Genomic DNA, 139,069 nt, shown 5'->3' with positions numbered 1-139,069 from the left:
CTCCTTGGACAGATCCCCCAGGGCCTCAGTTTGTACAATGGGGACCAGGAGAATTAAATGAGCCAAACATGAAGTGCCTAGAACTGGGCATGGTTCCCGAGTGCCTGGTGACTGTTATGTCTTTGAGAAGCTTTTCTAGCATAGTATACAAGTGTGCAGATCTATTCACCTCGGCTGGCCAGGAAGATCTTTATTTTGTCGTGAGCTTACCACCCACTTTTAGTGGACTCTGTTCCAGTTAGGACTTTAAGTGTGGAAATACTCCACATCCAGTCCAGTGGGGAGTAGGCTTGGTGAACTGCTGCTGTGGTCTTGACCATGGATTGTTCCTGCCACTGCAAAGATCTGTGGTATGTAAAGACAATGAGTCCCTTCATCTGAAGGATTCCCTTGTAGCCACCACTTATTTCAGTAACTTTGGATGACTAGATCATGCTTTACTCTCAACAATGTTCACCTTTGTTTTCATATAACTTGAGCAAATTTTATTTTGCTACTCCTCACTTCAAGTTTGAACATCCCAGCCATAATGTTAATGGAGTCTCTCTACAAAATCCAGAATAATATTACTTGTGAGACACATAGGAAGCAGCTCTTGTGGGATAGTAAGACCGAGGAACACCATACGAACCCCTGAGCATGGTGTTCAGATCGGAGGCACTTGAGGAAGGACCATGAGCTCTAGACACGGGAGGGAGAATGTGACAGGCCAAGTTGGAGTGAGGGCAGAACAAGCTAGGAACCCAGCATTGTACCTTGTCTTCAAACTGATGGAAATTTAATGAAAGGAAAGAGAGAACCTGAGTACATTGGCAGGTTGGATGCCGGGTTGCTCACTTTCCCCTCATGCCTCATTTGCTTACTTTCTATTCCGTGTGTTTCCCTTGACAGAGAGGCAGCTGGGGGCAGTTCATCCTCTAAACTCTAGCATGTTCACCCAGGCACCATATGACCTCTGACCTGGCTCAGCAAAGTCTTGTGGGACCTGTTTGCTCCCCAGGACAGTGGGACGCTCTCTCCAAGCTCTTTGCAGCCATTTGCTGTTAGAATGAAGGGCCTGTCTTGAATGGGGAGATGTAGAATTGCTAAATATGTTGTGTGTTGGAGAAAAGAACATATTAGCACTGGGAAGACATCAAGATGAACCAAATCTCAAAACATACATTTAAGTTGTTAAGGAAAACAATACAATTCGAGGCTGTCCTACCATGGGCTCCTTTCCAGCAAATGCTGCTGCAAACCAGTGGGTGAAAATGGTGGCAAATGTCTCTCCTGCCATCTGTCTCTGCCGGAGACCTGGGGAGTGAATGAGAAGCTAAATGAGTCACATACAACATTTCCACACCATCTTGTATAACAAGGACAGCACAACTCTGACTTCTTAAAGACCCCCGGGAGCTATTGGCTGTGGTAAATGGGAGAGACAATTTATTAGGGTGATGTATGTTTCTTAGTTTCTAATGATACATAAATTATCCCATGAGCCATGATACATATGGTTTAAAGAGAATTTTAAATGAAAGCAATTTTTTTCCCCAGCAACACTAATTGCCTAGCAGCAGTAAATTACTCATCCCCCGCTGCCTGTGGGCTGTGGTCATTATTCTCTCCTCGAGGTTGTGCAGATGTCCCCCAAGAGGAATGTTTGCTTTGACAAAGTGAATTTACATCTTCACTTGTGTGTCTGCCATGCTGGGTCTACCAGAGGAGAGAGTATTAATAGCACCATTTGGACCTAGCCCTGTGGGTTGTGCCAGCCTGTGTGTGTTATCTGTGATAGCCGGACAATGAGTTGGTCTTAGCTCTTGATTGCCTTTCGGGAAAAATTGGGGAGCTGTTATCAATATTTAATTTTCTCCAGCTGGAGAGTTTGAGAGGTAGACTTGGCTAATAAGCATGGACGTTTCCTAGATGACAAGTTGGGCAAGGGAAGCGATAAGCACCACTAATTTGGGGGAAACACTAGGTAACCACATGATGTGTAGATGGAAAAAGGAGATGCTATTAAAGACCATTCATTCAATGCATATTTGTTGATTTCCAATACTGTAGTAGATACTAAGGATGCAAGGAATGAATGCCATGATCTCTGGGCCCCAAGAAGTTTGGAGTCTAGTGGGGAAGACAACAATGTACAAAGCAAGGATAAGACAGGGTCACCCGAAGTGCTGTGTGACAGCAGAATGGCCATAGTTCCTGCCTGTCTGAAGGATAAATTAAGGCTTCTTATGGAGAACTGGACAAGGTTGGAAATGAGACTTGAATAATACATTGTGCTTGGCCAGATGGCCGTGGTGTGGGGTCAGGGTGGAGCTTTCTGGAGGAAAGCAATGGTAGGCCAAAGGCATGGATATATGAAAGAGAACCCAACCCGTTACAAAAACTGTTTTGGGGTGGTTAGAATGCAGGTTATGTATTGAGGAAAGTAATAGAAGACAAGACCAGAGAACTGGTTGGCAAGGCCATAGGGACCTTAGGGACCAGGGAGCTACACGGCAGAACAGAACACCATGAAGGACAGATTAGATTTGGGTGAGATGAGCAGGAAAATTAGTTACAAAGCTGCTGCCATCATCCAGATGAAAACAGCAACGGAGTGATGCCATTTCCCTGTAATTAAGCACAATAACAAACACAAGGAGAAATTTGTCTGAAAACTATCTCTAGGGAATATATCAGATCTCATGTATATGTTTTATCTACCTGTATACATATTTTTTTTCTTTCTCAGAAGACTTTTCTGCTTAATACCCTGTCATTTTCTTGGGAGTTCATGCTTTTGGACTATGCATTTAGAGAGGAGGGTCTGTTTTCCTAACTGCTGTTATGGAGAAATACACTTATTAGGAGGAAAGGCTTGAATGCATATTTCTATTGTATGGGCATTTCTCCTTCCCATACACTTAAAAGAAGCTTATCCAAGACTTTCTGTTTCTGCAGCATCCGGCCACACCTGCCCTATATACACACATGCACGCACGTACACACATACATGCACACCACGCATGCACACATGCACAAACACACACACGTACACATGCGCGCACATGCACTCTGTAGTACCAGACCTTAAGGTCAGCCACCGTTTGCATCCGTAAAGGTGACAACGTGTGTGTGTGTAACCGCCATTAAAGCCAGCCTGACTTCCATTGTCTGAAGCTTACAGATGGCACAGAGACTCTGTGAAGAAGTCCCTCTTCCTCACCGCTCCCCCATGGCCGCTATCAAAATTCAGATGTAGGGTCACAAAGGTTCAGAACTAAGTGGGGCTCCCTGAGAAAGGAGGGTGTTCCAGGTAAATGCTAGGAGGTGCTTCCCGTTTAGGTCTCCCTTAGCCAGGGGCCGTGAGTGGGGAGGTCGAGGATTAGGGGATGGGGGCGAACTGACTGAGGGACTCAGAAGACTGTCTTCTGCCCACCTCCACTGCCTCGATTTGGGGGATGGTAATGAATGAGGTCATGTTAGAGGAGTATTCCTGAGCCTGATGGCCCAGGAGGGGAGTGGGTGTCTGAGGGGGCAGGGCAAAGAGGGTGGCGTGGCCCCCACCTCACAAATGAAGAAGATGTGGAATTGTCCACATGCCTGAGTGCACATGGGGCTGATCTGCCTATTTCTTTCCAGAGCCCAACAGAGAATGGCAGTGGTTTGTGCCAAGACCAACCCCAGTGATACCTGTTTGCAAACTCTTTCTGACTCTGGTAAAACAACTCTGTGAGTACTGTGGGTAGTAAACCCTTAACACTTCCTTAACATGCGGAATGCGTGGGGTGGCAAGGTGCCAGGAAACCCCATCAGGAGCTTCGGTACCTCCCAGAGCAGGAGGTCAGAGGAGCCCAGCTGGGCATCGGTGGTGAGGGAGAATGCTCGAAGCTCTGCAGGCTGACCATGGAGCAGGGAGGCTATGCGGTCCCTGAGGGGTGCCGTAGGCAGCTGGCTCAGGCTGCATGCTCAAAGGACCAAACCGTGGCCTCAGCAGGCTCCATACCGGCACTGTGACACTGGCTGAGCAGCAAGACATGCCGTGGGGAAACTACCATGTCCATACTCACCCTTGGCCAGTGAGGTCACCCAGCCCAAGTCCGATCTCTGGGAAGGTGCGTCTGAGCTGCCAGCTAGACTAACACAGAGACTGCTTCCCATATCCTTTTTTGAGTAGGTCACGTTCTAGAACAGGTTTTAAGGACCCAAAGTAACAGATTGAGGAAGGGTTACATGACGATTCTACTAGAATTTTCTTTCCCTCTCATAAATGCTTCCGTAGTACATCTGGAAAAGATGACCATAAGATGACAGGCAGTTGAGGGAAGCTTTAGTGTGAGTGTCTATAGCTAATACAGTGATGACATGACTCTCTCACAATTTTCTATAGGCTTAGCGTGCTCTGACCTTTAAACCTCATATAAAATATTCTGTTTAAGTTTCACATTTATATTACTGAGGCAAAAGAACTGACATTGATTGTTCTACCTTAAAAATGAAGCAAGTAGGGGCGCCTGGGTGGCTCAGTGGGTTAACGCCTCTGCCTTCAGCTTGGGTCATGGTCCCAGGGTCCTGGGATCGAGCCCCGCATCGGGCTCTCTGCTCAGTGCGGAGCCCGCTTCCCCTTCTTTCTCTGCCTGCCTCTCTGCCTACTTGTGATCTCTGTCTGTCAAATAAATAAATAAATATAAATAAATAAATAAAATGAAGCAAGTAAATGGGATAAAACCCACCGATATACATTTTCCCCTTCGGCCTTTTTCAAAGAATGGCAGTTCACGTTTATGGCAGACAACTCCGAGGGGAAGTTATGGAACAGAAATGGGTACAGACCAAATGAGCTGCCAGTATCATAAGCCAGTATGATCAGGAATGTGTCTTAAGAAGATGACCCGTCCGCACCTTAGCACCATGGAGCCAAACAAATTCCGAGCGGATTAAAGATTGAAGTGTGAAGAACAGTCTGCAACAGAACTAGAAACAAATATAGATGAACACTGATCTGACGCGAGAAGTAGAGAAAGGCTTTCTGGGTTTAAGTCTATCAGTAAACCATAACAAAAATCATTTAGATTTACTCCACAAAAGTGAAAAATGTCAGAGAATGAAGAATGTAAACAAAAGGGGCACCTGGTGGCTCAGTCCGTGGAGGGTCTGACTCTCGGTTTCGGCTCAGGGCTCAGATCATGAGGTCAGGGTTGAGGTAGAGCCCCACCTCGCATCCCCACTCAGCAAGGAGTCTGCTTGAACATTCATTCCTCTGCCCCTCCCCACCCCTCTCTACAACACATAACGAAATCTTCAAAAAAGAAGAATGTAAACAAAATTTTAAAAGCGTACTCAGAAAAAAAAAAAAAAAAAAACAACTGTGGCATATACAACTGGCTTAGAATCCTTGCTCGATGAGGAAGCACTACAAATTCCTGATGGGTGAGCCCCTGATGGTAGGGACGACGTTTTCTGTGTCCCATGTTTCATGTGCATAGCAGGGTTCCTGGTAAGTAGCAAGTGCTCAAAAAAAAGTATATATATATATATATATACATACATATATATATATATTTTTAAAGATTTTATTTATTTATTTGACAGAGAGATTACAAGTAGGCAGAGAGGCAGGCAGAGAGAGAGAAGGAAGCAGGATCCCTGCTGAGCAGAGAGCCCGATGCGGGACTCGATTCCAGGACCCTGAGATCATGACCTGAGCTGAAGGCAGCAGCTTAACCCACTGAGCCACCCAGGCGCCCAAAAGTATATATTTAAAAAGGTATTTTGGTTGAATGCCTACTATGTACATGTAGTATTGCTACCCATCACAACATCCAAATTTCCATTTTTACCAAAGAGGAAACTGAGCACAGAGTAGGTGGCAGAGGCTGGCTTCATGTCCAAATCTTCTGGCTCCCAAACTCTCCCCCATCTCCCCTTGCTTACTGCCTTCTAAATACTGCTTGCTGAATCAAACCGAATAGCAGAAAATTAAGCGTCGCCTGCTTAATGAGAAGTGTGACTTTTATTTTTGAACCACACCTTGGTCAAAGGAAACAAGGAAACAAGTTTCCTTGAAGTCACACAACCCTGGTGCTAATGGAAGACAAATCTCTGTCTTTGTAGGGGAGCTGAGAAAGCTCCACAGAAGCTCCCAGCCGTAACATGGAATTGCCACGCGATTTAGACAACTCGCTGAGCTGCCCTAAGCCTCAGAGTCCTTATCTGTAATACAGAGATAATAAAATCGAGAATACAGGAAGGTACAGGAAGGTAAAGGAGCTTTCCAACGTCACACCACAGTAGACACCAGAGCTGGGACACAAGACTGAGGGAGAACATCTTTAGAGCTGAGTAGTTCACAAGGTAGACATCATGTCCAGGAGATAATGGACGTAAGCAGCTTTGAAAAGGATAAACTGGATACACTGGTGAGTGGAGGTAAAACTTAAGGTTATAATCCCGTGTGTGTGTGTGTGTGTGTGTGTAAGAATTGTGAAAATCAAAGCTTGATGGGGACATCGCAAATGTCTGGGTATGTCCTTCTCGACCTATTATGTGTCTTTTAATGGACATGGCTGGAAATGTCTGCTGACAGACTGGCCATCCCCTCTCTCGCACCCCCTTTATGTAAAGCAGCGTGGTCATACTGACTAATGGATCAAATTCAGTATGCCCACATTTAGAATCTCATCTAACAGCCTCCTTGTTTTAAAAAAGATTTTATTTATTTGAGAGAGAAAGAGTTAGTGAGAGAACAAGAGAGAGAGCACACGTATAAGTGAGGAGGAGAGGGAGAAGCAGGCTCCCCCCTGAGCAAGGAGGCTAATGCGGGTCTTGGTTCCAGGGCTCAGGGATCATGACCTGACCTGAAGGCAGACACTTAACTGACTGAGTCACCCAGGTGCCCCTAAGAGGCTCCTTTAAAAAAAAGAAAAGAGAAGAAAATGAAAGTAAAACATAATTACAGACAGTGGGTGGACTTTCTGGCAAGCGCAATAATGAATCACCACATAGTTGTGATTGAATAATAAAACCACCCCATAAAACTTCGACTCAGCATGTCTTTCATCTCAGTGGCCAGAAGCCAAGAGAGCCAGTGTTGGTAACACATTTTAATATCGCTCATGTATTTTTCATGTCTCAGTGTAGTATTTGACCATTGATGAAGTCAGCAGTGGTACATGCAACTCAATGCATGTACCTTTCAGAAAATGTCCTTCATATTCTCTGTATCCCTAATTTATAGAACTTATTTTTCTGAACCATTTGAGAGAAGGTTGCATATATTATGCCTAAATACATCAGAATGTATTTCCTATCAAGAATGGCTTCTTGGGGCGCCTGGGTGGCTCAGTGGGTTAAGCCGCTGCCTTCGGCTCATGTCATGATCTCAGGGTCCTGGGATCGAGCCCTGCATTGGGCTCTCTGCTCAGCAGGGAGCCTACATCCCACCCCCCCACCCCCCCCCACCCCGCCTGCCTCTGCCTACTTGTGATCTCTGTCTCTGTGTCAAATAAATAAATGAAATATTAAAAAAAAAAAAAAAAGAGTGGCTTCCTATAGAACCACAGTCTGGTGATCAAACTCAGTAAATGAAGCATTACTACAACACTTTCATCAAATCTTGCATCGCTTAATCCAATTGCATCCGTTGCCCCAATAGTGTTCTTGCCGCCATTTTTCCCCTCCGGCATGGGACCCAATCCAGGGTCACTGCTGAGTTTAGCTGTCACGTCTCCTTACTTTCCTTTTGTCTGGAAAACCTCCCCAGCCTTTCTTTGTTTTCCATGGTACTGAGATTTTTTTAAAACTACTGGTCATTATTTGCGTGTAACCCCTTAACGTGGATTTGTCGATCCTTCCTCATGGTTAGATTCAGGCTACGCATGTTTGGGGGACAGACCACAGAAGCACTGTGGTGTCCTCCTCTGCATATTGTATCAGAGGTACGTGATATTGGTCTGCCCCTCATGGGTGATACTCGTTTTGATTGCCCTATAAGGTGTTCTCAGGTCTCACCATCCTTGCTGTGGCCACGTAAAGGCCTGGCTCTCCTGCTATGAGGAGCCCCCTGGCGGCTGCATCTGCTGCCGGGCTCTACCCCGAATCTGTCTGCACCTGCCTGAAGTTGAGCTTTCCATGGATCACTTGGCCAGTGGGGGATGCAACAGTGGTCCTAAAGCAGGCTCATTTCTGGTACGCGGGGAACCCTCTGGTGGCCTCCCTATCAGCTTGGTTGATAGGCAGCCTCACAGCCATCCTGGCCTCCACCGGCTCACTCCCCTTTTTCCCTTACAGGAGCTGGCCCACAAATCCTCTTGCATTTCTAGTCCTATATATTGGCACTCTGCCTCTTGGAGGGTCTGAAGTAACACATCGTGGTCCTGAAAAAGATGGTTGAAACAACATGTAAGACGGAGATCTGAGCCTAGTTTATTCATCCCTGGTAGGCGAAGAGGGTGGGGCTAAGAGAGTCCCTGATACAAGCCAGTGGCCCACTTGCCAAGGCTTTCCCTGGTGGTGACCTGGGAAAGCGTCTTGGTGGTGGGGACTGCTGTCACAGCTGCAGGGATTTGGAATGATTCCAGCATTTAGAAGACACGGTGAAAAGGATGCTTACAAAGACAGTAGAGTTGTTTCATCACTTCTAAGTTGATTGACACTCTGCGGAGAGATGAGAAACTGTAGGCTGAGATCAAGTAGTTAAGGCCAAGTAGGAGAGCAGAGGTCTTGGTGGAAGCCTACATAGAGCCCCTGTTTCCCTGTGGTATAAGAGCACACAGGCTGGGCAGCAGACCGAGCACCCTGTTTCGTAGACTTCCTCACCCCTACTTGATATGTCGGTAGATTTCCTTGTCCCTGTTTTAAAATGGAGGCTTGAAGAGATGATGTAACCGCCTTTCTTCACCCACATTTCTGACAATTCTGCCTGCCTCCACAGCACTTAACTCTTTCTTCAGATGCCTTTGTGTGAATCCACAGATTCTACAGAAGGAGAAGAAGGGGGGCTCCTGGGTGGCTCAGTGGGTTAAAGCCTGTGCCTTCAGCTCAGGTCATGATCTCAGAGTCCTGGGATCGAGCCCCACATCAGGCTCTCTGCTGGGCAGGAAGACTGCTCCCTCCTCTCTCTCTCTCTCTCTCTGCCTGCCTCTCTGCCTACTTGTGATCTCGGTCTGTCAAGTAAATAAATAAAATCTTAAAAAAAAAAAAAAGGAGAAGAAGGCCATGGCCTTTGGAGGGAATGCTGCTATCTGCTCTCTACTGTCTATCTAGCCTCATCCCCTCTTCCCTACAATTTTGACTGCAATTTTTTTCCTTACCAGATTCACATTATTTACCTCAAGAATTCAGTGTTATCTACATAAGAGGAGTGAGTCAAGTTATAAGAAGGCAGTGCAAGATATTCTAGCCCTACTTACAAGAGCCACAGAACTCATTATTAAGGAGAAATTTTTCACACTAAATACTGAAGCAAGTTCTCCTTGTCCTTGAGTGTATCTGTAGCTGTGTGGTGTGTTTGTCCAGCAAGAGAAAGGTAAGCAGCTGTTTTATTTGTGTAAACATTTGTGTAAATATATAGTATTTGTGTAATATTATATGTTTTATTTGTGTGAATAATATTTGTGTAAATATATAAATGGGAGTAGTTTTACTCTTCAAGATTAGATAAAACTCAGCCACAGAAAATTGAAATTTTACAGACATGTTCAAGGAAGGGCAAATAAGGCATCTTAATATGAACATTCCATCCCAGGACCATGGATTCATAATGGTCTCTTACATTACATAATGCTTAAAGGTTTGCAAAGAGCTTTCCCATGTATTATTTAGTTTTATCCTCACAATAACCCTACCAAGTAGAGCAAGTTTTATTACTCCTAGTTTGCATATGTGGAAGTGGTATTCTTTCACAAACAGAAATACTGAATGAGAAAATTAATTGAAATGCCCATGCATTATGGGAAATATGTTTGAAACCTGGCATAAGAAGAACTCAGTTTTTGAAACTACTCATTGTTTTGCCTTGAAACTTTAATTTCTTTCAGAACATTTAATATTTAATGTAATTGCTAATACACTGGAGTCAGTGTTTCCAACCTGCAGAGAACCCTCACGAAAATCTATAATTCCTTTTGCTGCTTAGTGCTTATTGCACTAAGGATTTAATAAATAAAGTAACAGGAGTGCTCAAGATGAATCCTTTTCCTTCAACATTGCTGAAAAATTTAAGTGACTTTAATCCTTTTAGATGGCCATGGGCTTAATTAAAAAGGAGAGAGAAAAGAACCAAACTCGGTCATTTAGATCTGATTTATTTGGGGGGTTAATAGGAAGGTGTTATTATTTTTTCCCAGTAGGAATACTTCTATAAAAGTTGCAATGGAAGTGGTGAGAATACAGTTTTACGGACAGAACTTTGCTTTTGAACAAAGTAGTAATTGGAGAATTATTACTTTTATATATGTGGCAATTCTCTTTATCACAATAACACTTTTTGCCTTAAGGTCTCTTTTGTTTGACATTGACAGTTAAACAGGGTTTCTTTTGGTTAGTATTCGCTAGCTCTGTTTTTCCTGTCATCACAGCTTACATAGATCTCAATCATACAGCACATAGCTGGATTCCTTGGGTCCACTGCAATCTCTCTATGTCAACTGAGTTGTTTGTTTTACTTACATTGTTATGATAATGAATGTATTTGGACTTCTTTCTATAATCCTAGTTTGTGTTTTCTATGAATTATACTCTTTATTGTTTCTCTCCTCCACTGCCCACCCCCCATCTTTCCTTTTTATGGATTAATGGAACGTTCCTTGATTCACCTCCACTTCTTCTCTTTTATTTATTTATTTATTTATTTTCTAAGGCTTTTATTTATTTATTTATTTATTTATTTGACAGAGCACAAGTAAGCAGAGCAGCAGGCAGAGGGAGAGAGAGAAGCAGGCTCTCTGCTGAACAGGAAGCCCGATGTGGGGCTCGATCCCAGGACCCTTGAACCATGGCCCGAGCCGAAGGCAGTGGCTCAACCAACCGAGCCACGCAGGCGCCCACTTCTTCTCTTTTAGTATGTACTCTTAACTTGTCAACTTCTCACCTGACTTAGAAAATTCTAAAGATATTCTAATATCTCCGCCACTCTTCACTCTTCCCCCCAGATCATCTTCATTCTCTGTTTTCCTTGTCTACTACGTTAGTTCCTTTTTCCATTTTTCTTCCCTTGTTATTTTTAATTAGTATCTGGTACAGACAATATTTCCTCAGTTTCACTCGTGTTTTTACCACTTACCGTAGTAAAAATGATTTCTGCAGACCACTTCTTCTTTCGGAGTCCAATTTCCTTCTTTCTTTGGTGGTATTTTTGGTTTATTGAGGCTCAGTCTTCATCTGAAAAACATTTCCATTTCACCCTTGTTTTTCAGTAATTCTTTAGTTGGACATTAAATCCGAGGTTGCCCCTCTTTTCCCTCAACATGTTGGTAATAGAATTCCATTTTCTCCTGGTCTTTATTGTTGAGAATGTTATCGGTCCAAGGAATCTGACTGTTCTCCTGGATAGCTTTTAAGACTTATTCATCTTTAATATTACATTGTGTGTGCGTATGTGTTTTAAAATTTAATTGTTCGAGGGGCGCCTGGGTGGCTCAGAGGGTTAAGCCTCTGCCTTCGGCTCAGGTCATGATCTCAGGGTCCTGGGATCGAGCCCCACGTTGGGCTCTCTGCTCAGCAGGGTGCCTGCTTCCTCCTCTCTCTCTCTCTGCCTGCCTCTCTACCTGCTTGTGATCTCTGTCAAATAAATAAATAAAATCTTTAAAAAAAATTTAATTGTCCGAGATAATTGTGGTTTTTGAATTAAAAAAATTCATGTCTTTCCTCAATTCTGAAAACTACTGAGTCATTGATTTTTTACTTTTTTTTTTTTTTTTTTTACTATTGTTTCCATCTTTCCACGGCCTCTTGCGCTTTCTGACTCTGATTAGAAACAAGTTGAGGGGCACCTGCGTGGTTCAGTCAGTGAGTCTACAACTCTTGATCTCGGGGTTGTAAGTTTGAGTCCCACGTTGAGTGTACAGATTACTTTAAAAAATAGAATCTTTAGAAAAGAAAAGAAAGAAACACTGTGAACATTCTCGTTTGTTCCTTCTCATTTCTTCATCTCTTAATCTCTTTCATATTTTCGATTCCCTTTCTCTTTCTGCTATAGTCTAATGGGTTTCTTTAGAGATATTTTTTGGTTCATTAATTCTCTCTTTAGCTGCTTTTAAGTTTTTGTTTAATTGGTTCATTGAGGGTTATTTGTTTTGTTTTTGGCACATAAGCAACACACATTTATTTCTCGTAATTCTGGAGGCTGGGAAGTTCAAGATCAAGGTGCTGACAGATTCAGTGTCTGGGAAGGGCCCACTTCCTGGTTCATAGACAGCCATCTTCTTGTTATAACCTTACTTGACGAAAGAGTCAAGGGAGTGCTCTGGCACCTCTTTTTAAAAGGGCTTCACTCTCATAACCTAATCATATCTTAAAAGCCCCACCTCCAAATATCATCACATTGGAAATTAGGTTTCAATATATGAATTCAATATATGAATTTGGGAGGTCGGGGGATACACATTTTCAGTTTGTAGTACTCCCCATTATCTGCTTCCTTTTCCCCACCAGCCCTATAGACAACCACTTTACTTTCTGTATTTATACATTTGCCTATTGTGGACATTTAATTCATTGAGTTTTGTTTTGTTTTGTTTTGTTTTACAATGACTTGGTTTTTCATTTCTAGAAGTTTCTTTTGGGTTTCTTTTCCTTTCTTGTGTGAGCTGGACTCAGTAAGATGTGAACAGAACATAAATTTCATCTTTCCCCAGCTACCCATTTAAATCTAATATATAATATGACCTTTTTCTTGCCTTTTGGGTGAAATCTTAGGCAAGTCTCATAAATGTTCTAGTTATTATTAAATAATCAGGCATCCTGGGATTACTTTTAGAAGAAAGAATAGTCTTATTTCAATAATTGTGATGTCCTACCTGGTATAATAATTAAATTTCTGAATTTCATTTAAAGTCAACATTTCTCTCCTTCTAAGGCTTGTGTTTTTCCAGATGGAAAACCTGAAGTAGGAGAGGGAATCCTGGCTTTCTTTGGTGGTCTTTTTCCTTCCTGTATCCCTCTACCCAATTGTCTTAGTTTCTAACCTTGCAGGAGCTAGCCAGGAGGAATACAAGCGAGGAGACATTCGTATATGGCTGATGCTGTCTTGTCTGGATTTGGGACTCTCTGGATAGAAAATATTCAATAATGGTTTCTTTCTCTCACAGGACGTTTCTGACTTTCTCAGAGATGACTCACTTTCCCAAACCCCCTGCCTCCCAAAACCCTTAGGAAAAGATAGCTGCACAGTCCAGGAGTGGGCAAAGCCTTACTTGTAGCCAACTGCTTCCTTTCCCAGTGTTGGTCCAGGAGCTCTCATCATACATCCCCAGGGACTACTTTGCTCACGAAAAATCCCCTTCCAACCAGCCTGAGACTGACAGCACATTGTGTGGATCTTGTTTGATCCACAGAAACACCAACAACTCTGTGCTGCCTTGGGTGAGAGTGCACTGGGCTCCCACTGTGGCCCTCTGTGCTACCCGCAGGGTGACTTGGACACAGTTCCTCATTCCAGTCCAGAGGCTCACCCAAAAATCTAAGATAGTGTCTCTCAACCCTTAATGCACATACCAGTCCACTGGAGAACACTGTGAAAATGCAGATTCTGGCTCAGTGAGTCTGGGCTGGAGTTAAGATTCTGCATTTCTCACAAGCTCCCAGGTGATGTCCGTGATAATGATCTGTGGACCACAGTTTGAGGGTCTAGGGCATATATGTCAAGTTCACTGACTGGTGTTCTCATTTGCTTGAGATGGGGAAGAAGCACCTTAGTCCTTTACCTGAAGTCAGGGGACAGAAAACTCTCCTTACTGAGCTATTGTTCAGTAACATTTTCCAAAGAAACCCCCTTGTTTGACCTCTTCCACTTTCACCCTCTTGTAGGTTGCAGGGGACAGATTGCCCATGTTGGAAGAAACAGTTTTACAGTCATTTATATGTTGTGCAACTGGGGTCTAGCATGTCATCTTAGACTACAAGGTCCTGCTGTCTCTTTTGTTTTGGACACTTGAGGCTTCAGCCAAATCTGAAAAGGAGAGAAAGCCATTAAAGCAACTTATTAGAATTGTTATATATTTTATTAGCTTAAAATTTATGCTATGGAAATTTAAAAATATATCCAAATATAGACAGAGTCATCATTTAGTACAGATTTTCAGTGTGACGATCACTGGTTTTTAAGAAACCAGGATATAGAATGTTTTACACCCAGAAGTTCTCTTGAGCTCCTTTCCAATGAATCCTGTGACTCTGATTTCTATCACCATACCTTGGTTTTGTTTGTTTAAACTTCATATAATTGGAATCGTATTCCATGTCTGAAATCTTTCATGCAACCTGATGCTTTTTATATTCTTCTCAGTTGTTGCTATGTCAATAGTTCATTATTATTTTTATTGTCAAGTTGAATTCCATTGTATAGTTATATAACAATGTGTTCCTTCACCTGTTGAGAGACATTTGTGTTATTTCTAGTTTTTAGCTATTACAAATAAAACTGCTTTGAGTACTACTATAAAAGTCTTTTGGTGGACATATGTTCTTATTTTTCTTGAGTAAATAATTACAATTGGAATTGCTGAGTCATAGAGCAGGTGTATGTTTAAACGTATACGAAACAGCCAAACAGGTTTTCAAAATGGTCATACGTTTTATACTCCTACTGGCAATATACAAGACTCCCAGCTGTCTCACTTTTTGCCATATTTGCTATTTTTAATCTTTTTACATTAGTCATTTTGTGTATGTAATGATAAGTCCTGGCAGTTTTAATTTGTGTTTTGCTGTTGACTTTTAATTATCTTTTCATGTGCTTATTATCTATTTCACTTATATTCTTCTATGAAGTATCTGTTCTAATGGTGTGTGCATTTAACAATTTTTTTATTATTGATTTTTAGGAGATCTTTGTGTATTTCAGGTGCAAGTCCTTTGTCAAATTCTTGTGAAACAAGTATTTTTTCCCAGTCTATAGATTATATTTTCATTTTCTTAATGATGTCTTCTGAGAAGAAGTTATAATTCTGAAGTCTAATTTTTTTTTTTCCTGTTAGTGCTCTTTGTTTCCTGGCTAATAAATGTTTATCTCTATCAATATAATTTCCTATAGTTTCTTCTAGAAGCTTTATAATTTTAACTTTTTTGGATAGGTCTGTGATTCATTTTGAAATAATTTTTTGGCATTAGATTAATGTTGAAGTCCGTTTTCTTTCCACATAGATATCTAGCTGTTCTGGGGCCATTTGTTGAAAGACTGTGCTTTCTCCACTGAATTACCCTGACTCTAGTTGAAAATCAATTCGCCGTGTGTGTTGTGACCTGCTTCTGGGCTCTATTCTGTCCCACTGAGCTACTACTTATCCAACCCTGCATCACTGTCATGCTATATTTATTACTGTAACTTAATATTCTTGAGATCAAATAATGTAAGTCCTCCAACTTTGATCTTTTTAGAAATTGTTTTGGTCATTTTAGGTCCTTTGCTTTCTCATATAAATTAAGAATCAGCTTTTCGATGTCTATCAAAAAAGCCGAGGAGAAGGGAATTGGGGTAAATTGGAAGGGGAGGTGAACAGGAGAGACTATGGACTCTGAAAAACAATCTGAGGGTTTTGAAGGGGCGGGGAGGGTGGGAGGTCGGGGTACCAGGTGGTGGGTATTAGAAAGGGCACGGATTGCATGGAGCACTGGGTGTGGTGCAAAAATAATGAATACTCTTATGCTGAAAATAAAAAGTAAATAAAAAAAATAGAAGGGATGGGGGTGGGGGAGGGGATAAGAAGGTGATGGATATTAAGGAGGGTATGTGTCCCAATGAGCACTAGGTGTTACAAACAATAAATCCTTAAATATTACATCAAAAAAAAAAAAAAAGCCCAGTAAGATTTTAATTGGGATAGCATTGATTATAAAGATTAAATAGGGGAAAATTAAAATCTTAACCCATCAACATGGTATAGCACTTCATGTATTCTTCATGTATTTCCAATATGGATGGGCTTTTATTTTGTTTAATTACCTTTTTGCACAGCTGGAGTTTCCTGTAGAATTTTTGAAGAGAAGTGGTAAAAATGAATATTCTTGCTTTGTTCCCAATCTAAGAGTCAAAGTGTTCAACATTTTGCCATTAAGTATGATGTCAGGAGTAGGTTTTTCATAGATGGCCTTTATTACGGTGGGAAAACTCTATTTTATTTCTAGTTTGCTGGGTATTTTTTAATCATAAATGGATGTTAAATTTTTTCAAGTGCATTTTCTGCATTAATGGAAATGATCGTGTTTTTTCTTCCTATTCTGTTAATATGGGAAATTACTTTGATTTTTCAAATGCTGACTCAACCTTATATTCATGAGGTAAATTTCACTTGGTTGTATTGTGTTATCTGTATATTTTGCTAGATTTGATTTACTAATTATTTTTGAGGATTTCTTTTATATATTCATAAATGAAATTGGTCCTTTGCTTTCCTCATAGTCTTTTTGTCAGGTTTTGCTCTTAAAACTATTCAGGCTTTACAGAATAAGTAAGGAAGCTCTTCTTCCTCCTCTATTTTCTCAGAAAGTTTTTTCTATAAAATCAATACTATTTTCTTCTTAAATATTTGATAAATTACCAGTGAAACTATCTGAACCTGCTGTTTTCTATGTGAGAAGGCTTTTATTTATATTTTAAATTTCTCTGCTAGGCATAATGCTACTGATTTTCTATGGCCTTTTTTGTCAGTTTGGTAAGTCCTGTTTCCTAAGGGATTCGTCCTTCTTATCATAAGTTGTCAAATTTGTCAGCATAAAGTTGTTCTCATATTATTTTATTATCTTTTTGTTATGTGTACAATTGAGAGTGAGGTCCCTCTTTCATTCTTGATATTGTTAATTTGTGGCTTTCTTCTTCCTTACCTAGACCAATCTAGTATAGGCTTATCAGTTATATTAATCTTTTCAACCGCTCAGTTTTTAATTTCCTTGATTTTCTCTGGTTTTGTTTTCTATGTCATTATTTCCGTTTTTAAAAAAATTATTTCCTTTCTCTACTTTAGGTTTAATTTTCTCTTCTTTTTCTAGCTTCTTAGATTGTTAATTTTTAAACTCCATTTCTTTCAAATAGAAACATTAGAAGCTATAAACATCCCTCTCTAAGTACTGCTTTGGCCAATAGCCCCTAAATTTTGATTTGTAATGTTTTCATTATCATTCGATTCAAAGTATTTTCTAAATTCTCTTGAGATTTCTTCTTTAATTCATAGGTTATTTTTAGGTATGTTACTTAGTTTTCAGATATTTGGGGATTTTCTAGACGTTTTTGGTTTTGGCTTCTAATTTATTACCCTTTTGGCCAGAGAATAATTTTAGTCCTCTTAGATGTACTGAAACTTGCTTTATGATTCAGAATATGGCCTATCTCCTGATGTTACATGTATACTTTAAAAATACGTATTTTACAGTGCTATTTTATAGCATTATGCCCATAATGCTTCATAAATGCCAATTAAGTCAAGGTCAAGTTGCTTGATAGTGTTGCTCAAATCATCTATAACCTGATTTTTAATATTTTACATATTTTATAAATAGAAAAGGTACAATATAAGTCTCCAACTATGACTGTGGATTTGCCTATTGCTTTTGGATTTGTCAATTGTGGATATTGTCTGTTGCTCCTTTTAGTTATGTTAATTTTTATTTTATTTATTTTGAAGGTCTGTTATATAAGACTCTTTTATTATCATGAAATAACTGTTTTTTTCCTAAAAATAAACATCTTAAAAATTGCTCCAATATACTATTTTTTTTAATTCTCACTATATTTGGAGGTAATTAACTTTGTTGCATTTATAGCTATAGACACTGAGTGAAACTGGGCAGGATTGTCTAATAACTATGGTGGAGCATACTGAAGTTTTTGAACTTGACAACAAGTCTTAGAAGTTATAGATACTTTAATTAACACAATCTTCTATGATAAACTTCTATAACGTGTCTTATTTTTATTCTTTTGGTTTTCAGTACTTAAAAAAAATTTTTTTTAAAGATTTTATTTATTTATTTGACAGAGAGAGACACAGTGAGAGAAGGAACACAAGCAGGGGGAGTTGGAGAGGGAGAAAGAAGCAGGGCCTTCTGTTAACCAGGGAGCCCAAAGTGGGGCTTGATCCCAGGATGCTGGGATCATGACCTGAGCCAAAGGCAGATGCTTAACCAACTGAGCCACCCAGGCACCCTTGTGTTAGTATTTTTTAATTGATGTTTATTCCTACATACATGAGTCATCATTATCCTTACTAATATTTATACTTCCCCCTCATTGTTATTTGCCTCCACTATATCCATTCCTAGTATAATACAATATAATGAAAGTAAATCATACCACAGTAATTAAAAAAAATTAAGATTTTGAGTCTCCTAAAAAATCTTCTTCTTTTACAGCAAGATAATTTATCGTGATATTTTCTTGTTTGTAAGTAAAATGTTTATTAATGATTGAAAAGCCAAGTATAAAATTACTTGATACAATTACTATAAAGTGTTTCTTTTGTAAAATTACAAAATCCCATTTTATTTTATACTGTATTTTAGTTTATATTGTATCTTGTATTGTATTTCTAGTTTCAAACTTAATCACATTAAAAAGAACTCAAAACTTCTTAGCTCTTGATCTTTCATTTTGAATGAGTCAACCCTCTATTTTAAATGGGCTAAAGATTAACAGCTCAAATTGTTTTTATAGTGCATTCATGTCCAAGTCAATTGTATTATTCAAATTATACAAGAACATTAAATATTAATCTGGCCAGTCTTTATCAAATCCAATTGAATAAATCAATCTCAGATATAAGAATGTTAATGTCATATTACAGCTTTCTCTTGCAAAACAAGGGGAAAAGTTTAGTGCATAGAATGCAGAAAATTCTAACAAACTATTTACAACTCTCTCCTTTTTCTCTATCAGGTTTACCAGAATAAATATTTGTGCAGCCGAAAGTGTTGCTAATAGCAGATTCTTGGTGCCTGACTCAGGTAAGGCAGATATCTAGTCAATAGCTTGAGCACCAAGTTTGGGAGAAGTTAGCCTACTATACAAGGGGTTACCATTGCCCACACATGGCTTCATCCTTATCTGAGTGGACCCTCAGCACCCCACATTATGGAATATATGCCCCCTCCATGATGCCCTCTTAGAGTATCCTGGTGTAGTGTATACAAATTTCTCAGGCTGCCAACTTTGCAGGAGAACACACAACTCTTTTTCTAAAAGTGAATCTAAACTCTATCTTGTACCTCCTATTTCTATCACTGACAGAACTGAATGTTACTGTTACTGTCATGTCCTGTTACTTGCCAGGTAAACTCGGGCCAGTTCAATGACCTTGGTCATTTGAAGTTTATCTATCCTTAGGCTTCTGTCCCTCCCATTTCTTTCCCTGTTGTGGGATCTAAGTTCCAAATGGACTTTGCAGTGTTCAGGAGTTGGGGTGAAGCGGGTAGGTAATGAGAACCTGCTTCACTACATCCCTTTGAGAAATGATCCCTTCTCCTAATCATTCTGACGTCTGTCCCTGCTGCATCTGCTGCCAGTGTTCCCCGTTAGGTACTTTTCTGTGAGGAACTGACGTCAGGGCTGTTCTGCCTCACTCTGGGACCCACAGAGAACTCAGAGAGAGTGGATTCAGTTCCTCTTGTGTTTAGCTACACCATGTCACCACTTGGGTATCGCTGTTCCCCTGTCACAGTGACATGGAGCACGCATGTATGAACGCTTCCTATCCAAGTCTCAGATGGACAGCAGGGTATAGGACTCTGTGCTTGTGTGGGTTAGGACAGGCTAGGTTATGCTGCGGTGACGAATGCCCCCCAAATCTCAGCTGCTTAGAAGGACAAAGGTCTACTTCTTCCTTGGATGTCATTCAGGTCAGCCATGGTGCTGCTCCATGACCTCCTCCTTCCTGGATCCAGGCTGATGGAGCTGCCTCTCTCTGACACCGCTGATGCCAGGGCAGGGGAAAAGAGAACACAGAGAACCTTCTGCTGGATAGTACGTCACACACTTTGTTGGCCATAGCAAGTCAAATGGATAAGCAGAGAGGTATAATTCTCCCCTAGGGAGGGGCAGCTTTTATTTTTAATTAATACAATCTATCCTATCATCCCTGGGTTGCTAACTCAAGGGAGCATCTATGTTGCTCTAACAACTTCGCCTGAGGAAGGGTGAGGGGTCAGAAACCTCCGCCCAGAGCTATCTCAGTGTTGCTTCTTCTCCAGCTCAAATTCTTCTCCCCAGGCAGGAAACCTTATCTCGTCTTCAGGGAGGGTGGTCTGGTTCTCCCATCTGTTTTCTTCTAGTTGACTGTTTCTGGGGAGAAAAGAAAAAAAGAAAGTTTATATTAAGCTTCTTTCAGCATGTAGGGCTTTGAAATTCAAGAGTACCCATCTTTTACAAAGCACAAACCTTGGTGTTTATTTTGTGCATGTGTGTGCTATGAGTTTAAGGAAATCTGTTTAGGAAACCAGGAGCTGAGAACTGATTTCTTTTATTCTTCCAGGTTTTTTTTCTCTGAAAGACATGTTGTTTTGTGTTCTTCTTTATTAAATGCTCCAGAGAACAATGAATGATCAGGAATCAGAGGGGCAATAAGGAAAAGCAGTCAAAGAAAACCTCAATTATTATCTCCAAACGCAATTTCATCATAATTGTAAAGAAAGTGAAGTGGTTGTGAAAATGAAGTCTGCTTGGGGGAGGGGAGATTTGGGGCATTGTTATCTTGAGTGAAAAATCTCACTTTTCCCTGGTGATGGTGGATGATCATTTCCCATGCCTTGGTCTCCAAGGCTCATTATAAAGGATTTTGGTAAAGGACTCACAATTGCAATGCTAGCCTCCTAGTTTTTGCTTGGGACGTTTCCTTTGAGAAGTGCTGTGTTTGCCTGTGGTAGCTCACTAGCCAAGTTCACAGATATGAGAAATCAATATTCCAGTGAATCTCCACTAAAAGGAGTCAAGCAAAAAATGCGTAAAACAAGAAACGAATCTTTTGCCCTTAGAATCTGGTTTCTTGGACCATATAAAATTGAACAAACCCTCCCATCGCTATTTGATGATATGCTTTCCTTATTCATAGTTATTTATATTTGAAAAGGTATGTGATCCACAGGACTATTTATTTATAAGAATTTACCACTTAAAATATTATTTGTAAAACATTTAGGCTACAAAAGTTATACATGCTCATGGCATAACATTTTGAAAATACAGCAAAATATGTAAAAAATAAAAATGTACATAATCTGGCCTGCCCTTTATATCTACAGTTAACATATAGGGGTAGTTTTTCTTTTATGTAGGCAAACGTGTTTTCAAAAGAAAACAGATTTAGTTAAATGGTTTTGTTTTCTACTTTTTATAAAAATTTAATATGAAATACAGTGGGTATGTGGTTTCCTTTTGGGGTGACAGGCATGCTTGCGGACATAGAAGCACTATGAATGTACTAAATGCCACTCTATTATTTATTCACTTTAAAATGCTTCCTTTCATGTTATGCAAATTTTGCTTAAATAAAATAAAAATGAGAAAATTCAAATAGACACATTGACCGAATTTAATATGCAATGAGGAATATCTTCCTAAGTCATTATATATTCTTTGAGAACATCATTATTAAGGCTAGATACCATTCAGTCCTATGAATGTGTGCTAACTTATTTGATCAATTTCTTATTGAGTTTTGCAGGTTAGACTTTTAGGTTGTTTTTAACATTTCAGTTGTATAAATAATACTGAAATGTTTATATTTGTACTAAAATTTCTGCATGCCTCTAATGGTGTCTTTAGGATAACTTTCCAAATATGAATTTGCTGGGTCAAACAGTATGAACAAATGGTATGGGTTCTTAAGATATCATAGTGCATCATACCCAAGGTCTCATAAATTGTGATGTGCACTGTTATTTTATGTGATACCAAAAAGGAAGATGATGCCAATTAAACACAGTGCTTTCTTAACACTATATCTTTTATAATTATTGAAAGAGCTTTCTCTTTCAATAATTGAAATCTTTCTTTATTGAAATTGTATCTCAAAATACAGTTAACTTATATTTTATTATTATTATTTTTAAAGATTTTATTTATTTGATAGAGAGAGAGAGAGCAGGCAGAGGGAGAGGCAGGCTCTCCACTGAGCAGGGAGCCCGAAGTGGGGCTCAACCCTAGGACTCTGGGATCGTGAGCTGCGCTAAAGGTAGATGCTTAATGGACTGAGGCACCTTGCAGGGGGGACAGCTTGTATTTTGATCTTTTGTACCCGGAAAGAAGAAGCAAAAACCCTGGCTAAGGTATTCATTCCTGAACTTCCTCATTCTTTGAAATCACTTTTTGACACAGTGTGGTCCTCGGCCTGAATGCATCGGAAGCATTTTGATGCAGCATATATTAAAAATGTTCTCCACTCTTTGCTCCAGGATTCCATCCAACAGCTGACACCCAGTCTTCAAAACCCGGTGCACAGAGGCAGCCGGTGGTAACTAACTCACGAGCACTGCTTGGCTGACGGGGATCATAAAACACATCTCAATTTAGAGACACTAAAATGTGAAAAACAACTATGTTCCTGGGAATGAATGGAAGATACTCGATTGCAAACTGTCCACCAGAAAAGTTTTCCCAATTTGAATTCCTACCCACACCACAAGAAGTCACCTTTTCCCCTTATACCTTAGCTCGTATTGGCAATCTCTGTAATCAAAAACCTTTGCCATCGGATAGGTGAAAAGTAGTCTCCCATATTCATTTCCACTTGTCTTACTATTAGAGTGTTTGAAATTTATCTTCATATATTTTTGGTCACGTGTATTCCTTCTTTTCCAGTTGCCCATATACTTGCCTTATTTTTGTTTTGATGTTAATCTTTTCATTTTCTACATGCCTCTCAATAACTAAGGTAGGAAGGGTGTTAATCTATCACCTATCACATGTGGCAAATGGTCTTTCCCCAAGTTTCTAGTTTGATTTCTAAAATTTAAATTTACAGGACTATTTTTATTATGTGTAGGAGCATCTAATTTGCATGCAATCAGCTTAGTTAATAATTTCTTCTGTGATTTTTTTTCCCTTGCTCTGAAGTTTAAAAAAGTTCATCACAGGGACACCTGGGTGGCTCAATTAAGCATCTACCTTCAGCTCGGGTCATGATCCCAGGGTCTTGGGATCAAGTCCCACATCAGGCTCCTTGCTTGGTGGGGAACCTGCTTCTCACTCTGCCTGATGCTCCCACTACTTGTTCTCTCTCTCTGACAAATAAATAAATAAAATATTTTTTTTAAAAAAGTTCATCACAAATTTTATATTTTTATTTTTTACAAGCTTTAAATCAAATATATATTAATCTTTGCTTCTGCTTGTTTTATGGTTCCTTCTCCTTTTTAACAAACTAACACTTTCATGCATATGAGTTGCTCTTATAAGTGTCTAACCTTATTTCTCCGCAAAGGTCAATGAATTAGAGCAGGGCAAATGACTGAATAGGCCTTCCCTTCCCTACTGATTCAGGATGTCAGCTTCTTCTATACTTACTATGATTTGTATATGGGATGGATAGGTATTCTGGTCTAATATTTTGTCTTTCTAGCTTCGTACCAGTGTCATATTGTTTTAATTATTAATTAAATTCACCATCTAATCTAAATCAACCAAACCAGGCTGCTTTTGCAAGTGAATTATGCCTGCATGACAGGCTCAAATCTGAGTCCAGGGGCACCTACTCGTGATGCTTTTATAATGTATTTTCATTTTTGCTACAGCAAGATTCTCATCATGACTTTTGTTTTCAAAATTGGTTAGTCTTATCTAAAGCATAAAACTATGTGGAAAGTAAGAAATGAAAAGATGTGTATCTAAGAAGAAATTTTGAATGACTTACATACATCATATGAGACAGTTTGCTCAATTTAAATGAGCTTGAGTTGGATTTTTGATTTTTTGGTATTTGTTGAATATTTCTGTGACTTTGCTCCTTTCCACTTCGAGTTACATGCAGTTGAGAGGTACTCTATGGGGCCATCATCTTGCTTTTCTTTTGGGTTCTATAGAGTTACCCTTTTGCCTCAGTTTATCCTCAGCATCTTCTAGCTAACTGTTATTTCAGATACCACTTACATCTCTTGTGCCCTTCCACTTTCTCTCACTATTCATCTGCTGTAGGCATCTTCTTTGCCAATTAGTACAGAGGAGCAAAATTTTAACAGTTTCAGCTCAGACTTCCCAAAGTTGAGAATGATAAGTCTATGAATTTCTGCTCATGCCATCAGAGGTCCAAAACAAGTAGGGAGCAGAGGAACATGAGTCTCTTACCATAAATCCTGAGAGGGAGAGATGACATGCCTGAGTCCTGTGTTGCCACTCACTATAGTAGGTGTCAGGCTGGGTTTTAGTTTTATCTGTTTACATATTTATTGTGCAGCAGTTATTCTTTGCTAAGTAGATGTTGGTAGACAAAAGTTCTCCAAGGCTAAAATTGCTCCTTCAGCCATCTCAATTCCCTTTCATCAAGTGCTGTGGAATGTCCCTTTCTTGCCCTTATAGAAACAATGTTGTAAATTTTTGTATCTCCAGGAACACAAAACATAACACTCAGGATATAGGAACCTCATCAGCAAATGTTGAAAAAGTTTTGGATGAGTTTCCAACCAATGATCTCTAAAGCTAAGTATACCCTCAACCATGGCATTTGTCATTTTCCACGGCAACTTCAGTTTTACTAATAAAAACATTTTGTTAGAGAAGTGAGACACCACAGAACCTATAAGGACTTAAGGAAGGTTCTGGTGGATACTCCCAACAGAAGCTTCTTTTCAAACGTGAGAATTTGGGGCCACATCTTTCTTTTTACTTGTGCTTTGCCTCTTGTCCCTTTTGTCCTTTCCTGCCCATAAGTCTATAAGCTGGGTATTCTCCCTGCCTCTTCCCCTCACTTTTCTTTTCTGGTTAACTTTCTTGCCTTTCCCTCACTTCTGACCCACATTAGTTAAAAAAATCGTCTAGCTGGAATGTCTGTTTCCTTTCGCAACCCAGTTCACCATATTCCCTTCTCCTTTCTCCTTTGTTTAGGACTCCTATATTAATGGTAATCACATTTGGCTTTCCAGAATCCCTGTTCTCTTTTGCAATGCTCAAGTTCAGGAAGTTCCCAAGTTACAACACAATAATGTTTCCCCAGTGCCTTTGCTAGTAAGTTGTTTGGAACCTGGAAAAATTTTCCAGCAAAAGAAGGCTTCAACCGGTGTTTACAGTTGCTCGTTTATAGTTACAACAACTTACTCAACATACTACACGTTAGCAGTGTCTGAGTGCTGGTGGTTGCGAATTTTTGTGTGCGCCCAGTTGCCCTTTCAGCACTGTAGCTGTTGGAGTTGAGCTGTTCACTCCCCTCACCTTGTTCTCATATATCATCTGCCACGTTTTTCCTTGTCCCAGTAAACAGGATCTTTCTTTAGCACTAGCTCTGCAAGTTGTAGCCCTCCTATACCATTCATCTGTAGGACACTACAGGAATTTTCTGAACACCCAGGTGAAGCAACGAAAATTGCCACATGTCACTCAAGATTTATCCATATCCCTGTGAAAGCTGGAGGTGTAGCAGGATGTCATGCTCTCTGGGATGAGGTCCATCACGTAAGGAATAAAACATTAAAATATTATCTTCAGAGAAAGTTCCATTTCTTGGATGGTAGGGGGCAATTTACCATACAGTCCATGTCCTGGCATATGGTTCCTAGTTGACAGGAAGTCCTATTATCAACATTGAATGGACAAGGAATGAACGAATGGCCAAGGGCTACAGCCAGACCTCTGGGCACAGGCTCTTGGCCTTTCCTGAGGTTTTGAAGTGTGAGTAAGAAGGATCTCACTTCACAGTATTTTTCTCTGTGAAGTTATCAGGAAGTCCCAGCCTTTAGCGTGTCTGAGACTTCATTTTGCTTTGCAAAGTTCAGAGAGAACAAAGTCTTGAGAACAGACATTGTTTCCCTTTGCATCTTTCTTTACCAAAGGTGGGTCAACGGAGTCTATTTCAGCTTTGAAAAACAAAGTATCCGGAACTATTTACCCCAGGAGGTTAAACAGCCTCTCTCAAGAACTTGTAAATTTTTTTGGTTTTGTTTTTGTTTTTTAATATCTTGTTTCAACAAAAAGTTGCCCAGGAAAGGCTCCAGGTCAGAAGCACGTGAATATGCTTGCCCTCTGGGGGCTGCCTGCACCCTGGGATAGCTTTAGGGTTCAAGTTTTAGAGCAAGCATTCAGCCTGGCAGTGAGCCTGCCTCCCCTGGGGGGTTGGGCCACACTTACCCCCAGCCCCTTCACATCTCTCCCAGGAGAGTGAGGAGAGAGGGACAGCGCTTTAATACCGCGCTCCGAGGTATGGCTCTGTGAGCCCCGTGGCTGCTCACGGTCCTTTAGTGGGTGCCATGTCCTGCTTCGGGCCTGCCACCCTCGTGGGGACCAGTTCCAGGCAGGTCAGCACCCACAGGAGCGCCCGGGCGCACAGATCCGTGCCTCGCCGGTGGGGGGCGCTCTCCCGTGGGAACGCTCGGACGTCTGGGGCAGGGCGGGGCAGGGCGGGGACGCGCCCCCTCGGCACCACCCCTCGCTCTGCCAAACTTTCCTTGGGCTCCGGGCGTGTCACAAGCCGCTGGATAGGAGGCGCGCCGCCGCCCGCCCGCCTTGTCCTCCACTGCCCCGTGCGCCCGGCCAGAGCCCGGCCTCCGGTCGCCTCATCGCGCTCGGCCCCGAGGGCATGCGGCAGCCGCAGGGGCCCCCGCTCCCGGGCTCGGTGGCGGGCGAGCGCGAGCGGTGAGTGCGGGCACCGGGCGCTGGGAGGGTTCCCGGAGCCCGGGCGGGCCGGGGCGCGCTTGGGGAGAGGCTGGGACGCACCTCCGCCGGGCGGGAGCCGCGGCTCTCCAGGGTTGCCTGGCGGCCCGGCGGACGCCAAAACCACTCGGAGCACCTGGGACGAGACTCTCTGGGGGGCGCATGTTGCCCTCCCCCCACTGTTTTCCTTGGCGCGAGAAGCCACCGGGATGCCAGATCGGCGCTGCCCCGCGCGTGCTGTGTGGTGGGCCGGGCGCCGGGAGCGCGGCGCAGGCTCCCTCCGCTTTCGCCCAGGTGCTTCTTTTCCGAGCTCGGCCTTAACACCCGCCGACGGTTAACTGAGATTCTCCGGCGGAGCCCAGGGATGTCACATTTTTCAGCCTCCATTTACGCCCGGTACGATGGTGTGTCCGGAGAAAAGCTGGATGTGTGCAAGGCATAAAGATTCCGGAAATAGAGATTATTAACCAACTGGTAACACTGTGGGGGGTGGTGCTTTGTGAATGAGCGAGGGTGCCCGCGATCCCCCTCACCAGCGACAGACAAAAGTGCTTTGTTCTGTAGCATTGTTACTTTATTGCATTCCCGCAGCAAGTTGCGACGACCCAAAATTGCTTAGAAGTTTCTCAACTTGTAATTTGAGTAGTGACGGTGAATATTGGAAACAATTTAGTCTTATTAAGGTAATCATTAAAACGGCCCTCAAAAGCGATTTTTAACCGAGTAATTTCCACGAAATGTGTCTCTGTAATTTGTTACTGTCTTTGCAACGCATTTCTCCCTTCTCACGCCTTTGCTGCCCAGAGTATTACCTGGTCTTGGAATGTTACTTTAGAAGTTCAGGTCCGCTTAGCTTTTCAAGGTTTAAGTCGGAGAATAAACTAATGGCAGTTACAGACAGATAATCCCTTCTTTACCAATAGGTTATACGCCCATACACTGTCTGACATTTCATCAGTGCATGGACTTTTCTGTTGCTAAGGAGAGTGGTTGAAGTTCCTAGTGAAGAATCCCTAGTTGCTAACCCTGCTTCCCCTAAGACATTTGTGTGGTCTGAGCCCAGTAAATAGAATTTTCCTTTTTTTTTTCCCCCCAATTGGAAGTCATAGTTAGAAACACACAACCTTGGTTCTGTTAACCTCATGCTTGTCTAAACAAACTAGACCATTCTAAAAAGAGCAGCAAACAAATCCTGCCAGCAAGGTTGATGTACTTGAGATAAGCTTCTAGAGTTGTCTCCTGTGCCTTGAGACTGTATGGACCTAGATCATGTACTAGACATGTCCGATCTGGACATTTAACCATCTGAACAGAACTGATCCTGATTGTCACTACCATGTGACTAGGAAAGCAGATCATTTGGGCACATTCTTCTTATTTTTTTTTTTTTTATTATTAGCATTCCAAATTTCTGGCTTTGATTTAACTATAAATGACATGTCGTCTTCCCTAAATCTGACAAATGTGTAAACTGATACCAGCCTCTTTATATTAAATCAGATCTATTTTAGGTATCTGGTGGTTTTATAGGAGGTTTGATAGAACAGATCTGCGTATGTTTCCTATCAATGAAGACTGAAATGAAAACAGTTAAGACATGTGATTGCTTTTTTGGGGTACGTTCCTCAGAACCTATTTGAGAGTCTACACATGCTCATGCTTTCTCTCATCTTTCCAAAACACATACACTTAGGGGGACAGATGCACACACAGCATTGTAGCCAGGCAGCAACCAAGACACACCCTCTCCAAGTCATATATACAGACCCACGGTGGGCTGCTTCTCCCTCAAGTTCTCCGTCTTTTTGACGCAGGGCAGAAATGCACCATAATTTAAGGCCAACGTCTTATTTCTTTGGGCTGGGGCAAGGGGAATCCTTGTAACTCAATTGGGAATTACTATAACTCAAATTACCTATTAGCCATTCCCCTTGGAGGATACATTAGTTCAGAATGCTTTCTTGTCTGTGATTAGACCCAACAGAGTGGTTAAGCCTGATTGCAAGCTTCTAAATGGCAGAGCCCAGGCCCAGGGCATTATTAATGCAGTATAAGGAAAAGAGCAGGGCTTCACAGTCAGGCCAGCCTTTGTTCCAGGCCAGGCTTTGTGACCTTGCTTCATTTCTCTAAGCCTTAATTTCCTTGTCTGTGAAAATGAAGCTTATATCCACCTCCCAAGATTAGAAAAGAAAGCACTTAGCAGAGTCTCTGATATACATACAGGAAGTACTCCTTAAATGCTGGTTTCCATCTTTTCCTCCAAGATAAACTTTAAAATATTGGTATTTCTGTAAACATGGGTGCAAATGTAGATCCCCACGGCGTAGGTGAGGCAACTTAGAGGTGTTGCCGTACTTGGCTTGCTTGCTCTCCCCAGTTTCCTGGCCCTTTTCTCTTCCCTCCATCGTTCCTCCTGCAAGGACTGAGCCACCTCCTCTTTGGCCTTGCTGCTCCTTTGTTGCTCACCCTGGATTCTGCATGGCCGTGGAGGAGTCCCCTGGGACTTAGTCCCACCGTGGATGAGGAAGGTGGAGGTGAGAGGGGTGTGGCCCTGTCCGCAGAAGCCCTGAGACTTTGTGCTTTTAGAATGCTGAATTAGAGAGGCCCTTGGAGCACAGCAGTCTGGGTTCTAGCCCCAGCCCTGCCTTTGTGAGTTCTTGTGACCTTGAATAAACCACGTGTTGTCCTTGAATCCGTTTTCCCATTTATACAGCAGGGATAGTAATTCCTTTTCTGCCTACATGCGTGTGTGATGGGTTCCATGAAATCATCTATGTGAAAGAGCTTTGCACCCAGAGAGGACTACATAAACATTGTGGGACACCCCAGGCAGGCTGCGTGGGGGTGGTCGGATGTCCGTGTGGGTGTTGGGTGGGCTCAACTGCCGTCCCTCCACACCTCTCTCTCCTGCCCTCTCATGTTGAAGCGGACTTCAGGGAGGAAATCCTGCCAGAGGTTGCGAAACTGCCCTATGGGGAATGCATAAGGAACAGAAGTTTCAGGACTGAGATGGCCTAACCGTGTGTGATTGGAGGCACAGGGCAGAGTTCTGAAGAGACTATAATTCTTTTTAGAATCACCTGTACTGTTTGCTCATCTCAGTGCTTAGTGGACAAAAACACAGAGCCGGCTCACCAGCCAGTGAGTCAGAAGAGCGTGGTTGTGCAGTTGCTGGACATTGGACAGGACTGCCTGATGCCACCCTCCCTGACCTGTGCCTTCTTGCTAACTTGGGTCTTTAAGATCCACCCTGCAAAGCACTAAACCAAAACGGTGCATTTCCCTGCTGTAAACAATTAAGCTAATTACTTAATTCGAGTCTGAAAGATGTGTTGCTCTCCTGGTGAGCCAGGAGAGTAGTACCCAGTGAGAGGAAGGTTTTGGTTTCCCGGGTGGCACCTATCTCTCTTTGTTCCCCAGGCTGATGTCCTTCTCCTTATCCCTCATCTGTCTTTATCTGCTGACCCTTCCTGTGTGGTACCTGACACCTGTCCTCCAGTCCTGTCTGCCTCTTGCCATGAACTCCTCCTTTGCCTTGACCCCTGACATCACCAGCTCCCACAGACCTTGCCTCCCCTCCTCAGATGTGAATCATTCATACATCTTAGGCTGGGCCAGACTGGGTGTCACTCTGAAAACAACCTGCCCTGTACAGCCTGCTTCAGCCCTTCCTAAAGATGTTAGTCAGCCCCCTACTTACTCATCTGTTAGCCTGGTGGCTATATTGTTCTCTGGGACATGAGGCTGGAGGTGCTGCTAGCTCTGGCCTTACCTTAGCCCCATGCAGATTCTGTGGTCTTCTCAGGGATGGCTTGGCAGGTGGCAGGGCTGGGTTGGAAGGCAGTTAAGCCCCTCCATAAATACCACCAATTTATCCAAAGGCCCTCTGAACAAACATGCTGTCTGAACGAAAGCAGTGGGCTTGCTTTGTAAATAAAGCTTTAAGGCTGCCCTGGTCTTCCCTCACAGATAGGTGGCCCCAAAGCCCTTCCTCTACAGAAAGGGGTGCCTGGGTAGCTCAGTCAGTTAAACATCTGTCTTTGGCTCAAGTCCTGATCCTGGGATCGAGTCCTGCATCAGGCTCCCTGCTCAGAGTCTGCTACTTCCTCTTACTCTGCCCCTCCTCCCCGCTTGTGCTATCTCAAATAAATACATAAAAATCTTTAAAGGACAAAAAAAGAAATTCTGGAGCTGCCCCCAGATAGAGTCAGACCTTATAAGTCAAAGGTGGGCAGTGGAGTTGGTCAGAGGCATTTTTTCCCCAAAGAGAGCTAAAGAAATCCAAAGTTAAGCTCTTGGGGGTAACTAGTTGTTGAAGACCAAAACAAGAGTTCAGATAGAGAACTCACTGACTCATTTGCCTCCTGCCCTGGTTGATTTTTAATAGGTTAGTCCTTTGAATGGGGGCCTTTTCCCTAGACTAAACTGGAAATAAGTATGACCTTTTTCTATATCCCCATTGCATTTGCATTCGTCAGGGTTTTCCAAAGAAACAGAACCGATAGGCTATATATAGAGAGAGATGTGTGAAGATGCTTATTAAAGGAGTTGGCTCATAGGGTCATGGAGGCTGGGAAACCCCTTAATGTGCCGTCTGTAAGCTGGAGAACCAGGAAAGCGTGTCATGTCATTCAGTCTGTCTGAAGGTCTGAGAACCGGAAGCACTGATGTCCAAGGACAGGACGTGTGTCTCCCAGTTCAAGCGACAGGGCAAATTCGACCTTCTTCCTCTTTTTTGCTCTACTCAGGCTCTCAGTAGAAGATGCACCCACTCACATTGGTGAGGGCGATCTTCTTTAGTTAGTTCACCAGTTCAAGTGCTAATTGCTTCTGGAAACACCCTCAGGGACACACCCAGAGAATATTTTACCAGCTACCTGTGCACCCCTTAACCCGGTTATGTTGACACACAAAATTGGTCATTGTGCCACCAAATCAGGAAGTTGACCATGGTGCAACTCTCTACCATCCAGTCTACAGAACCCCTTCCTAATTCATCAGTCATTCCCCCAATGCCCCAGTGTCTCTTTTCTTGCTTTTTCTAGGATCCGAGTTAGTTCCTCTGACTTACTCTGTTCCTAGGGTCCTTGCAGCTGTTCCTGGGTCTCACACTCTGTAGGTGGATTCCCCATCTGGGTCTGGCAGGTGTTTCTTCAGAGCCAGACTCAGGTGCTTTGTCTTTGGTGGTCTCCTGCTCTTCTGGGCACAGCACATTAGAAGGGGCTCCGTGTCAGACTGTCCTACCACAGGTGCCTTGAGCACCTGGGTATGTTGGTGTCGTCCAGATTCCCTCCCCTTAAATCCCCTTAAATCCGCCATTTTTCCCTTTGAAATTTCCTGGTGTTTGTGGGGAAGTACTCTGAGGTTATATGAATAGCCTGTTCCTCCTTAACCTCCGCCTGCCACCTTTACCATTCCTTGGAGGACTTCTGCCTGAATTACCCACCTCTCTGAAGGTTGCTACCTGATGCTTCTTTATTTCCATCACTCCATAGTCAGTGTTTACTCATTAGCATTATACTCTGAGGAAGAACTTTCTCCCTCGTGTATTTATTCATTTCTATTCGCATGTATTCATGGATTCCTTCTGTATTCGAAATGTTGACATCTGTTATGGTTATTATTTATTCTGATGCTCAATTTGTCCTCATTTGGCCAGCGGAAGTCCCTCTAAGCTGGCTCCTGGGTCCTTTTGATATTCCCATTATTCGTTGAACATTTAAAATGTTTTTTTTTTTGTTTTATTTTAATTACTTATTTGAGAAAGAGAGAAAACGAGAGAGAGAGAGAGAGAGTGCGCACAAGAAGGGAGAGGGGCAGGCAGAGGGAGAAGCAGGCTCGCCACTGAGCAGGGAGCCCAGTGCCATGCTGGGGCTCAACCCTAGGCCCCTGAGATCATGACTTGAGCTGAAGGCAGACACTTAACCACTGAACCACCCAGGTGCTTCTCACTGAGCATTTAAAAATTTTCTGGCACCACAAGATATTCCAGGCTTCTGTTCTACATTCCCTGACCTAGTCATTGTCCCTTCTAGTAAAGAATGATATTATAAAGATATGGAAGGTTGATGTGCCCATTGTTTCTAGAGTGTCATTGCTTTAGACCTTTCAGGGGACAGAGGTAGGAAATACACGTATATATGTATACGTTTATAAATCTTTCCACAGAAGGCTATGTATTATGAAATCATGAATTCATAACAAATGCCTCCAACTCTAGCCCAATGCCCAGAAATCTTTCTATTCTCACCCCTTTATATCTTTGTACATACCTTCTCTGGCAGTAGGAAGCTTGTAGCCCATTATTCTTAATCTTTTTACTTTTATTTTGCCTTTTTTCCCCTGTTCTACTCACGCTAGCCTGTCTCGAAACCAAAGGCCATCTGGCCTCCCCTGTACCTGGTTCTGTCACGCTGCCTCTTCTTCTCAGCTGCCCGGCCTGCCTCCCCTCCCCCATCCCTGCCCTGCCCCGACCTGCCCCAGGGCCTCGGGCCTCCCCTTTGTGAGAGGCCTGCACTCTCCTTGGCTCTCCAGCCACAGCCCAGGCTTTCATGCCTCTCCCACTCTGCCTCCCATCACACCTCCTTCTCATCCGCGAGCTGACCCTGGGGAAGGAAGAGAATGGAAGGCAGAGGAAGAGGGGAAGATGGGAATGGAAAGAAAGCAAAGATAGAAATAGTATATATACGTTTTTAAAGCTCTTAATGCGTGTTGACCTGTGGCTCCCCCCACAAGCTCTATCCCTCCACGTTCTCACCCACGCCGTCTGCAGATGCCATTTCCCTAGACCCTTGCCAGCACTATTTCTGTCACCTGTTTAGCCACCTCTCTGCTAGCACCTCACTTTTGTCTCTCTGCTAGCTCACACCATAGTCACCCTGCTGCACTGTGACACTCTGAGTTGTCACCCTGATCCTTTAGATTCGGCTTTCTCAAGCTTGGCACCGCCGACATCTTGGGCTCTATGATTCTTGGTGGTGGGGCCCGTCCTGTGCCTGGTAGCACATGTAGCAGCCCTCCTGGCCTCCACCCACCGGATGCCCATAGCACCCGGGCTGGGTCTAACACATGTGTCTCTAGGTACTTTGAGATGTCCTGGGGCAAGGGTGTGTGGAGGATGAGCCCTGGTTGAGCGCCTGCTGCTCTAGATGATGAGCTTCCAGGGGGCATTTTCCATCTTTGAAATGTTTGCACATCTCTTTTCTCTCTCTCCTGCATAGAATGAACACTGAGGAAATGTTAGCTGGACAGGGATGAGAGGGCTCCATGGTGGAGTAGTGTTCCCCAGAACAGGACCAGTGGAACTCACCCATCGCGTAGTTGGAACTTGTCACATATGCAAATTCCATGAATACTCAACAAAGGGAAAAGAAAAGGAATGTCAGCAAGGCTAGGTCATTACTCGTCTTTCTTAGTTAATTTCCAGTCTAATTTCTTATAAGTCAGGTAATTGAATTCTGTGGTCTAGTTCAACTGATAGACTGTGCTGTTGATGGGGGAAGCAAAATGCTTTAAGAGAAGGCCTTTCTTCAGTTAGATTGTTCAGGGTGGTAGAGGTCAGCCCAGTTGCTTGTTCTTCTGAGTTTTCTCTGAAGGAGGCAAACTGAATCATCATTGCTATTTTTTGTTATGTATTTAGAGTTTTATTCTGTTGTTTTCATTGGATTATATGGACTTTTCCCTCATAAACTTTTGCCAAAACTTCTAAGTGGGGATACACTTACAAATTTTATTGACATTTACTATAATCACATTATATTTCTTGTGGAATCCGTAAATGCTTGCAAAAAGCATTAATGTCGTTGTAAGAATAGATCTCCATTATTTCATTTCTCATGGGGGCATAGAATTAAATATGGGAAAAAGGGTTCCAGGGGTCAGTGTGGCCTAAGAGTCTGGGGACCAGAAAGATGAGGGCTAGTGAGAGTGAATCAGGCTGTCCCAGTTTGAGTTTTCTTCTCTGTAACATGGTGAAAACTACACTGTCCTCTCATGGAGGGATCAAACGGGAAAAGAGGTGGGAACTTACTTTGACCACTGTTCAGTGGTATGTCAATGAATGTGTTTTGATGGATTATTCTAAGATCCAGACAGAGTGGCCTAGAGCAAGCATGGTAGTATAATTAGAATGTTTCAACCCAGCTGGCTAACCTCCTCTTACACATATTCATCTAAGTGTTTTCAGTGGTAGTGAAAAACACCAGTTCGTGACTCTAGACAGGGTGGTAGAGGAGAGATAGCCTTGACGTTGGGCTTGTTATGTTGGTGACCCACCCATTCCGAGGGAGGGGGATCCTCTTCTGGTCTCCCCTTCCTAGAAGTCTCTGTTGAGACCCCCACTTCCTGTCCTATTGGGAACAAGGCAATTTACTGGACTCTTCTGACTCCTCTGGACTTGGAAGTGGGCTGAGGTCTTTACATTGGTTACTTCATCCATTTTGTCCTAATTACGCAATAACCTAACAATTTAGAACTTGTCTCCCTTTTACAGCAGAGAAAATTAAAGCTCAAAAAGGGCAAGTAGCTTTCCCAAGACCCTATTGATAATGACTGTAAAGGAATGTCAGATTTAAATCTGCCAACAGTCTTAGGAAGAAGATACTCTTATTATCCCTGTCTTAAAGATGAGGAAATTAAGACACAAAGAGATTAACTGACTTGCTGGTAAGCAAGGCTTCGGACCTAGGTTGTGTCACTCCAGAGGCTGTGCTCCTTTGCATGGGGATGCCAAGTTTCCCAAAGAGTATTTGTGGAAGAGACTGTCTTTACCCCACTGTGTCTTCTGGGCACCCTTGTTGAAGACCAGTGGACCATGTATGCATGGATTTGTTTCTGGGCTCTCCATTCTGTTTTTTTGGTTTCTATGTATGTCTTTTTGCCAGTACTGTACTGTTTTAGTTACTGTACCTTTGTAATATGTTTTAAAATCAGGAAATATGTAGCCTCCAAATTTGTTCTTCTTTCTCAAGATTGTTTCAGCTTTTGGGGATCCTTTGCATTCTATATGCATTTTAGGATTTCTTTGTAAAGAGCCATTGAGATCTTGATAGGGCTAGTTCTGAATCTTTAAGTCACTTTGACTAGTATGGACATTTTGACAGAATTGAGTCTTACTAGCCACTAACATAGCATGTCTTTCTATTTATTTGTGTCTCCTTTAATTTCTTTCATTGATGTCTTGTAGTTTTCATTGTCTAAGTCTTTTGCCTCTTTGGTTAAGTTTATTTCTCAGTATTTTACTCTTTCTGATGTTATTGTGCATAGATTGTTTCTTAACTTCCCTTTTGAATGGTTCATTGTTAGTGTATAGAAGTACAACTGATTTTTGTATGTTTATTTTATATCCTGCAACTTTACTGAATTCACTTATTAGATTTTTGTGCAGCCTTTAGGGTTTTCTCTATATAAGATTATGTCACCTGTGAACACACAATTCTACTTCTCCTTTTCCCATGTGGATCCCCTTTCACTCTTTGTCTTGCCTAATTATCCTGGCTAGAACTTGCAGTACTATGATGAACAGAAGTGGCCAGAGTGGGCATCCTTGCCTTGTTCCTGATCCTAGAGGAAAAACTCTTAGTTTCTGACTGCTGAGTCTGGTGTTTGTGTGGGAGCCATGCTTTTTTTTTTTTTTTTTAGGATTTTATTTATTTATTTATTCGTCGGGGGTGGGGCTAGAGAGGACCCACAGCAGCCAGAGAGGCAGGCAGAGGCGGAGAGAGTGAAGCAGGCTCCCCACCCAGCAAGGAGCCCAATGTGGGACTTGATCCCAGGACCCTGGGATCATAACCTGGCTTAACCGACTGAACCACCCAGGCGTCCCAGGGAGCCGTGTACTTTAACTGCTCTGCTCAACCTGATTATCTATTGGTGTCTGAAGCCAGACCCTGAGGTCTGTGTTCCTCTACCCCACCGTGCTGTCGCTGCTCTCCCTCCTCCGCCCCCTTCTCCATCCCTGCCTCTCTGCTTGGTGTCAAGCAGCAGCAGAAGGAAGTGGTAGTGCCTTCAGCTTAGTCACTGTGGCCCTGGGCCCACTCTCAGGCAGGGAGGAACTCCTTCCAACCGAAGTTATTTTAGTATTTTAGTCGTCCGTAGGATGAATTTGTCATTACTCCTTATTAGATGATGGTGTCAGAGCATGAATGGTTGAACTTCCAGAATGCCAGTTGTATATTCCACTGAATTTATTTTTTTTTAAGATTTTATTTATTTATTTATTAGAGAGAGAGAGAGAGAGCGAGAGAGAGCGTGAGCATGAGAGGGAAGAGGTCAGAGGGAGAAGCAGATTCCCCACAGAGCAGGGATCCTGATGTGGGACTTGATCCCAGGACTCCAGGATCATGACCTGAGCCAAAGACAGTTGCCCAACCAACTCCATCCTCCACTGACTTTTTAAAAGAAGTGTTGAGCTACCTAACTTTCTTAGAAAGTACTATTTGCCATTTAATACTTCCTATGTGCTAGACATCTTGCTAATCACTCTATAAATACTGTTTTAATTCAGTCCTTCAACAATCCCAGTCATTGTAGTTAGGGTGCCATTTTTATGGAGAAAGGGAAAGGCTCTGGCTGGATCTGCAGGTGTGCCAGGTCAAAGCTCTTGCTGAGTGTGACGAGCCTCCCTCTGACCCAGGGCCAGCTGATGCCAAAACTTCTGCTCCTTGCCCCGGGTTCACTTGCCCACCCGGGTGTCATGGCCTGCCGTGCTTGCCTTGAGAGGGTTTAGTTTACCAGATTCCACAGGGCTAGCCTTTTCCTCTCTAACCTCTGCTTTCTCTGCCAGTGCTGAAATGTTCGTTTCTTTCTTTATTCTGACTAGCTGGCATCTGCTATCTCATAGAAGAGGAGAAATGAGAAAACCACATAAAAATAAAACTCTCTCTCTGAAACAAATAATACATCATATATTTATTTAAAAAATAATAAAATAAAACACACCAATATAAAAAAATAAAATAAAACAAACTCCCATTCAGAGGAACAGGAGACTGGTAGTAGTCACAGGCGCCTAGAAATAATAAAGCCTGCTGGGCAGGAATGAGAACCTCTCGGCCCCAGCAGCGGAGGCATTCTGTGGCTGGTCCCTGCTTCTGCTCTCCGGGAGAGGCCTCCCGAGGACCCTGACCTTGACTTTGTTACCTGTGAAGCTCTTCCTGTCCGTTCCCCTCTGCAGCCATATCTGAAATGAGTGTGGGAGAAGGTGTGCACCTTGGGGGAGAGTGAGCAGGGGCCTTTCCAGGCCCAGCTGTGACTTCCTTGGCAACATAATAACCTTAAGAAGTTCCCAGTCTTTCCCATCTGTTTGGTTCTAGTCAGTCCCACTCAACAGTCACCCCATTCACATTTCATTATGGACCAAGTTCTTTTTTTTTTTTTTTAATTTATTATTTGACAGACAGAGATCATAAGTAGGCAGAGAGGCAGGCAGAGAGAGAGAGGAGGAAGAAGGCTCCCTGCTGAACAAAGAACCCGATGCGGGGCTTGATCCCAGGACCCTGGGATCATGACCTGAACCGAAGGCAGAGGCTTTAACCCACTGAGCCACCCAGGCGCCCCGCTGGACCAAGTTCTTAAACTTGTCTGACTTCCCAGCTTTTATGCTTGGCCCACCTCTGTCGTCCCTCTCTTTTGATCCCCACCTTGAAGTCCTCCAAAACATGGACTTAGGAAGGAAAGTGCACCTTTCTGTGGATCTTTACTCGAAGCCTGTGGTCCTTGGCTTCTCTGCAACATCTTCTTGAGAGGCCTTCAAGAAAGGCTGTGAGTGGTGATATTATCTTCTGTTCTTTGGGGTCCCAGCAGTTAACATCTCTCATCTCATCTCCAGATGCTGTCTGTTCCTTTGCCTCTTTGCTTACAAACTTACAACAGTTCTTCCCTGAGCTCATCTCTTTCTTGTAAGGCTTTGCTGAGAGCTGCAAGGAAGGAGCAGCCAGTGCATGTTCCCATTCTGTTTCCTGCCAGTACCTTCACCTGCAGCTGCAGGCTTCTTGGGCAGAGTTCCCAAAGCACAGTGGCTTGACCAAGGCAGAAGTTTACTTCTCTGTCTTGCTCACAGGTGAGTGGTTCGGGTTTGAAGGGTCCCTTTCATCTCGTTTTTCTACCATCCACTAGGGCAGTGCTTCTCAAACTCTCATTGTTTATAGACTGGTTTTCTTTATTTCCAGTACCGCAAAGACCAGTAGCTGTGGTTTATACTCCTCTGATCATGCACTTTGTCTTTCGCAGTAATGTCAAAGTGCTGTAAACTTTCCTAGGTGTTTATTTGCAATTTCGGTGCTTATCTCCTCATTGATAGAAACTTGCCCATGAACTACGCGGAACTGTGCTCCTCTAGGGCTTTGCCCTGCTCGAAAAGCTGAATGCAGAATGTCAGGCCAGCCCTACTCCAACTTGCAGGAGAGTGAAGAGCATGGAGGGGCACACAGGATGTCTTTTAGGGTTAACCTAGAAGTAGCAAATGTTTATGTTCACACTCTACTGCAGAAACTTAGCCTCAAGGAGGCTAGGGAATGGAGTTTGTTGCAATTGGAAAACAATTTGGTAGTCTGTCCATAGAACAGAAAGCTAAATATAGATACAAAAAAATAATCCTGAGAGAAGTGGCAGGGCAATATACAATTATGCGCCAATGAGTTAGCAGAATGAGTTCAGTGTGGTACCAGGCAGAACAGGACTTCTGAGAAATGGAATCAAAGGTCCTGTTAGGCCTTTTTTGCAGTCTGAGGGTCAGAGGCCTGCTGCATGGTATGGTTAATAAGGGGGAGTTCACTTGAGAAGAGGCTGAGAACCATTCTTGGGGGGAAGCCCAGCAAGGATATAGTTCGGTTTGGAGCTGGGTTAGAATCTCCAAGAGCACATCCAGAGGGCTGGAGCAGGAGCAGATTGAGAGCCCAGAACAGTATAGCAGTGAGGACCCGGTGGAGCATCAGGGAGAGGGCTTCTACTAGTCTCCCTGGGCCTAAGCCAAACACCCAAGGTCCTGGCCAGCATGAATGGGACAAAGGCTGTCCCATTCCAAACCTCTCTGCTAACTTCCAAATGCTGGACTACAAGCAAGGAGTGAGGCTCGACACCATCATTCTAGCTCCCTACCTTGAAAACTTGGTGTTTAAACCTATGACTTTATTCTTTTAAAATATTTTATTTATTTCTTTAGCCAAGAGAGAGAGAGCACATGCAGGGGAAATGACAGACAGAGGGAGAAGCAGGCTCCCTGCTGAGCAGAGAGTCCGATGCGGGACTCGATCCCAGGACCCTGGGATCATGACTTGAGCCGAAGGCAGTTGCTTAACCGACTGAGCCACCCAGGCATCCTGAAGCCTCCAACTTCATTTTTTATTATGGTCTCATTATCTCCAAGGGCCGAAAGGAGGGACGTTGCTAGTTTCACCCTACATACGCACTATGTTTAGGGTGACTTTCTTCTCCTTTATCTTGAAGGCAGTCTGGGAGCTTAGCCTGGGGGGGTGTGAGAGATGTTGGGGCTTGAGAGAGTCGATCAGAAGTCATCCATAGAGAGGGAATAATGTAATTAGGTAATATGTAATGTAATGTAATAATGTAAACAATCGTAGTGCTGGAGGAGGGAAGTTTAAAGGGAAGAGAAGAGGAGGCTGAGGACCAGTGTGGGAGTGTGTACACGGCAGGGCTGGTGGGAGAACAGGGGACAGAGACACTGAGGACAGCGGGAAGACACTAGGAAAGGATAGAGTCCCCAAGGCTCAGGTGGGGAGTTTCAAGAAGGGAATAACTGTCTGTCAGCTCCACAGTGAACCAACGGAAAAGAGGACTGGAAACAGAGCATTTGGGGATTAATAGAAGAGGAACGCATTTTTATTTTGTGCTGATTACAAGCTAGTATCTTTTTGTGTTTCACAGGACAGGGACAGGGAGACAGGATACCAGCTGTGTATGTAACAGGTTTGGAGCCAGTGTCAGGATGAACATGCAGTCAAGCGTGCTGAAAGCCATAGAAGAGGCACCGAGCTTTTCTCAGCCACGTTTCTTGAAAGAATAGCCTGCGCTTTCTTTTTACTCCTGTTATCATTCAGCATGATGGGACGGAGTTTCCACTGCCTTTACTCCCCACAGGCTAACTGAAACTAACCAGCGCAGGCACCGAACATTTATTGGGTATCCGCTCAATGCTCCTCTGTTGGTCATCAAGTGCACACATGTCAGTAAGAAACCGCCCCAGCCCTTGAGAAGTTCACAGTCTGGGCAGAAAGGCAGACTCTGGGTCACAGATGCTCCTCCCATGCACGTTCAGGGGCGTTCTCCCCAACGGTGGCTAGAGCAGAGTCTGAAGCTAATGTGTGAAGAGTCAGTTAGGGCAAGTCAGGGTATACGGATAGGAAGCTGAGACTTGTCTAAGCTCCAGAGTCATGGATGACCTCTGATCTCCCCCGAGCCTGTTTGTGTTCGTACTGGAGGGAGCAGGTGAAGGAGCACGGGTGAAGAATGTTAGCGTAGGATGGAGCTACTATTGGGATAAGGACGAGCTTATTCCTGAAACATCCCCCACCCCACCCCACCCCTCCGTGCTTTGAGCCCCCCCAGCTTCTTGGCCTCTTCAGGGACTCTGTCTAAAGATCGTCTGCCTTTGTAGCATCCCCAGAGCATCTGAGAGAGCAGCACCAATGCGGGATTGCCCCCAGCCGGCCATGCCATCAGCCCTGCCAGGGAAGGGTGGCTCGGTGGTGCCCCTACACATAGCCCTTGTGGGATGTCTGCACACTTTTGCCTCGAGTTAGGCCGCGCTGCTTGCTCAGCTCGGGTTGTCATTACCCCTGCCCCCGCCACGCCCTGCCCTCCTCACAGGCATTATAAGGAAAAGACTACTTATTCCTTCACCATACCATTGGGTTTCAAACCTGGCTAACCCTTAGGCGGAACTTAACACTTAAGTCCGAGTCATTTATCTCCATGGTATCTAAGACCAGCAACGCAGGCCCATCCAGGATGGCGCGGAAGGACATCAGTGATGTAGATGCCAGTGTGCTGGGATCTGGTGGAATCCAGCGGCCTCACCTATATTTTATAGAACCCCCCTTACTTTGGGTAAATCACCTACTGAGTAAATCACTCACCACATGTAGAGAAATTTAGTAGGTTCCGGTGCAGGTATGGGACACTGAGGACATCAAAGGAATGGTGATACTGGTCCTTGCCTTCAGGAGTATGATTTATTCCTCTTTCCTCCTCTGGGGGTTGTTATATTCACACCCAAGAAATGTCACAGTGTAAATATAACTAAAAGATTTAAGAAAACCCGTAACATATTAAACCCTTGAAAATGCCACTTTTTGTGGTATTACAGTGCACTGGAAATGGCATCTGTATTATCAGTGTTCCACAAGAAACACAAGATACAGTCAAACTGGTAACTGGAGCTGGAGGAGGGGGACGGTAACTTGGTCCATGAGGGAACAGAGTTCACAGAAGCCAACAAGAGATGGCACAGTGTCAACCAAGAGCTGGGAATAATAGCAAGGAGCAGTTAGCACCCCTCAACCTGAAAGCTGGGGGCGGGGGAGACGAGGCCGCCTGCGTGGGGAGGCCGGCTCACAGGGGCTAACCTGGTCCATCCAGAGCAGCCCAGCAGGGAGGGAGCAAGGAAAATCAGTGTCCCAGCCTGGGCCTCCTGCCACCCGATCTCTTGCTGTCCCTCTCAGTGGCAGGAGCTGGAGGACAAGGCCCGCTGACGCAGTCCTGCAGGGTAGGAAGCGCAGGGAGAAGGGTGGAGAGGGGAGTTGGAGGGCCAAGGGGCCAGTGGTTGAGGTCAGACCCAGCACTCAGATGCCTTTATCTACATTTCCATGACCTGGCCACCTTGACTCAGACGCGCCCTTTTACGTTGGGGCAGGCACAGGGTGGGAGAGGGGGGCAGGCTGGGGAGGGCTGTGAGCCTCCCACTTTCCTGATGAATCCTGCTTCCTGACCAAGGTCCAGGACTCCTGCTGGAGGCCCTGTGACTTGTTCTTTTAGCTGCAGCGTTTCTCTCCTGCAGAATCTCAGAAGCCTTGTTTACAACAGTGGTTTCCTATTGAGGCCACATGCTTTGAAAATACGATTTCCCTTTCTCTGCACTTGTAGGGTTTAGTCACGCACTGACCTGGGCTGCTGTGGTCTCCAGACGCATGGAGATGTCACTTCAGATCACCGTCGACCCATCGCTGCTAACAGTGTGGGATTGTTGGGAACAAATGGTGTTGAGCAAGAGGCTCTTCAGTATCCTTTTTAGGACTGGAGGCAGGGGACAAGGTCATGAAATGGAATGAGCGAGGGAACACAGTGCTACGGTTAGGTTAGGACAAAGGGTTGGGACCAAAATTTTGTCTGTTGTGGATTTTACATCTAAAGACACCTAATTTTCTTTTCACGCAAAGTCCTTGCCATAAGTAGGAACTCTGCAAAGTTTCTCAAAATACATTTTCACAGCGACCGAGTTCTTCCTACAAGAAGAATATCTTCTTCAGCTATAAATGTCCACGTTTTAAATTTTGGCACTTTCCTTCTTCAGAGAGTAAAGCCTGTGATTGCATAATGGTCTCAAGTTTATTAGCTATGCAGTAGAACATACATAGTCATATTCTGTGTAAACATCAATTTTAAGCATTATGATTAGCATCTTTACTTTTGAGAGGGTCAAAGGACAAAGTATATCTGTCGTCTTTCTAGCCTCCTGAGTGAGATGAGATTAAAATTTTATAATAGATTAAGCAAACACAATTAAATATTTACATTCTATTCAGATAAGTTATGTCAGGGAATCTGCTGATCGTATAAAACCTGTATCTCGTTCGGTTTGGTTCTGGATGTTTTCCGGTAGGCTTTCCTGTTTAGTTATGAGGTTGAAGACGGACTTCAGTCATCGGTGACATCTGGGGAACAATATGTTTGTCCACGGTTGTTTATTAAACAAGTCCTCCCTCCCCACAGGCCTCCTCCACACCGCAGTGGCATGGTGACCCGTTTAGTGTGCAGAGCTCCAGCTGCCGGGCTCCCCTGTGGGTCACCACCTCGAGGCCAAGAAGGACTGGAGGCCCGGATGTTTGTCATTTCCCAGACATACCCCGAGGGTGCCTGCCCTTCCCCTTTGTGGCCACTGGCTGTGTCGTGGAGACAGAGGGTCTCCATCTGTATGCCTAACTTCACCTTCCCTCCTTAAGAGACGGAGTAGCGTCCTGTTAGCAAAGTTGAGTTCTTAAGAGAACTGATCTAGGGGTACGGAGATAGGGTATCAGATTTGTGCACTTAACAGCACCCCTAAGTCAACATATTAGCCTTACCCGATGACAACAGAGGCTTTCCGCACTCTGTCCGTACACCGAGCCCCAAACAAATCGCCTTTCGTCTGTATATTTTACCCTAACCGAGGATAGGGACGGTTTAGGAAACACGCGAGCTCTGTTTATCTTAAAATTACTGGAGTATCGTGAAGTTCATAACCTCTCCTCCTCTCTCTTTTAGATCTATTTTAGAATTTATTTATAGAGCAGTTTTATATTGACAGAAAAATCGAGCAGATAGTCTGGAGTTTCCACGTTACACTTCCGTTCCTGCACACGGTATCTCCTATTATTTACATCTTCGTCGGTGTGGTACATCTGTTATCATTAGCGAATGGATATGGAGACAGTATTATTAGCTAAAGTCCGTATTTTATTCAGACTTTCCTAGTTTTCACCTAATGTCTCTTTTCTGTTCTGGGATCCAGGGTACACACCGCATTTACAACTTGTATCTCCATCCGTTTCTCTTAGCTGTGACAGTTTCTCAGATTCTCCTTGGTTTCCAGAACCTTGACAGTTTTTGAGGAGTCCTGGTCAGGAATTTTGCAGAATGCCACCCAGTTGGGAATTGTCTGAGGTTTTTCTCATGCTGAGCCTGTGGTTTTGGGTTTGGGGAAGGAAGATCACAGAGTAAAGTGCCATTCTTAATGTATATCAAGATTACAGATTGGCAACATGACTTATGACCACTGTTGTTGTTGACCTTGATCACCTCGCTAAAGTCATTTCTTGGGTTTCTCCACTGAAACTTGACAAATGATTCCCTACCTCTAAGCCCCACCCCCTGCCCTTTCCCTGCTGCCCTCTGGCAGAAATCATGTTCCCTTCTTTTAGAGCAGAATGCCTATATAATTTATTTGGAATTCTTCTGCATGGGAGGTTTATCTTCTCTTTCTCATTTGTTATTTTATTCCATCATTTACTTACATCAGTATGCAGTAAGGATGTTTAGTTTATACATTGGTTTATAGTCGAGTGCTATTTTATTTTGTTGCTCAGATTGTTCTAGCATTGGCCATTGGGTTCTGTTCTCTTTTGGGAGTTTTGTTTAAAAAGGAGCCATGGCTATCAGACACATGAAAAAATGTTCATCATCACTAGTCATCAGGAAGATTCAAATTAAAACCACATTGAGATACCACCTTACACCAGTTAGAATGGCCAAAATTAGCAAGACAGGAAACAACATGTGTTGGAGAGGATGTGGAGAAAGGGGAACCCTCTTACACTGTTGGTGGGAATGCAAGTTGGTGCAGCCTCTCTGGAGAACAGTGTGGAGATTCCTCAAGAAATTAAAAATAGAGCTTCCCTCTGACCCTGCAATTGCACTACTGGGTATTTACCCCAAAGATACAGATGTAGTGAAAAGAAGGGCCGTCTGTACCCCAGTGTTTATAGCAGCAACGGCCACGGTCGCCAAACTGTGGAAAGAACCAAGATGCCCTTCAACAGACAAATGGATAAGGAAGATGTGGTCCATATACACTATGGAGTATTATGCCTCCATCAGAAAGTTTGAATACCCAACATTTGTAGCAACATGGACAGGACTGGAAGAGATTATGCTGAGCGAAATAAGTCAAGCAGAGAGAGTCAAGTATCATATGGTTTCACTTATTTGTGGAGCATAACAACACAGAGGACATGGGGAGATGGAGAGGAGAAGGGAGTTGAGGGAAATTGGAAGGGGAGGTGAACCATGAGAGACTATGGACTCTGAAAAACAATCAGGGTTTTTGAAGGGGCAGGGGTGGGAGGTTGGGGGAGCCAGGTGGTGGGTATTAAGGAAGGCATGTATTGCATGGAGCACTGGGTGGGGTGCAAAAACAATGAATTCTGTTATGCTGAAAAGAAATTAAAAAAGGAAAAAAAAGGAGCCATGGTTTCTAAGAGAAGTAGAGAAGTCTGTACTGTGCACTTTACTGTGACCGCCCTCCAGACCACCCTGTTCAAGGGTGGCAAACTCCTCACACTTCTTGGCCAGCTGGGCTTGGGGCCAGCTCTGTGGAGGGAAATGAAAGAGTTGTGAGATCCAAATTGGAGAGTTCACCAAAGAAGAAAGCAGTAATGCTCAGTCTGGATAAACAGTGAGGGGCATGCAGGCATGTGTGCACAAGGACTTGCTTTCCTTCTGCAGCTAACAAGTGTTTACTGAGTGTCTACTATGTTCTGGGCATTGTTCCAGGTACTGGGGAGGCCCCATAACAACACAGCGTCCCTGGCTTCCTAACGCATAAAACTAAACCCTAAGCCCAGTAGAGAGATTCAGGTATTGAGAAATGTTGCGGAGAAAGACCAGGCAGGACATAGAATGGAAGCTCAGCAAGGTGGTGTGAAGTGTACTTTTAGAGAATGGCAGAGGGAGCTCCGATGCCGTGACATCTGAGCAGGAATGATGTGGGGAAATGGGACGATGGCTGTCTGGGGGAGGAGCCTTCTGGATAGAGGGCATAGCAGGCCTGAAGACTTTGAAACTTATGGCTAAAATGAACCTCAGGGATTGTTATGTGGATTTAAATCTCCTATGCTATCCTGATTTCACCATTAACATGAATTACTGGAAAGAATTCAATGAGCAGATGTGATTGCTTATGCAGGTCTCTTCCTGGCTGTGGGCACATTAGCTGACCAAACCTCTAACTTCCATCTGGCTGGGGTTTTCAGAGAGGAGAAGAAAATATGCACAGTGCCCACTGACCTCGTTTAGGATGACCCCTTTTCATCCTAGGAGGCAGAGGGGAGCGTTACCAAAAGGCCAGCAGCACCAGGTCCTGTAAGAGGTAGCTAGAAATAAAAGCTGCTTGAGTGGTTTTCAAATGTCTTAATTTTCATAATTGTTTCCACATTATGGGCTGGCGGAACATTTTTTCAGAGAATCAAGTTTGGGAGAATCTAAATGAGAGCTTTGCTCATGAAGTTTTCATTTGGATTCCACATATAGACTTTCTAAACCATCATTTTATGAAGTCTCAAATTACTGAAGTTTGAAGTTGTGGTAATAGCTCCAAAGTTTAACATCTTTTGTTTTGGGGTCACAACTAGCCAAATCCTCTAAACCTTTGGTATAAAAAAAAAAAAAAAGAAGAAGAAGAAAAGAAAGAAAAAAAACAGTTCAGGATTTGGTAGAATTAAAGTTTAGCAACATTAATCTTGAAATTGACCATATCATGGGTCTACTTACCATAAAATTTGAAAACATATTTTCAGAAAAATGCCTCTTCTGTGCTTCTCAGGGCTATTCAAAGAGAACAAAGAAACCCTAGGGACACCTGAGTGGCTCAGTCACTTAAGTACCAGACTCTTGGCTCTGGCTCAAACCCCACATCTGGCTCTGTGCTCAGTGTGGAGTCTGCTTGAGATTTTCTCTCTCTCTCTCTCTCTCTTCTTCTGCCTCTCCCCATCTTGTGGCTGTGTGTACACTCTCTCATATGAAAAAATCTTAAAAAAAAAAAAAAGAAAAAAGAAACCCTAAAGGCTATTTATAATGCCCTGACCCGCCTTTTTCTTATAGTGCAAGATAGTCTTTGAATGTGTTTTGATTGGCTCATTCTATTTTGGTGACACTATAGTTATTGTAAGTATGACTATAGTTCTTGGTCTGTCTGGTGTTTTGTTTGCCTGTGGAGAGAAAGTCTGATGTTATCCATAAGCACGCAGGTCGGAGAGCACAACTTCCCCAGCACAATCCAAGGTCTTCTTTTCTTGCTTGTATAACTGTCAGGAAGGGCACTTCAGTTTCCTCATCAGCAAAGCGGGTTTGATAATAGAATCTATATCACTGTTGGGAGGATTAGATGAGATGACCAGGCACAAAGCAATCCCTCAAATACTAGCAATTAAGAATAATAATAATGAAGTGGAGATATTCAGTAACTAACCCAAGAGCACAGTTAAATGAAGCTGTTCACTAACTGACCTACTTAGTGGGTGATGTGTATGTAAGTCTGCAAAGATGTTTAATCGAACTTGGCATTTTAGTGGTGGAAGAGGCAGTATAGGACAGAGATTCATTCATCCCATCCACAAATGCTCAAGCTAAGGATGTGATCTTTTTTTTTTTTTTTTTTAAGATTTTATTTATTTATTTGAGAGAATGAGAGAGAGAGAGCCTGAGCAGGGTGAGGGGCAAAGGGAGAAGCAGACTCCCTGCTGAGTACAATCTTAGGACTTTGGGATCATGACCTGAGCCGAAGGCAGATGCTTTACTGACTGAGCCACCCAAGCACCCCTATGGATGGATGTGATCTTAAGAGGCAGGGTCCCTGCTGTACTGAGCAGAACAGTCTAGCAGTGGGGGATGGGCGTAAAAACAAGCGAAAACGCATAACAAATGATAGGTGCTCTGGGAAGATAAACAGGTCTTTAGGGTTACTTTGAATAGATTGGAGAAGGTATCTCTGTGGAGGAGATGTTGAGGCTGGGATCACAGAATCATATTTTAAGATTTGAGAGAGTTCGAGAGACGATTCATTGATTGGTTGTTGGAAGCTCCCTGAAGTTTTGGTAATTTCCCACTAAGAAAATATGGTGATCTGTCATTAGTATATCCCAGGGACTGTCAACAAGCTTGGCAGCATATGGCAGGGAAGGAAAAAAATAAAAAGATCAAAAGCACTAATTCACAAGACTGCCAGTTATTCATTCATTTTTGGAGCTCTGGGATGATTGCATTAGGAAATGTTTTATAGGAAAGTTGGGTAAGTGACGTCCTGATTTCATTATAGTTGTCAACATGTAAGGTTTTACAGCTACATGAAATTTTAAGTAGAAAACCGTTTTATTTTCATTATCACTGAAAAACTCTAAAGTGTGCTGTGCTGGTGAGAGTAGTAATAACGAACATAGTGAATCCTTGGGGCTTTTCCTTTGAACATCAATTTTGATTTTTTTGGAGCTGTATTTGTCAAAGAAAGGTTGAATCATTAAGTAGAATGCATGCTCCGAAGACAGAATTTTAACCTAGCATTTAAAAGTCTATTTATTTACTGGGGCACCTGCATGGCTTAGTTGGTTGGGCATCTGCCTTCAGGTCAGGTCATGATCTCAGGGTTCTGGGTTCAAGCCCCACATCTGGCTCCCTGCTCAGGGGGGAGTCTGCTTCTCTCTCTCCTCCTGCCACTCCCCCTCACCATGCTCCTGTGCTCTCTTTCTCTCAAATAAAATCTTTTAAAAGAAAAGTACAATAGCATTTTTTAAAAGTTTGTTTTTTATTACAGAAAATGTGGAACAGAAAAAAAATTGGAATTGTTTTAAATGATCCCTAATTCCACTTAATGAAGTACTTATACTTTTAAGATTTTTTCCTTTTTTTTTTCTATATTTTTAAAAGATAGTCAAGAAATATGTGTATGAAAAAAAAAAAAGAAATATGTGTATGTATATATCTTTATATCTGTAAAATATGTGTGTAGATGTATACATACATATATAATTATTTATAATTAAAATAATGGCATGTGCTTCTTCTCATATTACCACAGCTTCATGGTAAATATGATTTTCAGTGGCTGTGTAATGTTCCATCCTGTGGACTGTTTTTCAGTTTCCCCATATGAACTTTATTTGCTCTCATTGTGTTTCTCCCGAAAGTATGATTTGAGGCTGTGAGATAGGGAGCTGTTTGGTGGGAGTACTGATTAATTATGTTTTCTTCTGGGACACCTGGGTGGCTCAGTGGGTTAAGCATCTCCCTTCACCTCAAGTCATGATCTCAGTGTCCTGGGATCCAGCCCCACATCAGGGTCCCCACTCAGTGGGAAGCCTGCTTCTCCCTCTCTGCCTACTGCTCCCTCTGCTTGTGCTCTTTCTCTGTCAAATAAATAAAATCTTTTTTTTTTAAATATGTTTTTTTTCTGTGTCTTCTCAACTTTGGAAGACAAAACTGCTTCTCAGTCTCAAGATGATTTTTTGTTAAAATATGTCTAAGAATGTGCCACTTGGGTTTTGATGGGGGGGGAGCTGAATATGAAGACTTTTCAAATAACTATCATTAAGGTTTTCTGATATCATATAATTATAAATTTCTCCAAGTTTGTGAACCAAAGCTAAAATGTTAAGACCCCTTCCAAAGGAAATCAGGAAATTATAAATTTTTTTGGTAGTATCTTCATACCAACATCTTTATGACATCTTAATTGATATTGTTGATGAGTTAGTCAAGGATAACGTAACTTTTAAATTAGAAATACATTTCTCTTAGCTATCCAGACCATCTAGCAAAATAAAATGAAATATTTTTTATTAGTGAAAGGACACATCATAATTGCACCATGAAAATTTCTCTTGAGTTATTTGTCTTGAATTTCTATATACTTCCAACACTATTGAATGCTGAATTTTCTCCTTGAATATTTAAATTGAATTTAATTAGATTAGTATCTCCTGTTCAATTCTCATATGCTGCTGATAGGATTGGAAATATGATTTGTCTTAAGGACAGTTTGACAGCCTGTATCAGAAGTCGTTAAATAAATTTATATTCTTTACTTCAGCAACTTGAAATGTGTGGATTAATCCTAAGCAAATAATTGACCAAGTATGTAGAGATTAATGCACAAGAAAACAGCCTTGCTTATAGAGGGTAAATATTGGAGACAACTGAAATATCCAACATTTAGGGAAGGTGTGTTATGGTCATTACTGGGACATTGTGAAGCTATTAAAATTATATATCTGTATTTTTTTAAAAGATTTTATTTATTTATTTGACAGAGAGAGATCACAAGTAGGTGGAGAGGCAGGGGGAAGCAGGCTCCCCACTGAGCAGAGAGCCCAATCCAGGGCTCAATCCCAGGACCCTGAGATCATGACCTGAGCCGAAGGTGGAGGCTTAACCCATTGAGCCACCCAGGTGCCACATATATCTGTATTTTTAATCTGGGAAAATGTCCAGGATGCAGCATAGGTGTATTGGCCTACTGTATGGAGTTCGCTGCTATTGGCAGTTGAACATTGGTGAATGTCTGCCAAAGAGTAATTTTTGTTTTGTCATTAAAATCAAGTCCCCTTCCTTGTAATTGAGCTTCTAGAGCCATTTGTCTCTTGAGACCACTCCCAGTTTGCTTATTGTAAGCTTATTAAATGGTATTTTACCTTCCATTTGCTAAGGCACAGAAGTATGTATCTAATTCATTTAAAAGTATCCTTATACCATTAAAATATAAATTAAGAAGAACACTGTCTAAGATATATTTGTATTTTGTGCTACTTCAAATTGCTCTCTGATCTGCTTATCCTGATTCTTGGATATGGTATAGGACAGCAGAATTTATGAGAGTCTTCAAAGCTAGGCATTTCTATTAAGCTTTTCATGTTGGAGCCACTTCATTCCCATCAGTGGATTGCTCAGTGCCTGGGCCTACTGGATCTCTGGTTCTCCAGTGAACAAATCACCACCTTGTTCCTTGAAAGGGAGCTCACAGGCATTGTCACGCTAAATTCCCCAGCTTTCAGCTCCAGTCTCCTTCGACTGGACCCTTCAGAGCTGTGGCCAGACCACTGTGAGGCAGAACACCTGGTCTTTCCACCAAGATAGTGGAAGAGGCATCCTTAGCACCCCTCCCAATCCTTCCTTGGCCAGAATCTCTTAGTTTTGGTGTCCAAGAGATCTTGTCCTGAGATGAGTGTCTTCTGTCTGCCCAGTTTGGGCTGATACTCCAGTTTGGGGTCTACTTTCAGACATATGTCCCAAGGACTTGCCCTCACTTGGCAGGTATGCTCTCACATTCTTGAATGTCTGCCCAAACTCCAGAGCTCAGTCTTGTCCCTGGAGCCAGGCTCTTCTACCACCTGCTGTGTTGAAAGCCCAGGGAAGGAACCTGACTTAAAGTGGTTGGGTTGGAAAATCCAGTAAGCACATTCACCACCGGTACAATTTGGATTAGGACAATAAGGAAAAAGTGAACGAAAAAGGAAAGAGGAGTACTGAGAACACAGTCTTTAGTCCTGTGTCACATGCTCAATAAATGAGCCTTGTCATTATAGCTTGATACCAAAAGATGGCGGAAGGAAGCTCGGGAGTGGAATCTGAAGTGGTCGAAAAATGATCTCTTGGGGAAAACATTTGGTTTTGTGAAGAGTAACTCAGCACTCAGTTATCTTGTTGACAGTGTGCCTGGCATTACCAACTTGCCCTTGCCTAGTGAACAGAGCCCATATATAAGGAATGAGCTGGAAGCTGCCATGAGAAAACATTAATGTGCTATGTCGTAATTATTACTGATGCAGAGTGATATTGCAGGACTCAGAATTATTTGATCTGTTGCCGATCCAAGATCAGTCAGTCAGTTAGCCAGCCGTTTGTCAAACACCTGTCATGAGGCAGACAGGGCAATTGGGTCTTGGGATTAAATGGCGACCAAAAGAGACATAGACCCTCCCTCCCTGAGCTTGCACCTAGCCTGGAAAAGAGACAACAGTTGCTGATGCTGTAACAAGAGGTCAGGGGCTAGAATCCTGGAGCAAGGGACATTTATGTTGGGATCCAAAGGATTAATGGACGTTGGCTGGAACTGGGGCTAAGCAGGAGCAATTGGTGGTTTAGTGACTGAATTTGCAAAGAGTGATGTTTGTTTGTTTCTTTAAATTTCTTTCTAGGATGTTCAGTCCTTCTCCACAATGAATGAGTGTTACTATGACAAGCGGATGGACTTTTTTTACAACAGGAGCAACACAGACACTGCTGATGAGTGGACAGGAACCAAACTTGTGATCGTGTTGTGTGTTGGAACATTTTTCTGCCTGTTTATTTTTTTTTCGAATTCTCTAGTTATTGCCGCGGTGATCAAAAACAGAAAGTTTCACTTCCCCTTCTACTACCTGTTGGCTAATCTAGCTGCTGCGGATTTCTTTGCCGGAATTGCCTACGTATTCCTGATGTTTAACACTGGCCCCGTGTCAAAAACTTTGACTGTCAACCGCTGGTTTCTCCGCCAGGGGCTCCTGGACACCAGCTTGACCGCCTCTCTGACCAATCTGCTGGTGATTGCTGTGGAGAGGCACATGTCAATCATGAGGATGAGGATCCACAGCAACCTGACCAAAAAAAGGGTTACGCTGCTCATTTTGTGTATCTGGGCCATCGCCATCTTTATGGGGGCTGTCCCCACCCTGGGCTGGAATTGCCTCTGTGACATCTCTGCCTGCTCTTCCCTGGCCCCCATTTATAGCAGGAGTTACCTCATTTTCTGGACCGTGTCCAACCTTGTGGCCTTCTTCATCATGGTTGTGGTGTACCTGCGGATCTACATGTATGTCAAGAGGAAAACCAATGTTTTGTCTCCACATACGAGTGGGTCCATCAGCCGCCGGAAGACACCCATGAAGCTGATGAAGACAGTGATGACTGTCTTAGGTAAGAAGGAAGCAAGTGAGCCCTTATTCTCATTTACTCAGCAAACATTTATCTTTTACCGATTACCTAGAGTACGCAAGGTATTTACCAGGTAATAGCAATGTGGTAGTGAGTAAGAACAGTCGTAAATCCCCAACCTACCTGGAGCTTCTACTCCAGTAGGGGAAGACAACATAAGTATTGTATAGGGATTAACAAAATAATTTTATAGTGCATTTTAATATAATACTTATAAAATAAGGTAAGGAAGCTAAGCAGGTCTAGGTTGCAATTCTAGCTTCAGCTGGAAGATGACTTTTGAGCAGATGTGAAGATGGTAAGGAAGCGAGTCATGTGTGTCTGGGGAAGGTCACCAGGCAGGAGACGCAGTAAGCGTAGGAGGCCAGAACAGCAAGGCGGCCCATGTGGCTGGAGTAGAGCAAGCCGGGAGAATGGGAAGATATGAGGTCGGAGGGCTAGTGGGAGGTACTCAGATTATGTAGGTCCGTGTAGTTATCATAAGGACTTTGGCTTTCCCAAGTGAGAGGAGAAGCCATGGGAAGGTTTTGAACAAGGAAGTAACGTGATGGGACCTGCATTTTAATGGTATTTCTTTGGCTGCCATTTTGTGAGGGGAATGGGAAAAGGCAAGAAAATTGCTAAAGAGGGTATTTCAGTACTCAGAATGGTGATAGTGACTGGGACCAAAGGGCAGTTGGGAGGTAATGCCATGTGATTGGATTCTGGATGTTTTTTAAAGGTCAGGGTGATAGGATTTGCTGACGGCTAAGGTATGAAGCAAGGTGAGAGGAGGAGGGAGAGTGGAGAGTATCATTCACAGAGATGGGGAGGCTGAAGAGGTTTGTGGGGAATATCAGGAGTTTGCTTCTGGACAAACTACATTTAGAATTGTATTAGACGTCCAAGTGAGTTATTGAATCAGGAGTTCAAGAATTAAGTCTGGGCTGGAGATTCACTGAGGGAAGAAATGGTCTTTCAAACCTCAAGACTGGATAGGCTCACCGTGGCGAGGTGCATGTGGATGGTGAACATGGGGAAGAGGACCGAAGAACAAACCTTGGGATGCTCTGGTGTGAGGAGGGTGGGAAGGCAAGGAACAACTGGCAAAAGAGCCCTCCCAGGAGTAGCTGGAAGACCCAGGAGAATATGGTGGCCTAGAAGCTGCGAGAAGAGAGCCATCAAGGAAAGGGAGTATCAGCAATGTGAATATTCTTTTGGGAGGTGGAGTTAAATGAGGTCATACTAGGCTTAGCTTAGCAAACAGGTAGTTTTTAGGTGACTTTGAGGAGATCAAATCTGGTATAGCCAAAAGCCTGATCAGAACAAAATGAAAAAAGGGAAGAGAGACCTTAGGATAGCATGTTTGAACAGCTCTGAGGACTTCCACTTTGCACCACCAGCCCTGTTCCCAGGAGACATATTTGGTGCAAGAAATGTTTCCTCTGTTTTATTTTCTCTCTGGTAGGCTGCCCCCCAATTCCAGTCCGGTTTATAGTTGGAATTGGTGCTGCGTGGGCTCAAAGGCCCTGTCTTCTGTGTCAGAGAGGGCATTTCTTAGCGTGTGTGATGGCCGCAGCAGTGGGGACTGTTCCCGAGAGAGGTTCCAGAGCATGTCCTGTCAGCCCCGATGTGAAGGAATTCTTGGGCAGCAATTCATAGTCGAGGACGCAGGGACTATGTGGTGTGGGACGGGAGCCATCAGGATATCTCCAGGCCCTGAACTTGCCAGTACGGTACGGAAGTCAGCAGACACACAGCATGATGGTTAAAATGATTTCAAACTGAGGGTGTATTTTAGTTAACAAGTAGTTATATAGTCCTTACTAGGTGTCAGGCATTGTCCTATATGTTTTATAGATGATAATCAATTCCATCCTCACGCCAATCTTGTGATGTAGGTGCTACCATTAGCCTCATTGACCAGATGAAGAAACCGAGCAGAGCAGCCTGCCCAGGGCCCTCAGCGATGCATGCATAAGGGCGCTAGTGTCCCTGGGCCATTGGCTTTTGGAGCCTATGTGTTTAGCACCATATTCTGCAGCCAGTTTTGATTCCTGGCTTTTGGACTTTTACTGACTTCCCTGGTTTCCTCTTTGTCCCATCTTTTGGTTTGGCCCTGTCATTCTTTATTTAGCCTCTTGACAAGAATGTAGGCTAAGAGTAAGAAAAGGAAGGGGGGCGATTCACATCGATCAGTTTTTGCACCCTTGAACTAGGCAGGATACGGATGTTTTTGGCAAAGGTAACTAACATTCAGTACTTATTGGTATTGTCCATGAATTTGGTATTTTCCCTTCTTGACTTGCAAACATCATTGTTTGGCCATGTGTCTTAAAGGCTGTATGTCAAGAAGGTAATGACCTTCTTGATTAAAGAGAAAGCTCTCTCTCTCTCTCTCTCTTTTTTTTTTTTTTTTTTTTTTTTTTTAGCATTTTATGTATCATATACAGGGTGAGATAGAAAAGGTGTTATCTTAGGTGGGGAGAACAGGACTCTGTAGGACAGTCTTGGTCCCTAGCTTCAGCTCTGAATGTAACTTTGCCTGGAGTGGTTACAGAGGGTAAAATATAGGACCAGTGAGGTTTGGATAGGTCTGTTTGGATGAGGGGGGAAAAAACGGAATAAAGAGTGAAATTGCTAAGTAAGATGAGAGAAGTTGTGGTGCTGAGATGGAACAGTGTGGAGGAATTGGTTTACGGCGGGAAGAAGGTTTGATGGTGAGGACCTGGGGAAGTTCCTTAGCGGTGAGACAGAGGGATATCTGGCGGAAGACGAGAAGTCTGGGGACAGAGGAAGTGAAACTGAAGGGCTGGATGGTATGAGGTTTTTGGGTTTCTAGATCCTGATTTCTTTAGATTATAGAAGGTATGGTTTTAGCCTCAAATCTGTCATTTCCTATAAGGGGGATCTGAAGTACATTATTAACTCACCTTTTCCTGATTAAATTTCATCCTTCAAGGTGGAATAGGTAATCTTTTAAATTCTTTCCAACGATAAAATCCAACGATCCTGTAATAACAATAAGTAACCAAAGTCAACACAGAGTTCAGTGTGTTGACTGTGTATCAAAGCAGAGTCTTTTTCCATGAAAGCATCTCCAACAGCAGCTCCTCAGGGAGGAGGCGTCTCTGTTGCTCACTGGGATGCATGTAAAAATTCCGTTGCCTAACACGAGTGTCTCCCAGATGATAGTATCTTTGAAAATCAGCAGTGCTGGCTCTTCCATCATTGTAGTTACTGGTTCTAAGTATGTGTGTTTGTATTAATAGCTTAATACTGATTTCTGTAATGAGTGTCTGATTTAATCCTTTAAACCTTTTTTGGCTTACATTGATATATATGTTGTAGGAAAGGTTAAGATGGAAGTTTCCTAAAAATATGCCTTCTTTTAAAATATTAGAAAGTCATTCTGTAAATATATATTAACCATCCCTTAAACAGCGTCTAAAAGGCAGAGATGCATGAATTCAGGGAGCTGAATCTCATTTCAGAGATGGAAACTGGGAAGGACAGGTGCTATTTTCCCTTCTTGACTTGCAAGCATCATTGTTTGTTTGGCCATGTGGGGACGGCTTCCTGGAGGGCTTGGGATGTGATCTGGAAGGATGGGTGGGACTTGAATGGGCAGGGGGAAAGGTATTTTAAGCCAGAGAAATGGCAGAGTCAAAAATGGCAGTAGAAACATCTAAACTTGGGTAGTACCACAGGGAAGGCCCGTGCAGAGGCAATCGTGGTACAACAGGAAGTAGCTCAATTGTGCAGCACATAGACTAAAATTGGAATGATATAGAGATGATGAGCATGGCCCCTGGGCAAGGATGACACGCAAATTCATCAACTGTTCAATATTTTTTCAGCCATCAAAAAAAGAAAAATGCAATCTTGCCATTTGCAACAACATAGATGGAACTAGAAGGTGTTATGTTAAGCGAAGTAAGTCTATCTGACAAAGACAGTTGTCATATGATCTTACACATATGTGGAATTGAAGAAACAAAACAGAGGATCATAGGAGAAGAGATGGAAAACTAAAACAAGATGACCTCAGAGAGGGGGACAAACCATAAGAGACTCTGAATCATAGGAAATAAACTGAGAGTTGCTGAAGGGGAAAGGGATTGGGTAAATGGGAGATAGACACTGAAGAAGACTCATGATGTAATGAGCGCTGGACATTGTATAGACTGATGAATCACTGACCTCCACCTCCTAAACGAATAGTACACTATTTGTAAATTAATTTAACTTAATTTTTTTTAAAAAAGGAAATAGCTCCCTTGTGAGCCAGGAAAGTTTAGTTAGCCATCGTCTTTGGAAGGAAAGACGTATTTTGGTTGCCTACAGAGCTTACAGAGCTGGACGGGGGCAGACTTTTTCTTTGTTGAGGGAGGTGGTAGTAGTGATGATGGTGGCATGAATCTTGAATCTGTCTATGAGTGGAAAGGTACCTAGGCATCATGTTCACATTTTAGCAGCCCTGAGGCAGAGGCTTGCTCATTCCTGAGTCACGATGTGTGATGAGCTCTTGACATGAAAGAAGTTGCTTATTGAATATTCCCATGGAAAAGACATTGTGGACATCTGATCCTGTTTTCTACAGGGCAGTACGGCCCTGCCTAAGAGAGAGTCGTGAATTTTGAAATCCTACCTGTTAACAGGGCTAATCGGCATTAGCAACCAAACAGAAAGCCTTCCGCATGGAAGAACATCTGTTGTCAGACAACACACCCTGTGAGCTGTGCACATAAGGATGTTCCTTTCCGGGAAGTGGACTGGATTTTCTTCTATTTTGCAGTGTCTTGAAAGGCAAAAGAAAAGAAGGCTGAGGGGATTTGTGAACCATACTCTTGAAATCTTACACACACGCATATGAAATCTTACACACACGCACACACACACACATACATACATCTTCCATAAACCTTTTTGTCTCTCAGGGTGGTGCTTTTTCAAACCTCAGGTGGTGACCCACTGGCAAGTCATGAAATCAGTGAGGAGACTGCAACTGACACTTTCTGCATGTGCACAGGATTGTGATATAAAATGTATTTCTTAACATGTGTTATGGCCAAATATGTTTGAAAAGTCATGGTTTGGGGGTCAGGGTGTCCTTTCTGGCAGATAATGACTGAAATCTTCTAAATTACGAGAAGCATTACCGTTAAGGGACCTTGAAGAGCTTTGTGGTCATTGAAACAAAGAGCTAGATGTTTCTCTTGTCCTTTCTCCCTCCCACCACTCCACTTAGGTCAGTGCTAAACCTCCTTGCTTTCTCTCAGTGGAGAAACCGTCCTGGGAGTGCTCACACTGGAAGGAAATGGGTGAAAATGAAGTCCATCAGGAGCCTTGCTAGAGTGCTAATAGTGAGCATACACGATGTTTCTGTAGCACTTTTTCAGTGTTTTAATATGCGTTCCCATTCCTTCTCGGGAAATCCTGCAAGGTAAGTGGGAAAGGTATTATTCCGCTTTCCTGCCACTCCCTTAGATGGGCCCTCCACTCAGCTGTAATGCTTATCGTTTTTGTGTTTGGCATCTCTAAGCCTTGCACGTGGTGGAGCACCTTCCCCCTTGTTCTGTCTGGGAAACTTCCATTCATCTCGGAAGACTCAGCTCAAGGGCCTATCTCCTTTGACTCTTTCCTTGCCCTACCTGGTAGATCTGATGACGGCATCCTTTGGGTCTCCCCTCTCTTTTGTTCATACTTTATCCTCCCCCCCCCTTTTTTTTTTTGAAAAGCAGTGTTTATTGAGGAGTCTGGGGGGAAAGTCTTGTGATAGTAAAAATAGTAAAGTCGAATGTAAAAAGCGCCCTGGGTGGCATGGCGTCCAGCCTCGAGGCGCGGAGGGTGCACCACAGCCCCTCCCAAGAGGCGCTGGGTGCACAGCGGGCCAGTGAAGCTGCGCCAAAGGACAGGTGCTACCTGGGGACACCGTCCCAGTGAGACGCCCCCAAAGGAACCAAAGTGTGGGAAGGGCTTTCTGGCCACTGTGATTAAAAACCCCAGAATACAAGGGAATAGCATAACACACAGCAACAGGCTGCAACCTCGTTCCTCTGCCTCCGGACGAGACAGGCCTGGCCTGCCCCAGGGAAGGGACCAGGCCTGCGCGCCACAACCAGCTGCTGCTCGTTTCCCCGGGGCCGGGCCGAGACAGCTGGCGGGAGGGATACAGGGGCCACAGGCAGGGCACCCAGACCCCACCTGCACGTAGCTGCATAAGGTCCTTGACCGTTTCCTACGTGACCCTAATCTTTCTGAAGGCCAAGGCCGTGTCTGGAGACCGAGATGCATATTTTATCCCCTTAATGGTTACCCGCCTTCATCTTGAACTGGAGTGTGTGTGCTTTGAAGTCAGAGATGGTCCCTTGTTTCTCTCTCTTTCCATGTCTATCATGGAGCACGCTGTCTGGAACATATGTGTTGAGATTATAATAGCATGAGTGAATGAATGAGGAAATGGTGGTTTAGGGAAGTTAAGTGGCTTTTTGAAAGCTGGAACTGAAAGTAGAAACTGGGTTTCCTCACATCTAACCTGGCCTTTGGCAGGATCTGGCTGTGACAGGCCTGTGAGGTGGACGGTGACCGTGGAATGGGTGTGTCTCCCATTTTATAGTATGGGAAACTGGGACCTTAGAAGGGTGAGTGATAGTGCTGTCTTGGGAAGAGGAAAACAAATGAAACATTTTTTGAGCGCCTACCAGTTGGAAGTCTGCGAGTTACATGTTACGCAGATCTGTTTTGTGGAAAAGGAAGTCTGGGTGGACTTAAGCGTCTTTCCCACAGACCCAAAGTAGCAAAAATAACTACAATATCTACTCTGTGCTATACATGGTTCTGAGCACTTGGCGTGTTCATTTAATCTCCATGACAGGTCTTTAAGGGAAGTTCTGTTATTATTGCCAGATGAAGAAACTGAGGCCCGGAGAGGTTCAGTGTCTTGCCTAAGATTGGTAGCCAAGCTGAGCTCTGAATCCAAGCAGACTGGCTCTAGGACCCCACACTTCAAGGTTGATGAGCAGTTTCACCTAAGTGGTAGGGATAGAACAACAGCAGCTCTAGTAATGAGGTTTATAACTTGTATCTCCCTCGATTTCTAGTTATTTCTGTGAAGTGACCTGGACTCTCAACATTGCGTTCATCATTGATTTGTGCTGAAGATTTTTGCCGTATGGTGGTGACCATTTTGAAGTCATCTCTTGGGCAATGACAGCTGCCCACTCCTGAAACTTTATGCAAGATATAGACAGCAGGAGCAGGTGCTTGGGAAGAGGGAGGGAACCAGATTTCAGTCCTGGCTTTGCCACTTTCAGGTTCTGTGACCCTGAGCGATTTCCCCGACATTCTGTGACTTAGTTTCTTATATGTGGGGCTAATATCAGTTCCTCTGGCATGGCAAGCTTTTGAGGATGCAATGAGAGAATACACATTACGAGAACCTAGTGTAGTGCTTGGCACATAGTATGTGCTGTGTAAACATGGCTACTCTTCTGAGGCCTTAGTTTGACTCTGAGGAGCCTGGCCCTGCATTTGGGCAGAGTGCCCTTTTATTCCCAGTGACGTCACAGGTCCTGTGGAGAGGGAGGCCGGGGGCCTACCGTCGGTACCCTCACAAGGGCCGGTTTTGTAATGTGGACAGATGGTTGGGAGGAAGTTGCCTGGGTGGGCCGCCTGACCTCTAGCGACAGCACCCGTTCAGTTCCAGAGAACCAGGCTGACCAGAACATATAGGCGCCACGAAACTAAAAAGCTCCATGTTTGCCTGACTAGACCCCGTACACACCAACGCCAGCCGTGAAATGCTGTTACTGATTCCTGTCTCTGACAGATGATCTTTGCATTCATAATTCATTTCACTTTTGTAACACTTATGAATAAAACATTATAAGCGAGACCCTCACCACTAAGTGTTGGCTTATTAAGAATCCCGTAATACAGCACCATCTTGTGTGTCATCTAGAAGACATTCCTCCTAAGAAACCGTCCCGTCTTGCTAATGAATCCCACCAGGATGCCTTGTTAGTCGAGCACTGTTGCCACCTTTTCCAGGGTTGGGAAGTTGGCTCTTTGTCTGAAAACAGCTGAGACCAGACCCTGGGCCTTTTCATATTATTTATGGGTTTCCTCAATGAAGTGTCCTTTTTCCAGTAAAAAAAAAAAAAAAGCGGACACACGCACATACACATACACAAACACACACACAGAGAAACCAGGAGTCAAGAAATGCTAAGAGACTCCCAGGAAATCCTATGCTTGTTTTCAGCGTTGGTAGTCTCGGAGTAGCGTCTGCAGGGCAGGAGCCTACCTTCAGTGTTTGCAGCCTTGCATGCCTGAGTTATCACATATCTGCTTAAGAAAAAGAGTGAAAGCTTTGCCTTAAGAAATGCTGAAACGATCAGGTCGCTAGTTGGCACGCAGGAGCTCTTTTGTTGCTGGGCAGTCCCATCAGGCCGAGAATGTCTAATTCTTTTCAGAGCCAAACCATCCCGGCACCAGGACTTACTCCACTGAGTCCAGGGCTGTTCAAACTTCTGTTTCAAAACAGCTTATCCAAGGAGCACCTTTGCTGCAGAGCCGTTCTGTGTGTGCTTCTTGGCATCGCCACGGGCGCCTTCCAGGAAGGACGCACTGGCTTACAGGATGAGCTGGGAGTGCTCACGTGGCCCGCCTGGGTTGTGGCCTCCCACACTACTGTTTGGCACACGCCCTCTGTCCTCAGGGGGACATGGTGATGGAGAAGACCTCACGGTCCGATGTTACAAGGAGGTCAGGTTCAAGTTCCACCCCACCCTGTGTGCCCCTCCATCCCACCTTTTCAAGGTGCCACGGCTTCTTCACAGCTCGCCCACCCAGACGTGTTTGGAAATCTGGGTCTCCCCGCTGTCTCTGCCTAGGTGGCTGTTCGGGTCTCTCCGGCTCCCGGTTCTTTTTTCCCCCTCCTGCTTCACTCCTTCACATGCCTCCCTCGGCAGTCAAATCTAAAGTCACTTTTCGAACTCAGCATTTTCATTTCCAGTTTGATCCCCGCCCTGCCTGCTTTCTTCCATTTCTTCCACACAGCCCTTCCGTTCTGTCACACTAAAACATGACCCAACTTCTTTTATCCCCCTAGCACCCTTCCTCCTTCAGAACAGTTTTTCTGGCTGTTTTTCTTTTTCTTTTTAATATTTTATTTATTTATTTGACAGACAGAGATCACACGTAGACGGAGAGGCAGGCAGAGAGAGAGAGAGAGAGGGAAGCAGACTCCCTGCTGAGCAGAGAGCCCGACGCAGGACTCGATCCCAGGACCCCGAGATCATGACCCGAGCCAAAGGCGGAGGCTTTAACCCACTGAGCCACCCAGGCACCCCTGGCTGTTTTTCTCTTTAAAGAAACCCGAAACCTTCTTCAGCTGGAACGAACAATTATTGACAAATAATACCCGAGTGTGAGGTACAGACTCACTTCTGTACTTCTCAATTTCTTCTCCCTTCTCAAATTCTACCTTTGTGTTTTCCTCCAACTTTTTGAAGAACAATTAACACACATAGCTGGGTATATTTAAAGACTCGGATGGAACGATGTGATTTACATATATGTTGTGGAATAATTACTAAGATGGAGATAACTACCAGACACAGGACCCTCCCTCCCCCCCTACCCTGCCTGCCTCCCTTCCTTCCTTCTTTCCTTCTGCCTCCCCGCTTGCTTGCTTCCTTCCTTCCTGTTTTGCAGTCAGAATGCTTAAGATCTATTCTCAGCAGATTTTAAGTACGCAATCCTGTATTATTAACCGTGGTCATTGTGCTGTACCTTAGGACCTCAGAAATTACAGTGCTTATAACTAAATATTAGTCCCTTTTGATCTACATCTCTCCATTCCCCTTCCCTCGGCCACCACCATTCTAGTCTCTGTTTCTATGAAATTGGCTTTTTTCTTCTCTTTCCCGCCTCTTTTTTTCCCCTTACGATTCTACATATAAATGATACCATTACAGTGTTTGTCTTTATCTGTCTCGCTTATTTCACTTAGCAGAGATGTTCCATTACCCAGCTACGTCCAGTCCTCCTGCCAGCACCCAGCCAGCCTCCTGGGAGGGTCAGATTTCCAGAACTCAGTAAAGCCTTCTCTTAGGGCCTCAATGTCTGGGAAAGGGGAATGTGGCTATCGTCTGTTACCCAGGTGTCACACCACTGGGCTCATACCTGGCATAGCAGGGTATGTGCTGACCCAAGTCCGTGCTAACATCGTTTGTATCTTCAGACTTTCATCTGGGGACCGCTGCACTGTGTGTAGCTAAAGCAAACAGGTTGGGTGGGAATCGGGAGTAGAGTTGTTTTCTGGAATCATGCCTGGTCAGACGTAGGAATCAAAGTAGAAGCTGGGATAGAGGGCAGGTGAACCAGAAGGATGGGCTGGGGGACACCATTGGTGAGCAGCCTTCACCCCACCCTGACGGTGTCCCCCTACTCCAGCCACCCACTCTCCCTCACACCGGATTGTTGGTATAACTGCAGCGTGTGAGAAGGAACGATCCAGTTACCTTGAAGAATCAGTATCTGTTGAGAGGTTTGTCCAAGTTTACCTTGTAAGTCCTTGCTGGTGTTGAGGCCAGAGCTCTGGATTTCCAAGTTCCTGCTTCTTCTAATGGGTCTCTCTTCTTGCCCTGGTAAAATATGCTTGTCCTTGGATGGCGAGGTGACCATGATATATATCAAGGGTCAGAGAGTTCACGGCCCAGCCCTGAGCCTGTTTTATCCTTTTGATTTTCTGAACATGGAGAGATTTCTGGTTTTTATATTTTTTTCATCGTAAACATGTATTGGGTATCTCTGCCCTAAAGGTGCTACAAATATGGGCTTGCTGTGATATTTTATGGTTGTCAGGAGGTGACCAATGTTCATGAATCAATCATTGGGTCATGTGGGAGGTAGATTATACAAAGGCAGGTCCTCTCTGTTGGTTTTTTGTATGTAAGATTTAAAGGGAGCTCTGCTTATAGGCTGGTCTGAGAAAATAAGAAGGTTACAAAACAAAAAAGGAGGATAACTGAAGGAACAAATAAATATATAGAAGGGCCAAGTGAGGGTGCCCAGGCAGAAAACGCTGTGGGTTTGAATGGTCTGTGGAGGCTTCCTTGAGAGGCAGGATATAAGCCTGATCTCAGTATAACAGGTAGAGAAGAGAGGGCAAAGCCTTGCAGACAAGTGGAATATCAGAATGGAAGACGGGCATACAGATAGCCGGGGAAACCATACTTGGGCCAAGAGTGGGAAGGGGAACAGGATAGATTGATTTCTGGAATAATGGGTTTGCAGAGTAATGACAGTCTGGTTTGAGAAGCATACTGGAGTCAGAGAATGGAAGCCTTGAATCCCAAGATAGCATGGACTTCATGGTCAAATGTCTACAGAGGCTGGGCGGATGACATGGATGCCTGGGTTGGCCTTAGACTTATAAGGCAACAGGGTAGGAAGACACCTGTCGCTGCCTACACAGATTCAACTTTTGTTCAAAGACTCTGTAGGTCTGGGGCCACAGCTCAACTGCCTCCTCTGGCAATGGAGAGCCCTTGTGGGGTCTGGAGAGCATTGATAGGTTGAGAGGAAGGTGGGAGTTGCTAAATGCAGAATTTTAGAAAGATAGGGGATGGTTGGAGAAGGAGAGATCATTTAGGAGATTGCTGGAATTGGCCCAATACTCTGTGGGCGCTAGGGAGCCCAGATGCCACAGAGAAGGCATAGCTGGTCCCTTACAGAGCAGGAAGGTAGAGCTGTTAGCAGGGGCTAAGTCCACATGGGCCAGGAGGAGCAGCCAGGGAAGCCCAGCAGCTGGGGAGTGGAAGGGGAGCAGGCCCGTGGAGCACAAGCTGCAGAAATCTAACAAGAGGCAGAGATCGAATAAGCAGAAGGCCAAGGGCAGAGAAGCTTGGAAGCAGGAAGCAGAGATCCATCCTGGAGACTAAGATTCAGGGGCAGGAATTCATCCTGGAAACTAAGATTTCTTAAAGCCTTTGAGCTTTGCCCTTTCTCAGCCCATAGCTGACCTTACCTTCCTTGCTTGCTTCTAACCAAGAAGATACAAGTCTAATGTGAATGTTCCTATTACCATTCCCTCCACCGTCTTAGCTAATCCACAAAGGCCTCCTATTTACCTTCTAGCTTTCTATGAGAGCCCGTTACTTCCAGCCTTCCCAGGAGCCTTTTCTCGTTATTCTTGCTCTGCTGTGTATTTGGCCTTAAAATATATAGCCTCTAACCCTACATCCCCTTTCTAAGGGCTGTTCTGTCTCTCTTCTTTCATTTCTTATCCTATTTTCTTAGTACCCCAAGCCGTAGTAAGCTAGCTCTGCCCCTATTAAGATTGTGTGGATGAAGCCTCCATTGCCCTCCTAACTGCCCGCTCCGGTGATCTGACTTGAGCTCCCTGTTGCTCTGCCTGCTTCATGCCACCTCTGATGCTTTCTTCCCCCTTCAGTTCCTTCTCTGTCTCTTGGCCAGTCCCTGCCATCTCTGGACATCCGGAAATGACCTTTGTTCCTGTCCCTTGTGGCTGCCCATGTTCTCTTAAGATGACCTTCTTCTTGAGGCTTGGACCACTGCCTCGCTGTGAATGCTACTCAGAGACCTATCTCCATCCTGGACCTCTCTTCTGAGATCCAGAGATCTATTTCCAGCTGTGGATAGTGCACACACAGCCAGATACCTTACAGGTCCGGCAAACTTCCTACATACTGCCAGCCGAGGCCCATCCTAAAGAACACAAGGAACTGTCTCATCTTTTCTGGGCCCTTCTTGCATTCTAGATAAAGTCCAAATTATCGAGCAAGCTGGAATTAGGAGGCCATTTTCACAGTTCTGGTCCCAACCTTCTTCTCTAAACGTCCCACCTTCCACACAGCCCAGGCTTCTACGGTGCTGAGCTTCTCCCCATTTCTGCAGTTGTGCGGGTCTGTGGGTCAGACTGATGCTCCTCTTGTGGGTAATCCTTTTATTTTTTTAAGTATAAAAAGTATATATTTTATATATATTTTTAAGTATATTTTTTATTCTGTGTAAAATTTTTTTTTAATTTTTTATTTTTTCAGCATAACAGTATTCATTGTTTTTGCACCACACCCAGTGCTCCATGCAATCTGTGCCCTCCTTAATACCCACCACCTGGATCCCCCAACCTCCCACCCCCGCCCCTTCAAAACCCTCAGATTGTTTTTCAGAGTCCATAGTCTCTCATGGTAAAGTAATCTCTACGGTCAGCATGGGGCTCGAACCCATGACCCTGGGATCAAGCACAGAATGCTTTACCAACTGAGCCAGCCAGGTGCCCGTCTGAGTATTCTCAGTATGCAACTCTCTAATTACCTTTTAAGATCCTTCTCTGTGATAGTTTCTGACTCTCCCGAAGTTAATTATCCAGAGCTTCTATAGCATACTATTTATATGTATAAAAGTATTTATTTAGCTCATTTTATTGTAATTTATTTGCTAAGTGCCTGTATCTCTTACTAGACTGAGCTTGTCAAGGACAGCACTGTGTCTGTCTTCATTTCTGCAGTGCCTGGCACACAGTAGTTACTCAACAAACGTTCACTGTTTATATAATGATCTAACAAACATATTAACCAGATGGGTCCTGGGACAGGCACTGAGCAGCTGCCCCAGTCTCCATCCTTGGCTTTGTCATAAACAGGGGAAGGTCCTATGGCTGTTTGGATCATATCCTGTGATGTCATAACATGATTTGCTTTCTGGAATGCCACCCTCGGTGTCTTGATCTTACCAATGGTCTTTTTTGAGCTGGGGGGAGTTTGAAGTGGATAAACCTTAAGTGAGTGACTCTAAGGCATAAAAGGAAATTTCTTTTGTGGGAATAGGATCAGAGGTGGAGAAATCACCAGAGAGTACAAGGCTATTGTGTCTTTAATCCCCTCCTTCTTGGATGAACTGCTTACTTGGAAGGCTGTTATACAGAGCTACGGACTGGACTGGCTACACAATTCATGGGCCCCATATAAGAAAGGCAGGAAAAATAAGTGCGGCCAAAGGCACTAAGATCTAAAACTCCTTCCTTTCTTCCGGACATCTCCGCTGCTCACACTCATCCCCTGTTGTCTTGCCAAACATCGCTTACCAACTCTTAAGTTCAAAGGTAAACATACTGTGGATTTCAAGACGGAGACAGCAGATCTTGAAGCGAAGCTCAGGGTGCTGGGGAACGTGGGCCGTGTGTGACCGTACGGGCCACATGCCCACGAGACTGGCCTGGCCACTGAGTATAACCGTCCGGCCTTAACTAGCCCCCAACCACATGCAGAGACTCCACTCTCATTGAATTTATCCTCCCCCAGGATTGCAAGGGCTGACTGTGAGTGTTGTCTCACGATCCATCTCCTCCATCGTGAGAAGTCTTGTCTTACAAGCTTCCTTGCCTTCTTCAGGGAAGGCTCCTTATCACCAGTCCTGAGTACAGATGGGGGTACATGGGGCCTGTGCGGCTGAGCCCTGTATCTGCTCTCAGTCTTCCTAGCTGGGCCCAAGGCAAAGCTTGTCAGTGCTCTATCCACAACAGTCCCCATCATGACTGGGCTCACCAAAAGAGCACCACAACTGGGCCTCATATGAAAGGTCAGAACTTTTTGCGTGACTTAAAGAGTTCCTCCTTGGAATATCAGCGTTATCCTTCCCGGGATGTGTTCCAAGCTCCTGGGACTCCCTGGAGTTAGGCCTGATGTTCTCTTGAAGGCTCTGGGTTCTGGAGGGGTTAACACCGAGTTTGCTTAGATTGGGAAAACTGTAGCAAAGTTCCTGGGATCAACACGGCCACTTGGATGTCTGCCTTTACTCCAGGGACACACAGCAGACTTGTGAAACCCTCTGAGTAGAGTTCCGTGCTGTCTGCAGCAGCTGAGGCTCGTCCTCAGGATCCTGCATTGGCCCCACAGATGCAAGTGGTTGTGGGCTCTGCAACTTAGAAGCTGAAACTCTGTCCTTTCAGTAGCATGGAATGGACCCTCAGAAGGACAGAGAAGTGGTCCTTCAAGAGGTTTGTGCTCATTCATGGGTTACTACTACTAGACTCTCCTCCATTTGCTCTGACTTGGAAGGGAAATATTGTTCCTTTGCTCTAAGGCAGCTTGCACTTTAGAGAGCGTCATGAACCTAGAGAGTCTTTAGGCATCCTGATTCTTCTTTCCTGGCCTCTGTATAATAAGGGATCATGCTGAGTCTTCTGACAGGGAGAGTCTCTCTAGATGTGGTGAGAGAGGGATAATGCCTAGATTCTGAAACTCTGTCATTTGGAGTGAGGGGCAGTGCTACACTGGGGATCCTGCAGGGGCAGTCTGGAAGTTCTTAATGTGGGGGCTTTCTGGAATTCCTTTAAGTTTAGAAAGGGGAGGTAACATAGGAGAGTTCACTGGGTCATTGGGCTCAGTTGGGCTCCTCAGCCTGAAGACTGTCAGTGATTGTGCGGTAGAGGGGCTGTGACCTTCAGGATCCACGCAGAGAGATGGGGCTCTCTGCTCTGAGGAGTTCTCTGGAACTTGGCTCTGCAGCCCCTCTTAAGCACCATGGGCTAGCCTCTGGGGACCTCAAGAGGCTTCAGGGTCTCAGGAGAAAGTCTTTAGACTTTAGCCATTTTGGATCATTCAGAGGCTGGTGTGACCAGGCACCAGACATTCAGAGAACACAGCTGAGCCAGGGGTAGCCTTGGACAATAGAAAAGAGGGTATATTAGGGTCTGAGGGTTCTGTAAGAACTCCATTCACTTACAGTCCCTTGAAGATATATTGGAGTATATTAATGCAGGTTCTGTCATTATCAGTCAGGAGACAGGAGGCTGAGACAACCCATTATCCACTGAACAGCTTTGCTGGATGCAAAGCTCCTAGCACTTAAGTCTCCATTGGAGATGAAGGTCTCTAGCAGCCCCGGGGTCCTCTTGAGTTTTCTAGAGGGATCTCTAGGCATTCACTTGGCATGGGAAATAGATGGACACCTGAAGGGACATTTGGCCTCCTGGGTGGAGCTTCTCCCACACCTCCAGACCAGGAACGGCTCACAAGGTGATGACAGAAAGGGGTACAGGTGGGAGCTGCCACATTTGGATGGAACACATTTGTTCCCTTCAGGCTGCCACTGTCCACGCTCTGTGGCAGGTGTAAGGTGGAGGTGGCTGCGAGGGTGGGGCCAGGGCTGGGGGATGATGCTGTGGAGCAGGGAGCTGGCTGGATGTGGGCAGGCTCACCGAGGCCCGTGCCTGCTGTGTCAGGCGGTGCTCAGGGAGCGCCGCACACAGATGAGGGGGAAACTGGCGGGTCCTAGAGGCCAGCACAGTAGCACGAGCCCTGGAATAGTGCCAAGAGCTAGCAAGGAAGGGCTGGGGACAGCAGATACCACGTCCACCAACCACCAGGTGCAGGAAGCTACCTCAAAATCAGTGGCTGGATGTTGGGGAAGCTTGATTTCAGGTAAGGGGAACCTGGTCATTGACCTGAGCCACGCTGGGCATGAGGGTGGGTGGAGGCCTCTCCCTGAGAGCCCGACAGGAGTCAGGGAGAGGCCCAGGCTCAGCAGACCTGGTACCAGTCAGGTTCCCACGGAGACCTAATTAGCGGGACTCGAGTATAAAACAAGAGACCAGGAATGTGGCCGAACCGAGGCTGCAGGCTCCTCAGAGTCTTCCTGCTCGGAAGTGGGCTCCAACTGGCAACCAGTGCTCGGCTGCGAGTGCTGCAGGAAGAGTACCCAGACAGTTGGTTCCAGAAGTGAGGCTTCCGGTGGGATGGGTCACTGTATCAGGATCACACACGGACAAGCTCTCCCTCCCCGACGGCACACACACTACCACTTTGCACTTCAGCGGTCTGCTGGTAGAGCCCTGACCCGCACGTTTTGAAGAAACTACCCAGCCCCATGCAGAAACACTTCAGAGGAAAAAGAGTTACTGTGATGGCAGTGAGAAAACAGGAAACATAGACCCAAAAGGCATTAAAAGGACAGCTGCCTCAGGAAGGGGACACATGCCACGCACGAGGGGAGCAGCAAAAGGATGAACCCAGCTTCAGAGCTTTGAGTTTGGATGACCGAAAGAGCAACACTAAAATGCTTTGTAAATGGAATTTCAATGAAAGTAGAATCTCTGATATTCTTAGAGAACATACAATATCATATTTTTAAAACGTGTGGAAAATACCTCCTAACACCAGTCTCTAGGAGAATAAAAGTCCCTCAGAAGTTCCAGGTAGCACACGGAAGCTGCATCATCTGCTCTGAGGGGACCCGTCTGTTCAGTACATTTCTTCTCTCCTGCCTGTGTATCATCAAAAGACCTAGCAAGTTTTTGTCATTGTCTTGTTCTTTTAGTTATTAGGAGTGAACTATTTTGTTAGGTTGAAATTAGCCAGTTTGCATTTGTATCAGGTCTCATTTGCTCTGACACAAACAGTCCCTTCGTGGGTAATGAAAACAATTTAATGGTGTGGTTTGAAGGAGAAAACAGTATCACTCAAGCTATTAACACCAAGGGACTTCTTGCTGACCTCTTGCAATGACCTGCAAACTGTGCTTCCACTGTTATTGCCCTTCTGAGGAAGGATGGAATGAAATCTTGCCCCACAATGTTTCAGAGAGCTCTTCATGTGAGAAAGTCACGAAAGAAAGAAGGAAGGAAGCAAGATGGGTAGTTAGGAGGAAGGGAGGGGCCAGGACAGAGAAGTAGCTGTAAGGAGAGGGGAGGCAGGACTTCCAACATTAACCTGATGACAAGGTTGACTAGTTCGAGCAGCATGTCTTCAATATCAGGGCTGGAATTGGGTACGGGATGCTGTTGGAGTAGTATCTTGAAAATAAAAATTGTGTGGGGTTCATATTGTGTTTTGAGATTCTCTAATAGATCCGGAACTTTCAAAGAATTGTAAATTAGGTGTAGCTTTTCCAACCTTAATTCTCTGTGCTAGGTGGCCCTCTTTGGGGCAGGGACTGCTACATCTCATTTGTCCTTATTTGCATAGCGCACTGTACATTGTAGGACTCAAGTGATAAGCAAAGGCGTCTTCAAGAAGACAGTCTTTTATTGCTATGAAACCTCTCTGGATGACTCTCCCAAGGAAGAGAGAATAATTATTATTACTTAAAAAATAGTATCAGCAACAATGTAATCAGTAGTTATGTAGTTGAAACATCTTTAAAATACCTTTTTCTTTCTTTCTTTCTTTTTTAAGATTTTATGTATTTATTTGTCAGAGAGAGAGCGAGCAAGAGCGAGCATAGGCAGACAGAGTGGAAGGCAGAGTCAGAGGGAGAAGCAGGCTCCCCACGGAGCAAGGAGCCTGATGTGGGACTCGATCCCAGGACGCTGAGATCATGACCTGAGCCGAAGACAGATGCTCAACCAACTGAGCCACCCAGGCATCCCAGCCATTTCTTTTTTTAAACAGGAAAATTTATCTTGGAATCCTTTTTGATGATCTTTTATGATCAGTGAACCTACTCTCTTGAATTTGTTAATTCTATTACTCGACCCAGGCTGGTGCCTGGTAATGGACAGAATGGTGTGATGTTGAGATAAAACTTGATTGCCAGCAGCTGAGGGCTTTGGAACCCACCCACCTTCTTTAGAAGTGAGCTCTCTTACTTGAAGCCTTGGCAAAAGCAGTAACCTTTCGGATCATGACTGCGTGGGACTAGTAGAACACATTGTCCTGCCCTCTTATTTGTATATAACGGTAGCATTGCCATAACAAGCAAAACTTTACAAACTTTCCAGTGGATGAAGTATCCCTTTCCTCAGTTTAGTGGAATAACCGCCCCTGCTTTTTTCTAAAAGTTGCATTTTCCCTCCAAGTAAAAGCATGTTTGTTTTAGCAAAGGCCACATTTTCTTTTTGTCTTTTTAAAAATCTTGACGATTTATTCTGAAGAGGTTTTCTTAAGGTCTTCTGGTTTGGGGTGCATAAAAGCATTATCTGAACGTAATTAGAGGGATTAATTGGCCTTGGACCAACACAAATGCAGGATAAGAAGCTACAGTTTTTTCACTGCATTTTACTGCCTTCGTTTCATTTTATAGTTCTAAGGGTGCCTGGTCCTGCTCCTGACTGTGCCTGGTATCTTCCATCTGGGAGGGACCATGCTCCTCAGGGCCTTTTCCTCTGCCTTCTCTCTGGGTAACAACTGGAGTGGAACGATGGTTTAAAGTCGGCCTTGGATTCTAATTCTGCTGTCTGAGGGAGAAGCTTCATTTCTCTTTACCCGTTTCCTCATCTGTAAAACACAAATTAACACAAATCTGAGTGTATTCTAAGGAGCAAATGAAATTTAATGCTAACAAGAAGTTTCAACAATAGTATGATAATATACATAATGGCTTCTTGAATTGACTTAGTAATTTCAAAATGTTTTCAGACTTCACCCTGTGAGTTTGCTTTAGCTGTCCAATAACCCCAAGCAGCAGACAGGACAGAAATTCCTAGCCTCATCTTGTGGCTCAGGAGTAAATAAAGCCTAGAGAGTGACAGAACCTGTGAATCTGGACATCAAGGTTAGAGCTCCGAAGGTAAATAGTTTTATAAATATGCAAGTGCTTTGGCTCCAGATTTTAAATATATTTGAAGCCTTAATTATTTTTGTTATTATGAATGTAGTCCTTGCTGGTTGCCAACATTTACATATTACAGAAACTTGGGATTTAGAAAGTGGAAGTCACCCTCGGTCCTCTCTTCAGAAAGATCAGAACCACTATTAACTGTTTGATGTGTTGTCTTCTAGACCCTTTCCTTGCAAATAACGTGTTTGTGTGTGTGTTTGTGTGTGTACTCACACATGCATAATAATGATTTTTGCGTAGAAATGTGTTGTTGGGATGCCTGGGTTTCTCAGTCCACACTCTCACAAACAGTGTGGTGTCTCCTTCTGCTTTCTGTCAACAACAGGTTTTTATAACTCACATACCTTTATGTGAAGCATTTCTGCTTTAGCACAAAACGTTGGGGAGGGTGGAGCTCTGCATGTATCAACCCTCGTCAGCAAACCATGCACAGAAAGCATAGAGGAGTAAATGAAAGCGGACAGGGAGATGAGCATCTGTGAGGCTAGACATGGAGCTACATGCCTTCCATTCCTATTTATTCATTCAAATAGCGTCACCGAAGGCTGTTATGGGCCAGGCCCTATTTAGGTTCCGGGAATTGAGTGATGAACAAGATGAAGCTCTTGCCTCCATGAGCTTATATTCTCATGTGGGTGAGCCAGAAACAGATAAATTAGAATAGGATGTCAAGTGGTGTTAAGATCTCAGATGAAAAATAAGTCAGGGGAAGTGATGAATAGTGGTGGGGCAGAGACGGGGGAAGGGAAGGCTGCTTTAGGTCAGGTGGTCATAGAAGTTTCTCTGCGGACAGGCCAACTGCAGAGAAACCCAGCTGTGACGAGAGCTGAGCCCCGTCATGATGGGGGACAGGTCCCCGGAGGCAGGCCCGGCAACAGCCAGAGCAGAAGCCTTGAAAGAGGAACGATTTTGCAGGTTCCCTGACCTCAGAGTCTCACTGACTTTTGATCTGACACAAGAGGTCTATCGGGCTACTTAATTTCTTTGTAAAAGACCACGTTCAAGTGAATGAACTGGTGAAAGACTAACCTTTCTTCGGGAGGGTGCTGTTAGTTGTAATTATTGACGAGATTTTAACCCCTGAAAGCCTTTGAGGCCTCTGCCAATGGCCAGCAGATGGGGAGCTGCCCACAGCCTCTCCCCCCCACAAGAAGACCGTTTATATGAAACTGATAAAAATGTAAACCGGGTCCACTGCCCCTCCAGTGTGGAGAAGGTCAGGCCTACACTCATGATTAGGTCCTTCCTACTTCCTTGCCTCCTAAGAACCCAGTTCACTATTACATGTGTTTTAACACAACTGAAGGGAAAAATCATCATTTAAAATGAGGTTTGGAGGTGCCTGGGTGGCTCAGTGGGTTGGGCCTCTGCCTTCAGCTCAGGTCATGATCTCAGGGTCCTGGGATTGAGCCCCGCAATCGGGCTCTCTATTTAGCAGGGAGCCTGCTTCTCCTTCTTTCTCTTCCTCCCTTTCTGCCTACTTGTGATCTCTCTCTCTCTGTCAAACAAGTAAATAAATAAAACGTTTAAAAAAAAAAAGAAAAAGAGGTTTGTTGGAAGGTAGTCACCGGAGAAGCTGCCACACACCAGGCCTGGAAGTTACTCCTGTGTCTAAGGATGGATCACCACCCATAGGGGGCAGGGGGAGGACATGATGGAAGAAAGGAGGCAGTTTTAAGTGTGAGGATGGAGACAGGAGATAGAATTTTCTGCAAGCTCAAGCCGCTTCCATAGGCCCTGAACTTTGGGCTCAGCCCTGTCTCCCACCAGGCTTGACTTGATCTCTGCCGTGTAAAGACCAAGATGGGAGTTTCCTTTCTCCTCAGCACTTGATCCCCCTTATTTGACCTCATCTTTTCTGGAAAGGATGAAATTGCTTTGCTGTTCAGCTTAAAGAGGCCAAAGCATTGCTTCTTGGGTGTTTTATACTAATTTCTTCATGTCTCAACATGTAGCGAATCTTTTTTTCTTTGCTCTCCTCCAAGAGTCTTATGCAAGAGGGCTCAAACAAGAAAAACCTCCTTGTGAACAAAACAGCACCCCTGGAAGACTTTGAAATCCATGCCAAATGTGATATTGAACTTGAAATTCAAACATAGGACTGTTATTATTATCTTCTGCTTCTAAAAGAAACTCCCCAATCTACCCTCACTTACCTACATAAAGGAAAAATGTGCTGACTCATAAGTACTTTCACAGCTCATTTTCTTCTTAAATGACAATTTTTAAGAGGGCTATGAATAAACAGACTGATAAAGTTTATAATCTGCATGAATATTTCATCAAAATGAAAACTAATCTACTTAAGTGTATTTCTTCAATATATCTCTTTAAAGCTCTAACTCACAAAGCTAAAGGAAATGTAAAGAAGATGGTTTCTACTGATTCATTTACATCATTAAGAGCACTTGTGTAGCCCATCCATTATAGCTTTTTTTTTTCTTTCTTTAAACTCTGGGAACTTTTTGGCTTTGGACCATGGACTTAACTTCTGTTGTCTAAGACTCTAAAATTACAGGGACACCGGGGTGGCTCAATCGGTTAAACTGCTGCCTTCGGCTCAGGTCATGATCCCAGGGTCTTGGGATCGAGTCCCACATGGGGCTCCTTGCTTGGCAGAGAGCCTGCTTCTCTCTCCGACTCTGCCTGCCACTCTGCCTGCTTGTGCGCTCTCTGTCTCTCTTTCACAAATAAATAAAATCTTTAAAATTGCAGCAAAAGATTGATCTGATAGTGGTAGATATGACGTATCTGAAAGAAACCATATATTTCAGTTTGGGGCCCTATACCTAAATTTGGGCTTCTATTCATGTAATAACTACGCTTTGGATTAGAAAAACAGGAACCAACGCTTGTCACTTGGGTGAAAAAGAAGAACAAAAGTGTCATAGAACCCAAAGGTGTGTGGATCACCACGCCTAAGGAATAGCCTGGAATTAGAGGAAGGAAAGCCCTGTGTTATCCAGAAAAGACTATTTATTTTTTTTTTCATCTTAGTTTCTCCCATGTGCTCGTTTTATTCTTACCTGAAATTGAAAATCTGAATGTGAAATCTGCTTTTCTTCCCGCTACCCCCTCAACCCCTGCTACTTCCGTATCTATTGTGTAAAACATGGCAGCCAGTAGTTCCTACCTCTATATATCAAGGTCTCTGTCTTTCTTGCATTTATAAATTTTCTGGGAAGGGACTCACCTGGCCCAGCCTGGAGTCAGATGCCAACCCTTAGACCATTCACATCTGGCCAGAAGCTGCAGATTTTAACTGGTTCATTATGGATCTGCTGCTTCAGAGGAACTGGTTTTGGTCAGGAGTGGAATCAGGCCAGGAGCTTCACCTGTATAGCCATGTGGCTGGAGGGTGCATGTTTATGGCAGAGAGACAGACAAAGAGAAACAGAGACAGTTAGAGACAAGGAATGTGATACTTAAATACTGAGAGAGAAACCAAGACAGAGAGATTAATTGAGGGGGTGTGCAGCTAGAAGCAGTCACCAGAAAAGAAGGAATTTGACTTGGTGTCCATTTTAATCTCAAAACATAAAGCCATATGTACCAAATGACATCAAAGTGTAGAGGCTTAAGCTTGGAGAATGTCAAAGCTGTTGAGAATTTCCCAAATCTTATGGTGGCTTCATCTATTTTTCTTTTCCACAAAAGGACAAATTCCTCTTCAGCAAAATCCAGGGCTTCTCATACTTTTAGCCATAATGGGGTCTTGTTGTTTCAAAATTTTAAAAATTAAATTAATGAATAGAACATAATTTGTCATGAGGTGCCATTGTTTGTTTTTGCAAACTTCTCAGGCAGATAAAAATTTTAATGATTTTGCTGTTTTTTAAGTAGGGTTTAATTTCTATCACAAAAATGGGAAATGGAGTTTCAGGAACTCATTTTTTTAAATTTTATTTATTTGAGAGAGGGAAGAGAGTGAGAGAGAGAGAACACGAGCAGGGTGAAGGGCAGAGGGGGAAGCAGGTTCCCTGATGAGCAGGGAGTTCGATGTGGGACTCGATCCTGGAACCCCAGGATCATGACCTGAGCTGAAGGCAGACACTTAACTGACTGAGCCACCCAGGCACCCAGGAATTCATTTTTACATGTGGTTTAGAAAGAAAATATATGAACCTCAATGAATACTTTACTGTTTTCATTGCCAGTCTTTGCTAAACAATGGATTACTGCTGAGAACCAAGGGGTGTTGTTAGAGTAAAAATTCTGGTTGCTGTTTCTTTACCAGGAAATTCCCATGAACATTTAAATGGGTTACGGACGTGAGGACCAAGCCTTTGGATTGCTCAGCAAAGGGTCAACTCTGAATAAAACTTTCCTCTGTGTTTTGGTGAAAACTCGCCACTGTTTTCAGCCACTGGGGTCTTCGTTTCAGTAACCTGAGCAAAGACAATGTGCTAAACAAGGAATGCAGTACTTAATTAATGCCATGAAACCCTGTCTCAATGTTTACTCCTTCGATTACATCTTTTCATAGACAACATTCTTACTTTGAAAAGACATCTGCTTTGCTTTTAAGAGCACACAACTAAATCCCCTGTCAAGGTCTGAGGATGCAAGTGTTTTCACTGTGGGGAAGTAGTTTGTTCAGGGAATTTTCTCTATAAAACGCAGCTTCTTTAGTCCTAAACATTCTGGCAAATCCAAGATGGTCCTGTTGGTCTTAGAAAACATTTCCTTGAAACCTTCTTCTAAATTTGGCCCCCACATGCAGCAGTATATCCTTTATCCAAGTAATTGGTGTGTTCAGAAACCTCTAGATCATCTCCTCTTTGGAGTCGGTCAGGAGACCACTCATTCATCCGCTGTTGTCTTTGTTGTTGCTGTTTTTAAAAAGTCTACTGATGGGATCTTTTGTAAGACATCCTTCAGCCATGTCTCTGATGCATTGTAACAACTCTTTGGATGACAATACTTAATTTTAGAACCGGCGTACACTTGAGGATTGTCACTTGATTTTCATCAGCTCCTCTTGCCAGAAAATTGAGCTAATGGTATTTATTCCATTTCATGAATGGTTTTAGTTCCTTCACTAACATGAATGCTAATAATAGCAAACACTTATATAATCATTATATATGCTGGGAACTCCTCGAAGCACTCTACAGTACTAACTTACTTAACTCTAATATGAAGTATATGTTATCATTATCCCCATTCTAGGTAGAGGGGTTAAATGACTTGCTCAAGGTCATACAGTTAGTAATTGGATTTGGATGCAAGCAAGTGGGTTCTAGAATGTGCCCCGAACCTGTATCCCATATAGTCGAGCACTGTCATCATTTATTAGTTCAGCAGACATTGAGTGAGCTTCATCTAGGAGATCTCGAAAAACCAGATGTGTCTTTTTCCTTTAGGACCTATAGTTTATAGTACAGAAAATTGGGAAGTTGTATAATCGTATGTTTTATGGTAAACGCAGGGGGTTCTGGGAGCACTTAGAAGCATATAACCCAGCTTTGAGAGATCATGGCAGCTTGTTTTTAAAAGGGGAACATGATAATACTTACCTCAAAGGGGTGATGTGAGGATTAAATAACTTAATGCATAAAAATGCTTGGAACAGAACCCCTCACACTGAGTGTCAGCTATGACTTTTATTAAGCCAGCACTGGGAGCTGTGGAGTCATGTGAAGAATTGGGGTGTGGATCTGTAAAGCATGTGGAAAGCAGAGGAAGCTCTAGCGACAAAAGCCCAGCAATGAAAGGCAGCATGACCAGCTCAGGGCATTGCAGATAACACAGAGCATGGAGGAACGAGGAGGCTGGTGGGTCAGGCATGCTGAGGTCATGAAGGTCCTGTCTGTCAGGCTGTGGACTTTGGGCTTGTCCTGAAGACTTTCCAGCAGGGAACAAGCTTCATCAAACTTTCTTTATATACAGATTGCTGACCCCATTTTGGAGAATGAATTAGAGGGTGTAAAGACTGAAGGCAGGAAGTCCATTGGGGGGGCTATTAAATTAATCCAATAGATGATGGTAATTTGATGTAAGGGATGGTTAGGCTGGATGGAAAGAAATGAACAGATTGAAGTGATATTGATAAAGTAGAATTGATAATACTTGATGAGTGTTGCCACATGTCCCATGAGGGGGACATCAAGGATGACACCCACATTTCTGGTTTGGACAACTGAGAGGAAAAAGTTCTGATGCCTGTAACTCAGAGCATATAACTGTTTACATGAAAGCAGATCCTGGAATCATCGAGAATGGGACCGCAAGAGATGGTAGAGTTTATAATGAAAGAAGGTGATCTACGAAGGAATTCATGGTGGATCCAGCATCAACCCTGCGTGGCACGGGTTTCTTAGCATTCAGGCAGAGAGGCTAATGACCAGACTATTGGCACAGGTCTGCCGACAATAGTGATCCCCACCCCCAGATACCTTTTGCTCCAAGAACCCTCCCACCCCCCATCTCCTAGCCTCCAGGGTCTGCCCCAGTGGGCGGTGAGTAGCAACTTGTTTCTCCATGAGTTGGCCTGGAGTTCTTCCTGCCCCCAAATCCGTGTTTTTCAGAGCTCAGGTGTTCTAGGGAGATTTCTCGAAGTCCTTCCTATTACACCAGCGGGAACCTTAGAAGCCATCCAGGACAACCATCCAGGACGGTATTTCACAAGACATGATAGGACCAAATTATGTGCAGTGTAAGGATACCATTTCTGAATCATTTTTCTTCTAGTTCCAAATAATAGTTTTCACCCTAATTCTTGTGCAAACAAGAATATAAGTTTCTACCCTTTGATTTTACTGTGGCCCAGCAAAGAGGTGCTATGTAAAGCCTCACTGCCCTCCTGTTTCCATATCTCATTACCACTGGGAATATTTCAGCCTTCCTTTTCTGTGGCAATATTCTGATAGTCGTGAGTGTAAGTGTGTGTGTGTGTGTGAGAGAGAGAGAGAGAGAGAGAGAGATATGGAATAAAGACTTTACTAATGGACTATATTTCCATGTTTTATGATGAGAAACTCCTGCCTAAGTTTGGCATTTCATATACCTTCTGTTGACTCCATTAGCGTTAATGTCACCTTGTTTTTTTATCTAGAAGGGGAAAGAACCTCAGATTCTCTTTACTGGCCCCAAACTAACTCAGAATCTGCAGGGAGCACAAGGTGCTGACTTAATGGAATCGGCCTAGCGGAGTTCTCTTTCTTGAAATAACTGAAGTGCTGTGTTCATAGAAAGTGAGTTTTTAGAATTAATAACTGATAGAATAAGTGTTTCTCTTTCAGTGGTAGGTTTACCTTTTTCTTAAGAATATAGGTATTTTAATTTGCAGGGTGGATCAGCCTTAATTGTATTATTTGCTAATGAGATTTACTTAACCTATCTGTGTCTCGGTTTTCTCATCTATAAAATGATGCCATGAGGGCAACCCTCTCGGGTCCCCTTCCTCTTAGGGACCTTTGAACTATCACTTTACTATTCCTCAATAAACTTTGTTCTGGGGCGCCTGGGTGGCTCATTCGGTTAAGCGCCTGTTTTCAGCTCAGGTCATGATCCCAGGGTCCTGGGATTGAGCCCTACATTCAGCTCTCTGCTCAGCGGGGAGCCTGCTTCTCCCTCTCCGTCAGCTGCTACCGCTGCTTGTGCTCCCTCACTCTTTCTCTATCCAATAAATTAAAAAAATCTTTTTAAATAAATAAATAAAATGAGGCCATTAGAAAGCACAGAAATGGCTAATTTTGAGACAGGTGGTTTTAAGGTTTTGTTCTAATCTCCTATAAAGTACCATGTAAGCTATTATGGTGATTGAAAATGAAATTTCAATCACATGTGTATGTGACACATGTGTATGTAAAAAGAAAAAGAATACAGCTTCTGTGAACTTTAAATTTTATTTTCAAACCAAAAGATTTTTTAAAAATATTCAAATCTCAAAAGATTTAAAAAAAATTTTATAAATGTGAACGATTTTGTATAAGGTCATAAAATAAGTCCTGAATTTATACTGCTTAACTATTTGTATGTTTTATAAAGAATCATATGCTCAGCAAATTGTGGAATGGATTTTTTGTTTTGTTTTTTTTTAAAGATTTTATTTATTTATTTGACAGAGAGAGATCACAAGTAGGCAGAGAGAGGCAGGCAGAGAGGGAGAGGAGGAAGCGGGCTCCCTGCTGAGCAGAGAGCCTGATGTGGGACTCGATCCCAGGACCCTGAGATCATGACCTGAGCCGAAGGCAGCGGCTTAACCCACTGAGCCACCCAGGCGCCCTGTGGAATGGATTTTTAAGTGGAAAAAAAAAGTGGTGTTCCAAAGATACCACAGAAATTGAATAACAAATTAACCTGATTTACATTTTGTGATAAGGTTGAGGGGTGAGTAGATAATGGGAATGCTGTGGATGGTATGCATGTGGCTGTCCACAAGGACTTTGGTAACTAGACATACTATTCTGGTTACCAAGAACTGTGGGCAGAGTGATAGAGCAGTCAGGAATTTCACCAGTAGCTCACAATTCCATTCCAAGCCTGGTGATAAAAGACAGGATTGATACCACCCTGTCAAGAATCTCAGGAGCTGCCAGGATTCTTGCCCTTGGTCTATATTTCCCCAGCAAAATAGCAATGACTTAGAGAAGATACAAAAAAACGTTGCTCACATTCATGGCAGAAGGAGGCAGGAATAGCTAGTCTGTTAGGGAAGAGAGTCCAGATTTAAACAGCTGTTCTCAGAGCAGAAGGATATGCCAAAGCAAGCAAGAATAGCATTTTATAAGAATAGACCTGGTCATTAGGTTTATATAAAACATACCCATGCACACGTTGCAACTACACAACCACAAAGGTAAGGTAGACCTCCTTTAAAAAAGTGCATGTTTGGACCAAAGAAGAGAAAGATCCAAGGGTTTTCCTGACCAGCTGACCTATCATGCTGTGTGGTTGCGCAAAGAGGAATGTGGTCCTAGACATACTAACCGAACATGAAAAATCCAGTTAGAGAAGTTGTCCTGTTTTCTCTGGATACAAGTTCAGTCATGGAGGCACCGTGAGGCCCGTTATGGACATCACATTTGGAAAGGAATATTGTCAGTGTGGTCAGCATCTGGGCTTTCGAAGGATCCAGAACAAATAAAGGAATTGGGGAAGTGTCACTAAAAAAGAGGCGGGGGGAACGTAACAGTTATGTTTTATTTTATATTTATATATTTTAAGAATTGTTACCTGGAAAGGAAATTACATTTCAGAGGTTTGGCAGTTAAAACTAGGGTCAAGGATAAAAATTACAGAATGGATATTTGAACTCATTATTGGAAGAGTTTTATAAAGATTCAAGTTATTCTCCAGTGGAGCTGGCTGTCTAGGGCAGTAAGGCATGTTCCCACTTGTTGGAAGTGTTACATAGGTGTTAAGTGCCCCTTGTGTCTAGTGTTACTTAAGGATTCTTTCACTGTATGGGAGAGATAGACCAACTTTAAGAATTCTTGCAAGTCTCAGTCTGTGACTCTACAAAACATTTTTATTAGATTTATCTACTTGATAAGATTTTTTCATAAGTATGGGAAGATATCTTGATCTCATTTGAAAGGCACAAGCATTAACTACTTTAATTGCATGGGTGTGTATCATTTGCAAAGAACAAAACCATCTTGCCAAAGTCCCTGTGCAATCCATTAGCTCAGGATGGGCTAATTAGAACTGACAACCAAACAAGATGATGCATAATAAGAGCTCCATACAGTAAAAAACTAGGAACTGTGAAATTGAGGTTCCAGGTTATAGGAATGTTACTCCTGTTCATTTATCTTCTTCCTTGCTGTTGGCTTGGTCCTAGTGATCTCAAGGGTCAAATTTGGCTCTGTTAGTGTTAAAAAGTCTTCTTTAGGGGCGCCTTCGTGGCTCAGTGGTCAAGCGTCTGCCTTCGGCTCAGGTCATGATCCCAGAGTCCTGGGATCAAGCCCCGAGTCAGGCTCCCTGTTCAGCGGGGAGTTTCCGTCTCCACTGCCTCTCACTCTTGTGCTCTCCATCTCTTTGCCTCTCTCCTTCTCAAATAAATAAATAAATTCTTAAAAAAAAAAAGTCTTCCTGTAGAAGCTCCATACTCTTTTCCATAGTGGCTGCACCAATTTACATTCCCACCAGCAGTGCACAAGGGCTCCCTTCTCTCCACATCCTCACCAACACTTGTTACTTCTTGTCTTTGATTTTAGAATGACTATGTTGTACACATGAAACTAATGTGACATTTTGTGTCAACTGTACCCAAGTCAAAAAAATTTAGAAGAATAAAAGGTCTTCTTGCACTTGGATGCATACCTACATGTACCTTTCTTTCTTTTTTCTTTCTTTCTTTCTTTCTTTCTTTCTTTCTTTCTTTCTTTCTTTCTTAGCATTTTTTAAATTTCTTTTCAGCATAACAGAATTCATTGTTTTTGCACCACACCCAGTGCTCCATGCAATACGTGCCCTACCTAATACCCATCACCTGGTTCCCCCAACCTCCCACCCCTGTCCCTTCAAAACCCTCAGATTGTTTTTCAGAGTCCATAGTCTCTCATGGTTCACCTCCCCTTCCAATTTCCCTCAACTCCCTTCTCCTCTCCATCTCCCTGTGTCTTCCATGTTATTTGTTGCTCTACAAATAAGTGAAACCATATGATACTTGACTCTCTCTGCTTGACTTATTTCGCTCAGCATTATCTCTTCCAGTCCCATCCATGTTGCTACAAAAGTTGGGTATTCATCCTTTCTGATGGAGGCATAATACTCCATAGTGTATATGGACCACATCTTCTTTATCCATTCATCCGTTGAAGGGCATCTTGATTCTTTCCACAGTTTGGCAACCGTGGCCATTGCTGCTATAAACATTGGGGTACAGATGGCTCTTCTTTTCATTACATCTGTATCTTTGGGGTAAATACCCAGTAGTGCAATTGCAGGGTCAGAGGGAAGCTCTATTTTTAATTTCTTGAGGAATCTCCACATTGTTCTCCAAAGTGGCTGCACCATCTTGCATTCCCACCAACAGTGGAAGAGGGTTCCCCTTTCTCCACATCCTCTCCAACACATTTTGTTTCCTGTCTTGCTAATTTTGGCCATTCTAACTGGTGTAAGGTGGTATCTCAATGTGGTTTTAATTTGAATCTCCCTGATGACTAGTGATGATGAACATTTTTTCATGTGTCTGATAGTCATATGTATGCCTTCATTGGAGAAGTATGTGTTCATATCTTCTGCCCAGTTTTTGATATGATTATCTGTTTTGTGTGTGTTGAGTTTGAGGAGTTCTTTATAGATCCCGGATATCAACCTTTTGTCTGTACTGTCATTTGCAAATATCTACTCCCATTCCATGGGTTGCCTCTTTGTTTGTTGACTGTTTCCTTTGCTATGCAGAAGCTTTTGATCTTGATGAAGTCCCAAAAGTTCATTTTAGCTTTTGTTTCCTTTGCCTTTAAGAGCTGGAGCAAATAATCCTAAAATTTGTATGGAATCAGAAGAGACCCCGAATTGCTAAGGAAATGTTGAAAAACAAAAATAAAACTGGTGGCATCACGTTACCTGATTTCAAGCTTTACTACAAAGCTGTGATCACCAAGACAGCATGGTACTGGCATAAAAACAGACACATAGACCACTGAAACAGAGTAGAGAGCCCAGATATGGACCCTCAACTCTATGGTCAAATAATCTTAGACAAAACAGGAAAAAATATACAGTGGAAAAAAGACAGTCTCTTTAATAAATGGTGCTGGGAAAATTGGACAGCTATCTGTAGAAGAATGAAACTCAACCATTCTCTTACACCGTACACAAAGATAAACTAGAAATCGATAAAAGACCTCAACATGAGACAGGAATCCATCAGAATCCTAGAGGAGAACATAGGCCGTAACCTCTACATGTATCTTTAGACTCTTCTTGTATTCACTTATCTGACCATTCACTCATTGCTAAACATTAAGTGCCCACTGTATACATTATGCTAAGAACTGGGGATACAAAAGTAAATTGGCTGAATACAGTTCTAGTCCTTGAGGTCTGTCTGGTCTAGTGGAGAAAATGGGCATGAAAATGAAAACAAATATTTGCAGAATGTAGAATAGAATAGAAATATGTGGACTAGATAGGACTCAGCAGGCTACTCCTGCCACTCACGTCTTTTTCACTTGGTTCCTTCTGTACAGCTCTGTTCTAAAAGACTCCCTTTGCTTTAAAATCCTCTGGGATTCCTTAGGGAAGAACAGGACATTCCACATCTCATGTAACTCTGGAACCTTAGTATTTTTTCACTTTTTTGGAAGACTCTTGACTTTGATTCTGACTACCTTTAAACCTGGAGAGCAGGGCGCCTGGGTGGCTCAGTGGGTTGGGCCGCTGCCTTCGGCTAGGGTCATGATCTCAAGGTCCTGGGATCGAGCCCCACATCGGGCTCTGCTCAGCAGGGAGCCTGCTTCCTCCTCTCTCTCTCTGCCTGCCTCTCTGCCTACTTGTGATCTCTCTCTGTCAAATAGATAAATAAAATCTTAAAAAAAAAAAAAAAAACCTGGAGAGCAGGATCAGCACAGGAATGTCTAACACATGAGGTCATCTTCTGTGTCAAGCACTGATCTGTATACTTTATGAATAATCAGTCATCTGGCTCTTACAGCAACTCCAGGAAGGGACATGAGGGTGGGATTCTTATTGTCTCTATGTTATGGGTAAGGGAGAGGCATAAGGTACAGGTGCATTAAATAGGCTTCACAGATAGCGCCCAAGGGAACCTAAAAGCAAGTGGTGGGTCTTGGATTTGAACCCAGCCGTCTGGCTCTTGAGACCAAGCTGAGAAAACACTATATCATAGTGCCTCTCTTACCGGTGCCATGATAGGTTTTCCAAATATGAGATCACAAAAGGTCTTTCCTGGAGCAATCCTAAGAGATGATGATCTTGACAATGACCTTGTGCTAAATGCTGCAATGAAAGGCCTTGTATTCCTTTTTTTACTTGGGCCTCACCAGCTCGGGGATGGGAGGAGATTTTTATTGACTCTGTTTTACAGGTGAGGAAGCAAGGCTTAAGAGTTTAATTATCCAGGTTTACCTAACTAGTAGATCCTTCTGTATATGTATGTCATTAGGTAAAAATACCAAGAAGTCATTGTACACAATAATAAACACACTTGTTTCAGGAAAATAAAAAGGTATATGTTGAAAGAGGAAGGATTTAATGTTTTTCCTGGGGTTGGCTAAAGGGATAAGAAGATGAGCCTTTTGTTACCTATCATGATATCTTTAGTTCTACCATTTGAGTGAGATAGTATCCCAGACTGTTTTATTTGCCCTTTATTGAATTGAGGGTATTCGGTTTGTTAAGAGATGGTCTAATTCAAGGAGTCCTTTAAACTTTGAACAATCTTTCTTGGCCTCTGTATTAATGTGGTTTGGATCTTTCTTCTTCACTTGTTAACAATTTACAAATTACTTGCTGTTTACACATTCTTACTTACTAATCTCATTTGATTACTGGGGTGGTAAAAGTTACTTTTTAAACAGAAGGTTCTTTCAAACAATGATGCAGTGTGGCGTATATGAGTTTGATGAACCCAAATGTGGAAAAGCATGGAGTGTTAGAAGAGCCATAGATTCTTTGTTCTAGATTGTTATAAACCATCCCAATTCAGAGGAGGAGTCCTTGGCTTCCCAGGTACCTGTGATAACGTGGTTTACAGATCCTTGCGTGAGCTGTGCACTGGGAATTGTCTCAGCTTTCTTTTATCACAGCACAAGGTTTGGTGCCTGATCTCAAAGGTGCTGGGTGTACTCCTGTGCTAGACCTCTACCGGGTGTGTGGGGGGACAATTCCCCCCACCTAGTAATTCCTGTGTTTCCTTCATGATCCCCCTCAAACCCCATGTTCTCCATCAGGACTTCAGTCACCCCAACATGTGGAGATTTCTTCTCTGAGTTCCTATATTACTCCCCCATTCCATTCATTGGCTATGTGTCATTTACTGCCTTAATGGTAATTTATTTTTATGTGCATGCCCTTTCTGCCCTCCTAGTGAGCAAACACTTTAAGGGCAGGAACTATGTCTTACTTGCCCAACACTTACTGCTGAGAAAAATAAATGTGTTAACGATTACCGGAAGACACAAGAAAGGCGAAAGGACATTAGCATTTTGCATAGGAGTCCTTCAGGGGGGAAGTAGACTATGATTGGCAGCACAGATTGGAACCATGATCATCTTGCCCATAGGGGAATGTGCTGGTTGGTTAGGTAATATCGCTTTGTTAGCACAGACAGTCCTCACATTGAAGCTGGCTGCTTGCTTTCCAGGATAAAGGGATATAAACTGAGTTCAATCTAATTTTCTGTAGAAACGATGTCTTAAAAGGGAACTAATGTTCCCACCCAAGGGCCTGGAATGTTCAGGCTTTCTCTAGAGGAAATTTTAACCAATACTTGATTTTATCAACTTTGGATTAAATACTTGTATATAACGTAAAGCGAGTGTATGTATTGAAAGTATGCATGTATGTGCATATATGTGTGTCCCCGTATTATACAGGGTAAATAGAGTAAGCTATTGTATGTTTTCAGGTTTAATTGAGTTTATTTTCAAATACAAAGCTGTAAGAAATGTATGAAAAGGACTGGGGGTTCTTGAAGAACTAACCAGAGGAGAGGTGCGCCTCTAATGCTCTTTGCAGGAACTGCCAGGGCGTTAGGCCAGGCGAGACTTGCAGTTTGGGTGGAGACTCCTGGAAGTTCTTGCACACATTAGCAAGGGTCAAAAGGGTCTAACTGGTCAAGGATGAATCAATGAAACACCGTTGCAAATCAACTTGCAGTTAGCCTGGAATTGCCCATAAAGTAACCAACGATTGATGGGTGAAGTAGGCTTTTTTGAGGAACTCAAAGCCATGTATATCAGTTGTGCTCGTCACAAAGTTTACTTTGAATTCCAGCCAACCAGCTTTGTCCATTTGGGAACAAGCCATTAAATAAATTCATAAGGTGGGTCTCCCCTGGTGCCTTACACTTCCCTTGATGGCACAGAAATGTGATCAGGGCTGATTGCCTGGGAAATGTTCTGAGTGAAACCAGTGCCTGGGGATGTGTCATTCTAGTGAAAACCCAGCAGAGAGATGATTTAATTTTCTCCTGTGACACCTCTGTTTCCTCTCTGTGACATTCCAGCTTTCCTTGCTTTCCACTAAGCATCCAGTCCTGGTTGGGTGTCGGGAACCCAAGGTGACTGTGGCAGCATTTCTGCCCTTCGGGTGCTCTCAGTCTAGCTGGCCGTGGAGGGACAAGCCACTCAGGGCATCTGGTTTGACAGTAAGCCTCTGGAGAGTACCATGGAAACGTGGAATGGGGAACCTCTGACTCAGCCCGGGGTGGTGTCTGGGGAAAGCTACGAAGAGTAGGTGACAAATGAGCTGAACTTGAGAGAATAAGGAGAAGGTAACCAGGCAGTAAAGGTGACAGAGGCAAGAAGGTGAGCAAAGTGTAGGTGTCACTTCCACTTGCTTCCTTCCTTCCTCCCTTTGGCCTGCTCTCTCTTAATTACCGAGGGGTTCCGATACTCAATACCTGGCAAATCCAGTTACAATCAGAGGTTGCCTTTTGGGCTGAATCAGAACATCAGAGACCTCCCAGCCACACAGACTGACCTTGGCTGAGATCTTTTCTCCCTGGGAGCTGCATAAGGTACTTCTGGACATCCTTGGCTCCAGGGGCATTCTTTCCCCTAAGACGTTATCGCCTTCGGTCAGATTTCAGTAAAGCTGTTGCAGAACCGAGAATCTCTTTAAGTGACTTGGGTCTAGGGCTTAACTCAAAGAGCAAGCTTTTTTCTCCCATTTCCTGGTTCTCAGAGGATACCTTCATGGCAGCTCCACGTGTGTCTCACAGTGGCTGTCTTTCCTTCCATCATTACCTTGTACACATATTCTATTTATGTCCTCCAGCCTTACTTTGCTGTATACATAAGCCACCCATTTCCTCATATTTCTCCCATCAAACAGATTTGCCCAATGCAAACTAGAAATATGTTTCCAAATTTGTTCTTTTCTTGAGTAGAAACCTGACCAATAATGGTTTTCATAAGCTCCTATTAGGAGCTAATCCAATCCCATTAATGGGCAGATGAAGAAATTGGTAGAGGAGAAACAGAAAGACCCTTCAAAAAGCATAGTCTAGGGTCTGGATTTGAATAGAGATCCCTTCATTTAAGAAGCTTTTATTAAGTACCTACTGTGTGGGGGGTGCTTGGCTAAGCACTGGGTATCTCAAGTTGGATAAGATACAAAAGGGGTCTTCCTGAGGATGTCAGCCTAGCAGGGCAGCCAAATGCATGAAGAATTAGGACCAAGTGTAATAAATGGTGTGTGTGTATATGCACATGTGGGTACTCAACAGCAAATAAAACATCCTACTGGATGTATGTATGCATTGTCTTAGGAAGCACAGCTGAGGAAATAACCAACACTCTTCTCTCTGGGCAGTCAGAACTAACATTTTCTGTGTTGGACACGCCATGCATTATCTAATTAGATTCTTACAAAAATTTTGTCTGGTCAGTATCATCATGCTCATGCCATAGCTTAGAAAATGGTGGGAGGCCTAAGAAGGTGAATGGATTTGCCCATGGTCCACTCAGTATCAGCCTGATCTCCAGCCTATGCTCTTTTTACGATAACAGGGATGGCTTAAGTGGGTTTCATCCCAAGGGCAAATTCCATCTGATTGCTAGACGCTGCTTGGAGCTGTGCTATGAAGGATTCAAGGCCATATGTGGATTCAGACACAGGTAGTGTGGTGGATTAATAATGGCAGCCAGCATGGGTGGCGGGTGGGGGTGGGGTCATAGCTTTTGTGTCAAGACATAGTAGTTCCTAAACTATAGCATGCTCTTGCTGCTCTAGGTCCAACTTTCTCTAAGCCAGTCCTGCTCCTTCTAATTCCTGTTCCCTTCTTTGAGCTCTGAATCGTGTTTTGTGCCATCTGGGTGGCCAGAATCTTGTCTTCTATTCAAGCCAACTTTCCTGTGCAGTGTCCCATATTATAGCCTTTTTGAAAATTTTCAACCCCATCGAATATATCCCTTTCCCATCCCCTGAGAACCCTGCTCTGCGCCAGTGACCGTTTATGTGATAAAATATTATATTCCTATAGCTTATTATGTTTACATTTTCAGGTAGGGTGCAGCAGAAGCCTTCCTAATCCAAAAGAGTGACTCCAGCAAGAATTTCAAATCTTTGGACTAGATGGGATCTGTCTTTAAAATTTTACCCAAGGGTGCCTGGGTGGCTTAGTGGGTTAAAGCCTCTACCTTCGGCTCAGGTCATAATTTCAGGGTCCTGGGATCGAGCCCTGCATCTGGCTTTCTGCTCAGCAGGGAACTTGCTTCCCATTCTCGCTGCCTGCCTCTGCCTACATGTGATTTCTCTCCGTGTCAAATAAATAAATAAAATTAAAAAAAAATTTTACCCAACAAAGACCTGTTACTTTGCCAATACACGCAGCTGACCTCACACCTTTTCTTAGATGCTGGAGAGCCCTTGTTGTAATAGTTAGTGAGCTACTGAGGTATTATTGGTCCATACATATTATCCTTAAAGAGGAATCTGGAGGTGGAGATGGTGTTCTCTTCCTTATTCGGTTTATGATTTCCAGCTGTTGCCCGGAGTTAAACGCTAGAATTAGGTCTAAGCTGTGGTTCTAGCTGCTTATATGCCTCTCCTTTAAATTTTATCTCGTAACCCTTTGGCACTGAGATTTTCAATTTCCCAGAGCTGGCCGCAAACTTAAAACAAGTGTCTAAAACCAGTTGTTAGAGTCAAAAGACCCGACAGAAGTGACAATAGTGTTAAATGAATCATTTGTGGAATGCTTAACTGCTCATCTTCTATTTGAAGTGTCTCGGTGTTTTCTTGCTTTCTGTAGTAAAAATAAGTTAGGTTTACTAGAAGTATATATTTTCATTCCTTTCTCATATGTGACAGTCTATTTTCTGAATTATTGGATTTCTGAAACACTGTGGGTAAACGAATACGAATTTAAATGCAAACCACATCTGGAAGTGTTATTTTGAAATTATTGAACAAATTCTTCACTATCCTGAAAGCATTTCCACTTAAATATTCTGTAAGTGTGTGGCTTGTGCATTATAACACTTCTGATCATGGACAGCTTTTTACTTTAAAATTTTATTTGAAATTAAGTTTCTTTTTAAATAAGAAGGGAGCTTCCCTTGGATGAGGTTGACAACCAAATTTATGTAGAGTTGTAATTTTCTATTTTAGTAAATCAGACGGTCCTGCGGCTTACTAGGTTAGCATTATTGCCTGTGCCCTGCCACTCTTTCCTGGACTGAAAACAAAGAATAACAGAGTGAACATATTTAAAATATATCCCCTGTTTGATGAAATGAGTAGTCTATGTGCCAGAGTGTGACTGTTCTGTGTGAGTGATTGCTTTTATTGTTACAGATGTTTTATTTGTGGGGCACTCACATGTCAGGATTTTTTTTAAATTGCATGTGTGAATTTTAAACTGGTGAAAATATGGGTACAAGTCGGACTAGTGGAACAGAAAAAAAAAGTATGAGTTTTGAAGAACAGGTTTCATGTACCTTGAGGTCTTCAACTTCAAGTTCAACTTCTGCCTGTCCCCAAGAATTGTGAACTATCTTAATTACATTCCAGGGAGAGGCCCTTCTTCCAGAGGGGCTGCTATTCTTCTTTCTGATTTCCTATATATCATGGAAGTGAAGTATTAACAAGAGGATTTTTTTTTAGATATTTTGAAATCTGCCAAATAAGAGAAGAGGGCTGTTACAGATTTTCCAACATGATATTGATTAGGGACTTGGAAAGATCTTTGATTTCATTTGTCACCAATATTTTCATTTGTAATTCTGTCTTCTGAAGTGTTAGACATTCCTTAATTTGATATTTCTGATTACCTTAAATTACAGTCATTAAATATCATTTCAGCACTGTAATTGCATATTCTAGTATATGATTCACTGTGCTTTAAAAATTAACATTGAACTCGTGGTACTGGCTTTTGAGCCTAGCACTGAAACTAGTTTATTTAATTACCAGAGGAAAGCTCATTTATAGTGTAATTGGACAATTAGTGAGTCTCTTAAACAGGTACTGAAAGAACATAGTGCCTCATTAGAAGAAAACCTTATTGCTTCTTGTCAATGTAACTGACCTGTCACTTGGCAATAGAAGAAAATTAGATTTGTTATCCAAATGTAGTCATCATGGGAATATTTACTCTCAGTAGCTGGCGCAGGGTGGGTGATGGCTTAGTAAGTACTTAGTAAGGACAAATGGCCGAAGCGCCCGCCTACTGCTGATGACTCCCAAGTCAACATTTCTGTTTGGAGCTGTCAGAATGCAGAATGCCTTCTACACATCTCTTCCTTGAGGAGCCACAAGTGCTCCACTTACCTACCTGATGCCTAAAACTGAACACTGTCTCCTTCTAAATTGTCCCTCTTCTGCCTCTCTGCTTGGTCATCAGAACCATGTGCAGCCCAGTCACTCTCCCTCAGTCCCCACAGCCAGTTCTTTCAAGTCCTTCCATCTCTTCCTCCTTACCATCTGCTTGTAACCGTCGCTTCTGTCCATCCCCTCCAGCACTGCTCTTGCTATCCTTGTCATTCTCACCAGAATTTTAGCCCATCTTCACGTGAGTCTCCCTGTCTAGGCTGGTGGTTCTCACGCTCTGCTATACGAAAGCCTTCCCTAGGGTGCTAGCTCAACCTGGAGATGTCCACATTGTACTCGCATCAGTTTCTCACTCAGCAGGTCTGGGTGGGGCCCAGAAATCTGAATTTTAAAGAGCGCCCCCATCCCCCTCCGCCCCGGGGTTCTGAGGCAGATAGTGTTGAATAAGCAGAATAAGCAGACTTGGAGCTCCCTGACCACTAGTGCATCCTGAGTGCTGAAAGCTTTGCTCTAGAAGACATACATGTGTTCTGTGGTTTTCAGAGTACAGATCCTTTATGTCTTTACCTCTTCGGCTAGGTTTATTCCTAGGTATCTTACGGTTTTTGGTGCAATTGTAAATGGGATTGATTCCTTGATTTCTCTTTCTTCTGCTTCATTGTTGGTGTATAGAAATGTAGCTGACTTCTGTGCATTGATTTTATATCCTGCAACTTCACTGAATTCCTGTATAATTTCGAGCAATTTTTTGGTGAAGTCGGGTTTGTTTGTTTGTTTTTGGTTTTGTTTTTTTTTTTTTTTTTAGAGAAAATGAGAAAGAAAGCTTGAGCAAGAGGGAGGAGCAGAGGGAGAGAGGGAGAAGCAGACTGTCTACTGAGCAGAGAGCCTGATATGGGGTTTGATCCCAGGACTCCAAGATCATGACCTGAGCTGGAGGCAGATGCTTAAGCAGCTGAGCCACCCAGACACCCCTGTGGAATCTTTTGGAATTGTCTATGAAGAGTAAAAGTTTGACTTCTTTGTCAATTTGGATGCCTTTTATTTCTTTTTACTGAGGCTGGGACTTCCAGGACTATGTTAACAACATTGATGAGAGTGGACAATCTGCCATGTTCTTGGGAGAAGATATTTACAAATGACATGTCAGACATGTCAGATAAAGAGCTAGTATCCAAAATCTATAAAGAACTTACCAAACTCAACATCCAAAAGCCACAGAATCCAGTCAAGAAATGAGAAGAAGACATGAACAGATATTTTTCCAAAAATGACATACCAATGGCTAACAGACAGATGAAAACAGGCTCCACATCACTCGGCAGCAGGGAAATACAAATCAAAACCACAGTGAGACACCACCTCACACTGGTCAGAATGGCTAAAATTAACAAGTAGGAAACAACAGAGGTTGGCAAGGATGTAGAGAAAAGGGAATCCTCTTACACTGTTGCTGGGAATGCAAGCTGGTGCGGCGAGTCTGGAAAACAGTATGGAGGTTCCTCAAAAAGTTAAAAGTAGAACTACACTATGACCCAGGAGTGGCACTACTCAGTATTTATCCAAAAGATACAAACATAGTGATTCAAAGGCACACATGTACCCCAATGTTTATAGCAGCCATGTGTACAATAGCCAACATCTGGAAAGAGCCCAGATGTCCATTAACAGATGAATGGATAAAGAAGATGTGTGAGAGAGGAAGAGAGAGAGATAATGGAATCTTACTCAGCCATCAGAAAGAATGAAATCTTGCCATTTGCAATGATGTGGATGGAACTCGAGTGTATCATGCTAAGCAAAATAAGTCAGTCAGAGAAAGTTAAATACCATATGAGTTCACTCATATGTGGAATTTAAGAAACAAGACAGAGGATCATAGGGGAAGGGAAGGAAAAAGAAAATAAGATGAAAACAGAGAGGGAGGCAAACCGTAAGAGACTCTTAACTCTAGAGAACAAACAGAGTTGCTGGAGGGACATAAGTGGGGGATGGTGTACCTGGGTGAACGCCGGCCAGTGGTGTTCCAAGTGAGCCCCAGTGTTTGTACACGTGTGGAGCGGGGGTTGTGGTGTGAAGAGGAGTGAGGATTCTGCCGTCAGGGGCCTTACTCAACCCCTCCTCAGCCCCTGCTCCTTATCTCTCTCCTTACAGAATCCTGGATTTTGAACTTTTAACAAGAGATTTCCTTTGGGAAATGTTTCTCTACTTTTTAAAAAACTGATTTGAAAAATCACTGATCTATAGAAGTGGCTTGTACCTTGTTTTTTTTTTTTTACATCAGGACTCACAAGAAATAGTGTACATTTGATATCATGGCCCAGTGCACATACACCTTTTTGTGTGTAACTGAAACAAGTTTCATGAAATGTACTCTTACTATACCTGATGGGCTCTGATGTTTTCTGTTCTGTTCTATTTCATCTTTCAGAAAATTGCTGGTTGCAACCCACTAAATTGATTTCCCAGCTCACTAATGAGTTGCAATTGAGCCTGAAAAACCTCTGAACTAGCCTTTCTCAATGGGATTCTTTGATGAACCATGGAATATAGGAATATTTCTTCATCTTCCTAAGGATGCAGTATGACTCCTACCATTCTAATTGCTTGGAAGAGAAGCTAATTCATTACATACAAGGGGCACCCAAGGGCAAAGGCTATGGGGTCTGATATCTTCACAATAAATCCAGCTCTTGAGTGTTGCACACAGGGCCTTTGCTCAGAGGTACTTGGGTGTGGGTGCGTGTATGGGAGCGAGGGTGCCGTATAAAGGCAACTGGGTCTGCCCCAGGTGGTCTCTCAGACTTCATCATACATCGTCAGTCACCTCTCTGACTTCAAACCATCCTGAATTCTTTGGAATTCCTCCAGTGCCTGATGCTGTGTCTCACCTCTGCACAGCTGGGCTTAACCATCAACACTCTGCTTGCTCAACTGGCTGTCGCTTCACCTGAGAATTTTCTTGACCGTAGTCAAAATTGTCACACGTTGCATCCAGGTTCAGACCAGACGCCATTCACAACGCAGCAGCTGGCGCAGGACCTCGCCCCATGAGGCCTCTTGTGAGAACTCCTTACCTTCCACGGCCTCGTCTCTGCTGAGTGGGGGGCTCCATACTTAGTTCTGAAGATACAGACTGGTGATGAGGCACAGCCCACATGCTGAGGCAGCTTATAACAGGCCTGAGAAAGAGGACAGATGTATTAAAAACTACCTCCAGTTTAGTCCCAAGAGTTTGAGGGGGGGAGTCCAACCTGGGTTCAAATTGTGACTCTTTTTGTCGACTTCTAGACCCAAGACAAATTCTTCAGCTACTTCTACACTTCAAATCACTGTCTGTAAGACTGGGCTAATAGTAGGAGTGGCAGCCTCACTGGGCTGGGAGTTTTAAACACCCGGTGCGTGTAAGGCCCTGAGCACACTGGCTGGCCCAGAGCTTTCCGGAGAGGTGAGAGAGAGTAAGCAGGGGACATGCTCAGCGCCACGTGGCTGTTGTAGAGGGAAAGGGCCCCACGAGTTGAGAGGAAGCAATGATCACTGCGGTGGGACAACGGGAGAGGCCCGGGGGAGGAGGCAGAATTTCAGCTAAGCTTGGAAAGAAAAGTAGACCTTAGATTAGGAGGTGGGAAGGCGTTCTTGGCAGGGCAAACCAGAGAGCCAACAGAGGCCCGAAGAGGACGTGCGTGTCTTGCCCGTGGTCTAGTTGCGCTGCTGGTATTCGTACATTTGTTCATGTATGTGATGTGCTCAAACATTTTTCCAAATGGAAGCTGAAGGTACTGAGCTCTCGAGTTGCTTATTTGCTTATTTTAAAGAATTCTGCCCCCTCTCTCTTTTCCATGACTCTTTGCTAGGTCTCTACAGAGTCTACAACGTTGCTGCCAGGGTCCACTTGAATAAGCCGTTTTGAGTCAGCTTGGAAAAATGGTTCTGTAAGAACTGGCCATGTGTCATTACCAACCAGGGAGCCTTTTCATCCTACAGATTTCTGCATCCCACCGCAGAAGTTCTAACTATTGGGTCTGATGTGGAAACAGGGAATTTGTATAATTTTTTTAAATATTTTTAATTTATTGGGGCACCTGGGTGGCTCAGTCATGAAGTGTCCACCTTCAGCTCAGGTCATGATCCCAGAATCCTGGTATCGAGCCCCACATGTTGACCTTCTGGAATGGCCTGGGAAAAGTCTACGTGTCTTGTTTCTATCTGATGCCCTTTCAGGCTTTTGAGGCAGTTAGCACATCATGTCTTTCTTAAGCCCTTTCTTCTCCAAGGGGAACATACTTGATTTTTTCCACTGGTTCCCAAATGGGTAACTTGGATCCACTCCTATTTGTGAATGCCTGATTTAAAAAAAAAAAAAAAAGTGATTAAGACTTGTCATGACCTCTCTTTGAAACCTCTGCTTATTCCCAGCTGGTATGGTCTGAGCATCGAGCCTGAATACTCACAAAACATTTCCATTAGTTTTTTCTTCCAAAACTTCTTAGAACTTGATAGGGACTGACTGATCTATATTTCCCAGAATCTATCCTCTGTCCCCTTTGTAAGAAATAGGCCAATTGCCCCTCAGTTTGTTTATGGCATCCCCTGCATTTTCTAAGAATTTCTCTGAGATTACAGATTCCCAAGGCCAAAACCATTCCTAGTATGTTCTCCTAAATCTTTTTGGGGGGCTCATATCTAGCTGCCGACCTACAGTAACCTCCCCCCCCAAAAGAATGAAGTGTTAGATGAGCCTCACATCTCTGCTGAGATGTGTTTGGTGCAGGAAGTTGGCTGTTGGGTGGAGGAGTCTGGAAGGAGTATCTCTCCCAGGGTTCATGCCCCGTGTGCGGCCGTCACCTCAGACAACATGCCGCAGCTCAGGGTCTCTGGCAGCGGAGGGTGTCTGGGCTCCTCTGTCAAAGAAGATTTGCCTCTGTTGTTCTTGGAAACAGTAGAAAAGAAAGGTCCGCAGATTTTTGTTTCTTCTGACTCCTACGGCTAGCCTATATTTTTGTTGGAATTCTTTCTACCTTCTTTCCTCCCCTCCTGCCCTCCCTTCCTTCCTTCCAGACAGAAAATCTTTATGCTAGCAAACCAAAGCACGACTTAATTGTTATATATGAGCTTAATTGTTATATATGTTATGTAGGAGTATGTCAGATGGCACATACACTAGATGGGACTCTAAGAGCTCTAAGTCCCACTAAGATGGGACTCTAAGCTCTAAGCTCTAAGTGGGACTCTAAGAGAAGTGCCCTCTCCCTCCCCCATCGCTCTCTTTAGTTAACAGACTCTTTGTCCATTGCTGAGCAGGCATGCACGTGGACAGGAGCACAGCCCCTGGTGCCAGGCTGCCTGGGTTCAAATCCTGGCTCTTCCACTTATCAGCTCTATGCCTTTGACCATATTACCTCGCTTCTCTGGACTCCATCTTCCTCAGGTTTAAAAAGAGAGTAGCATTAGTATTTTATTAGGCGGTGTTCATAATATTTCTAGGGCTGACATGAAGATTAAATGGTTAATGCATATAAAATTCTTATAGCAGTGCCTGGCATATATAATCATTGCTCAAGGTAAAGTTTGTCAAGTGTTGATTGAATGAATTATTGTATGTAATGCAATGCAAAGGGAAAATATACATGAATTACTACATTGTGACAAACAAGACATCAGTTTGGAGATTTTATTTAGAGTGTTTAGGTCCCCGGACTAATCTAAACTAGAATTTTATTCTGAGGGGGAAAACAGCTTTTATGATTTAAAAACAAAATTGATTTCCATCCATGTTGTCACAAATGGCAAGATTTCATTTCTTTTGATGGCTGCATAGTATTCCATTGTGTATATATACCACATCTTCTTGATCCATTCATTTGTTGATGGACATCTAGGTTCTTTCCATAGTTTGGCTATTGTGGACATTGCTGCTATAAACATTCGGGTGCACGTGCCCCTTTGGATTACTACGTTTGTATCTTTAGGGTAAATACCCAATAGTGCAATTGCTGGGTCATAGGGCAGTTCTATTTTCAACACTTTGAGGAACCTCCATGCTGTTTTCCAGAGTGGCTGCACCAGCTTGCATTCCCACCAACAGTGGAGGAGGGTTCCCCTTTCTCCGCATCCTCGCCAGCATCTGTCATTTCCTGACTTGTTGATTTTAGCCATTCTGACTGGTGTGAGGTGATATCTCATTGTGGTTTTGATTTGTATTTCCCTGATGCCAAGTGATATGGGTGAGTGCTGTGAAGTGTGTAAACCTGGTGATTCACAGACCTGTACCCCTGGGGATAAAAATATATGTTTATAAAAAATAAAAAATTAAAAAAAAAACACAAAAAAAAACCAAAATTGATTTAAGAAACAGTTTTCAGGAAAGCATATTGGCAATTTACTTTTGTAAATGTGTATGAGTGTATGTGTATGTGTGTGTGTATGTGCAAAATAGATCATTCAAACAAAATTATAAACGACATATGTATCGTATAAAGAATAGCACTTAAAGGAATTAAAAAAAACTTTAAAGATCCCTATGTAGGGGTGCCTGGGTGGCTCAGTCTTTAAGTGTCTGCCTTCAGCTCAGGTGGTCCCAGGGTCCTGGAATCAAGCCCCACATTGGGCTCCCTGCTCAGCGGGAAGCCTGCTTCTCCCTCTCCCACTCCCCCTGCTTGTGTTCCCTCTCTTGCTGTGCCTCTCTCTGTCAAATAAATAAATAAAATCTTTTTTTTTTTTAAATGTCTATGTACCTGCCAGGCAGCATAATAGAACATTTGCAATATCTTCAGCATTGCCTATGTGGACCTGCCCTAATGACCACCCCCTAATAGAGAAACAATCGTATTATAAATTTCTTGTTAATCATCTTGCTTTTCTTTATGGTTTTTACCACATATGGATGTAATGGTAGACATCAAATTGTTTAGATTTACCTGTTTCTTAAAAAGCAATACCACAATTAACATTGAGCTTGACTGTCAGTATATTTGGATTCATTTCCAGTATCTTCTTTTGTTCTTTATTTGTCCCACTTTTCTATGTTTGACTTACCACCCCTCCTCCTTTTCTTATGTTGAGATCTTGTTTTCCTTTCCTTTGGCTCCATCCTTCCCCTTCCATTGGTTTGGAAGTTAAATACTTTATTAAATGTTGACATGCATATTTAACAAAGTATAAAGTTAATCAATATTTTTCCCTCTTTCCCATTAACACAAGGACATGAGAATTCTCCCACTGGGATTTCTTTGGAATTATGCAGTTTCACACAGAAAGGAGTCTTCACATCAAAACTGGCAGCAACAGCTTCTGATGTCTGGTTTGTTTAGTTCTTGCCTTTTGACAACATAGTAACCCTCTCTCGGGAAGAACAGAGAACAAAAGTGTTACTGTTAGGGGAAATACAGACCATTGGAGCTGGAGGGGCCTTCAAGATTACCTAAACTAGTGTTTTCCAAACTTTTTGACAAAGACCAACAGTAAGAAATAATAGTTTACGTCATAATCAATATTCACGTAAACATAGTATGTAAAACTGAAATGAAAGTTGCATGAAACAAAACTTCCCTTGGTCTGTGCAATATACTCTGAGCGATTCCATTCCATTCTTGCATTTAAAAATCCTCCAACTTAGGGCGCCTGGGTGGCTCATTGGGTTGGGGCCTCTGCCTTCGGCTCGGGTTATGATCCCAGGGTCCTAGGATCGAGCCCCACATCTGTCTCTCTGCTTGGCGGGGAGCCTGCTTCCTCCTCTCTCTCTCTCTGCCTACTTGTTATCTCTGTCAAATAAATAAATAGAATCTTAAAAAATAAAATAAAATAAAAAATAAAAATCCTCCAACTTGTCCAAACCCGTTAAATTGACCACATACCCACTAAGGTGCCCTGGCCCCAAACTGGAAAAACCCAACATGTGCCTAAAGTTCTCAGTTTGTAGTTTAGGAAGCCAAACCCCAGACAGATGACATGGGTGTCCCAGGGTTGTACAGTAAGTGAAGGATAGGACCCAATCTCTGATCTCTTATCTCCAAGTTCTTTATTCACATATGTCAGTCAGAGCAAAAATAACACAGAAAAGAGTGAAAAGGGAACTATTTATGAGCTGTAATTACTAAATGGGGAATTAAACCCTCCTGATAACTCCTAAACATCTAATTTTGGCCGATGGCTTTGACAAAGCATCTCATGACAGCCACTACTTAGGGAACCCAACTCAGTGTTGGGCACCACTCGCCATGACTTCTGACCTCTCCTAACCACCCACACAGTCGGGATTGTTATCCTTATTTTATAAATGAGGGAATAGGAGGCCGCTGGGGTGGCTTGGTTGAGCTTCTGACTTTGGCTCAGATCCTGATGGCAGGGTCCTGGGATGGAGCCCCGCGTCTGGCTCCCTGCTCAGCAGGGAATCTGCTTCCCCCTCCCCCTCTGCTCCTCCCTCACTCATGCTCAAGCTCTCTTTCTCTCTCTCTCTCAAGTGAGTAAATAAAATCTATAAAACAATAAAAAACAAGAGAACGTGTGGTCAGAAAAATACAGTGATTTGCCTCATTTGTGCACTCATAAAGTGAGGAGCTGGGCACACCTGTCTGACCCCGAGGCCCACGACATTTTATGGCCTCACACAGCCGTTTTATGGCTCTTGACTTATTAGTGTATCTCTCAGAACGAAGATAAAGCAACAAGAGGAAGACTGTGCAGGACTAATTCTAACCAGTCAGAATAAGTAGTTGGTGATGTGATTTATAGACTTGCTTGTTTATTCTGTCTCCCCGTTAGCACTTTAGCTCCTGGAGTGTATAGTCGTTGTCTCTTTTACTGTCTAGTGCAGGTTCTGACACACTGTAAGCTCACAGGGAATGTTTGTGGAATGGATAACCAGGGGCGTTTAGAAATGATAAGGACTTTGGGGGAGGAAACCATATCACAGTACCGAGACAGGTCACATACGTAGTGGCCGAGAGCACAGCCTACGGAGAAAGATTGCTGACATTCAAAATCAGATATCCTTTCCGAGCTGTTTGATGGTGAGCAAGTTACTTAACTTTCCTTGCACCTCCCTTTTCCTGGGGATGATAACAAGGCCCGCCTCACAGTGTGGTTCTACCAGTTAATAAAGGAAGGCATTCACACCAGCGCCCAGCTCATAGTAGGCATTGTGTAGAGTTGAGCTCTCGCTGATACCCAAGGTGATGGTGACAAAGTAGGGGAGTAATTGAACCTCGGGCTTCTATTTTAAGGAGAACGTGTCCGAAGCTTTAGTGGTTAGCCAAGTATGATCAGATGTCTGGGGACTCAGAAGACACTTTCCTCCATGAACAGTTGGTGCTAAAATTGTGCTAAATCAATCAATCTGCTACAAGCACATCTCTACCTCATCATGAAACAGAGAGATTTATTTCTGACAACAACCAACGAGAACAAAAAACTGAACCCAGAGCAGAGAATTAAACAGATGGCCCATGAATCTGTCAAAAAGAATACGGTGCTTACTCAGCACCAGCACAGATTTATAAAGAAGAGCATTCGAGAGCAGGGGACTTAGGAAGAGACGAGGAGAATGCCACAGTGCGGTGTGTCTTCTTGTCAGGAGAGCATTCAGAACATCTGAGTTAGAGAACAGTGGAGCATTACACTAGAGTAATGTTAGAGAACAGGAGCATATACTCCTGGCATCGGGCCTTGGTTTTCTCATCCGCAAAGCAGGGATGATGACCACAGCAGCCTCCTAGTGTGCTTCGGAGAGCTGATGGAGAAAAGGTCTGTGGAGTGCTTAGTAAGCGGGAGGTAACTGTGACCCCCTCGGGACAAGCCCTGGGTAAGCAGCTAAGGAGTTGATATAGAACGTGGCGGACAGTCAAGGGGGTGCCTGGCTGTTGGTGTCTAATAAGCCCAGGTCTCCAGCCCTCAGAGGAAGGGTGGAAGTTTGCTTTGCATTTATCAAAACAGATCCTTAAGGTCCCTTGGTGCCATTGACTGAAAGCTGGGCCAGAAGAAACCTCAGTAAGTAGCCCGCTTCCTTTTGTCTCCCCGCAGGGGCCTTTGTCGTGTGCTGGACCCCAGGCCTGGTGGTTCTGCTGCTTGATGGCCTGAACTGCACGCAGTGTGGTGTGCAACACGTCAAAAGGTGGTTCCTGCTGCTGGCGCTGCTGAACTCCGTCATGAACCCCATCATCTACTCCTACAAGGACGAGGACATGTACAGCACCATGAAGAAGATGATCTGCTGCTTCTCTCAGGAGAGGAACCTGGACAGACGTCCCTCCCGCCTCCCCTCCACCATCCTCAGCAGGAGCGACACGGGCAGCCAGTATAAGGAAGACAGTAGCAGCCAAGGCACGGTTTGCAACAAGAACAATTCCTAAGCTGTGGGTGTCCCCATGCCCACAAGGGCCTCCTCTGGGAGAGGAGCTGTGAAGAATGGCTGCCTGTCTCTAACAACACCCACCCACCTACAGTGTTATTTCAGGTCTCAACCACTGGTGGATTTTTTTGAAAAATTATTTTACATAGTTTCAAAGCATGGGCAGCAAAGAGGGGACACGATGCACTTGGAGAAAATGCACAAAAGAGGGAAGACAGTGCAGTGGAACCCTCAGTGATGTCCTTGGAACCGCTCAGAGCACCATTTCAGGCCCTGCCGCCATCTTGTAGCCATTCTCTTTGTGTTTTAAAAGGATGTTGTTGATAGAGGGCTTAAGCCAAGATAAATAATAATGTTACTTGAGCCACTTGATGTAGCTGCTTGGAAAGCCTATGTAGTTCTTTCTGCATGCATTTAAAATTTTGAAAACGCTTCATCTATGATATTTGTTTCCTCAAAGAAACCATGGCCCATAGCTCGGTGTTCAGTGGGGATCTCAGAGTCACAAATCAGTAAGGGCGCCAGATTAGACTTGATTTTTAACTAAAAGAACATTCTGAGGAAGAAGATTTAGTTACTAACAAAAAAAGGTAAATGTTAGAAACTTTTCTTGAAGCAGGAAAAAAGGCCTTGATGTGGTCATCTAAGTGTGCATGGGTGTGTGTGCACACACTTGTATGTTTAAACATTTCTAATTTGTATTTAAAGACCTCAAGGACAGTAATGGTGAAAGAAAGTCACTGGCCATTGAGACTGTTCAGTCTAGGACTTTAGCTGTAAAAATGACCTTTGTGTTCTAAAAGAAAAGAGAAAGAGGTGATTCATTGGCAAATAGACGTGCAGACATACAGCAGGGTGAAAGGTGATATTGATAAATGGGCTGAATTCCATTCATATAGAATAAAATATGAAGTTGACTTAAGCCTTTATCTTCGTTACCTTTAAACCACTGATGGCTTGTCAGACTTAGTATGTGGAATAATTTTCTTGTTTCATATTTTGCCCACACTTACCAACATATATTTCTGGTATTTGTCTTACTTATGAACTGGATTTTGATCTGTGCTCAATTTTAAAATTTTCTCCTTCAAAGAACTAAGTAAGCAACATGAAAAGCTAGTCAGTTAAAAAAAAAAAAAGTGTCATACACATAGGCTGCTGACCAAAGTTTTTTATATACAGAATTTAGAATATATTCAGATTTTAAAATAAGAATAACTTCAAGGCAGTTATAGTATTTATGTAGTTTGCAAAAGAAGTTTACATTTTTTTTGCTATTGTGATGTAACATTTACGTGCAAGAACTACTTGGAATAAAAGGATTTGAGAAGTTGAGCTTTTTCGATGTAATAGCCTAAAATAGAGAGTATTATGATTTGAAGGTGTAGATTTCACAAACTCCATGTAGTAAGTGGGTCTATCTGAAGCTTATATCAAAGCTACCAATAAAATAAAATAAAATAAAATAATTCGTTCTCTCTTGTTGAGGCGCATTATTGCTTTGGGTATTTTCTAAGTAAAAATACAGTCTGTGGTGACTATAACACACATTTCTATTGCAGAAGAAAAATCAGATTTGCCCTGAAGTACATACCCTCAGTGTTTTGTGGAAGCATTTTGAATTTACAGCTGACCAAAGGGTGGAGGATTGAAATTGAATTCTAGTCCCTGAATAGCTACTAAGGGATCTTTAAAGGTTTTATTTTGAAGAAAGCACCATTTTTAGGACTCTGCAGCAGAATGTCATATTCAGAATAGTGTCTGGAGGAGATCCAAGTGTGGAAATTCGTGATGGAAATATATAGCCTTTGTTTTTATGTGCACACACATACCTCCGAGATGGTGCAAGAGTCGAGAAGTTGTGTGCCTTTGGAAATGACAAGTGGCAACAAAGCTCACCCAGAGCGTGGCGAGCCCATCTCTTAGTTGGAGAAAAAAAAATGAAGAAAGAACATATTTCCTCAAATCCTGGGACCCCACGCTTACCCGCAAGTCATTGAGAGGATGGTTCTAAAAATTCAGCCTAGACCTGTTCAGACCAATCCTTGACACAAAGCATGGGCTACTCCCTGGCCAAACAAGATTTAATTTTTTTAGATTTGTAGCAGTGCCCAACGTGTTCTCATATATCTGTGTTGGTGAAGTTTGGTTCTTTGTGAGGATTGCCTACTTGGAAAGAAAGAATTTGCAGAAATAAGTTGTTGAAGATATTTGGTGAAATTTGTTTTAAAGTGAATGGTAGACTTTGGGCCATAATGTGACCTTCAGAACACTAAGTACTGAAATAATTATGGCCCACATTTGTGTAATTCCAAATGCAAACAATACTAAACCATAGAATAAATGTAAGCCTCTAACAGAGCTCTACTTGCCCTCACCATCACCCCTTTGATGCTTTTTAAAATAAATACTGACAATCAAAATTTAGAAATTTTACTGCCCTTGTTTTACTGGGCTCGCTAAGCACATGCATAGCCTGTGGTCCAGTGGGCCAGGATCCAGGACTGGGTGACGTCAGCAACATTAGTACCAGGTGGCGGGGGGGGGGGGGAGGGGAGAGACATGGGAGCAGGTGGTCCAGCTCTGTTCATCTGCTGATGCCACCCTTCAAACTATAGGACATGCCATGTCCCGGGTCTGTAGACTCATTTCATGAGGTTGGAAGTGTTTTGTGCGTATTAGCTCATTAATCCTTTAATCATTTGGGGCGGGGGAGAAGAATACTTAGCCCTCTTTTAATTAACTGAATAGCCATAATGAAGGTAAGCCTGTGGAGACACCCGTGAAGGTGACTTGGTGACAACCTCAAGCCCTATTAGAACCTGGAGTAAAAATAACCAAAGTGTTATTCTACACAATTATCTATCTCACTGTGTACTAAAAAAAATTTAAAACTTGCAAGCACAGATCTGACTCCTGGGATACCTCCCAAAGGATTCTCTCCCCTTGGTGGACTAGTAAGTATAATACTAAATTGGAAAGCCCTAGGGCTCTTTCCAGTTTATACAGCCTTTCAGACATAGGTGCAGGGGTTAGAATCACTTGAAGAAATGAAAAAATTGTAAAGTAAGGGAAGCTACATTTTGTGTGTATGATGCTCTCTTGAACACATAACTTAATTTAACATACTCATCATTTAAGATCTGTTTTTTTTTTTAAAGATTTTATTTATTTATTTGACAGAGAGAAATCACAAGTAGATGAAGAGGCAGGCAGAGAGAGAGGAAGGGAAGCAGGCTCCCTGCTGAGCAGAGAGCCCGATACGGGACTCGATCCCAGGACCCTGAGATCATGACCTGAGCCGAAGGCAGTGGCTTAACCCACTGAGCCACCCAGGCGCCCCAAGATCTGTTTTCACCGAAGAATAATGTTGGATGGAAGATGCTGTTGCTGTGGGGGTTGGGTTTGGGGGGTCCTAAGGCTGTATTCTATTTTTACATCACTCTCCCTGGTACTTTTCAGAGTGTGTTCCCTCCAAAATTAACAGATGGTCAACTATCAATGCTAATGATTAAGACTGCAGAGTGTTTTATCATCTCTAACTTCTGAGCTAAAGGTTTGTAAGGCAAATGGCAGTACAGTGGTCACCAGAATCACATGTGGAGGTTCCAACGGACATCAGTAAGAACGTGGGTCACAACTGGGCTGTGGATACAATGCAGTACCCTTGCATCCCAGTCCACAAACATGGTTTGCAATTCCCTGGGTCAGCTGGCCTTGGAATGCACAGTGCTTGCCAGCTTTGTCAGGAGTTGCAGTTTTGTATAGCAAAACTTTACAAAATTTTTCTATATCAGCCTCTTCAAGTTTGAACAATTAAAATTTCCATAAACCATCTGTATTGTATTTGTTACTGAGATTAGAGCCTAGCACATTCTGTATTAGACGGTTATATCAAAAAAGTGGGGGAGGGAAGAGGCTGCCTGTCACAAGCCCAGGTTACATGTTTGTGCATATTAGAAAATGCTAGACCTTCCTCAAGATACTCAGCTTGCATCTATTGGAAAATCATCTATACTAATTCTGTTAGAAATTTATTACTATGTATCAAAAAACTGTACTAATATATAAGCATGTCCACAATATGATTGGCATACTTAAGAGTTGTTCATTTCACCACTCATACAAATGTCCATGACCATCATCTTAAAGAAAGCAGTAGATTGCAGGCGCCTGGGTGACTCAGTGGGTTAAGCCTCTGCCTTCAGCTCAGGTCATGATCTTGGGTTTCTGGGATTGAGCCCCACATTGGGCTCTCTGCTCAGTGGGGAGCCTGCTTCTCCCTCTCTCTCCACCTGCCTCTCTGCCTACTTGTGATCTCTCTGTCTGTCAAATAAATAAATAAAATCTTAAAAAAAAAATAACAATAGTAGATTGAAATTCAGAATACCAGGATTCCAATTTTTGTTCTGCTCTAAACAATGAAACTCTAGGTATGATTGCTGGCCTACTAAATGAGGAGGTTAAATGAGAGGCTTAAATGATCTATAAAAACATCTTTAGCTACAAAATCCTGTGATTCTATATATCGCCTCCCATATATGAATCATGTAAAGAACGCTAGCTAAGTCTTTGGATTCTTGCGATTTCACTCCTTGTGGACATTTGAAAGAGAAGGAGCTCTATGTTTGCTTATTACAATGATTCTCAAGCTTGGGGCACCTGGATGGCTCAGTCGGTTAAGCATCAGCCTTCAGCTCAGGTCATGATGTCAGGGTCCTGGAATTGAGCTCCATGTTCGGCTTCCTGCTCAGCAGGGAGCCTGTTTCTTCTCCCTCTGCCCCTACCCCCACTTGTGCACTCTCTCTCTCTCTCAAATAAATCTTTAAAAAATGGTTATTGGGCTTTAGTGTACACTAGAATCACCCAGGGAGACTGTCTAAAATCTATGAGGGCCTCCGGGGTGGCCCAATCTGTTACGCATCTGACTGTTGATTTTGGCTCAGGTTGTGATCTCAGGGTCTTGGGATCGAGCCCTACATCCAGCTCCCCACTCAGTGGAGAGTCCATTTGAGATTCTATCTCTCCTTCTCCCTCTGTCCTCCCCCCATGCACATGCTCTCTCTCTCTTTCTCTCTCTCTCTCAAAATCTTAAAAAAAAAAATCTGTGAGATTAAGGTAGATGTAAAATGTGTAGTTATAAATCCATCACCAATACAGGAGAAAGGATTTCTGGAGTAAAATTAAATTGCTCATCAAAATAGAGAACCTAAGAGACCTGACGGCCTGCTTATCTGTACTAAAGTGAACTTAAATGTGAAACATGTAAACCACTGATTGCTCCAATTTAAATAGAAACCCACACATTTATTTTGACATTTACCAAAATCTTTGAACATTCCCTAGGTGCTAGGGAACAAATAAAAAGTCCTATCCAGGGGCGCCTGGGTGGCTCAGATGGTTAGGTGTCTGCCTTCGGCTTAGATATGGTCCCAGGGTACTGGGATCTAGCCCCACATTGGGCTCCCTGCTTGGCAAGGACCCTGCTTCTCCCTCTCTCCACTATCCACCCTGCTTGTGCTCTCTTGCTCTCTCTGTCAAATAAATAAATAAAATCTTTAAAAAAAAAAAAAAAGTCCTACCCTTAGGGGTGTCTGGGTAGCTCAGTTGGTTGAGCCTCTGACTCTTGGTTTTGGATCTAGGTCATGATCTCAGCATTGTGAGATCAAGCCCCATGTTGGGTTCCACACTAAGCATGCAATCTGCTTGAGATTCTCTCTCCCTCTCACTCCCCCTCTGCTCCTCCACCCCCTGGGCGCTCTCTCTCTCTCTCTCTCTCTTTTTCAAGTAAATAAATAAAATCTTTTTTTAAAAGTCCTGCCCTTAGAAGAATTAACAAAATCATAAATCAAATACAGGTATATATAGATAACCCAAGGGACATAGAGTGAAAAGGAGCTGAAGATACTAAAGAGGGACAGGAATAGATGTAGCCATCCTCCAGGTATCACTTTGGAACATTGGTTATACTGGGGGTATGTTTTTTAGATCTGTCCTCTGTGGTGTAATTCTTGATATAGAATTCTTAAGACCTGACAGAAGAAAAGGAAATCACATAAAGGGGTGACTTTTTGGGTTAAAATTAGTTTACAGTTTATGGGTTAGGGATCTGTACTGGTAATCTAAATTAGATTTGTGTTTCTCTTAGGTAAAAGCCTGATCACAGGTTTATATAAATTTGGAGATGGGACACATCAACCAGGCTTCAGTTGGGAAAACAGAAACCATTCTGGGTACTTGAAGCAAGAAAGTATTTAAAATAGGCAACTAGGCACTTATAAAACAGTTGGCAAAGTTAGAAGAGCAAAGGTAAGGGAAGCCCATAACCAGTTTTCAAGGTTTACAGCTAACTTTCTGGGATATGTTGCCACACTGGTCAGGATCTTTTGGAAACTGCCTCCTGAGGCAGTTAATTTGTGAAAGGACATCCAGAGACCAATACAAAATCCCACATCCATTGCTAGAGGAAGAATATGGCTTCAGCTTCCCCTCTGCCTTCCTCTTCTCTCATAACTGTCTGGCACTGACAGCATCAGGACTGGGATATTTGCTGGCTTTGTGTTCTGGGAAATATGGTTTCCATGCTTCCAGCCTTTCAGATTCAGGGGCGATAGAAAAGATGAGCAATGCAGCAATACAGCTGATGGCAAACAGCCAATCCAGCACATGAAGAAAGGAAAAAGGGAGAGGGGACTTCTTGGCTTCTAAGAATTTCCCCTTTCTGAAATATGTGTGTGCGTGTTTTAACTGAGGGTAGAAGGTATAGTTAGTTCTGCAATAAGGGGTGAAAATTCTCTAAAAAATAATGTGTTGGTACATTTAATTTACAGGTTCCACATTTTGGTATATGTAATTTCCGAAGGCTGAATTGGAATAAGACAAGAAAGAACATAAAAGCCGAGTTCACTTATTATTGGCTATTCATTATCCAAACCTATAATATCAAAGTTAAGATTAAAGCATGAGAAATAAAATATTTTTATCACATACAACCGTGACAAAAATAGCTTATTCAATCTTTCCTTCAGGTTCAGATAGTCAAAGCGGATCTTGAAACAATTAGGAATGAGCCAACATAGATGTAAAACTCACATTTGCCAGAGTCAAGATGGTGGAGAAGTAGCAGGCTGAGACTACTTCAGGTAGCAGGAGATCAGCTAGATAGCTTATCTAAAGATTGCAAACACCTAAAATCCAACGGGAGATCGAAGAGAAGAAGAACAATTCTAGAAACAGAAAATCAACAACTTTCTGAAAGGTAGGACTGGCGGAGACGTGCATCCAAAGCGATGGGAAGATAGACTGTGGGGAGAGGGGTCGGCTCCCGGCAATCGGAGGAGCAGCAGAGCACAAAATCAGGACTTTTAAAAGTCTGTTCTGCTGAGGGACGTAGCTCCAGAGGCTAAACTGGGGTGAAGCCCACGCGGGGTCAGCGTGGCCTCAGGTCCTGCAGGGTCACAGAAGGATCGGGGGTGTCTGAGTGTCGCAGATCTTGCAGGTATTAGAACAGGGAAGCCGGCTACAGAAACAGAGCTGAGGGGTGAGCTCTCAGCTCGGGGTTACCTTGAACTGGTCACAGGCTCGGTGAGCTCAGAGTGCAGCCAGAGTCCAGGGAGACGGGAGTAATTGGGCGCTATTCTCTGAGGGCACACTGAGGAGTGGGGCCCCGGGCTCTCGGCTCCTCCAGGCCAGAGACTGGGAGGCCGCCATTTTCATTCCCCTCCTCTGGAACTCTATGGAAAGCGCTCAGGGAACAAAAGCTCCCGAAAGCAAACCCGAGCAGATTACTCAGCCTGGCCCCTGGTAAGGGCAGTGCAATTCTGCCTGGGGCAAAGACACTTGAGAATCACTACACAAGGTCCCTCCCCCAGAAGATCAACAAGAAATCCAGCCAGGACCAAGATCACCTACCAAGTACTGCAGTTTCAATACCAAGGAATGCAGCAGAATTCCAGAGGAGGAGAAAGCAAAGCACGGAACTCATGGCTTTCTCGCTGTGATTCTTTAGTCTCGCAGTTAATCTAATTTTTTTTTCTTTTTCAATTTTTTTCTTCTTCTGCAAATTTTTTTTAACTTTTACCCTTTTCCTTTTTAATGCTTTCTAACTAGTTTATCTAATATATATTTTTTTCTTTCTTTTTTATATTTTTTCTTTATTCATTTTCTTTTTGTAATTGTTTCTTTTTTTTTTTTTTTTCTGAACCTCTTTTTATCCCCTTTCTCCCCCACCCTCCACGGTTTGGGATCTCTTCTGATTTGGTTAAAGCATATTTTCCTGGGGTCTTTGCCACCCTTTTAGTATTTTACTTTCTCCTTCATATACTCTTATCTGGACAAAATGACAAGATGGAAAAATTCACCACAAAAAAAAAGAACAAGAGGCAGTACTGAAGGCCAGGGACCTAATCAATACAGACATTGGTAATATGTCAGATCTAGAGTTCAGAATGATGATTCTCAAGGTTCTAGCCGGGACTAAAAAAGGCATGGAAGATATTAGAGAAATCCTCTCGGGAAATATAAAAGCCCTTTCTGGAGAAATAAAAGAACTAAAATCTAACCAAGTTGAAATCAAAAAAGCTATTAATGAGGTGCAATAAAAAATGGAGGCTCTCACTGCTAGGATAAATGAGGCAGAAGAAAGAATTAGCGATATAGAAGACCAAATGACAGAGAATAAAGAAGCTGAGCAAAAGAGGGGCAAACAGCTACTGGACCATGAGGGGAGAATTCAAGAGATAAGTGACACCATAAGATGAAACAACATTAGAATAATTGGGATTCCAGAAGAAGAAGAAAGAGAGAGGGGAGCAGAAGGTATATTGGAGAGAATTATTGAAGAGAATTTCCCTAATATGGCAAAGGGAACAAGCATCAAAATCCAGGAGGTGCAGAGAACCCCCCTCAAAATCAATAAGAATAGGTCCACACCCCGTCACCTAACAGTAAAATTTACAAGTCTTAGTGACAAAGAGAAAATCCTGAAAGCAGCCCAGGAAAAGAAGTCTGTAACATACAATGGTAAAAATATTAGATTGGCAGCAGACTTTCCTGAGAGGAAAATATATAGTGGTACAAACCTTTCTCAAGAAACAAGAAACAATAAACCTCTTTCTCAAGAAGAGGTACACAACCTAACCCTACACCTAAAGGAGCTGGAGAAAGAACAAGAAAGAAACCCTAAACCCAGAAGGAGAAGAGAAATCATAAATATCAGAGCAGAAATCAATGAAATAGAACCCAAATAACCATAGAACAAATCAACAAAACTAGGAGCTGGTTCTTTGAAAGAATTAATAAGATTGATAAACCCCTGGCCAGACTTATCAAAAAGAAAAGAGAAAGGACCCCAATAAATAAAATCATGAATGAAAGAGGAGAGATCACAACTAACACCAAAGAAATACAGACAATTATAAGAACATACTATGAGCAACTCTACGCCAACAAATTTGACAATCAGGAAGAAATGGATGCATTCCTAGAGACATATAAATTACCACAACTGAACCAGGAAGAAATAGAAAACTTGAACAGACCCATAACCAGTAAGGAGATTGAAACAGTCATCAAAAATCTCCAAACAAACCAAAACCCAGGGCCAGACGGCTTCCCGGGGGAATTCTACAAAACATTTAAAGAAGAACTAATTCCTATTCTCCTGAAACTGTTCCAAAAAATAGAAATGGAAGGAAAACTTCTACACTCATTTTATGAGGCCAGCATCACCTTGATCCCAAAACCAGACAAGGATCCCATCAAAAAAGAGAACTACAGACCAATATCCTTGATGGACACAGATGCCAAAATTCTCACCAAAATACTAGCCAATAGGATTCAACAGTACATTAAAAGGATTATTCACCACGACCAAATGGTATTTATTCCAGGGCTGCAAGGTTGGTTCAACATCTGCAAATCAATCAATGTGATACAACACATTAATAAAAGAAAGAACAAGAACCATATGATACTCTCAGTAGATCCTGAAAAAGCATTTGACAAAGTACAGCATCCCTTCCTGATCAAAACTCTTCAAAGTGTAGGGATAGAGGGCACATACCTCAATATCATCAAAGCCATCTATGAAAAACCCACCGCAAATATCATTCTCAATGGAGAAAAACTGAAAGCTTTTCTACAAAGGTCAGGAACATGGCAGGGATGTCCATTATCACCATTGCTATTCAATGTGTACTAAAAGACATAGCCTCAGCAATCAGACAACAAAAAGAAATTAAAGGCATCCAAATCAGCAAAGAAGAAGTCAAACTATCACTCTTCGCAGATGACATGATACTATATGTGGAAAACCTAGAAGACTCCACTCTAAAACTGCTAGAACTTGTACAGGAATTCAGTTAAGTGTCAGGACATAAAATCAATGCACAGAAATCAATTGCATTTCTCTACACGAACAACAAGACAGAAGAAAGAGAAATTAAGGAGTCAATCCCATCTACAATTGCACCCAAAACTATAAGATACCTAGGAATAAACCTAACCAAAGAGGCCAAGAATCTATACTCAGAAAACTATAAAGTACTCATGAAAGAAATTGAGGAAGACACAAAGAAATGGGAAAATGTTCCATGCTTCTGGATTGGATTGTGAAATGTCTATGCTACCTAAAGCAATCTACACATTTAATGCAATTCCTATCAAAATACCATCCATTTTTTTTCAAAGAAATGGAACAAATAATCCTAAAATTTATATGGAACCAGAAAAGACCTCGAATAGCCAAAGGAATATTGAAAAAGAAAGCCAAAGTTGGTGGCATCACAATTCCAGACTTCAAGCTCTATTACAAAGCTGTCATCATCAAGACAGCATGGTACTGGCACAAAAACAGACACATAGATCAATGGAACAGAATAGAGAGCCCAGAAATAGACCCTCAACTTTATGGTCAACTAATCCTTGACCAAGCAGGAACGAATGTCCAATGGAAAAAAGACAGTCTCTTTAACAAATGGTGTTGGGAACATTGGACAGCCACATGCAGAAAAATGAAATTGGACCATTTCCTTACACCACACACAAAAATAGACTCAAAATGGATGAAGGACCTCAATGTGAGAAAGGAATCCATCAAAATCCTTGAGGAGAACGCAGGCAGCAACCTCTTCGACCTTAGCCGCAGCAACATCTTCCTAGGAACATTGCCAAAAGCAAGGGAAGCAAAGGCAAAAATGAACTATTGGGATTTTATCAAGATCAGAAGCTTTTGCACAGCAAAGGAAATAGTTAACAAAATCAAAAGACAACTGACAGAATGGGAGAAGATATTTGCAAACGACATATCAGATAAAGGGCTAGTGTCCAAAATCTATAAAGAACTTAGCAAACTCAACACCCAAAGAACAAATAATCCAATCAAGAAATGGGCAGAAGACATGAACAGACATTTCTGCAAAGAAGACATCCAGATGGCCAACAGACACATGAAAAAGTGCTCCATATCACTTGGCATCAGGGAAATACAAATCAAAACCACAATGAGATATCACCTCACACCAGTCAGAATGGCTAAAATTTAACAAGTCAGGAAATGACAGATGCTGGCGAGGATGCGGAGAAAGGGGAACCCTCCTACACTGTTGGTGGGAATGCAAGCTGGTGCAACCACTCTGGAAAACAGCATGGAGGTTCCTCAAAATGTTGAAAATAGAACTGCCCTATGACCCAGCAATTGCACTACTGGGTATTTACCCTAAAGATACAAACGTAGTGATCCTAAGGGGCACGTGCACCTGAATGTTTACAGCAGCAATGTCTACAATAGCCAAACTATGGAAAGAACCTGGATGTCCATCAACAGATGAATGGATAAAGAAGATGTGGTATATATACACAATGGAATACTATGCAGCCATCAAAAGAAATGAAATCTTGCCCTTTGCAACGATGTGGATGGAACTAGAGGGTATCATGCTTAGCAAAATAAGTCAATCAGAGAAAGACAACTATCATATGATCTCCCTGATATGAGGAAGTGGTGATGCAACATGGGGGCTTAAGTAGGTAGGAGAAGAATCAATGAAACAAGATGGGATTGGGAGGGAGACAAACCATAAGTGACTCTTAATCTCACAAAACAAACAGAGGGTTTCTGGGGGGAGCGGGATTGGGATAAGGGGGGTGTGGTTATGGACATTGGGGAGGGTATGTGCTATGGTCAGTGCTGTGTAATGTGTAAACCTGGTGATTCACAGATCTGTACCCCTGGGGATAAAAATATATTATATGTTTATTAAAAATTTAAAAAATCATAAAAAAACTCAGATTTGCCAGGTCATTTAAAGTCAGAACTCAAGTTTCATGGTCTTAAAAGATGCAAAGGATCAACCCCCTCCTGAGTAGAACAGTCATAGATCTAAGTTTCATAGTTTGTGGTTTGCTTGGGGGTAAAGTAACACTAAGGTTTCTTCTTTTGACAGTAATTAGGACCTGATAAGTGTATCTTTGTGAGGAAGTTGTAATGTTGCGATTATCTTGAATTTACAAATACAGAAACTGAAGACCGTAAATTGAATAAGTATGTCAGATTCACAGTGACTAAATCAAGGGTCAAACTTGGGTATTTCTCTAGATTTTCTTCTCTTTTCAGAGAACAGTCCTTAATAACCATAAATGACCTCAGATTTCAAAAAGCCAATGTTAAATAATAATAGGTTAGCCATTTTAAGGATTAAGAATGCTCATGCTCTTTGAGCTATTCAACTTCTGAGAATGATTCTAAATTAGGAAAAGGCTTTGTACCCAAAGGTGGTCAAAACAACATGTCTAACAGTGGAAACTTCTGAACAATGCAATTATTTATTCAAGCACCGTGATAAACAAGTGTAGAGCACTGTAGGCAAGCACGTGGACTCTGGAACCCTACTGCCTAGGTATCTCAGCTTTTTCACTTGCTGGCTCCGCGACTCTGGGCTAGTTCCTCTTCAGACAATTCCACCTATCATAGGCTAACGGAGATTAAATAAGTTATGCCAAGCGTTTAACACGATGCTGGGGCACTCTGCATGTGTCTTTATTGTTGTGGATGGAACGCTGTTCAGCAATTTTAAATTAAGGACATGGTTAATGTAATAATACTGAAAAACATGTATGATGAAGGATTTGCTGATGGATTGGATATGATAGCGAGAGATGTGTCTTAAAGAGACTGTTAGGGTTTGGGTTTGAATTTCTTTTTCTTTTTTTTTCTTTCTTTCTTTTTTTTTTTTTTTTTAAAGATCAGCAGCTTTACTGAATGTTGAGAGGGGAGCTCCCCTCCTCTTGCAGTGCCAGCGGCCTGGGCCTCAGGGTCAGTCATCTGGGGCATCTGGCAGGCAGACCACAGGTCAAAGGTCAGAGGCCAGAGGCCGGAGTCCAGAGGTCAGAGTCCACCTACACCTGATGGGGCCCCAGAGTGGCGGCACATGTGGGAGCGTGGCTTTCACCTTCCTACCCCAAGGTGGGCTGTGAGCTGGGGACCGGGGCACCGCTGGGGGGTCCTCTCTCACTGGGAACCACAGACAGAGCCACAGGTGGCCAAAGCCAATGCTGACCTCCCAGCTATCACCCCATGAAGCCCTTGGGAGTTGGAGGGAGTAGGGGCAGGGAACGTATCTACAGCCACCAAAAGTAAAATTTCTTCTCTCTTAGATGGAGAAGTTGGTTGGAGCAGGAGGTTTGGAGGGGTGGGGGAAGGAATCAGGAATTCAGTTGTACTGTGACCTTCCACGTACAGACAAAACCAGGTGGAGATATCGGGAAGGCAGCTGGATAAACAAATCTGTCCGGGCAAGAGAGGTTAATCTGGGAGTCACAGTATATGAACGGCATTTAAAGCCATGGGGTTAGACTAAATCACATAGACAGTGAGTGTAGATAGAGATAATAAAAGGTCTAAGAACTGACTCCTGGGCATTTGCAGTGTTTGAGGTCAGAGAAGAGTCCATTAAGAAGACAGAAGGGACAGCCAATGATGCAGGAAGAGAACCAGCGAAGAACCAGAGTGATCCACTGTGTGAAATGCTGCAATGGGAGGCTTGAGAATTGACAATGATTTGGCCTTGGAGGTTTCGGTGGCCTTGACAAAGCTGTTTCACGGCAGTAGTGGGGACGAAGGCTTGACTGCAGGGGCTTTAAGGGACACTGGGAGGAAAGGACCAGGAACAAGTAAGGACTAGCTAGTTTTAAATTGTTGTTTTCTTTTCCTAAAAAGGGACCCACAGGTGGGAGAGTAGTTGGAGGGGTGTGTGCAGGAATGAGGGGCTTTTTTTTTTTTTAAGATTTTATTTATTTCTTTGACAGAGAGATCACAATAGGCAGAGAGGCAGGCAGAGAGAGAGGAGGAAGCAGGCTCCCCACCCAGCAGAGTGCCCAATGCGGGGCTCGATCCCAGGACCCTGAGATCATGATCTGAGCAGATGGTAGAGGCTTAACTCACTGAGCCACCCAGGTGCCCCGAGGGGCTTATTTTAAGATGGGAATTATTATAGCATGTAGTCACTGGTGGGAATGGTCCAGTAGAGAGGGATTAAGTGATGATTCAGGAAAGTCGTACTGATGATTGCTGGAAAGGGTGAGCTTCAGGGTTTAAGGGAGGATCTGGTCTGTCACAGCAACAGGGATGTTCCATTCACAGTAAGAGGAAAGAAAACAGGGTATGCATGCAGGGAGGCAGAGATGTGCCGATGTGGTATGCTCAGGGCTTTCCTCCTGTCTTATCAGTGAGTACCACAGACCAGACCGTTAGCAGAGGGTCATGATAAGGCAGGAGGAGTTCGGGAGTTGAGGGAGAAGAGGAAGTGAGAAGTCACGCCCAGGAGAGCGGGACAGCGAGTGGACGAGGAACTCAGTAGGGCTGCTGCACCAAGGCCCACCTAGTGAGGTGAGTGGGTACAGATTTAAGACCATTCAGAAAGTTTCTGTATTTCCCTCCAGCCTGTCTAGCTGCTTGGCTGCAGCCATGATGCAGACAGAGAGCTGAATTATCTGTCAAGTAACGTCTGGGCTCTGTCCCAACCAATTAAGTCAGAATTTCTAGGGTTTGGACCCAACCATGGTATATATCTGAAGGGATTGCCATGTGCAGTCAGGCTTCAGAACCATGGATTAAAGCAAGAAGGTGAAGGGAAGGTTCAGGGAAAAGCCTACGATCCAGGACACCCTGCTGGGAAAAATTCAGTGTCTGTTTAATTACTAAGTGGGGACTGAAATTTTAACTGAGCAAAGGAGCCCAAGAGAGGAAACTAACATTAAGTGAGTGCCTACTAGGGTTAGAAATTGTGCTGTGTGCTTCACATGCTTGGTCTGATATAAGATAATAATTAGGTAAAACTCTTAGAGGTAAGAATTTTTAACCTCTGCTTTTGCAGTAAAGAACCTGAAACTCAGAAAGGTGATGTGAGTGGCCTTTGGCAACCCGGCTAATAAGTAGTAAAGCCAGGACTTGGATCCGGACCAATTTGCTCTAAAGGTTTTGCTTAAGAGTTCATGAAAGATGTGAGACTACAGCTGTTGTGTTCAAGGAGGAAGTGGATTTTGATTTTGGACATGTAAGAGGGCTTCTCAGCCGGAGGGATCGTCAGAAAAAAGACCTGGAGGCAAGAAAGAACAGGACAAATATGAGGAATGTTCAGGGAGAAGGACGCCTCCTGTGGCCAGGTGTGTTGAGGTGAATAAGAGAACATATGATCCGACCAGCCAGCAAAATAGATGAGTCGGGGGAGTGGCTGTCCTCGGCGGCCAGATCGCCGGGCAGCCTGCCAAGGTACTTGGGGCTCAAGGAAGCTGCATTGCGGAACTGCTAAGCAAATGCTCCCTGCATTGTTTGTACAATTCATTATTTTTTAAAAAATGATAGCTGTTGGGCTCCATTGAGATAAAAGATGGCCTCTGAGTATAATCTCATTATCATCTGTCACCATGGCTGGGGAGCTTTATGTGTCCACAGAATCTCAGAATCTATATTTCTCTAGCTTTAATCTCAGGGTCGATATCCCAACACAACACTGCTCATAATAAATAGCTCGTAGTAAATGATAAAGTAGGCTACTGTGTTTTATTTTATTTGGCTTTCAAGCCAATCAATTTTATAGCTGTCTGTTTGAGTGCTGAAAAAAAATCTGGAGACAGCAAAGAATCCGATGAAAAAGTAGAACACGCTGACAAAATGAATCTTTATCTCCCCGGCTTCTCCCATGGAAAGAGGCCCTAGGTAGACTGTTGATTACGCATCTAATAAGGCGGCTACCCATGGAAATGATCCTTTTGATTGGTTTGCAGACGAGCTCTATTTTATGCCCCTTTGGCCAGTGATAAAGCTTCTCATATGCACTGGTACAATATATTCAGTAATGACATTGGTTTGCTTGCCTTCTGTCAGTGATTTTTTTTTTTTTTACTTTGAGAATATGGAAAATCATAATTCCTGAAATGATAGCAAAAGTGAGAGAGGGAAAGAGATGAAAAATAGAAATAGCATCTATCCTCAATAGAACTGCTGATTAAAAAACGGAATCTACTCTCTTTCTGCCTAGTATTCTTCCTGGAAATATATGTGGTTCATATAAGGTGGAAGGTGTCTTCCCTGTCCTGGGGTAAAAAGTCTACACTTTGGAGTTTTGGTTTTTTTTTTAATGTTACATGGGGAAAAGAAAAATATATATATAAATGATCTGGTCAAAAACTATGCCATGAATTTAACAACAAAGGCAACTTTCTAGGTGTAATTGCTATTCTTGTCTGTGTTTCAAGTTTCTGACCTAGGAAGTCTGTTTGGTTTGAGCCATTCTTCAGGACAGCAGGCATTCATTCATTCCCTGAGCAAACTTGACGTTAGACAGTACCTACCATGAGCCAGACAGTGTGCTCAGTATTGAGAAAAATCCCAAGGAAAATAAGATAGACCCTGAGTTCAAAACCGGCTTACACTAGCGACTAAGGGTCTTCCAGTAGTTATTCATGGGACGAGAAAGGGACTGATAGTCATAGGTTGCACCCGCTGTTCAGAATGCATGACCAAAGTTATGGCTATTCAGAGTGCGATTTGGATCGCCTTTGTCCAGCTTGTAGGGTATAGTATAAAGGTCATGATTGCTGTGGGATCAACAGAAATCTTCCTAAGAATCAGTGTCTGCGAGGGCATTTGCATGAGAAGTGTATATTTTATGTAGATTATGTGAATGAGTTGTAGGCATACTTTTAAAAAATCATCATGGCTACCCTGAGTGTATGTCTTGATTTTTATTACCTTTATTATTTTTTAATTACTAAAATTCATTTGATTCCCTTATGGAAGTCAATGCAGAAAGGTAAAAGATGTTTCGCGGGAGAGGAAGAGTCAGGGCTACAGCCGAGGTGACCCGAAGGGGCTCGCTGTCAGCACATGGAGGACATTCTCAGAGTTAGCTGCAGACTCTGGCACCATGGAGAACACAGCTCCTTGGCTTCCAAGGCCAAACATTCTCTTCATTGTCCCTTCTCAGTCTCTTTTGCTGGTTTTACTTTTCTGCTTCACGTTTTAATCCTGGTGGGGCCCCCACCAGGGACCACTGGTCTTGCTCTCTTTTCCTTCTACCTTCACTCTTGGTCACATCATCAAGTCACTCGGCTCTGAAGGCCATCTATATGCTGACCACCCTCAAATGTCTATCTCTACCCAGGACTTCTCTCTTTCTGTCTCTTTCAAACTCTAAACTCAGGTAGAAAAGTCCCCTTCAGTGTCTAGTGGTCATTCCTTCTCACCCCAAACTTGCTCTCCCCACAGCACTCCCCATCTCAGTTGACGGCAGTACAGTCCTTCAGGTTGCTCAGGTCAAAAATCTTAACATCTTCCCTCACCTCTCTTTTCCTCACCCCACATCCTATATATCAACAAATAGTGCTTTCCAGCATAAAAGAAAATCTGACCACTTCTCACCACTTTTAGTACTGTGTTCTGGTGTGAGCTACCTTTGTCTCTTGTCTGAATTCCTACATACCCTCTGATTGGTCTCCCTGCTTCTACCCTGCCCTCCTACTATTTATTCACACTGTGGCCAGAGTGATCCTTTTAAAATTCAGGTCCGATCCTGTCATCCCTCTGCTCTTGGCCTTGTGATGGTCTCCTATCTTACTAAAGGGGTGCCAGTGACCTTCATTGTCTAGGCCTGTCATCTCTCTACCTTTTCCCCTTCTACCCTCCCCCTCTCTCCCAGTACTCAAGTTACCCACTTGTCTTGCTTGTCCTTGAACGTGTCAGAGATGCCCCCAACTCAAGGCCTTTACACTGTTGCTTCCTCTGCCTGAAATGCTGTCTCACATGTATCTGTATAGGACTTATTCCCTCAGCCCCTTCAAGTCTTTACTCCAGTGTCCCCTTCTCCATGAGATCTGCCCTGACCATCCTATCTAGATTTCAACCTGTCCCACTCCTGGCACTCCCCTGTCCCCTTCCCCTGCTCCATTCTTTCTATAGTACTTTTCACCTTCTATAAACCTCCCTCAACCTCATCCCTCCATGAAACAGGGATGATTGCCTGTTTTATTCAGTCATCATCCCATGCACTTAGAACAGTGCCCAGCAAATACTAGGTGCTCAATAAATATTTGAATATAAAAATGAATGAATATATGATATGCAGGAAGGAACCTCCTTTTAAGGAACATTTCTACCTATACCAAATTTGTGTTCAAATAGTCCCTAAGGATCATTTCTTGGCCTTTTGGCTAAGATCAAGTGTAATATCTGTTCTTATCAGTTTAATATCTGATATGTCCTCTATCCAAGGACAATATATTAAATGGATTTTTGGAGTAGGGAGTTGGAATAGGAGCTTGCTCCTTCCACTCCACGCATCGACCTGGTATTGCAGTACCTCCAGGAATGGTGCACCCTCCCCACTAAAGTAATAAATAAAAGATTTGTTTAAGAAAAAAAAATAGTCCCTAAGGAAACATGGAAACACTCTTCTGAAATTCTAGTGTTCTAATCACTAACACTTTTTGTGTGCTTGTTATAAACTGGGCACTGAGAAAAGTACTGTATGTGCACCATCTCTCTTAGACCTCACAACCCAATCAAGTAACTTGGAATGATGTTACCAACACCTTATATACAGGCATACACCAGCTCAAAAAGACTAGCGAGTTTTCCCAAGCCACCAGCTTATACATAGAAGAGTTTCTTTACCACTCTACAATGCCATCTCCTTTAAGTAAAGACCTACTATTGAATTGGTTCACTGAGACTCATTTTTTCAACAGCTTGTTCAAAGTCCTAAGAGAATTCCTAACCAATCGTTTGCACCTGGCAATGGAATGACCTTAGAAGTATGAATGACTAGCCAGGCAGAACCATAAGAGAGATACAGAAATTCAATTGGATACTCTTTTAGTAACCCTAGATATTTCGATGATTTTAACTGATTGGAAGGATATGAAAAGAATCCAGGATTCTGTCAAGTACAAATACCTTTAGAGATAACCACATAATATATTTATATACGTTAAGAGTCAATAAATGAAAACCCTAATTGAGTAAAGTGTGTAGTCCAGGTAGGAGGAAGTTAATGTAGAAGTCTGTGAGGAGATAAATCCAGTAAGACAGAATGGGAACTCAGAGCTGTGAACTATGAGACAAGCTCATCTGAAAGGCACTGAGAGTGGTGCTGTAAACAGAACTAGGAAGTCAACCAGTGTTGCTGCCAGAAAGGCACTCAGCTACCACCTCTGGGCATTACCATGATTCACTGGAATGACAAGTCCCCTTGTAGGTAGAGAGGGTTGAACAGTGGTGGCTCGTGCCCCACCCCACCCCCCAAATATCTCCACATGCAAATCCCTGGGACCTGTATATATTCCCTTCTTTGGAAAAAGGATCTTTGCAGATGTAATAAAAGTAAAGATTTTGAAATAAGAGCAGTGGTCCGATGACAAATGTCCTTATAGGAGACAGAAAAGGAGGCACACAGACGAGGCAATGTGAGGCTAGAGGCAGAGACTGGAGTGATTTGGCTTCCACAAGCCAAGAAAGACAAGGAATGCCCAGAGCCACCCAAGCTGGAAGTGGTAAGGAGGGATGCTCCTCTCAGCCCTCCGGAGGGAGCAGGGCTTGACCAGCACCTTGATTTCAGACTTCCAGCCTCCAGACTGAGAGAGCAGAAACTTCTGTTGTTTCAAGCCACCTCATTTGTGGTCATTTGTCACATAGCCCTAGGGAGCCAGTACAGCACCTAAGTATCACTCAACACCAGGCTGCTTTAGGTTTCAGTATGGATGTGTTTAAGGAAATCAACCTGTTGTATATTAATATTATGTGTGAGGGAGACGCTTATATTTAGTGTTTCATGTACCTGTAATGTTTGAGACAATTTGACCTAATATTAAAATGAATAGGATTTAAACTCCAATTTATAATGTATGAATAATTGCTTTAGATTTTTAAGTTGTGCTTTTATTAAGTTTATATATACAGTATTGTAATATTTAAAAGGTTAGCCCTCCTTACAGGTTTGACTTACTAGTGTTCTTTGTTAGTTGAGTACTCGGGAAGTTATGTTAGTTCAATCAAAACATTGAAATAATAAAAAAACAGAATGCATTGAGTTATAAATGCAATTTAAAATGCTTGAAGGTATTAGCTTAGAAATAGGATCACATATTATTCAAAGGCCTTTACCATAGTTTAAGAATATGTAACAGGCTATATACATAATAGACAAGGAACAGTAAGATTTGATGCAGAACTTAAAAGCTTCAGGAAAAATTAGTTTTTTAATCTGTAACCTTAATAAATTGAATATTAATTTTTAAAAACAATGTTAACCTCTGAATCGTTTTTATTGCCTCAGAACCACTCAAGGGCACCAAAAAACTCACATTTAATAGAAGCAACATAAAAGAAACTTTCTAACTATGTCATCCTTCAGGAAGAGGGCCAGGGGAGGCAGTCAGCAGGAGTGAAATCAGCGTCTGGACAGTGTGAAGGTGATCTGTGCTCTGGTGGGAACAGCAGAAGGCCGTGAACTTCGCTGGTGGGTGCCTTTGTTCTGAGTCAAAGCGTTCCTTGGCACGCAGAGGAACATCAGGTCCAAAGGCCTCTGGTGACTGAACAGATAGCGTGAATTCCATCAAAGCTCCGCTCCGCTCATCCCTGCCTCTCCTTCCCAAGACGGTGCAGGGAGTGTGGCGTTCAGGCAAGCATTTGATGTTCTCTTTCTTTATTAGTTTAATTTGAGGAACCAACTCTGTCCCCTTGGAAAAAACCATAGAATGATCATTTTGAAATGGTAGCCACTAATGGTTTTAGCACTCAAATTCTTATTCACTGCTGCATGTGTCGCTGGTTTCCTTACATGTGGCTGCTGGTCCTAATTTCCATTTGCTTCCGCATTGGGCTGTTGGTCAGGTCCGAAGGGCAGAGCCCTTGGGCAGGTGCTTTCATGACCTGGAATACAGGGTGTTGATCTTCACGTTACTAGAATGAGAAGTCAGAATCATCACAGTGGACGACTGAAGACCTGTAATGGGGCAACCATAAAGAAACAGAAATGATTTTATATGAAGAAGATGAAAGGGGACTTGATAATGATCTTAAATTATAACCAGTTTTAAGGCGGTCGGTAGTTCTGGCCACTTTCACCTTATGTTGACTTCCAAGCTCCCGGGGTGCCCTAGGGGCTTGTAGAGAACAGTGGGGGAAGCAGGGTAGAGGGGAGGAGCATGTGGTTGGCACTGCCCTGCAGAGAGGCCTTCCCCAGTGCTGGATGCCGGTGCCGGTCTGACTCCAACTGCAGAAAGCATAGCACTCTTTCTCTGCTCTGGGCTCTACCTGCCAGTTCCGGAAAAATAGGAACCATTCCACTTGCTACCTCCCACTACCCTACGATGAGAACAAGAACACTGGTGTGCGGTGGGTTGAATCAGAAGGGTATTTTGTTTTTCCCTCCAAGGGGATTACCCAAAGCCCAGCAAACCAAGATTTTCATTATATTTCACTGGAGATTGTTCCCGAAGTTCTTTAAAGAAGTTCAGTGCCCAGGGGCGCCTGGGTGGCTCAGTGGGTTAAAGCCTCTGCCTTTGGCTCAGGTCATGATCCCAGAGTCCTGGGATCGAGCTCCGCATCGGGCTCTCTTCTCAGTAGGGAGCCTGCTTCCCTTCCTCTCTCTCTGCCTACCTCTCTGCCTACTTGTGAACTCTGTCTGTCAAATAAATAAATAAAAGTCTTAAAAAAAAAAAAAAAAAAAGAGTTCAGTGGCCAGCTCTGAGTGATGAAGGAGAGCACGCATGCACCTTCCCTGCAAAGTCTTCCCAGTGCCTCCTGGTGGCTCCCCAAGAAAGCTGGTTGTGCTGCCATCTTTCTTCCATTTATCTGACTAACCCCTTTGGGCACTTGCTGTCCTGGAGATATAAAAAGAAAAGTCTTAGTCTTGGACTTCAGGGAGCTTTTAGTATAGCGAAGAGAGAGAAAAAGAAACAGTCATCACGCAGTGTTATAAACACCAATGGAAGTGGGAGGGCGGCTGCGTCTCGTTATGCGCACGGTGTACCTCGCCACGCTGGGTGGGGGCGGGGTGCCTCCCCGGCAGCAGGCTGGTGAGTGCGCAGCCACGTGGGGCAGCTGTGGGAGGCCCAGAGGCAGATTGCAGGGGCAGCTCATCTGGGCTGATGAAGAAGAGCAAAAGGCGGACAGACTACAGCGCTTCCCACCCTGCCATCTCCTGCATTCACATCCCTCTGTGACCCCTTCCGACCACAGTGTGGCCAGACCTGCGACTTCACTTTAACTCTTATAAGTCAGCGAAGACAGAGGATGTCCCTTCTGAATTGTTACAGAAGATGGTAATGCCCCTCTAGCCGGGAGTGCCTCTCCTTTGCTGGCTTTGGAGAAGCAGGCGGCATGACCAGAGCCTCCCCGTGGAGAGGGGGACTGGCATGCCATGGTGGGGAGCTGCTGGCTGATGGCCAGCAAAAAACTGAGACCCCGAATCTGACAGCCACAGGAGCCAAACACTGTCGGGGACTACAGGAGTTTGCGGGTCTTCCGATGAGAAGCCAGCCCTTGCTGATGGCTCCACGGCAGGCTAGTGAGAGACCTGGCAACAGAGGATCCACTACCCCATGCCTGGACCCTGATTCCAGGGCTGTGAGAAAATGCATGGGTGTTGTTTAAAGCTGCTAATGGGGTAGTGATGTCGTTAAGCAGCAAGAGATAGCATCTCAGATCACATTCACACTGTTCCTATCACTTTGGAAAATCCTTGGAATGATGGATCATAAATGTCTGATTTCTCTCTCGAAGCCAGAGACCATGTCTTATTCCCAAGTTTCCCCATCTGTAAAATAGGATAACAATACTTAGGGTTGCAAGTTAGCTAATTTAAGCAATGTTCTTAACACTGCGCCTGCCTTAGTAAGTGCTCACTAAATCCTACCTCTAAATCTCCAAGACTTAGTACAGGACCTGGTGCATGCTTTATAAATGTTCAGTGCATGCATGGCTAGATGCAAGAACTGATGGAGAAGGCCACTGTGTCGGTGCCTTATGGCAATAGGGCAAGTATCAGAAGCTTGGCCATCATCCCTCAGGGTGAGCCGGAAGGAATCAAAGAGTTATGAGACAGGCGTCAGGGTGACTAAGCATACCAAGCCCGGAGCGGGCCCAGTAAAGGTGGCGCTGGTTAGGAGCTGCTTTGTGGTTCTGCCTACCGTGGACACCAGCTTCTCAACTGGAATAGATACGTGACTTTCAATCAGGAGTTCTTTTTTTTTCAGGTTTTATGAATCCACTTTTCATACTGAGAGCTGTAAACAGTTTACTCACCCATATACAAGGCGTATCTCGTTTTATGGTGCTTTGCTTTATGGCACTTTGCAGATACTGCTGGGGGTTTTTTGTTTACAAATTGAATGAAGGCTTGTGACAATGCTGTGTTGAGCAAGTCTACCAGCACTGTTTTTCCAACCACATTTGCTCACGTCATGAGTGCTTAGCGTCACATTTCAGGAATTCTCATGCTGTTTCCAACGTTTTCATCATTCTTTCTTTGTTATGGTGGTCTGTGATCAGTGACCATGACTCACCAAAAGCTCAGATGCTGGTTAGAGTTTTTGTTGTTGTTGTTGTTGTTTTAGCAAGAAAGTATTTTTTAATGAAGACATGCACATTGTTGTTCTAGACGTAATGCTATTGCACACTTAATAGATTATGGTAGACTGACTTGCTTTATTGCAATCTTTGCTTTATTGCTGGGGTCTGGAGCCAGACCTGCAAAATTTCTGAGTGTGCCTACACGAGAAATACAGGAGAATCAGCAGATTCTGCTGTGACTCTTTAATCCCTCCTTTCTATGGATCTGATAATAATCTTTACACTCCCCTTGTAACTTCTTTCATTTATTATGCATTCATGTATTCCACCCACAAACATGTATTGAGGACAACTCTGTGCCAGTCTTTGGGGAATACAGTGGCTCCCAGTCCTAGGGCTCATGAGTGTCACATCTGGTCAGAATCTCTTCTGTATGTGTTGAGCACCAACCCCCGCCCCAACTCTCCACACCTTGCTTTGTGTTGGGCTGGAATGTTCTACTCTTGTTTTGGGGGTCCTTAGAATTCTTTGCAGTCTGTACCCTTTACTTACGCACTTCCTTCAAGAAGAGTCTTTATATAGAGAGTCTTCATCAATCGAATTCTGGGGAAGGTTCTTCTCCCTCCAGTAAGCTTTCCCCATGGGACTAGGAAAGTGATTTTGCAACTAATAGCCTCTTTAATCCGGATGTTCTTTGTGATCTCTTTTCTGACATTTTCTCTGAGGAACTGGGGAGATAAGAAGGCCTTTTGATGGTTAAAAAAGCCTTTATACTTGGAACATGAACTTAAAGTGGGTCATGCATTGCATAATACCCCACACTTACAGACATAATGGAAGGAAGATGGTGGGATACCCTACCAAACTGTGGCGAACAGCTCTAGTTGTGGGATGGGGAGAAGTCATCACCAACAGGAGCACAGGGAGCAGTAAGGAGAGGGCCCAGCCACAGGAAATATGACGCATCCGCCAGTGGTCACAGGGGACCGGCACCTGACACCTCAGTTTCGCTGTTGCTGGTTTTTTAGCAAAAGCTGTAGATCCACCAAATAGAATTGTAAACAGGGGAAGACTTGCGTTCAAGTTGGTTGTCTGCTTTTTTAAAAAACAAACAACAAAATGTGCAGACAACTTATGAAACTACCACACAACCTAAGAAATGGTACGTTATAAATATCGTCACTGAGTAGGATTGTTGTATTTATCCCAAAACAAGCAACAGCAACAATAAAATATTCCCTATTAATTTTAAATTTCAGATAAACAGTAAGTAACTTTTAGTATAAGTATGTCCTGTGCCATATCTGGGATATAGTTACATTAAAAACATTATTCATATTTACATTTGAAGTTACCTGACCCCTCCCCATTTTTATCTGGCAATACTGTCTTGCCAATCACAGACCTATGGTGCCTCCCTGATAGATAAGCATTGTTTTTAAATTTGGTTTTATCATCCTTTTGCTATAGTTTATATTTTACCATATATATATATATATATATCCCTAAACAAAATATGGCTTTCCTTATTTTCCAAGTTTATTAAAATATCATATTTCATGTATTCCTTTCCTCTCAACATTCCATTTCTGAAATTCAGTTATATAGCTCATTCATTTTTACTGTTATAGTCATTTTATGAATATACCTCAATTGATTTGTCTTTTCTCCTGTTGAGTTGTGTTCCATTTTTTGTTAATAGAAACAGTGCTGCCTCAGACATATCTCCTGGTGCTCATGTGGAGAAGTTCTTCTAAGAATATTCCTGGGAGTCATAGGAGACATGCTGTCTCAGCTACACTAGACATGTCAGAAGTGATTTCCAAAGTGATTGTATCACCCATTGCAAGTGTGTAGGAGACCTCATTGTACTGCTTAAAATGGTCAGGTTTTATATTTGTACCCATTGGTAGGTGTCTAAATATCTCGTTGTCATTTCATTTTGCTTTTCCTGATTACTAATGAAATTAAGGTACATTTTGTATATTGATTGGCCATTCATGTTTCCTCTTCTGTGAAAAGCTTTTCATTCTTATTGCTCATTTTCTATTGGGTTCTTTTTGTTTTCTTACTGATTTTTAGGTGTTCTTCATGGATTCTATATACTAATTTTTAGTTAATGATGTGCATGACTAATATGCCTTCTCAGGTTTTGGCTTGTCTTTTTACTCTCTTTACAGTGTCTTTTGAAAAAAAGAAATTCATAATTTGAATTTCTGTAATTTATCAATCTTTTCCTTATGGTTTGTATTTTCTGGGTCTTATTTAGAAAATACTTCCTTACCAAAAGTCAAAACTATTTTTCTATGTTGACACATAAAATTTTTACAGTTTTTCTTTTTCACATTTAAATCTTCGTTTCAGCTGGACTTTATTTTGTATATGATGCAAGGGAGGAATCCAATATCATTTTTATCCAATATGGATAAACTCTTGTTCGCACACTATTGAACAGTTCACTTCCTGCCATCCCTTCTACATCTGCCAGCTATTCTAGAGTGCCAGCAGATCAGCATCAGATGTTTATAAGATCCATATTTGGGCTCACCATTCTTTCCTTTGGTCTATTTGTCTGTTCCTGTGCCAATATCATATTGCTTTATTTAAATAGATTTAGCAATCTTGATATTTGACAGGGCCACCTCATCTTACACACACACACACACACACCCCTTGTTCTTATTCCTCAAGAGTATCTGAGTATCTTGACTATTCCGTGGCCTTTGCTCTTCCAGGTAAATTTTGGAACCAGATTAATAAGGCCTATGACCAACCATTGAGAAACTGATTTTAATTGCATTGAATTTGGGGAGAGTCGACATAATCATATTGAGTCTCTCTACCCATGAACATGCTATACCTGTTTGTTAGTTTTGGTCTTCTTTACTGTTTTTCAATAAAGTTTTTCTCCATAAAGGTCTTGCCTTTATTTTATTATAGTTTTGATTCTATTGTAATGGTATCTTTAAAAAGTTCTGTTACTATGAATTTTATGGCTGCTGTATGGAAATGCAATTGGTTTTGTATACTTAGCCACTTCGCTAAATTATCTTCTCAATTCTAATAATTCAACTATAGATTCTATTGAATATTCTCTTCAGGCATCATATCAATCTGCTAATAATGATTATTTTATTCCTTCTTTTCCAATTTGCATACCTTTTATTTCTTTTTTACATTTTGCCCGTGCAATTAGAATAATGTTGACTATAACAATGACATTAGGCATCCTCAGCTTGTTCCTGATTTTAAAAGGAAGGCTTGTAAGTTTTACCGGGAAGAATGGTATTTGCCATAAGTGGGGTCTTTTTGGCTTTTATCTTGTTGAAATTTACCTCCTTAATTATAATCTTCAGAATTTCTGTCACAATTTACTCAGATGGTTTTTCTGCATCTACTGAGATCATCAAATGGTTTTTTCTTCATCCAATCTGTTAATGCAATGAATTAAATTAATCATCTTTATAATGTTAGCCCAACATTGCATTCCCAGGATAAATCCAATTTAGTATGATGGGTTATCTTTTTCATACTCTGCTGGATTGGTAATTGTTTAGAATAGTTTGAGGGTTTTTTTGTGTGTGTGTTTTTGTTTGTTTGTTTTTGCAATTTGCTTATGAATAAGATTAACCTGTAATTCTCCTTTCTAGTTCTGTTTTGATTTTAGGATCAGAGTTATATTAGTCTCACAAGATGAACTGGAAGAATTTAAGATTGCTACAAGAAGATGTTCAATCAAGTTCCAATTGGCATATCAAGATTCAAGATATAAACTTCCAAAGTGAGATGATAGGCCAAGATAGTCTTTTCAGAAGACAGATCCAGGAATCAGTTCCTTGACATTAACAACACCTCATCCTTTCAAGCGTGTCAATAGCTTGACAGAGGGAGGGTGATGGAAATTTTGAAAGACGATTTCTTTGGCAAACATGGCTGCTCAAGCCAAGGAGGGATTCAGTGGTTCCCCTAGGAACTAGGGGAGGCCTAGTGGACTTGTGTCTGGCTCTTATCTGAAACACAAAAGGCAACAACAGGGCTGACTAGCTGCTTTGGTGACGGAGTGAAAGAAAGGCGCTCCTGGGCTTGAGTCAGTCTGCATTCCCCAAATTTGCCTGGGCAAGGAATCCACGAGTGTTCCTTTGGCTCAGTTACAGCCAGATGCACACAAAAGAGCTGGCACGGGGTCATCTTATATTGTCTCAAATAAAGTTGGCTCAGTTGGAGAGGTAAACAGGTTTCATTAGCGGAGAAGCTGGACACTGCTTATTTGGCCATTAAATGGAGGTTAATAAGCAACTCCCAGAATACAGTGCATTCATTTAGATCAAAGGAAATCAGCGGTGATGGGGTAAGAAAATAGGTTTGCCAAAGTTCACATGAAAGCCCTCCATGAGAAAGAATCAGCTTCAAATACCCAGCAGGTCCAGAGAGAGCAAAGCATTCTAATCACAGAACTAGTTAAGTAAAGGCTTTCTGTTTCCTTCCTTCTCAATCTCCCCAAGCTGGAGAGGACCAGAAAAGCGGTGAGTGAATGGGGGTCTGACATTTATTAAAAGTCCACCTTTTTTTCCTCTGCTCTGTAATGCTAGGGCCACCCTCCTGAAAACCACATGCCTGATTTGCCAGCCCTTCCCTGTTGGGCTCTGGCAGTCAAGGAGCTGGACGGGGACTGGGAGGCTGCAGGAGTGGAAGGGGTGTGCTCCTCCCTTCTTCCTTCCTGCCTGGTCCCTGTGAGTGTCCCGCTAGCCCAGCTTCTTCACCCCATCAGAGACGATTCCTTCCACAGCAGCAGCCAGTCCCATTTACAGTTTCAACAAGACTTGTAAGGCCAGACTCCTCACATTCACCCCTTTATCCTAAGACAGGACTACATCCTCTTCAGACTTTGGGTCCAGCCTCATAAGCTCCCTCCTCTGAGCTCAGGCACTTCAGTATCCAGAGTTTCAACTCTGTAGGGTCCTTTGCCTGTGGTTTGAAGTTTCAAGAATTTTAACATCTTTCTTTTATTCCCTCACCCCGGGGAATGGTAGCTTCAGCTTGAAATTGCTGCACTTATGATACTTTAGAATTTTTTTCTTGTCTCATTAGTCTCATCTGGTTAGTGACTTCAATTTAATTAATGATTTTTCACATTAATTTTGTTCTCGAATCACTAGCATAATATCAATTTCTTGACTGACCCCTGACTTATAGATGGGACAGTGGTGGGGGTGGGATGGGGGTTGGGGAGTGATTGGAAAGGTACGAGAGAAAAAGAGAAGAGGCTGACTCCGTTTCTTTTCCCCAAAACAGCTGGTCAGTGTGCCATAGCCCCGAGCTGGGGAAAGAGAAGCCTTAACTTTTAAACTGAAAGCCTATCTTCTATTGTAAGAAGATATTTTAAGTGACTAATTTGAGTTTGGGTTTATGACTGCAGGATAACACAGGCATTTCTGTTACTCCATAATAACCTTAAAAGTCAAGGGGCTTGCCTGAGTTTTCATCCAACGGCAGAGAAAGGGTTACCTTCACTGAGAAGATTTAAAGGGATAGTAGGAGACAGCAGCGTAGTAACGGTCTTGATTACATCCCATGAATCCTGCTTATTTAGAATACTGGTTATAATCTGAGGCTGTAATTGAAATATCTCCTAGATCGCTTCTCGGCCTTTTGGCTAAGATCAAGTGAAATATAGCTCCTAGAACTCCTAAATAAAACCCTCAAAGCATAGGATTTCTTTCATAGGAAGATTTTTACTGCTGATAATCCTGGCTCTCTATTTCTTTTTTAGTCAGTTTTGGTAAATATATTTTTCTAGGATTTTTTCCATTTAAAATGTAAGTTCCCCAGTTATCTTTCTATAAGAGACCAACCCTAAAGGCCCTCATTGGCAACCCTGTCAGGACCCCTGTCACTCTTGAGAGCTTTCCCTGTATCTTCACTTAATAAACTTCTATCACTTTACTCAATAAATAAATAAATAAAATGTACATTTTCAAACTTATTGGCACAAGATTTTTCCATCTTGTATTTCTGTTATATTTGCGATCTTTTGTATTCTTTTTTATTCCTAATATCATGTGTGTCTTCTATTTTTTAGATTTTCTTATTCAGTCTTAGGGGTTCATCTCTTCAGAGACCCAGTCTTTGGCTTTGATGATCATCATTATTATCTCTGATATCTGTTTCTTTAAGGTTGTTATTTCCTTCTTTTTACTTTCTTTGGGAATATTCTGTTGCTTTTTTCCCCTCCCTTCTTACATTTGGTAGCCCTCTTATTCATTTTAAACTTTTCTTCGTTGTCCAAAGAAATATTGAAAGCTGGGCATTTTCCTTTATGGGCACTTTGGACAACTCTTCATCCTTCTCTGTTGCAGCTTATTTCCTCTTGATCTGAATGAGTTCACCACATACCATAAATGAGTGTAGGGTCATGCAGTTCTCATTTTTCATACTTTATGATTTCTTTTAGTTGATATGCTTTTTTATTTTTAAGCTCTTCATTGAAGCATAATATAGAAAATGTAAACATATATACATAAAACAAAGAAAAATGCACGTCATAAGTGTATGGCTTGAAAAAGTTTCACAAACTGTACACACCCGTGTATCCATAGATGAGGCTTTAAACCCAGAGTTATAATGAGCACTCTTTTTCATTGAGGTGGAAATTCATATAAAGTTTACCAGATTGAGGTGTACAATTCATAGAAGATTAACCAGATGGAAGTGCACTCACAGTGTTGTACAACCATCACCTCTGTCTAGTTCCAGCACATTCTCATTGCCTCCAGAGAAAGCCGCAGACCCATTACGAAGTCACACCCCCTTCCTCTCTCCTTCCAACCCCCCCACAACCACAATCTGCTTTCTGTCTCCGGATTTTAATTGTACTCTGAAATTTCTAAATGTATAGAGGTTTCAAGGTATAAGTTTTACTGATTTCTAACTTAATTGTGATGCAGTCTTATATACTGATTCTTTGAAATTTGTTGAGATTGGATATTCGCTTTATGTCCTAATTCATCATCAGTTTTCATAAATGTAAAATGTCATCTGGGAAAGAAAGCATATTCTCCAGTTGGTTGAGCGCAGTGCTCCATATAAGTCCTTCACAGCAAACTTGTTAATCATGTTGTTCAAAATCTTTATAACTTTACTGAATATTTTTGGCTATTTCATCTATCAGTTACTAAGAAATATGTGTTAAATCACTCACTCTAATCAGGGACTTGTCAATTACTCCTTGAAGTACTGTCAGTTCTTGCTTTCATGATAGACTTTTCAGATAACACAGAGAGGCACTAATCAAAGCAAAAACTTCAAATGTGCTACATTTGCAAAAAGGCTATCAGCTGCCTCAATCTTTTCTGCCATATTAACCCAATTTGGTCAAAGTCTTCCCAGAACAAGGTAGCCCTACTGTCTCGTCTCCCGCCCCCTCTTTTCCTTCCTTCCATTCTAGAAATGCATATATTTAAAATCAAAAGAATGGTCAAAGATGATGTTGAATAAAAAATACTGTAGATCCTTGGGATTTCCTCATTTCATTTCAGCAATAGAGTGACAAATATCAGCAAATTATTGTTTCACTAACCACCGCACAAACTCATGGCTTGCCGTCGCACACAAGGGTCTGTGTGCAGCAAAGGCAGTGTTCGATCAGGAGTGGTGTGGGCACTGTTGGCATCCCCTGTCTGTGTATTCTCCAGGGTTGTGCTGCCCCTTTATCAGGCAGCAAATGATGAATACTGAGTCAGTCTACACTGGGGGATGCCTCTGTCATCGCACAGCTGAATTCACTCTGTTTCTTTGCTACCTTAGGACAGGAGAAAGCACACATAATGAATGAATCGTTGGGCTGGGTCCAGCCTCTTTATTCCTCATTACCTTCGACACAGAATACAATTGCTAATTGAAATAATTACTGTCTTCACCTGGTAGCAGCAGTCTATTTTGCTTATAAGACAAGCGGACTAAAAAAAAAAAAAAAAGACAAGCGGACTGATGTGCTTTGAAAAAGCAGCAAAACCTCTTTCGCTGAGCTTGGATTCATTTCCCTTAGCAGATGATTTCAATAACTTCACATCATTTTTCATCTGGCAAGTCAAGGGAAGCCAAGTTTTGGGAGAAATAAAGCTTGTTTCTTGGAGTGGAACAATGCCAGGGAAGGGGAAACAACTTCATTTTCCACACAGACATGTGGGCCTTCTAGTTTTTGCACGGAGAGCTGCCTGGATTTGCTCAAATCAACTTGTGGTGCTCATACTAATTGGTTGTTTGAAATGGGCTGGCCAGCTGGCAGCTGTCTGGGACGCTCAAATGGCCCTGGGGGTGCTGATTCATTTCTCTCCCTCAGACTGAATGGCCTATTATTTGAAAGTGAGGATAGAGCCAGCCCGGTTTGCCCCAGCTTGCTGCGGGTGACCTAGGAAGCAGGCCGCTTCTCCGGGGTTTCTCCTGAACTCGGAAGAAGTCGTTTTGCACCTTAGGACAATAAACCGGTGCCACATCTGGTGCCCTTGAACCTCAAGGTCAAAGACGAATCAGATTCCTCAAGGAATCTGCCGGGACAGTGTATAGTGTGAGGAACAGATGCAGTGATACCCTGATGTATGTGAACCGGTCCGCTGGAGGAGTTTCCAGTATTTTCGATTTGTTCCTCCCCCGCCCCAGGATTAACCTCCTCCTACTCATTTTCCGGGACTGAGAAGCAGTGGCAAAGGAGCAGGTGAGGCCAGCTCGCGTGGTAATTAACACTTTCATATGCATTTACACAGCCACCGGCATCCAGCCAATCAATGAATGCATCTAGATATAGTTACTGCACGTCGGCTATGTGCAAGGAAGGTGCTAGATGCTGTGAGGGAAAGAAAATAGAAATCTAAGAAGACCACAGTCCTCAGACTCCTTTTAGTCTAATTAGGGAGTCCAGATACAAACACAAAACATTAAAGAACAACACAAGGGTTCAGAGAGACCAAAGTCATCTACATCAAGGCAATGCCGAACTCATTCCTCTCCTCCAGAGGAGGGAAGGACTAGAATCCTCAACAGAACTACCTAATAGTGATGAACATAAGCAACATTCCTGAGGGCTTCCTGTAGGTCGAGCATTTGTAAGCACTTGACCCATTATTTTGCTTCACTTTTAGAACAATCATTAAAATGTAGCAGAAATCTTTTTTTTTTTTTAAGATTTTATTTATTTATTTGGCAGAGAGAGATCACAAGTAGGCAGAGAGAGAGAAGGAAGCAGGCTCCCTGCTGAGTAAAGAGCCCGATGCGGGGCTCCATCCCAGGACCCTGAGATCATGACCTGAGCTGAAGGCAGAGGTTCTAACCCACTGAGCCACCCAGGCGCCCGTAAAATGTAGCAGAAATCTTAAAGAGTGAAACATGATTCAGGTTTAACACAAGATGTGGCAATAAACACTTTGAACTTCCGCCTTGGCCTGGTTTGTGTCAAAGCCTGGGACTAAGATTCTTCTTTATCTTATAACATGACACATGTTGCGTACGAGAAGCTGATTCAAGTCTAGGCCATGATTGTGACATAGACCTGTAAGTGTACAAATAGGAGCATGTACTCTGATGTGCTGGGGCATGTTCCCACTTGGGACACTGCATTGTAGGGGGTTGAGGGCGGGTGGCAGCAACAAACCCTTGTGAACAGGAAAGTTTCATGGAAGAGAAAGCATTTCAAGTCAAGTCAAAAGCTCTGTTTATAGATTAGGAACTAAGACAGAGGTTGAAACTTTCACCCTATAAACTTTCAACCCGGTATCTGAAGATTAGATATCCATTATCAAATTAGTATTTTTTAAAGATTTGTTTATTTGAGAGCATGAGCAAGAGGTGGGGGGTGCAGGGCTGGGGCAGAGGGAGAGGCGGAAGCTGACTCCCTGATGAGCAGGGAGCCCAATGGGATGCGACTCGAGGCTCCATCCCTGGATCCTGGGACCATGACCTGAGCCGAAGACAGACCTTTAACCAACTGAGCCACCCAGGAGCCCTCCTCACCATTATCATATTAGTTCAACAGAGGAGCAACTTGGATCTGATATGGCTCATTTATACTCCTTGGAAGGCCAGAGTATAAAACTGTGATCTTTAGAGCTTGACTGGCTGGTGTTCTCAAGAGGCTTCCTCTGGGGTGGTACAGTGAGGAGCAAATAAGCCATAAACCTGAGCACATCACCCGTGTGCTTCAGACTCGTGTCCTCAAAGGTCAAGTCAGGCCCCAGCTCCTCCAGGAAGGCAGGATTCAGTTCCATGCTCTCCTCTGTGCTTCCATTTATTTTGGTTGTATTTCTGGGTGTGACTTAATCCCTAGACTCTATGTTCCCTAAGGGTAGAGATGTGTCTTACCCATTTTGTATCCCTGGCACTTCGCATAGAGCTTGGCACATAGTAGGTGCTCAATCCTACATTGAACTGAACTGAGGAGGAAAAGTGGGTTGGGATCCCATTTGGGGGTTTTGTCGTCAGGGTCCCCTGGGAGAGCGGGGGTAGGGTCGCGTGGGGCCATACATGTGTCAAGCGACTGCATGTTTGCTTCCCCCCCGGGAGGAGTGTGGTGTGTCACAGATTGTGGCCACCTCTGCCTTCTGTGGGCTAACCTCCATGCTCACTGGAGCCATGCCCTACTGGACAGAGGGTGGGTAGACCCAGCCCCCCCCTCCCCTGCAGTGGGGGAGGGTAAAAATGAGCATAGGTGTTACTGACTGAAGTGGATCACACATGAGGATGGGGAAAGAAAGAAGGAGGGAGTCACAGTGCAAGACGCTGTGGTGGGTGACCACCTGTACAGTAATTATCATCAGGAAGCCAGGTGTGGAAAACTAGAGGGACAGAAGCCCCGAGAACCTGCAGCCCACACGCTGCTAGCAGTTACTAAGAATCACAATGAGAGTAATAAACACTCACAGGGGTGTCGCTCTAAGCTCATTTATTTAATGGGAATAGCCAGGGAAGAAGAGGTCCAGGTCCATGAAAGGGGTCCACGGAAACCTTCTCACTTCTGCACCGTTTCAAACATCTCCTCAGGGGAGATCAAGGTTAGAGTGAAGGGGGTGCATGCAACCCTGAGGTTGGCCTCGAAGAATTAGAGAAGCCACTGACCTGTGCCCCCAGCCTGACCTAGCAGCCAAGCCTCCAACGAGCAGGGGCTTGGGGACGCTCTGGGCTGCACATCCCCAGGAGCTCAGGGCGCCCTGCCAGGCCCTGGCCCCCTGGAATCTGCCTGTCAGGATTAAGCACCCTGCTGGGGAGAGTATCATACAGATAGAGCGTGGCATCTTTAAACATTGTGCAAGAGCAGAGGGACAACAAGGTCCAAACGATAATATTTTGAAAAGCCACAGGGAGCCTCTGCCGCTGTTGAGTTAGAATTGCTCCTCTTTCATGTGATTAAAGAAGCCCTTGTGGGGGTTTTTTTCTTCTCCTTAGAGACAGGAGCAGGGCGTCCCCCCTCCTACGACGGCGCTGAATGATTTCTAAGGTTTCTAAGTACACCGCATTTACATTTACTACTCGCTGGTTCTCTAAATGAAAGGCAGCCTGAAACACATTAATGAGCCTTCTGATTACTGCAGCCCTTGAGAAATTAATTAACGACAATGCAGCACACACTTAACATCCCTCCCACTCTCTGTGACTGGAAAGGCACGGAGTGTCGCTTCGTCCCCACCCGCCCGAGAGTCACCGCGTCTCTTCAGCTGAGGAGCTGCTTCTCCCAGGGAAACCCAGTCCCTGGATAGTTAAGTGGCAGCATCTCTCTCATGCCCTGGAATCCCCCCGCCCCCAAACCTGGTCCCTTCCTCATACTCCTTATACTAATAACCAACACTTAAATGTTGCTTAATTTGCCAGGGACTGTGTGTGTGTGTGTGTGTGTGTGTGTGTACACATTTACTTATTAAATTTCATGACAATCCTGGGGTAGGGGTTACTATTATCCATCCGACATTTTTCATCTTTAATCTTTACGTGCATGTCTTTCACGAAGGGTGAACTAAAGGTTCCAAGATGGCAGGTAAGTTAAGTCCCTTAA

At 43.1% G+C, this 139,069-nt stretch overlaps 1 protein-coding gene and 1 long non-coding RNA gene across 3 annotated transcripts in view; both read left to right on the top strand.

Moving 5' to 3' along the window:
* The first annotated feature begins 26,748 nt into the window (after positions 1 to 26,748).
* Positions 26,749 to 104,453, top strand: LPAR3 (lysophosphatidic acid receptor 3). Of its 2 annotated transcripts, none has more exons than XM_082688198.1 (3): positions 26,749 to 26,956; positions 52,867 to 53,623; positions 102,641 to 104,453. In XM_082688198.1, the coding sequence occupies exons 2-3, from the start codon at positions 52,888 to 52,890 to the stop codon at positions 102,967 to 102,969; spliced, it is 1,065 nt and encodes a 354-aa protein (XP_082544324.1). In that variant the 5' UTR covers positions 26,749 to 26,956; positions 52,867 to 52,887; the 3' UTR covers positions 102,970 to 104,453. The 2 variants fall into 2 exon arrangements, with proteins under 2 accessions (XP_082544324.1, XP_082544325.1); XM_082688199.1 differs by lacking the exon at positions 26,749 to 26,956 and adding an exon at positions 26,978 to 27,370.
* Positions 104,454 to 117,792: 13,339 nt separating this feature from the next.
* The window catches only part of LOC309843049, a 23,336-nt gene continuing 2,059 nt past the window's right edge, over positions 117,793 to 139,069 (top strand). Inside the window, exons 1-2 of the long non-coding RNA XR_014299923.1 lie at positions 117,793 to 117,852; positions 123,875 to 123,979. This is a non-coding gene — a long non-coding RNA (uncharacterized lncRNA). The remainder of the gene's footprint in view (positions 117,853 to 123,874; positions 123,980 to 139,069) is intronic.

Source organism: Mustela nivalis, assembly GCF_964662115.1.
Source record: "Mustela nivalis genome assembly, chromosome: 10".
NCBI classification, from domain to species: domain Eukaryota; kingdom Metazoa; phylum Chordata; class Mammalia; order Carnivora; family Mustelidae; genus Mustela; species Mustela nivalis.
Note: the sequence above shows the minus strand (reverse complement) of the source record. Positions and strands in the feature narration are given on the sequence as shown.

What these genes read in the sequence shown, in the direction of transcription:
- LPAR3 (XM_082688198.1), top strand. Translation starts at nt 52,888, where the DNA reads ATGAATGAGTGTTACTATGACAAGCGGATGGACTTTTTTTACAACAGG. An exon ending in GACAGTGATGACTGTCTTAG is followed by an intron (nt 53,624 to 102,640) that starts GTAAGAAGGAAG and finishes GTCTCCCCGCAG; the next exon opens with GGGCCTTTGTCGTGTGCTGG.